The sequence below is a fragment of the Scardinius erythrophthalmus genome, assembly GCF_964197995.2.
Source record: "Scardinius erythrophthalmus genome assembly, chromosome: 8".
Lineage (NCBI taxonomy): Eukaryota > Metazoa > Chordata > Actinopteri > Cypriniformes > Leuciscidae > Scardinius > Scardinius erythrophthalmus.
Window position 1 is genome coordinate 38579195 of NC_138228.1, and position 144179 is coordinate 38723373.

At 37.8% G+C, this 144179-nt stretch overlaps 5 protein-coding genes across 6 annotated transcripts in view; 2 read left to right on the forward strand and 3 right to left on the reverse strand.

The window, feature by feature from the left end:
* Positions 1 to 217: 217 nt before the first annotated feature.
* Positions 218 to 10926, forward strand: lysmd2 (LysM, putative peptidoglycan-binding, domain containing 2). Its single transcript, XM_081373319.1, has 3 exons — positions 218 to 782; positions 5300 to 5634; positions 10330 to 10926. Exons 1-3 carry the CDS (start codon positions 528 to 530, stop codon positions 10376 to 10378), a joined length of 639 nt encoding a protein of 212 aa, XP_081229445.1. The 5' UTR covers positions 218 to 527; the 3' UTR covers positions 10379 to 10926.
* Positions 10927 to 17084: 6158 nt separating this feature from the next.
* On the reverse strand, positions 17085 to 38923 carry scg3 (secretogranin III). 2 transcript variants are annotated; one of them, XM_081373088.1, is made up of 12 exons: positions 38531 to 38893; positions 36984 to 37036; positions 36757 to 36787; positions 36461 to 36679; positions 34207 to 34349; positions 33845 to 33991; positions 33119 to 33374; positions 31835 to 31951; positions 26581 to 26664; positions 26330 to 26440; positions 25388 to 25477; positions 17085 to 17913 (listed from the first exon to the last, which is right to left on the reverse strand). In XM_081373088.1, the coding sequence occupies exons 1-12, from the start codon at positions 38607 to 38609 to the stop codon at positions 17795 to 17797; spliced, it is 1449 nt and encodes a 482-aa protein (XP_081229214.1). In that variant the 5' UTR covers positions 38610 to 38893; the 3' UTR covers positions 17085 to 17794. The 2 variants fall into 2 exon arrangements, with proteins under 2 accessions (XP_081229214.1, XP_081229213.1); XM_081373087.1 differs by having other exon boundaries at positions 17090 to 17913; positions 33839 to 33991; positions 38531 to 38923.
* A 14685-nt stretch (positions 38924 to 53608) lies between these two features.
* On the forward strand, positions 53609 to 70960 carry acadl (acyl-CoA dehydrogenase long chain). Its single transcript, XM_081372544.1, has 12 exons — positions 53609 to 53806; positions 54312 to 54488; positions 54602 to 54739; positions 58424 to 58588; positions 58751 to 58817; positions 61236 to 61400; positions 61541 to 61642; positions 62053 to 62166; positions 63596 to 63723; positions 66204 to 66290; positions 70471 to 70584; positions 70819 to 70960. Exons 1-11 carry the CDS (start codon positions 53715 to 53717, stop codon positions 70562 to 70564), a joined length of 1329 nt encoding a protein of 442 aa, XP_081228670.1. The 5' UTR covers positions 53609 to 53714; the 3' UTR covers positions 70565 to 70584; positions 70819 to 70960.
* Positions 70961 to 79836: 8876 nt separating this feature from the next.
* tnfaip8l3 (tumor necrosis factor, alpha-induced protein 8-like 3) lies at positions 79837 to 122461 on the reverse strand. Its single transcript, XM_081372190.1, has 2 exons — positions 122185 to 122461; positions 79837 to 81647 (listed from the first exon to the last, which is right to left on the reverse strand). Exons 1-2 carry the CDS (start codon positions 122228 to 122230, stop codon positions 81085 to 81087), a joined length of 609 nt encoding a protein of 202 aa, XP_081228316.1. The 5' UTR covers positions 122231 to 122461; the 3' UTR covers positions 79837 to 81084.
* Positions 122462 to 136796: 14335 nt separating this feature from the next.
* The window catches only part of cyp19a1a (cytochrome P450, family 19, subfamily A, polypeptide 1a), a gene marked incomplete at both ends in the record, with an annotated part of 12246 nt that continues 4863 nt past the window's right edge, over positions 136797 to 144179 (reverse strand). Inside the window, 4 exons of the mRNA XM_081372605.1 lie at positions 136797 to 137030; positions 141557 to 141798; positions 143554 to 143716; positions 143955 to 144066. Of these exons, the coding sequence (XP_081228731.1) occupies positions 136797 to 137030; positions 141557 to 141798; positions 143554 to 143716; positions 143955 to 144066 (751 nt within the window). The remainder of the gene's footprint in view (positions 137031 to 141556; positions 141799 to 143553; positions 143717 to 143954; positions 144067 to 144179) is intronic.

The following is a 144179-nucleotide window of genomic DNA, read 5'->3' on the forward strand; positions in this document are numbered from 1 at the left end:
TAAAACGGGGACAACGTGCTTTGAATGTGTAGCCCTGTTTTGAAGAAAGGCCTGTTGTGCTTGCGATTATTATAGTGAAATGTGTATTAAACAATAACCAACTAAAATATACCCCATTTCCTTTGTAAATGGATGTTTACAATTATACACTTGTCGAATTTAAATAAAAAAATTATACATTATTATTATTATTATTATTATTTTTAAGATGTAGGCTAGAACAAGAGGTCCTCAGAACTGTAGCCTACACTGAACTCGACGCGACGCTTGAACAAATTGGTTGATTGGTCGACTGGCTGCTGACGTCACATTCTATTTGTAACCTTGAAAAACGCGGCGACGCGCAGGCCTGCAGTAACGACAATGGCGACTGGGAAAATCACACACATCTACTGCTTCCTCTGAATATCACCGCTAAAAATGCGCTGCTCGAGGTGTGACGGTGGAAACATGAGTAATAATATCTTGTGAGTTGGCTAATATTAGTCTTTGCGCGTCACGGCTGCTCTACCGATAAGGGATTGAAGATGGCGGAGTTTTCTCCGGTGCTGCCTCCGTTGCGGGATGATGGAGGAGGCGGACGGTACGGACAGCCGCTGTTCCCCAGATCCCTGTCCGGTTCGGAGTCGGACAGTGAATTGTCGCAGAGTTTGGCCCGCACAAAGACGCGCTCGTACGGCAGCACCGCGAGCGTCACGGCGCCGTTAGGAGAAACATACATAGAGCACCGGGTAACGGACGGGGACACACTGCAGGGTATAGCACTCAAATATGGTGTTACGGTGAGTCTCACATCAATAAAGTAACACGCATTTGCAAGAAACCATTTCCTAGTCATCTTCATACATATTCAACGTTGTTGTGCATGCTTTTGGAGCATCATGTAGTACAACATGGAGTGTGTCCCAAAAAGTAATGTGCTGCCTATCTAGACAACATTTTTGGGACAGCAATTTTTGGGCCCATTCCGTAACATACATATTTCAAAACCTAGTTAGCTCCTTACCTGGGCAACGTTTTTGTACATCATAATAGCGTCCATCATAGACGCGTTGGGGCACCTGAAAGTTTGAGCTCACCCATCTAACAATAAAATCCAAGTAAATTAATGTGAGCGTCCACGTTCAAAACGTCCTGTTTTTAAAAGTGTCTTTTTTTTTTTAGGTTAGGGTTGTTATAATAATAACATTGTTCCAGGAACATTCCATCATGGAAACGTAACGTTACTTTTGAATGCTCTCTGAACCCTTCTGCAACAAATAGTAACATTTAAACAACATTAAACGTCCAACTAAACTTTCCATGAACGTTGTATTAAATGTTTTTATGCTGGCATTTTCATAATTTAAAGACTAGATAACTTTAAAACAAATCCTTTGGGAAGCATTTGTTTATAACGTTGAGAAAACCTTTCCTGTTAGCTGGCATGCTGTTGCATAGACTAACATGAATCCGAAATCGCCCCCTAAACCCTCAATCACTAGTCCCTACAGGGCCGTTTCTAGCCTTTTTGGCACCCTAGGCAAGATTCCTATTGACCCCCCCCCTCCCTCCCTCCCTCCACTATCCTTCTAGGGGGGTTCGGGGGCATGCTCCCCCGCAAGAAAATTTTGTACATTTTAAGGTTAAATTAATGCATCAATCTGGTACTTTGAGAGCTAAAATTTAAGAGCTTCAACCCATGAACTGTGCACATTGAACAAAGAAAAACCATTGACTTGTACCTGGACACTAAAGAGGGCTCAAACATCTCATTAGTTATCATGATATAGAGTCTCAGTCTACATTTCATTATCACTGGTGTTTATGATTTATATAAGTATTCCTATGACGTAAAATCCATATAGCCAATCATATGTAGGCTACTTTATAAATTAAAATGAATATTTCAAAAGTATAATTTACATTACACTATAGTATCTGAAAATTACAATACTTTTGTCCTCGTAATTTCTTCACTTGCAAGAAATAAACCCTTGAGCTTTTATTTTGGAGAAAAACACCAGATCACCATGCTGATCGCATGAGCAAAGTGCGCACTTTTCTTTAAATCATGCAGCACAAACAGAATGTCTAGGCTACTTAATTAAAGTCTTGTGCTGTTTTATAAAGGCACAAAGCCTTTTGATTTCGATTTTAATTCATTGACAAAATATAACGCTAGAGACCTTTATGTTAGGCTATAAATTTTACATCTCAAGTGTTGGGAAAAGGGAGAAGAGCGATTTCGGCAAAAGGCGGATTCGAACTCAGGTCGAACGCATCCAAAGCTACTTTCAAGCACCTCACGCCTTACGACCTATGCCACTGTAGATATATAGTAGTGGGCGTATTTTTGCTAAAAAAGACAGGCACTTAGTGCAAATATACGCTCCATTATCGGAAATGTAAAGAAAGAAGGATTTTTCTTCCACTCACTTGGGCAAAAATCTTTTGGTGTGGTGGGGGCTCTCAATGGCGCCCCCCAGCTGTTTGCGCCCTAGGCGACCGCCTAGTTTGCCTATGCCTAGAAACGGCCCTGAGTCCCTATGTTAGTCCACTAATGCAGTTCGCTTGAAGGAGTGCATTGGCTGTACACTTATTACTGCGGTGCAATGTGGGATAGAATGAGTGCACTCACTTTGGTTTTGGACACCACTACAAATGCCTGTACCCCCAAATAATGCCCTATTTGAGGGTATGTGGGGGCGATTTCAGATTCAGACGTGCCTTAAAACCTAGTAAACTCCCTTAAAGGGACAGTTCACCCAAAAATAGAAATTCTGTCATCATTTACTCACCCTCAAGTTGTTCCAGACCTGTATGAATTTCTTTCTTCTGCTGGACACAAAAGAATATGGGTAACTAAACATTTGATGTACCCCACTGACTTCCATAGTATGGAAAAAAACAATGGGGCCCATCAACTGTTTGGTTACAGATATTCTTCAAAATATATTATTTTGTGTTTGAATGAAAGAAATTCATACAGGTTTGGAACAACTTGAGGGTGAGTAAATGGCAGAATCTTAATTTTGTCTAACAGTGTTTTTGCTTTTAAACAAAGGATGTTATCTACCTACAGCATTTAGGGCATCATAATTGTGAAGTTTGAGTATAATTAACTATGTCATATATTCAAAAACTGATGTGATATTGCTGTGTGTTCAAAACTAATGAGCAGTCTAAGCAGAATTTTAGGGAATTTTAAGTCATTTCAGAATATAATTGGCTGATCTGCATAACGATAATGACCTGTGATGCCAAAAAATGCTGTGAATCAAAATCCCGACAGCATTTTTGATAGAGGTCGACCGATTCATCGGTCGGCCGATTAATCGGCCGATTTTTTGCATTTTTAACATAATCGGCATCGGCCAATATCCAAGTGTATCAAGCCGATTATTAGGCAGGCGCATCTGTGGGCAGCCTAGTGTTGTTGTTGTTGTTGTTGTGGAACACGCGTTCGACGCACGCTGCGCCTAGAGTCATTCTCCAGCAGAGTGAGCAGACCTCATCCAGTGCTTAAGGAAGGAGCTAAGTTCCTTGGAGAAAACTCCTTTATATTTAATTAAAAACTTTTGATATGTTACTGCCAACTTAGAGAAAAAACATGAATAGGCGACATGACGTTCGGCTACTTTGAAATTGATAGCGTAGTAGAGGTTGCATTAGCACAGCAGAAGGGTTGCTATCATGTCACAATAAGTAAGCAAGAATTTACAGACAGAGAATCTGAGACTTTTATTTGTTCTGTTTGTGTGTCTTATATTTGAGAGGGTTGTCACTCAATGCAGAGAAATAAGTAATTAAAAAAGAGACCAACTATATGCTAGTGAAGGACTGGCTTTGCTTTGCTAGCGTCGTTGTCGCTAGGGTTGGGTAGCTACAGACAGACCCGGAGCTAATACGGCACTGGTGCCTTAACGACCGTTATTTACCGGACCGAATATCAACGCGCATTTCTGTGCTTCATTTCAGTGCTACTGTTATGTCTGTGCTTCTCTTGGATGCTCTGAAAACGGACGTTAGAATAACAGAAACATCGCTTCGCTGCACTTGACACTAGTCAGCAGTTAACTTTAGCATTCCGTTAGCTAGTAGCTGGATTCAACACGGTTAAAATGCTGGCCAAACAGTAGTGTAATGTGTGACTGTATTTCACTGTAGACTAGGGGTGGAACGGTACATGTATTCGTATTGAACCGAAACGGTACAGGCGTCACGGTTCGATGTATACATTTCCACGGAGAATACACGCTATAAAAATAAATAAAACTCGCGTGCAAAGTAATGCGGAACTACTGTTAGATACGCGGGTTCTTTAGGGACACCTAATCTGCCGCCGGCTGCGATGTAAAGATTGCAATGCTGGAATTTGTTGTGTGTGTGTGTGTGAGAGAGAGAGAGAGAGGCGCGGGCGCGATCGAGATCGAAAAGTCGCGTGTGTTTAAAGTCGCAAAGTGTTTACTTATATTTTTGTGCAAACGCGCGCGCGCGTGTGTGTGTGTGAGGCGCGGGCGCGATCGAACAGTGGAAACATAAAAAAACATACTCCGTCATTTTGTTTATCAGGACATCATTCAAACTGCAAAGTGTTTAAGTTACTGTTAATTAAAATGTTAAGGAAAACAAATATATTAATCTGAAATGTAGCAAATTAATTTTCAATTCATTCAGGTACAATTACCAAACATATCTCTTGTTGTCTTTTGTACAAGTGCAGATTGGTAAAGTGTTCAATAAATGTTTTTGTTGAGAAATTTTGTCTATCTTAAGTAATTATTTGTGTTACATTTTATCTTTCAAATAGAGGTTAAAAACAAGCACATAATCGGCCGACCCAGATTTCAAAAGATCGGCATCGGCCTGAAAAAAACCATATCGGTCGACCTCTAATTTTTGAACAGTCTAGATTGGCTCAAAACCTATTAAGTTGTCTAAGTACATAGAACTTTATGTGGTGTGCAAAACTCAAAGTTATGATTGCGTACGATGCCCATGCAGATATAATGAAGCTCAAGATAATTGTGAGAAAATTAACTAGATCATAAACCACAAGTCCAGCCATTACTGAGTGTGTTGAGAGAGATTTGGAGTTGTGTAAACTGATTGAGTGAAAGCGGGAATTGTCAGGAGTCGCCGAAGGAAATCAAGCAAATCTCTAAGCAAATATTTACTCATGTAGTTTGATTAAATGCAGAAGACACATGCTGGTAATGTTGAAGAAGCAAGCACTGAATGGATAGGTTTGTTTATGACTGTTTCTTGAAAATAGAAGTTAATGTGATATTTTCATGTTTGTTCTTGATTTCCATAGATGGAGCAAATTAAAAGAGTCAATAAGCTATTCAGCAATGACTGTATATTCCTGCGAAACACACTCAATATTCCTGTGAAGTCCAAAAAACGCTCCCTCTTTAATGGACTGTCTCTGGAGTCACCTGACAGCGAGGGAAGCACACTGCAGGAGTCGCTGTGCTCGAGTCAGGACGTGGACGTCCCGTCCCCCCCTCCAGAACCGGCCGTCCCGGAGCCCAACACCCGACCCGTGCAGGCGGAAGAGCTGTCTGCTAAAGACTTCTTGCACCGACTGGACTTGCAGATCAAACAGTCCAAACAAGCCGCCCGCAAACTGAAAGAGGATGGTGAGAGGTAAAGGAACCTTTGACCTGCATGAGAGTCTCCCCACCTTAATAAACCTACTGACCTCTTAATTAATGATGAACAGAAGCTCTGTTCTAGGGCTGCAACAACTAATCGATAAAATCGATAATAATCGATTATGAAAATCGTTGTCAACGAATGTCATTGTCGATTAGTTGGTCTGCTCACGTCACGGGGAGCGTTGCTGATGACGTCACTTTCATGACAACGCAGTCACGCGAAATGGCAGAGAGTAATCGGAGAGAAACATCAGCACGGCAAGCAAAAACTGTATATTCTCATTATATGAAGATGTGAAAATGGTATAGTCTAGTTGAATTCAATGCTACTGTGTAAACAGCTTTGTTTACTAACTTCGGGACAGTCACACTAGATCTATTTTGTATCGAGCATCAGGTTGCGCAATCAGTTCGCTCGCAACATAAGTGATGGATTAAAATAGCGCTACCGCAGAAATAGGTTAAATTAAATGGTGTTTACAAAGTGAAGCACTAAATATAAAGGCAGTTAAATAACAGCAGCAGTAAAATATTGTTTTTTAGTCACTGTAGTCAGTGGTTTTCAGCGAATGCTTGTGCAGTAATACATAATTTTTCCTGTACTTTTAACCAAGCCTGTTGTCAGCTGCGTACCTCCATTCCGCTCTCTTTTTATAGCATTTGTCTACTATGTAAGGGATAATCCCGCTTATTACATGGCTACCCACCAAATAAATCAATTATTTTACACAAAATATTGATTTAAAAAGGAGTTTATTGATTTAAAAATGATTGTATTGCTTCCGCTAAAGAAAATAGTCCGTTCCGTCTCTACGGTTAGAATCCTGCGTCCATAGCAACGCTCTGTTTTTCTGGTGTGTTATACTTCGCAGCGGTCTGTTATCAAGAATTATTACATGGCTTGGCTGAATTCCAATATAGAATGCGGTCTGTTATTTCTTTATAACAGACCGCTGCGAAGTATAACAGACCGTTGCCATGAAAAACAGCGCGTTGCTATGGACGCGGAACGGACTATTTTCTTTAGCGGAAGCAATACAATCGTTTTTAAATCAATAACCCCTTTTTAAATCAATAATTCGCGGCAAATTATTTATTTTGTAGGTAGCCATGTAATAAGCGGGATAATGTATAGTGAGCCGGTTGTTATAGTGAATAACAACCCCTTCAGGCTGATTCAAGATCCCTCCGCTTCGCGTCGGGATCCCGTTCAGCCTGTCGGGGTTGTTATTCACTATAACAACCGGCTCACTATACATTATCCCTTACATAACAGATCGCATTCTACATTGGAATTCAAAATCTGCTGCTTAATATCTTATTACAAACATGTTTGTGTCCTAATTTCATAATGTGAAGTTTATATGAGCAGCGCAACTCAATATTTTGTTTTGTTTATATATATTTTGGATATTTAAAGAAGTTTTACTGTTTAAAAACTGGACAAACTTTTGTGTTTGGGGTTTAAAATGTAAAAATGAAAGATTATATTAGTAAAACTCAATGTGTGGCTTTTGCACTTTTTAAAGTACACTTTTACACATAAATACCCTGATTTAGGGTTTTATTTAGTTATAAACAAAAATCAAATTGAATTTTTAAAAAAACCTATCCGATTAATCGAAAAAAAATAATCGTCCGATTAATCGATTATCAAAATAATCGTTAGTTGCAGCCCTACTCTGTTCCAAACCCTAGGAAGTTGTCTTGCTGTCATCCTAACTTAACACTCTCTATGGCCCTGTTTACTCCTGGAATTAAGATGTTTTTGTCGACCGGATCACAAGTAGGCGAGGGAGACGCATACCCATTGACACCTGGTGTTTTAATCCGCCTCTTTTATCCACTTTCAACCACTTCTGTTCTGATTTCTTTGAGGTGAGAGTCTATGGGCGGGTAAATATGTTTTTGTGGGGTTTTTTTTAGGTCAGTAGGTGGAGAGTAGTCAGTTTTTTGTGGTTGACTCCATGAGCGCCTACATTACGAAAGCAGTCCGGTCAAATGCGTTTTCAGCTACCTCCGGAAGTGGTTGTAAGTGGACCAGCTCAATTTTTTTGACCCTGTTTACACCTATATTTAGCGTCGTCTACTTGTGATCTGATCAAACAAAACACGTCTTAATACCAGGTTTAAACAGGGCCTATGTGCCATTATGTACATAAATGAATTTATTACTTGTTGGTCTTTGTAAATATGCACTTGACAGTCATGGACACACAGGACACGTTCTTCTTGTAAAAGCTAGATAGACCACAACTGAATGTAACAGAAAGCAGGGGTCCTGAGACAACTCTTGAATATCATTTTAAACATTGATAATAAACCATCACAGGAATAAATGACATTTTAAAATATATTAAAATAGAAAAGCTGTTTTTACTGTATTTTTGATCAAATAAATGCAGCATTGATAAGTCTTACCCACCCCAAACTTTCAATGTAGCCATCAGAACTCAGAAGATTTCAATAGTTTGATGTTAGCATGTTGCTAAGCAAAATATACCATAATCATATGATGCAACATAGTCAAATTTACATAATGATATAAAGTATTGAATGAATTATTTTTGCAGTCAACGTTACTCTCAACTTTGCCCAGCATCTTGTTGTTTTTTAAATTGCAATTCATTGTGGCATTACCTTATCTGTAAAGGTTACATGCAGAAATCGGCCAAAATGAGGAAGCATAATGTGTACATTTTGAAAGAAGCACACATTTTGTCTTTTTCTCTCTATGTTGCTGATCATAGCACTCTTTTGGTCAGCAGAGTGCTCACTGGAGCAGAGGACGACTGAGAACATTTGCTGACCTCTTGTAAGAAATTGAAATCTGTCCGTCAGTTCCTTCAACGGTGCAGGTTAATTTGAGCTGAATCAGTCAGCCAGACTTGTGTCTGCATCTTTTAGTGGATAAGGCAGCAGTTGTTGTCTTCCCTCCATTTTAACCTGACATATTTCTTAGAGTGGAACTAGTCAAGTCAGTCCTGAAAGGACATATCTCTGACATATCTACAGGCGTGAGCTTGATCACGTTTATTCACTCAAGAAGTGCTGCAATTTGGCACGTTTTTTTAAGTTGCAGGTTGTAACCTGTTCGAGTGTTAAACTCTGATGATATCATCGCTCAAACTGGAAGGATGAAAATGGTGAACTTCATGGCAAAATAATTCTCATCATTTATTCACCTTAATGTCATTGCAAATCTGAATGACTATTTACTTCTGTAGAACAGAAAAGGAGATGTTTTGATGTGAGCTTACAGCTTGATGACTATAGCCTGTCAAGGTCCAAAAATGATACAAAAGCACCATGCAAGTAGTCCATACGAGTCATGAGCTGTATTCCAAGTCTTCTGAACCCATACAGTAGCTTTTCAAGAGGACTGTCTGAAATGTCAGGATTCCTCTTGAGTTTCCTTGGGCAGCTTGAACATTCTGGGCAGTTGAGTCAGTGTTCAGTGCTTCTCAATGTGCCATGAGACACACAGGCAGCAATTGTGTTTGTCGTCATTGATGTCAGAATACACGAGGGGTGGCAAATGATGACAGAATTTAGTTTATTGGGTGAACTATTCCTGTAATTAATTTCCTGTGTAATACATTCTCGGTCAATCATGTGATAACCGATGTATAAAAAACATTGAATTGAAAAGCGATTCATGTACCCGTTCTCTCTGCCGGTGTAAGAGATATGAGTACAGTGGCAGAAAACTGCTCAATTAAGCATGAAGCTCTGGAAAGGAAGTAACAAACCCTCAGTGTATGTGCTCAACCATGTCCTCTACATGTAACGATCCATCAGAAGTGACATTTTGATTGGATCAATGTTGCGACTGAGTCATGGAAATGATCAATGGTCAGCGCTGATCATCAGTCGCTTTCTCCACATATAGGAACTGCCAATCTAAAACCTCTAATCTGGAAATATTTATTGACTGGCAAACATGTCCGTTTCAATTAAAACAAATTTCCGCTGTTTAAACAGTCTGTTTGGGGAATACAGGACATCAAACAGGGCCAGATCAGAGTCTGATACAGTGGTTTCCACAGACGTCTCATTGAACTACTGGAGGAGGAAATGACTGAGTCTGTGAGGGGGCCTCGAAGAGATAGTCCACCCTAAATTAAAATTGGAACATAGACAATATTTTGAAGCATGCTTGTAACTAAACAGTTTTGGTTCCCATTGACTTCAATTGTATGAGGAAAAAAAGACAATGGAAGTTGCTCATACAATTGAAGTTGGGTGTCCATACAATCAGTGTTAGGTAAGTTACTCGCTACTATTTACATTGCCAGTGGTGTAAATAATTACTTTACTACTTACTTTAAAAATAATTGCATTACTTATTACAAATAACTTTCTAAATCCCATATCAACCTTGACCGTTGGAACAATTAAGGATAGACATGAAACTGCTCTCCTTGAACTGACAAAAAAGTATTTAAAGAGAGAAAGTTACATTAAAAACAAACATTTTAACATTAGACATAACATTTTTTTCTATGTATTTAATGCAATTACATCAAAATGAACTAATTAAATGGCAGAATATTAAGAGTAATCCCTTACTTGACCTTTTCAGTAATGAATTACTTAGTAACACATTACACCCAACACTGACTATATATTCTATTAGTGTTACAGCTGATTTTTTAAATATTGTTTGTCTGTTTAATTTCAGAGAGGAAGATGACCCAACCAACTCAACATCATCATATCAGGAGATCTGATGGATTCTTCTTCATCTGTTTACCTGCAGCGCTGACAATGACCCATCATCATCTTTCCATCCCTCTTTTGCCTACTTTTTTTAACTCTACCTTTACCCAAACTGCAACACAGGACCACAGGTCCATCATTGCCTTCTTCAGCAGTATTATAGTGATTTTATTTCAGATTTTTATCATCACCTGTTCCATCTCGCATAACAGTAAAGATTCTGCAGCCGAGTTTGTCTTCTTTAGGAAGAGCAATAGCCATCCACATGCAGATCACAAACTTATGATAACCACAGTCTATGCTCATATGAAACTGTATCTGCAGTCTATCCCATATATCGTATAACAGATAAAAGTATCCGGACTCTGTGGCTGCCTGCTGATTTTAATTTATTGGTTTTGGTTTTGTTTACCTATAAAAGCTTTATGTGTGGGGTTGAAAGGGATAATTAATGCTGTTTTGGTGTGAATGTTGTGTTTATGTGTGTTGGGGTTTAATAAAAATGTTTTAATGTGCTGTTTGATTTGGGTTATGCAGAATAAATGCTTCTGTAAGCGGATCATAAGAGCTTCCTGTTTCATAGATCATAGTTGGGGTTTTTATAGGACGCATCTCACCCTTCAGCATCGCCACATAAGCATCTGAGTTTCCTACGTAGTTTGGAAAAGTATGGAGTTTTATTTGAGTAATTTTCAGGCCTGGACAAGTATGGATAAATATTTGCCCTATTCAGTTTTCTTAAAATATAATATTAAGAATATCTAAAAAATACATTTATACAAGCAGAGTGTTTTCATGCCAAAGGTTTAGTGATTCTTTAGTGATTGTCGAGCACAATTGAATAAATTCAAGGCGCACATTGTCATTACGTAAAGCTCTGTCTTTAGCAAGTCTCTTTTGAACACTAATCGAATGTACGTGTGCCACTTAAACAAAGAGCAAATGATTAACTAAATCATACTGTACTTTGCTGTTTGTTAAACATTCAACATCAAACCACGATAACAGTTATTTATGCAGGCTATAAAGATTTTTAGGTGTCTTATCATGTAAGTGCTCCGAGAATCACTTCGAGAAAATAAAATAAAAAAACGGAGAAAAAAATATACAGTTGACCGCTCTAGCAAATGCAATGCTGAAAATAATGAACCATTTATGTTAAATATGGTCTGAAAAATCTACAGAGAGGTTTGGAGATTTGAGTCTGGTGAAGTATGTTATTTTGAAATGGAAAATGTGTAGGAACCCTGCCTCTTACAAACACCCAGGCAGTCGAGATTTTAACAGTCCCCAGAGAAGTAAATTCTTGGCAGTTTTTCTACTGAACGAAAGTTCAGTTAGTTGAAGTTAGTTTGTCTATTCACAGGCCTATTCAAGACCATTTGACAGAACATTTGATTGCACTTGTAATGCAACAAGGACGCTAAGTTAAAGCTACAACTGAATTACTATTTTTGATGCTCGGGGGTGCTGATCTCAAGGTGAATACATTAACAATGTCTGATGTATGGTTTTTAAATATCTCGGATGTGTTAATTAATTGTGGTCACTTTGAAGTGTGAGCGATGGCAGTAAATGTTTGGTTCATAACAGGAGCCATAGAAGTGACAAATGACTATTTGAGGGGAATGTGCTGTTATGATGACACTACAATTGAGCAGTGGAATATAAATACAAATTTATTATACATGTTCTTAAGTGGAGGGATGGAAAGTCCGTCCGCTCATGTCAGCCCGCCAGATGCAAAGCTCACACTGTGGCCATGACAGGAATTGTTTGCTGATGTTCTTCATGTCTTTCTCCATTACCTGAAACAAAAACCTAAATTAGCGTTATTTGTTTGAATGCCCAACATTTAGAGCTAATTTGACTTGGCAACAGGTTTATGATGATATGACTATATCAAACTAAACCAAAAACATAAAAATGGAAAAATCAGGCGACAATGGCTAGGAACCCAATATTCATTTGAGGACAGAATGAAGAAAAACACCTTGGGAGAAACCAGGTTCAGTCGGAGGGCCAGTTCTCCTCTGGTTGTGATTATGATTCATGCTACATCACAAGTCAAGTGGACAGTAACAAAGTTACTTTACTTGAGTATTATTTTTTCTGGAAACAAATATCGTACTCTTTACTCCAGTACATTTCTGTCAAGGTCCTTGAGTAGAAAGGTGTCAGTCAGGGGATGATTTTGGTTGGAAATGAAAGTCGGGTTGACGTCAGAACCTGACATCGGATTGACGTCAGAACTCGACTGATGTTGGTTTCTGACGTCAACCCGATTTTCATTTTCAACCACAACACAACTTCTGTCCAACGTTGGAGATTAACGTCAACCTGATTTTCATTTTCAACGTTGGGGTTGGTCTTCTAAATGCGAATTTTGTCATTGTTTTGGAGCACACTAACTTACAGATAACAGTAAGGCTAATATATTCATACTAAAAGCAAAAACACTTTAAAAAGGGCATTTGAGGGAACAGCCATTTGGGTGTCTGAAACCATTGTGCACTTTATTCAATCTCACATTCAATCCCACTACTGGAACTGTGTTCTAGAAATAAATTTGATATTGATATGAGGGTAGTCAAGTCAAGTCAAGTCAAGTTTATTTATATAGCGCTTTTCACAACATAGGTTGTATCAAAGCAGCTTCACAGTAATAAATTAAAACAATACATCAATGTTTGTTTCTAGTGGAACGTCCATGTTTAATAATAATGATCAATAGTATCGTCGATTGATTAATTAAATTAAATATCCCCAAATATCCCCAACTGAGCAAGCCAAAGGCAACAGTGGCAAGGAACCGAAAAACTCCATCAGGTGACCTAATGGAGAAAAAAAACCTTGGGAGAACCCGGGCTCAGTCGGGGGCCAGTTCTCCTCTGGCGTTTATGAACTAGAGTTTATGAACTAGAGTTTGTGAACTGTAAGATTAAAAGAATTATATGAATGCCTGGCTGAAGAGATGCGTCTTTAATCTAGTTTTAAACTGGGAGAGCGAGTCTGAGCAACGAACAGTATCCGGAAGACTATTCCAGAGTTTTGGAGCTAAATGTGAAAATGCTCTCCCTCCTTTGGTGGATCTGGATATCCTAGGTATGACCAAAAGCCTCGAATTTAGTGATCTTAAAGAGTGCGATGGATTATAGGGCGATAGAAAATCGGTTAAATAGACTGGAGCTAAGCCGTTTAGGGCTTTATAAGTCAGTAGCAATACCTTGTAATTAATACGGAACTTTATAGGTAACCAATGTAGTGATAATAAAATTGGTGTTATATGATCATATTTTCTTGATCTAGTTAGAACTCTTGGGCGGCATTTTGGACTAACTGTAGCTTGTTTATTGAGGTTGCAGGACAACCAGCTAATAAAGCATTACAGTAATCTAGTCTCGAGGTCATGAATGCATGAACTAACTTTTCTGCATCAGAAACTGATAGCATATTACGTAGCTGAGCAATGTTTCTAAGGTGGAAAAAGGCTGTTCTTGTAACATATGAAATATGATTTTCAAAAGACAGGTTGCAGTCTAATATAACACCCAGGTCTTTTACTGTAGAGGATAAAGTAACATGACATCCTACTATGTTAAAGTTGTATTGTGAGAGGTTTCGTGGGTGGTTTTTTGAACCGATGATTAGTACCTCTGTCTTGTCTGGATTTAATAAAAGAAAATTGCGCGTCATCCAATCTTTTATATCTTTAACACACTCTGTCAATTTGAATAATTTAGCGTTTTCATCTGGCCGTGATGAAATATAGATTTGAGTGTCATCAGCATAACAATGGAAACTAATTCCATGTTTCCTTATAATATTTCCAAGTGGCAGCATATATATTGAGAATAACAGAGGGCCTAACACAGATCCCTGCGGCACTCCATAGTTTACTGGAGTTATGATAGATTTTTCTCCATTTAAATAGACAAAATGGTAGCGGTCAGATAAGTACTATCTAAACCAGCTTAATGCTTGTCCTTGAACACCAGTATAATTTTGTAGTCGATCTAAGAGTATTGTATGATCTATAGTATCGAACGCAGCACTAAGATCAAGTAAAACTAATATTGAGATACAGCCTTGGTCAGAAGCTAAATGTTAGTTTTATGGTTCATAAAATATTGTTTGTGCAGTTAACAGAGGTCAGAGGTCCCCGGTGTAACCAGTGCGACCGCATTTGTGACAACCCCGTTTCCACTACCTCGCACTGGGCTCCACCCCGTAAATGGGACGGCCCTGCCACTGTGTATACTATATAGTCCATTATAAATAGCTTGTTGTGTGTGCTGTTGGAGATTGGACCTAACTGACATAAAGGCTATATCTGAGTTCTCAGATATGTCTAAATACATAAATTGATTCTTCCAGCAGTGTCCAGCAAACATCTAGTTCCAAATGCCAAACACCCTAAATAATGTTTGTGAATTCTGTCCTCCAAATTAAGTCACATTTATTTACCCAGCAAACAAAAATGTATTCTAAAAACATTTTGCTAACATTCCCATTAAGTTATAAATCATTATTCATCATTCATCAGTGCGAACATCAAAACCAGTCCTGGCCTATCACAAGGTGGCACAATTAGAATCCTAAATCATGCAAAAAAGAGACCAATAGCTTCAAAAGAGCAGGTAGGCAAGCATAGATTCAGAGGCATACAGTACTGTAAGTATACATACAACAATGCAACAATAATAAAACAATGCATTGACATTTACTTTTTACTTCTGATACTTAAGTACTTTTAAAAACGAGTACTTCTGTAATTTTACTTAAGTAAAAACCAGTCTTTATAACTTTTATTTGTAACGGAGTAATATTTGACCAGTACTTTCACTCAAGTAAGGAAGTTGTCCACCTTGTGATCGGTAGCATTCAGATATTCATCCAGTTCCTTTTGCTTGAAGATCGGATTCAACATGCCGGTATGGAGATGAAGCTGGCCATATGGTCTTTGCTGAGGATCTGTGCCGATGGCTGTCCGTTAGGAACCTGGGGTGTGCTATTTCATGCCAATCTTTCAATTGAAAGCCACATTTCTAGCATCTGTAAAGCCACATTTTTCCATCCCTCTGGTGCTCTTCGGTCATATTTGACTGGAAAATATTCTGTTTTGAATTTCTAAAAATCACATCTTCATCGGAATGGTACGAAACTTGGTGACTTTTACTTTTGACTTGTGAACATTCCAAACTGAACAACAACAAAATTGAGGGAATGATTCCAGCAGGCTAAGTGGTCGTAAAAAAAACCTCTTCGGTCAAAAATGGCCGACCATAGGAAACAACATGGTTTATTGACAAAAATACAAAAATTCTCTACAAATCGGCCACGATGCAGAAAAAAAAGTGCTCAGCAATGAAGGGGTGAAACTCTAAAACATCAATAGTGAAAAACAAACCCACCCACCCTCTCTCTCTCTTACACACACACACACACACACACACACACACACACACACACACACACACACACATAAACAATTATAAACACAAATGAACTGGTAGGGCTGTTACCATACAGCATAATTGAGTCAGAAGACTAAAATAAGAGGTTGAAATGAGATCAGATCCCGGTGGACTAAGCTGTGATAAAGTTATCCAGGCCATATCCAGATCAGATGGGGGACCAGCAACTATAGACACGACCACAACGCAGTCCTGAATGCCAGCAGATACCGTGTCTACTAACTACAATGCCCTGGATTGCTTAAAACTACAGACAATTGCTTATGGCAGATAAGCAAATAGTGCAAAAAGACGAGAAAGACATCTGATTTTTAGCTTAAACTTTAGACCTGCTCTTTTGAAGCTATTGGTCTCTTTTTTTGCATGATTTAGGATTCTAATTGTGCCACCTTGTGATAGGCCAGGACTGGTTTTGATGTTCGCACTGATGAATGATGAATAATGATTTATAACTTAATGGGAATGTTAGCAAAATGTTTTTAGAATACATTTTTGTTTGCTGGGTAAATAAATGTGACTTAATTTGGAGGACAGAATTCACAAACATTATTTAGGGTGTTTGGCATTTGGAACTAGATGTTTGCTGGACACTGCTGGAAGAATCAATTTATGTATTTAGACCAGTGGTGCCCAATCCTGCTCCTGCCCCTGCCGATCGAATGTCCTGCCCAGTTTATCTCCAACCCTAATCAAACACACCTGCCTTTAATTTTCAAGTGATCCTGAAGACCTTAATTGGTTGCTTCAGGTGTGTTTGATTAGGGATGGAGATGAACTGTGCAGGAGCAGGATTGGGCACCCCTGATTTAGACATTTGACTGAGAACTCAGATATAGCCTTAATGTCAGTTAGTCCCAATCTCCAACAACACACACAGCAAGCTATTTATAATGGACTATATAGTATACACAGTGGCAGGGCTGTCCCATGTACGGGGTGGAGCCCAGAGCGAGGTAGTGGAAACGGGGTTGTCACAAATGCGGTCGCACTGGTTGCACCGCCCTAAGGACGGCCCTGCACAGCGGACTATATGACCTCTGTTAACTGCACAAACAATATTATATGAACCATAAAACTAACATGTTGCCCTCTCCAGGATGCTGTGTTGATGCTTTCGATGTATCCTGATCAGTTAAAAGCAAAAGCAAAATCACCCATCAGAACTGTTTAAATGATCTAATTTTTAGTCATTTGATTTATAGTCCAACAGGATCGAAACCTAAAAAAATTACAACCACATAAGTTACGTATTTAAAGAAAAGCAATGTTTAATAGAGTTTTGGAAAAAATCACAATATGTACATTTAAAAATACTCGATTTTTGTGAATCTATAGCATGTGGAATATACAGAGTCGAATAGTGGAGAAACAAAACCAAGAAAACCAAACTTAAGATAGAGAAGGGAGATATACATACAGATATAAAGACTGCCCCCTATAGACTGGGAGAGAAAACAACAAAAGAGGAAAAGCAATTCACTAACAGCCAAAGCTGATTTTTTGGTTGATTGAGAAACAATAAAACAGGTTGATTTCCTTCATCAAATCAGATCAAAAGAGGAAAGAATGCTATACACCATACATTTATGAATGTTATATGTTTATGATACTGTAAAAGTCTATTGCAAAAGAGGTGCAAAAGCTTCTATGCAAGTCATACAAAAAAGTCTACTAAATTTCATTCTTCTAGGTAGCCAATGCTGTTATTCTGTCCTAATGTGTAAAAACACTAACAACTCAAATGTGATTTGTGGCTTGTCTAGAACTAGATTGCGTCCTATTGCTGACTTCACTGAGAGAGGATATTGCCTTCAGGAGGAAATACTGTCTGAGCTGCAGACTAAATCTTATTTATTACGAGTTATAGCATTAGGATCTGTGTTAGTATGCCCGGTCGAAGCATTTAGTAGACTCGCTGTTACACTATAACATGTGAAGCTGGGCTGGCTCCTACAGGCTTCCGTAGATTCTCTTGATGACATCACCTTCCTCCTTCTCAAGAATGCCTTTATCGATGTATGTGTCCACCTGCTGGTCCATGAAGTCCCTCAGCTTAGAGAGGTCGTAATCTTAGAAACGCAAACAGAGAGAAGAACACAGAAACGCGTCAGTACAGACAAAATTATTTTCCTGTAAATAAGACAATGATTATTGTAGTGCTTTTTATGAGAAAATATTATTTTAGTCTTTCTACTTCAAAATGTAATGTATAAGTAAACTCAATGTGTTACTTGCCGTTTCTTTGTAATTAATTGTGAAATTTACAAGCAATTACTGAGTAAAAGTTTTTCCATTGATGTTACATAGTATTTAAAAATGCTACAACTTTACTGCAAAGTAACTTAAAATAATTAAAACAACATATATTAATTAAATATTTGAATGATTATTTAATACAAAATAAATGTGATATTTTGTTCCCTTGTTACAGTTTTTAATTGGTATTTCATTACATTTAAACGTATATTGGCCTTATTGAGCTCAAACATTCTAATTCGTTGGACTCAAAAAATCCTGGTGATCAATTTTTTGACTGTGAATAATGTGGTGTGGTGTGTTAGTTATGTACACTCCAAAAAAAGTATTCATTTTGATTCAAAATTATTATGTTTAAATTTATTAAAGGTGCTCTAAGCAATGTCACGCGTTTTTTAGGCCGAAATTTTTTTTGTCACATTCAGCAAACATCTCCTCACTATCCGCTAGCTGCCTGTCCCCTGAACACACTGTAAAAAAATGCGGTTTCTGTAGACAGCCCAGGCTCCACAAACGGCAAGAAAAACAAACTGGCCCAGCCTGGACCACGAAACATAACAAACAGGGTTCCAGTCAATAACCGACAAGAATGATTTGGGGGTGGGGGTTGGGGGGTTAGTGCGCGTACACATGAAGGGGGGTGTGGGGAGTGGAGGAGAGAGAAACATGAAGAGGGAAGTTAGCTAGAGGAGAGATGCCCTAGACAACGACAACGACTAACGTTAGAATTATATTCTCTTAAATTTTGATATGGCCGACACACGACCAAAAAGACGACGTTTCGATGAACAAATAGCAAAGAAGAGGGAAAAGGAGAAGGAACGCGCAAAGTCCATCGGAACATCGGAAAAGCCTGTTTCAGGAAGCACGGAAAGGAGGGGGAGGGGACGGGATGAGGAGTCCGTCTAGCCTCCGTTTTGTTTGACAATACTTCGAACGTCAACAATAAGTGATGTCACCCAACATCGCTTAGAGCACCTTTAATACAAAGCACAAAAACTAAATGGTCAAATCCATTGTTTTGTTAAGATTTATACAAAAAGTTTTATTAAGCTATAGTTTTTTTACTCATTCAAAATTCTTAATTCATAATATGAATAATACTTAAGGATTATTCAATTCAATTTGATGGAATTTTTCTTCTTTTTTAGTGTAGTAATTTTTATGTCTTAGTTAAGGCTGCATTTTTGCACTGAACTTCAGTTTTGTTAACATTTTGGATATATTGAGGGTGGCAACATGTTTCAGAAGAGAATTATTATAGGCTATATCAATTTCTGAGTAGGTTGAAATAACGTAGTGTTCCATGCTGTAGGTACTTTGGAAGGCTAAGCCTTGAAAAAGACAAATACTTGAAATATGTGACTGTATGTTTTCTGTAGAAATGTTATTATAAACTCTGGATGTCAAAGGTCACAGTAATGCCTGAGAGTAAACATGCATAAATCATATTCTAAATTCACAGTTTTTGGCAGAGCATGTGTGTGCGAGTGTGTTTGAGTACATTGTGTGGGCTGAAAATGCTGGCTACCAGCAGAGCGTGTTTCTGCATGTTTGTGTGGGTGGGCTCTGGCAAAATTTATAGACCAGTGGATTCTTCCTACACTGACCGTTACAACTGAATAAGACTGGACAGTCCTCACAGAGCACTGGAGTGTCCTCCAGATCTCACATGCTTCCTGACTATGTCAGGGCCATCTCAGAATTTTACATTTCACAATTCTTTTTTCTTTTTTCTCGACTCATCAATATTCATAAATTGCAATGAAAAACTTGCGATGAAAAATTCGGACTTTTTGTTTAAGAATTGTGTGATATAAACTTGCAATTGCGAGTTATAAAGTCAATATTGCGAAATATTAAGTTGCAATTGTGTTTTTAAGTCAGAATTGTGAGATATAAACTAAAAAGTTAAATTAAAAAGTTAGTCTTTTTTCCTCAAAATTTGACTTCTCGCAATTATGAGTTTATCTCACAATTATGACGTTTTTCTCTAGAAATTCTGACCTTATTATCTCACATATCTCCAGTTTATATCTTAAGGAGCAAGAAAAAAATAAAAAATAACAAGAAATATCATATAACATGACAAGCAAGAAAAAAAAAGTAAATCATGCGAGTTACTAATTAGTTCCCTCGATTTATAAATCGTGCGCATGATTTAGCCTATTTTTTCTGCATGTCATGTGTGGGACTCAGTAACATATCGCAGTTCTGTATGGAATAAAGTATGGAAGCTTGTTTCCACAACGGAATTAAAAAAATGTAAAGATAATTGTGACTTTATAAGTGTAAATATTTTAAATTGCGAGATATAAACTCGCAAGTGTAAGAAAAAAAAGTCAGAATTGCAAAATAAAAAGTCGCAATTATCTTTTACTCTTTTTATTCCGTGGTGGAAACAAGCTTCCATACTTTATGGTCCGACAAATATGTGAATGGGCCATATTTGTTTTTCAAGCTGAGGACACTTTGTGTCACATCATCGCCCCCTTTTGTTACTTCATACTTCGTGTTCATATTTTGTTCTTCAGTGCTCCGCTGGCGCAGACTCTGGTATGATAGCAGAAATGTTTTAATGTGGCTGAACATGGCTGGGTGATCTGCACTTGATCTATTTATTCATTTATTTTGAAAGAAATCAAAACTTCTATTCAGCAAGAATGTATGCTGAAAATTCAGCTTTGCCATCAGAGTGTAATCAGATGACGCTGAATGAAGAACTGAGAGAAACTGACGGCTTATATACAGAGGGAAGGTAATCAATGAAACGAGAAACAGGTGCGAAACTCAACCAGAAACCATAGCAACAAATAATTAACGAGAACTCAGACAAACAGTGATAGAGAACACTTGGTAGCTGAACAGTACAGAACAGAACATGACCATGAGTTATCACTGATGTTTAATGTGGAGTGGCTTTTTGATTTCTCTGTGTTTGTTAAAGTTTCTCATATCCTGTTCATTCTGCGTCTCACTCTTTTGTGAATTACACTACACAGTGCAGCGTGACACACAGGAATAAAATACATTTTTAAATATATTAAAAGAGAAAACAGTATTTTTGATCAAATCATTTTGAGCTTAAGAGACTTCTTACTGACCCCAAACATTTGGACAGCAGAGCAAAATAATCAGAACATGCACCAAAATTGTATTTGTTTAAGGGGTTGTTTACACGACACTGTTTAAAACTAAAAACTGAAAACTTTTTATGTGCTTTGGCCATTCATGCATCCATTTACATTAAGCATTTTTGGCCTGAAAATGCAAGCTTTTGAAATTGTGTTTCAAAGTGCAAGTTTTTAAAGAGACAACAAAAAACATGAATTTGTGAAAACGGTGATGTCATGCGCATGCGTATTACATGTTCAGTCTATTGGCTCATAGTGTTTCTTTTAAAAGTGACATCGCCAACTACTGGCCTGGCAGCATAAGGCCAGGCGTTTTTAGTCATTTTCGCGGATCTGTGAACGGGGATCGTTTTGACAACATTGACATCTGTACACGAAAAAATCAGGAAACAAAAGTGAGGAAACAAAGGAAACACTTTTCAGTTATTAGTACATTGTTGTCATGTAAACATACCCTAATTAAGGATGATATTTTTATTTTAGTTGTAAAGTTTAATGTAAGATCTGTTTGTGTTCTGGGTTTAAAAGGGATTCATTAGACAACTTTACAACTCAAATAACGCAAAGAAAGTAGCAACCCACATTCTTTACAAGCAAAACATTTTTTCCCTCTGTCTTTGTCACACATGCCTATCTTACAATCATTCTCCAGATTCCCATCCAGATTCCACTGCTAATTTAATTTCCCTTAGAATCAATGGACAAAGACTTGCACACACATTAGCAAAGCCTTTCAGACTGTCTGTTTGAGAGAGAGAGAGAGAGAGAGAGAGAGAGAGAGAGAGAGAGAGAGAGAGAGAGAGAGAGAGAGAGAGAGGAGTGAAGGTGTGCACCTGAGAAATCAGTGTGTATAGTGTTTGTATGAATATTGTCTGTTTAATTTGCATATTTTACAACTTTTGTACATTGCAGTGTATTTTTTCACCCAGAATACAGTAGCACCAAAAGGATGCCATTGTATTACACTGTAAAAAGTGGCAACCAATTGTTACTTAAAAAGAGCTATTTCAACCTTATTTAACCCATAAGAATAATTAAAGAGTTCAGATGCAAAATGCCGTCTGAAATTTTCTTCTAGAATGATATTTTTTATCAAGCTCGTATATTTAAGTTCAGTAATTTCACTTCAACGACAATTAATATGTCATTTTCATTGCCATTTAAGTGAAATTACTGAACTTAAATATACGAGCTTGATAAAAATGATCATTCTAGAAGAAAATTTCAGATGGCACTTAGAGGCTTTTGCATCTGAACTCTTCAATTGTGTGTTGTATAAATTTAATTACTTACATTGATTCAGTGATGCTCAATAATTTATTTTACTTGAATTAATCTAGTAGATGTTTTAGATGTTTAGATTTAGATGTTACCATTTAGGCTGCTATTTCTCAGTGACCAAACTAAGTCTCATCTCCAACAGAGAAAAAAAAAATTACGCAAAAGCTTTTCTCAGAACTAGCTTCACTTTTTCGAGCCTTTCTTTTTGAAAACATATTTTGTAAAATGTTTTTGCTAAATGTGCTTTTTCTATTCTATTTCTAGGTCTAAGTAAATCACACTTGGTTTAATATTTTGTTATTTGGAAAATTGACGTTCACTGTCATACATGTGTGACAAATGTCAAAATACAATATTTTGCGATGCTGCTATAAACAAAAAACGTATATATATATATATTTTTTTTTTTTGTAAAAATCTATTCAAATTATTTTGAAACTGTTTTTCCTGTGTTTGGCCGCCCCAAAATCAAATGAAAGAAATAAAAATGAAATATTGTGCTGAAAGAAAGTGAAGTCAGTTTTAAGATTATTACATGTTTTTGTATTGTAACATTAATTTCATAACAATTAAATAGGCCATATTAAGCTCTTTTACAAAGTCTTGATTTTGTGGTCTACTAGAATAGGTTTTATTACATTAAGGTAAATTGTTTATTCATCATGGAATTATTGGTTTTATGTTCTTTAATTTATTCTGATCTAAATAAAACATAAAAGAAATACAGCAATGGGAATGAGAGATCAAATTTAGCTTCGTTTGCTTCATGCAGAATAATATTCTTCTTTTTTTGTGTGTGTGATGAATATGACCTGGACATGATTCACCCGTCTATGGTAACAGACTGCTTCTAATGAATCTATTTGGAAAATGAACAATAGAACAACAGTTCTCATCTCAAAACACACTCTCATTTTCTGAGCAGATGATGCCTGAAGAACACAGATAGTCACTCAGTCTCATGCTGGCAGGTATAAAGAGAGGAACACACAGATCTTTGTCCAAAACACAGCAGACTTACAACGCCGTAACAGAGCCAAGCTCATCAAACCGACGCATATTCATGAGCGCTCTCACCCACGCTTATTTTAATTGCAAATTAAGGGGAGAAAAGAGTCTTTAATTTGACTGTTCTTCTCCATGTTTCTATGTAACCTTGGGTTAGGGGTCATACAGCTCTAAGAAAATGTAATAATCAAACATAAAATAACATTGCATAATCTTAACGTATGAATTAAATATATATTAATCCTTGGTAAAGCTACAAAAGTTTTTTCTTTCGTTCTTTCTTTAACATTAATGTCACAGGACAGAGGGCTATTTTAGGCTGCTGTCACTTTAAGACCATTTGCAATATAGGCGTATTGCATCCAACAGGCTATGAAAACAATGGCTTTCTTTCTTATTGTTTACATTCAGTTAAGACATAACCGACTGTGTTTATGTTTACGTTTCTCAATTTGATGTGTATTTGTCTGTTCAAGCACTCTAAAAAATAATTTAGTAAATATCACAGTAATAATTAACTTTATTAACTTAAAAAAATCTCTGAATATCATTTACTTGATGGTTTGAGTTGAGCATACCAAAATAACTGACTAAAAATCCAACAGTTAACGTTGTCTAAAATCTACAGTTATATTTAAGTTTTTTTCACTAAAAGCATTTAGTATTTGACCAATTAGGTTTAGAGGAAATAAAAAAAAGTTTATATTACTCATAAATATTGGTTTTTAAAATGTTTTCCCCCAATTATTTCTGCTCAATTTTATTTGTTAATGTACCAAATGCAGTTATCTCAGATCTACTTAATTTTTTTTACTTACATTTACTCAGTTCATACAGTGTATTTAATTGATTTCACTGCTTTAAAATTGTATCAATATTTCTAAGTGTAAAAATGTTTCACCAAAAAAAATGAGTGAATCATAGTAAACGTTTTTAGAATGAGTGCAAGACGTGTCCTCTGTATGCGCGCTATGGATGAAGCGCCATGTGCTTCACACCAGACAAGTCGCGTTCTTAAGTTCAAAACAGTGAATCTAATCACCATACAGACAAAAAGTTCACTTCAAGAATGAAAAAATTGGCTTCGATGTGTTTTGTTGTAAAAACTGTGCACGTGAAAAACAATAGTAGCCTATATCTCTTCATAAGCACAGACTTTATTAAACAGGAACACATACATAAAAAATATTGAAAAATGTCTATACATACTCTTCCAGCCTAGGGTGAAGTCATCTTGAGACAAATTATGCCTATGTCATTTAAAGGAAAACTATGTGAAAAACGCTCCGTGACACGGCAGGATTTTGAACAGCTCTGCACTTGTTAGTTGCAAAACGTTTAAGAATAAAGGGGGGTCGCCCTTTATTCTTACGTGTTTTGCAAATAACATTAATATTCTCTTAATATTCAACGTGAATACATTAACAATGTGCAGTGCTACCGCACGTCAAAATAAATGCTTCTTCCAAGTGCACGTGAAGCGGAAGTAGCTAATTAAGTTTTGGGGTGGCACCCGCGGTGGCCAGATGCCATCAGATGCCACCCTGAACAACCCTCTGGCTCCGCCTCTGCCAAAATCTAGCAACAGCCTGACATCTTAAAATTGCATTGTGCATAGGCTGCTGACCTATATTACACTAATCTGACCACTGTCTAATTAGAATGTAGAAATTGATTTATCCCCTAATTCAGTTGAATCTGAATATTATTACTAATAAAATGGACAGAGTATGTGCATTAAAACAATAAAACAAAAGGCAGTGCACATATCCTGCTGGCTTGAATCATGATTAACTTAAGAGCAAATACAGCACATGCTCCATTTCAGCAGCTGTAAAATATGTCATATTTGATGAACATTTACCTTCTTTGTTGCCTTCCTTGTTGTGTTTTTTCAGCCATTCAATGTTCTTCCTGATTGCATCCAGATAACTCTCAGACTTCCCAGGATGACCTGACAGACAGAAATGATTATTACACCCCTAAATCACCAGAAACACTACCACAAAGAGATGATTCCTATCTTGCTCTGAGCGAGATTAGAGCTATTTGTTCAATTATCAGATGATTTTCTCATGTATGACATTATTTTATGACTAATCCTGTTTTCAAGGTTGGAATTTTGGCCAGTGACAGAAGAAAATGAAAACATTCTTCTTCTTGTTTGTTTAACTCTTCAATATTTTGCAAGAGAATACAGAGATGAATAAATGGTGCTTTTACAATAGACAATCATCAAGTACAAATTTGTACACAGATCACTTTGGCGTTATGAGAGTTTCCATAGCAACAAATAATTTCCGTAAGCGCATCAATTCTGAACCCGTCATCTCATAATTGTGGTAATTCTGACATAAAGGCAGCAATAATGTATAATGGGTGTGCTCTAAATGGTTCTTAGGTAATAAACCATTGTGATTATCAAAGCCTTTTAACAATAATGCACAGTACATTTCAAAGAATCAATAAAAGTCTCCCTTAACAGGGTCTCATAAGTTCATTCATTAGTGTCAGTTCACTCCGAGCGTTACAGCGATGCTCTCAATCTGTTGGGCTGCTGCAGTCTCTCCCTATGGGACTGACTCTCTCTCTGTATCTCTATAACACACATACTGCAGTCTGGCTGTATGTTTCCAGTGGAATTGCAGGCTAGTTTCATTTTTAATGCAGGCTTATCAGTGCTTCTGCTAGCATGCTAAACAGCTCAATTACACCAGCAGAGCTTGAGAGGCTTTTAATATGACCCCAAACCATAAACATGCTGGTGAAAATGTGAATATGATACAGGATCCTTGCATATACTCACTGATCTCTGCAGCAGCCTGGACGTCTTTGGTTGAGTCTTTCAAGGACTCATATTCCTTCTGCATCTTGGCAGCTTCTGTTTTGGTGTTGTCATCATCATCTGCTGCTTTTCCTGGAACGAGGTGGAGAAACAGTATAGTGATGCCAAAGTGTTCCTGAGCAGAATCTGCAGTGAATGACTTGCAGTTTGCAGTGTTGTGACCTGGGCTGGTTTGAGGTGTGGTGGTGGGTCGGATTTGGGCGATGATTTACCTGTAGGTGGCGTGATGCTGAGAGGAACCAGAGATTTGCCCAGCTTGTTCTTGGTCTGCAGGGCTATCATTGCATCCAGATTTTCTGTGGGAAAACCGGAATATTTTTAAATACAGTGATGATTATTTAAGCAATTTGGAGACTGTGGGCCCTATCATACACCAGGCGCGACGCAAGTGTTTTTGTTCTAGTTTCAGTCTGACACAGTTATCATTTTCACGTCCTGCGCCACGTTGTTTAAATAGCAAATGCATTTTTGCGCCCATCTGTTCACCCATGGGCGTGCTGGTCTGAAAGCGGTGTGTTCAGGCGCATTGTTGGCGCCGTTGCTATTTTGAGGCAACTGAAATACACTGCGCCAACTGAAACCTGGTCTAAAGTCAATGGAGCAAATTTTTTGGTTTTTGTTTAAAGAGCGTGTTAGTAATGTGCGCCTATAGGTGGGTCCACAACGCGTGTACACTTCGCGCACGAGCAAATACGTTTCTTTGCTAGAGAAGCGTTCAGTTTTTCCGATTGCAAAATAGCTAATCCGCCATGGCGCGAGTGCAACTGGCTTTTAAAGGGAATGGGAGATGAGACTCTGATTGGTTTATTGCACGTAAAGCCCAAAACACACCCATTACTCATTAAGAGAATAGGGACAACCCTTTTAGATCATGCGCCGGGCACGCCAACCATTTTTCCCGTTGTTAAACTAGCAAAAGTGGATTCGGACACGCCCTAAGTGTGCTTGCGCTGTGTGCTTTAGACCATTCGCTTAGATCGTTAAAATAGGGCCCTGTATTTTTCCGGTAACACTCTACAGTAAGGTCCCATTAGTTAACATTAACTAGTTCCTGCATTAACTAACATTAACTAACAAGGATCAATACATTTGCAACAGTATTTATTCATCTTTATTAATGATAGTTAATTAAAATACAACTTTTCATTTTTAGTTGATGTTAGGTCAATTAAATAATATTAACAGATACAACTTGATTTGAGTAATGTATTAGTAAATGTTGAAATTAACATTAAGATTTATAAATACTTTAGAAGTATTTCTCATGTTTAGTTCATGTTAAGTAATGTAGTTAATTAATGTTAACAAATTAAACCTTTTTGTAAAGAGTAACCAATTTTTAAAACTGTATAATATTAATGGTAACACTTTATTATGATGTTCCACTTTCGACATTCTATTAACTATAAGTAGCCTAACTTTGCAACTTTTTTCATTAGAGTTTTAGGAGACTATTAGTTTAGGGTTAGTAGAATAATTTGACATGTAGGGGCCATTTACACGACACGGTTAACTAAAAACGGAAAACTTTTTATGCATTTTGGCCGTTGATTTTACACGGCAACAACGTTTTGGGGGCCTGAAAACGCAAACTTTTGAAAACGGGATTCAAAGTACAAGTTTTTGAAAACTATACCATTATCGTCTCCGTGTAAACTACGAAAACGTGAATTTGTAAAAACGGTGACGTCATGCGCATGCGTAAAGTGACATCACTTTACTACTGGCCTGGCATACATATACAAATACAAGTACCAATACAGAGTTTTATATCCTTTTCATTGATCTGTGTGAATGGGGAAAAAGCTAAAGTTAGAGTAATGTCTATTTGTTCTTTCTCAGAGGTAAAAGAGCGTATGTTTTTTAACTAATCAGAATTATATATAACAACAGAGAGCTGCTTCCAACAGTCCATATGCAGATGTACCCTGCTCATTATGTGTTGTGTACACACTTTTGTGTCTTGGAGCTGTTTGCCATAGACAAACACACACACAATTCGGGCACAATGATCATCTCATGTTTAAACCACAGCAGATCAATAACCAGCCGTATCCTGGCAACACACCCTGCCATTCCATTTGATCTTTACAGCGTGTGTCATCCTGTGGCGCAGGTTGCCAGAGTAACCCTATTATTATGCAATGGAGAATTCCAAATGGCTATCTGTGTTTTATCAGAACGACCGCGGCCATCTCGTTAGAAAAACACACAGAACTAATTACATGGAATGAAAGAGAGAGAGAACAAAAGAGAGAAACAGGAAGCTGTTTGCTTGAACATATAAGGGCATGAGATGTTCTGCACATTGCTTATGTCTCCTCAAAACACTGATCAGTGATGATTAGTGACACAAAGTTAATGAAATGCAAATACAAATTCATTAAAATTACATTCTGTAATCCTGAATCCAGTGTAACCAGACTAATCTGATTTTTTTTGTTAACCTTTTGCTGTTGGAGTAAATAGAAAATGCAAAAATAACTGGTCTCTCATTTATCTTTAAAGAACTTGACCTTGCTATGTTTTATTTTCTGTTCGATTAGGACTTACTTACAAATCTCAGAAAATAATTCTGTGATTTTCTGTCTTTAGTCACAGATATGCATACAGACACATGCTGACGTCAAACTATTAACATCAGCATGTGAAATTTAATTCATCTGCAGTCATTATTGATGTGTGTGTAACATGACCCACAGGCAACACAACCGAATCAATCCATCCTTACATTAGCACAGAATCCAGTGCTAACGCATATGAGTCCTATTAATGACAGGGAACATTTTCCCATACAATAAGTTATTGCAAATCTGCCATTAAAAACAGAATGTGCATTTGCTGTAGGTATACTTCAAATCTTGCAAATGATATCATTTTTAAATAAATAAAAGGCCAATCAAGTGTACTTAAAGAGAGTTTTTATGACTACAGGGCTTAACCTCTGGTTATCGGCGTTCTAAACCACACGTGGCTCATATTTGCTTTGGACAGTTAATGAAGCAATGCACGTTTCAGCATTTGAGGGGACAAATGGTGACAGACTGCGTGATAATTAGGGTAAAGAATGGGTTTAAGTCCCTTCAGTATGAACTTGCAACGCATTCTCATCCTAGGGCGTCATATACTGACACGTTTGACATTTCGTCTACATCCAACGCACATGGCACCCTTTAGCGTCAATATGAGACACACAGAGCTTTGTTCGGTTATGGGTAGGTTTAGGTCTGGGGTAGGGTTAGGGTTAGACCGCTAGGAGGCGCCTTCTGGCCCATTCCTATCGGCGTCTCATATTGACGCTAAAGGGTGCCATGTGCGTTTGATGTAGACGAAATGTCAAAAGCGTCAGTATATGACGCCTTGGGATGAAAACGGGCTGCAACGCGATAGTAGAGTCAGCAATATATAATACGTGGATGCGCAATGCAAGAGCTTTTATGTAAACAGGTTGCATACTGCGTTCGTCCAATCAATGACACTGACACTGCAAATATGCAAATAACAACGTTAACCCGGGGTTTAGGAAAGTGGGAAACGTCAGTTTATGAATACCCAGGATTAATTGTTAACCCCGGGTAAATTATGAACAATGTGAAAAGTGAAGCAAGATAACCCAGGATTCAGTTTACCCGGGGTTTAGAATGACCCTGGGTTAACTATGAAAAGCCCTTATGTTTCTCAACACACTTAGGTACACTTTTACAAAGTACTCGTTGTAATAATATCAACTTAAAAAGTTTTACTTTAAGGTGCATTTTAAATTTTAAGCGCATTACCTTTTAATAATCTTTTGTCATACTTTAAAGTAGTACACTTATTTTGATGTGCTGACTTACATACTAAAGCATGTAAAGTACTCGATTATATTATAACTGTGTTATTCAATATGACATTTTATGGTAATATATTTAAATGTGCTAAATTGCAACTTCATCATTACAAATGTGTAATTACAAATTACAAATATCAATAGAAATAGAAATAATGTTTTAGTTTACCATAAATGCTTGACAGTACATTCGGTAGTCTACTTTAACCATATTTCAAAGACAATAGAAGTATGAAATAACAAATTACTTAAGCGGGTACTAACTAACTGCATTCAGTATAAATTTAAACTATAATACATTTTTATTATAGCAATTAAGTGTCCAAAACATTACATTCAGTTCATTCAGTATATTCTTTTAAAATGTATTATTTACAGTACGTCATCAATACACTTTTTATAAGTATGCTAAAGTGTATTTATTTTTAACAAGGGTAGACATCATTTTCGAGTAGGAATCACTTTTAGCAGTGCTTAAGATATTTGGTTAGTACCGGTAAGTATTACAATGAAGCGATCTGGTGCTAAACTGTACTTGTATACAGTCAATGTTTGTTGAGTGGTTATTGTGGTTGTCATCATGGAGGAAGCAAAAGTAGCAATATTCACGAGCTAAGCTTTCATCTTTTCATCCCGTCGTAAATGATCCACTTCGCCAAACACACTTCCGCCAAAACTGTCCCCACCATTTTTTAAAAGAAAGTGACGTCCATGCTGTTGTATGATTGTAAACACAGCAAACACTGAAAGTGCATCTGCAAAAATCTGCTTCAACTATCTATTCTATACTTGATTTGATTGAGGATAAACCTTCCACATTACCGTAGAAGCGAGTCAAAATACAGCTGTTCTCTCTCTGTGTCTCTCTTTCAGGCTGGACAAAGCTTTGTTTCAAGATGCAAATGCAGTCACATTAAGCTTATCTCAGGGATTCCTTACAGCCCACACACACATACAACATGCCCTAACTAGGCATGACTAACAAGTATTTACTGCTATCCTCACTGCAAGAGAAAATACTGTGTAATATGCCACAATAACAGCCAGTCAGAACATATTTGTTGTTCAACACAGCTTGAGTGAAGCAGATAAAATATTCTATGGTTTCTATTGAAGAGACAGCTTATATGACTTTAGGACATGAGGGTACCTCACTTACAAAAAATGAGAGAGAAATCACAACTCTCAGTATGGAGGCTTTAAAAAAGCCATGTTCTTGCGCACATACGCATTAGATCAACATGAAATGTTTTAGTCTGATTTGAACTTGTTATTGAAATATATAATAACATGAAGCTTTTTCAGAGGGACTACCAAGATGGTCGCCAATTGGACTTCTTTATTTACCTTATTTTTCAACGTGAAAGTAAACTATTTTCTGTGAATGTGCGAGACTTCCGATTCATTAGCTGCTATTGGTAAATGACAAGAAGAATAACAAAGTGCAGTAAATGGTAAAACTATCTGCACTACAAACCTGTGTTTTTATGATTACGATAATACATGAAAATATAACAAATACTACTTTGCAATATCAAGCAGTTTTTTTATACCTATAGCCTTGCACATTGAAATGAAAAAATTTAAATAATTGAAAATACATCATAAATAAGATGCAGAGAGTATTTTGGTCTTACCCAGATAAGACACTCCTTCTTCAGGTGTGATGGTTCCATATTTGACCATCATCTTTACAAAGTCAATCAAGGTCTTCATGATGGTGATCAGGGTTTCTCTCTCCTCTTTATCTTGCTCTGTAAAGTGAGAAGAGAAGGATGTGATAGATTAAGTGATGAAACTAGACTTTAATCTGGATTAATGTGGTGTTTGCTGAAGAAAGGGACAGCTGAGGCCACAGGGAATGTGTTTGGCCAGATGGTGATGTTTCTACAGACCCTTATAGCTGTTGATTTACTCAATGAGCTGTGTTGTGTTGTGAGGTGTGTGTTTCAATATGATCTGTGTCTTTTGTGTGTGCTATACTCTGGTGTGTTGTATTGATGAAGTACATTTAGTACATTTAAAATTGAATAACACACTACAATTAAAATGATAATCAAGTACTTTACATATTTTAGTATGTTATTCAACATATCCAAATACGTAGATGTACGTCTTTAAAGAATGACAAGAGATTATTAAAACATAATGATTTAAAATGTAACTTTAAATTTGACATTTATTACAAAATGCACTTTTTAAAAGTGTACTTAAGTGTGTTAAGGAATATAGTCAATTCAATCATATTATATGATCTGTAACAATATATCATTTTTTTAACTATATATATATATATATATATATATATATATATATATATATATATATATAAGATTTGAAGTACACCAAGAGCACATGATTCAACACAATTAAGCACACTTTTTTCACAAAGAGTGGTTTGTTTTGTACAGTAGCTTTCTGTGTGTGTTGTGTCATGCTATATTCTAAAATGTTGCGTGTTGTGTTGTTTTGTGTGTTTTGTTTGCGTATTGTGTTGTATTATTTGTTATGTATTTTATTTTGTCACAACGATATATATGTTCATACTACCCAGCTCTCCTGAGGGGGCGACTGTGATGTCACCAAGTGCATCATGTTCCTGGATCAACATCTTTGTTGATCCTGGAACAACATTACAAAATTAATCAATCAGATTTGAGGGACAAGTTTACAGTTTAAGTCAAATTCAGGCTTAAAACCAGGCTTAGGTGCTTCTACATCAGTGTTATTCACCATCATTCCCTCTGATTGTAGGGATAAGTTATGGGTTGAGTTAGGTTCGGGGTTTTCGGACAGGAATGTTGTTCCAGGATCAACAAAATATGTCTTACTTGGCAAAATCTCAGTGACCCTCTACTGTGGTGTGTTGACCTCTGTTTTATTATTTTATATTGTATGTTGTATTTTGTTGTGTCGTCTACCTGAGTCAAGGCTCTTTAGGAGTCTGTAGAAGTTGGGGAAGAACTGAAGGTCCTGCAGTCCGTCTTCAGGGTTCAGTTCATTTCTGTCATTCCCGTCGCTCACGGCGTCCCATGAGTCATCTGCCCTCACTGTGTCATCTCTACTCTCCTCCTCCGGTTCTTCGTCACCATTATCATCATCGCCACCATCATTATCACCTTCATCCTCTTCCTCGTATCGCCGGCTGGGCCTGTCTTCCTCGTCCTTAAAATCGCCCTGTGGTGAAAATCAAGTTTTTAATGTTGTTAATATGCCTATGTGGTGTTTTTAAAATGGTTTAAGACAAACCATGTGCAAATTCATGAGTAAACACCATTGCTGAGTATTTTCTCCTTAAAACTGCAGTGAGCTCAAAAACGCATTTTTGATGTCACAAACTACCTTGTAACCAATCACGTCAATGTGTGATCGTCAACGAGTGGATCTCTGAGCTGGTGTGAGTGAGTGGAGGTGGGGCTAATTTGCATATTCATAGAACCGCATATACTAAATGAGGAAAAGGGTGTAGTCACATTCAATATTTCGCTTAAATATGTAATTTTGGTGATCAAAGATGAATTTTGAGGGATACAATTATTGACTACAGGGGGACTTTAATAGAAGAATCCAAGCAAACAGCATTTTTATATATATAGAAATTCTCGATAAACACATAGTTGGTAGAAACACTAGTCACACACTTGTACCATATTGTTCTGTGTGTCTTTAGCTGCATTTACGGGGTAGTCCATACTGAGGTCTCCAATCATGTTCTCTTTGGCGTTTTTAGTGATCAGATCCTGCAGGGCTTCAGCAACTTCATACTCCAGCGTCTCTGCCTGACTGTCTGTGATCTGAAGGACAAACAAAAGAACACAACATCTGCTAGCACAATCAATTCACAGAGGGATTATTGTATGACAATCTATTTTCCATGCAATTCAAGCTGGTTAAACTGAAATGTGTTCCCCTAGAGCAATTAATACATAATATATTATGTTTATTGCTTGGTTCATCAACATGGTAGTTATCAGAATCACTGCTCATGCCACGATTTCGAATTTCTTACTAGGCCCAGCTTGAGCAGTTTAGACACAATTCTGTCAAACACTCCTCTGTCATCCTCTTCGTAGATTTTGTTGGCGATTTTCTGGACGATGTCCTGAGCCGTTAGCGGAGTCCCGTCCAGCTGCCGAAAGCTTTCAGGATCATCTGAAACCGACCACATGAAAATATTTCACATCTCTCCATTTAAACAAAATGATCAAAACTGAATATGAAAAGCTGTTCACACAAAGGATGAAAACTAAGGATTACTATCACAATAAAGTTGTAATAACAGTTATAATCATGAAATTAGAGACCATAATTATATCAACACAGAGGAACGATATTGTTGGAATTTTTTTTTCCAGTTTATGCCTATCAGAATCCACCCAACTTTAAATAACTCAAGCATTTGAAGAATGAGACAACATAACTGCAGCTCATGCTTATAATAAACAGAATATCACCATTCTTGGTGTAGGAAATAGCCTACTTCTTAGCAAACTTTTAGTCACAATGATTTCAACTTCATTTACATACTGCTGATATTTTAACAATAAAACTTGGTTTGAAAATCAGTGAACTCACACTTTAAAGACCTCATGATAATGTTGGACAAAAAAAACACCCCCGACACACAATGAAGGGTGCATGCTCCATAGGTTTATTTTTCAGTGCGCTGCATTTGAAACTAAATTTATTTTCTCAAAAGCCTACAAGCTCAAAGCTCTTAAAAAGCAAGACTAAGTAGGAGGAGAATGTGTGAAACAGAGATCTGAATGTTGGAGCTGGAATCTGCCAGCAATTCTTGTCTGTCTGTTGTAATTCCTGTAACCCATTGAAATCACACAAAAACACCTCCCACTCTGTTATCTGCCATTATCTACCGCAGATATCGACTTACACTGCCATATTGGCTTCCAGTAAACTCACCATCTGCCTGAAACGTGAAACTGATCAAAAGTCTGATGCTAATTCTAAAAGAGAGTCAGCATAAAGCACAGTTTGTCAAATCTTCTGCTGTGTGTAGCACCTACAACTCTGCAGACCCTTCCGAAGGATACCAATAATGGAAACGAGCAGCTGAAGTTTATTTTTAACGATATCCTCAATCATTTCAGTGTGATCTTAACAGTTTGAACAGTACCATTTAGTTTGGATTTTTTTAATGAATAACAAATCACAATGTAACAATCACAGTAAGTCGCAATATAATTGCGGCTTTGCAAAGAGATTGTTATTGAAGGATGAGAATAAAGTAAAAATCGATTTTGGTACAAGAAACTTTGAGTAATGTTATGGGGTAGGGGAAAATGTTAAAATGTATGACATGACCTCTTTGAGCTATTATGCTATTACTAGGTTAGAAGGCTTTTAATGTGTGTGTAGGTTTAGTCTGACTGCCCTGCTGTAGGAGACTGTGAGGTTTAATGCTAAAAAACATCCAGTACAGCAGCCTGTGAAAGGATAATCCCCTGCCTCTCTCTCTCTCTCTCTCTCTCTCTCTCTCTCTCTCTCTCTCTCTCTCTCTCTCTCTCTCTCTCTCTCTCTCTCTCTCTCTCTCTCTCTCTCTCTCTCTCTCTCTCTCTCTCTCTCTCTCTCTCTCTCTCTCTCTCTCTCTCTCTCTCTCTCTCTCCAAGATACCAACTGATTGACCTATGGTGTCTGCCACCTGTTCCTGTATTTAGGTTTATTAGGGTTGATTAGCATTTTGGGAGATAATTTGGCTTTTGATAGGTCAAAACAACAACAACAACAACACCACCACCACCAACAAAAAAGTGCATAGATATTTAACTTTTTCTTGAGGTTGGCTATTTTACAATTTAGAATGCAAAAGTTCCTCTCACTTAAAAGTTACGATTAGAAGACAAAAGGAATGCTCAAAATGGAATATTAACATCATAAACGCTGAATACTGCCTATTGTTTTTGTTTTTGAAAAATGTTTGCCCACATATGATACTATTATGTGGACATAAATGTGGTTACATTTTTTATTTAACCCTATGTATAAATGTCTTGAGTTTTGTTAATTTGATTAAATAATCAAAATGGGTATAAATAAAATTCTGGTGCATTCGTTACACTGGAAAGAGCGAGCACATTGCATTGTGGGATACATTGTTCCACACATAGTGTGCTCTTTGGCAAATATAGTAGGTCATCTGTCTAACCCATGCATGTGTGTGCAATCAGCATATTGTGCACTGTACACATACCGCATAGTATGCTATGCTGAATAAACTTTGTTAGTATGGTAATTGTAGTTCTTACCTTGGTATTTGTAGTCATTTTTAGTAGAGTCATAGTCATCAGCTAGTCGTCTGTTCTTAGTAGAGTCGGCCTCATCAGAACCGTACCGCTCATCCTCAGAATCTGAGATGGGAGTCTCGTTGTTTGACTCTTTGGACTTCTCGGCCAGAGACTTGAGGAAAGTGATGTCATCGTCCTCTGAGATTGATTCTGCCTCAGCTGGTGGTGTTGGCTTGGGTTCTGCATGGGTGAACAGCAAGAGATTGTGAGCTATTGATCACTATGAAGCACTTTGTCCTCATAAGATTATATCTCACCTGTCTTCCTGATGCTGTCAGCTTCTGCAATCTGTTGAAAAAAATCAAAACAAAATCTCGACTCTTGCTCAATTTGATTTATTTTTATGCATAAAACGTCTTCTATTGTCATGTTTTCTAGCAAACAGTAGTTTAGCCTGATGCTTAATGTAGGTACAAAGTATATTCATCTGTGTCTTTCACATAACATGGTAATGAACAATAAGTTAGTATTTCTGAAATCACACCTGCTGTTCTAATGGCTTCTCCTCGGTCAGCTCTCGGTTGTACATGCTCTTATCTGGATCAGGAAAGAAACACACGCATTCAAAAAAAAGCAAAGATCAACGATCCCAGATCAGTCTTTTCTCACCTTAAAGATAGAAAACTGAAAACTGAAAATGCATTTTTGTGTTCCGCAGAAGAAAGAAAGTCATACAGGTTTGGAATGATATGAGAGTGAGTATTACAGATTTTGGTAGCCTTTATATATAATGCATTATAAAAGTATTTTAATCCATCAATTATTCCTTGTAATGCACCTTATAATGCATTACATATTTTCATAAATAATTGTAACCACAGTTATAATACTTTATACTTCTCTGTTAAGGGTTACACCTTTAGAAAGTATAATGCATTAAGACATGCCAAACATCCAATTTCAAATGTAACAATCTGTGAATGCTATAATGCATTTTAACTTTGGTTACAATTATTTATGAAAATATGTAATGCATTATAATGTACATTATGAATACCTTTATAATGCATTATGCATAAAGTGTTACTTTTCTTTCTTTTTTTCTTGTTGGTGAACTATCCTTTCTAAACTGACCAGGAGGAACGATGAGAAGAGAAGATCTGCAGTATCGCCCCTACAGTATCAATCTCAGATTACTGTTGATTGGTTATTATATTGTAACTACAATGTAAAGATATTGTAACAACATCATTTTAAAGAATCTGTGCACCTCTCACCTATGTGAATCAAGTATGATTTTGATGGAATCAAGACACTCTACATTAGAGAAGATTGTTTTTACCCTAAAGTAAAGATATTATTAATACGCATTTTTTTTTTTTACTTTCTATGGTTGTTGAGATCTTTGATGCATTCAGTTGCAGTCCAGACTGTTCAAGAGAAGCTGCCACCAAATAATCGGATTACAGGACAAAAGATTAAAAGCCTTTGAAAACACCAGAGCCCAGAGCTTTACATACAATAAATGAAAACATCAAAAACAAAATTAACAATCCAATTCATTCACCATCTTTCCACATTTATATGGAGTTAATAGGCTAGTCAACTAATATGAGTTTTTCATCTAGAGTATAATTGTTAATAATAGTGTAATAGAGTATACACTATTTATACTCTAGTATAAATGTATAATAGAGTATAAAGCCTATAATTGTTGGCTACCTGTATTTAAAAATCAATTTAATACGAAATGTGACTGTTGAAATTGAATGAATTTCTTTTACTCAATATTTACTCAAAACTCCCTTTGAAAACAGAGCATCTGCAAGTCCAGATATATGTGTTAACTGGTCACGTGGATACTGTCCTTAATACTATAAAATTGTCAAAATATTGACTGATTAACTGACCGAGCATATAGGCAACATCATTCTATATTTGGAGCGTTTTATTAGGCTACACGCCATGCATGTTATGTTATGTTTCATTGAATCAGAATAATCGTCATAAATAAATCAAATATTCCCTATTTTATAATATATTGAACTGATGTATTGGACTATATGTTTTTTTGTAAATTCAATAACTCACCGTCGGCAGGTGTGGGAAACGCGCTGATCTGCGATATCACAACAAGGACAACCACAAACCCAACGCGTGTTGACGCCATCCTGTAGCTGGTTTCCGAATAGTCGTATAGTTTTGAAATGTTTTCTTCTGTGTTGTCCTCTGTGAAGATGAACGGCACCGTTGGTTTGGTTTTGTGGCGCGCGCTGGTGTTGGCTGGATGCCGCGCGCTCTCAGCGCCTCTCCTATAAGCGTAAAGACTTGAGTTCTGCGGGAGCTGTTGAGTCCCTGCAGTGCTGAAACCAGGTCGCTGGCTATAATTAACAGCGGATAAGCTGATGGGAGCTCTTCGTGTATAACGGGCCCTGATTCCAGCAGCTCATGGATGGAGGAGGAGGAGGAGAACGGCACGGTCACATCCGCCCATGTGCGTCAGTCTGAAGCACCTGCGTCACGCGCATCTCGCTGTCATTCATGCTGCGGGGCAGTAAACGACCGATGAGCGCTATGAAGAGCAGATAAGAGATACACAGCAGTCTGATGTCTAAAAAAAAAAAAAAAAAAAAAAAAAGAGAGAGAGAGAGAGATTTATGACGATGCAGATTCAAATGCAAATTAGAGATTTGACCTGCTTTATTTAATCCACCATTATATCTCTGCTTTGAGATGTAGCCTAGCCCACACTGAAAGAAATGTTTAGTCAGTTCAGCTTAGAAAATGTACTTCGTGTAGTAACATCTACGATAACTGGTTTTGTAGAAATGAAATAAATGATTTAAGATTACAGAGTATAACTGAATTCAACCAACCTGAAAAACAAGGTTTTGCTGAAGTATAACTGTAGATATAACCTGATTTCTCTAGCTAAAATTACTTAATTAATAGGTTTGATATAATCTGTAACACTTAACAATAAGGTTCATTAGTTAACATTATTTAATGTATTAACTAACATGAACTAACAATGATAAATACATTTGTTACTGTATTTGTTAATCTTTGTTAACCTTAATAAAAATACAGCAGTTCATTGTTTGTTCATGTTAGATCACAGTGCATTAACTAATGTTAACAAGATTTTAATGTTAGTAAATGTTGAAATTAACATGAACAAAGATTAACAAATGCTGTATAATATAGTTAACTAATGAATCTTACTGTAAAGTGTTACCATATGATATTTTTTGTTTTATATGGTGAAAGTCCTTTTCCACTTTGATATTAATAGGCCCATTTACCCTTAAACTAAATGAAGATATTTTTACACACAGTTTAATTTAGTTTATTCAAATTAATTTAGTTTAATTGGGTCAATAGTGTTGTTTACCATTATGCACAATGTATATAATGACCCATCAAGTTAAAGGTACAATATGTAAGAATTTTGCATTAAAATATCCCATAATCTCAAGGCCAGTGTTATATATTTTGTTAAGTTGATTACTTACAATATCCTAAATGTTTCCAACAATTTTTAAATCGTGAGAAAATTGCGATTTTAACCAAGGAAACGGGGCGTTAGAGCAGGGGGGAGCTGGGAGTCGCCAGTCAATTGTGTCATATCCGCGTTACCCTCGGTTTCCGCTCGTACTGCGTGGAGTCCTGGACAAATGCGGAAGTTGTAGTTGTAGCGTCTATCAAGCAACAAACGTTAGCTTGTATCTTGCAGTCGTTATGGAACACAATTATTCTTTACCGATTGCAGTTGGTTCTGTTGACAAAGCATGCTTAATTTTATATTTTCCAAATGTAGCATTCGGTAATAGTTATGTTTATGTAAGGGAAGTATTATTGCTTTAGATTTGTGTTTAGTTTATTGACATTGTTTATCACGTTTGGTGTTTATGGCCATGTAAATAAATATAGCATATGTGTTATACATAAAGATTAATCAGTATTTTGGCAAATGATGTGGGTATGTTCGAATGTACTTTTACAACAATTGTTTAGAACACGTAAAACTGCGCCGCGTTATCACAACAATGAATTTGACATACAGTAACATCTATGATAACCAATTTAGTATTAAAACTTAATTTTCTTGCGGTTAATTCATTTTAATGAAATAAAAGTGTGATGAGGTTCAAGAGTCAGGAAGGAAGACGACAGGGGTCGACGTGACTGGGACTCGTACTTTATAAAAAAAAAGCAAAACAAACAAAAGTCGTGCACAACGTGCATTCACCGTGGCAACCGCGACGCACAAAACAGTTCAAAAATGAGAGCTCGGATTCACCAGTTTTCTTTCTCTGCGTCCAATTTTCTCTTTAGTCTCTCTCTCGTTCCAGCGCGCGGCTTATAAGCGGTCTCTCCACGCAGATCACAGCAATAAGACACAGGTGTTCGTCATTTGCACTCGACCTACTCCCATTACAGACCGCGCTGAACCACGCCCCCCTCGCCACAAAAAGCATGTCATTATAAAAATAGAACTTAGTCTCATCCATGAACATGATTTTTCGATTCCCGTCTGACTGATTTACATCATAGACTGTAAGAAATAGATTTACATCCACGGAGGAGTTTAAAACGACAGTTCCCATCATTCCACGTCATCAAGCTACGCCGTTGTTGTTGTTTGGAGTGTAGCGCCCTCTAGCGGCAAAAAATTCTTGCATATTATATCTTTAAAGGGATAGTTCACTTTGAAATTAATTTTTGATATGTTTTAGCTTACCTCAAGGGCATCCAAGATATAGGTGTCTTTGTTTCCGCAGTAGTTTCAATTTTGATATTTTTAGGTCAAACCGTTCTTGTCTGTCAGTCATATAATGCAGGTCGATGGTCACTGGCTCAAAACACAAGCACAGAGTCCAAATTAAAACAATTCCCCATCGTCCAAATGAAACAATTCCCCATCATGAGTACACATTGATGGCCAACGAGCGGTTTGTGTGAGAAAACGAACAGTATTTATATCGTTGTTATCTCTTGAAAACAGCACACGTCCAAATGATCTGACGGCGCGGGCGGGTATAGATATATACACTAGATGTCGCTTGGCTACGGTTTGCAGTAGCCAAGGCGACATCTATGTATATATCTATACCCGCCCGCGGGTATGTACTTATGATGGGGATTGTTTCATTTGGACGATGGGGAATTGTTTTAATTTGGACTCTGTGCTTGTGTTTTGAGACAGTGTCCATCGACCTGCATTATATGACTGACAGACAAGAACGGTTTGACCGAAAAATATCAAAATTGAAACTACTGCGGAAACAAAGACACCTACATCTTGGATGCCCTTGAGGTAAGCTAAAACATATATAAAATTAATTTCAAAGTGAACTATCCCTTTAAGACATCAGTACTGAGCATTGAACAGTGAGTGCCAGCATCCTGAGCACAAGCTCTACTCTTCAGCACAATGGTAACCACAAAATTCAAAAACAGAATCTCCTCTGAATGTCCAACATAACTGAACATTAAACATTAACATAAACTACCAAAATCTTTTGCTAAATTTACTTGCATATCCCATGCTGGGAACTAAAGATCCACTGCCCAGGGCTGCGTTTCCCAAAATCATTGTGAGCTAAGTTGTTCGTAGAGCCTTTGCCACCAATGGTCTCTCCGATCAACTCATGGTGCTCATGGTGCTTTTGGAAAACACACCCCTGGGCAGTGGATCTGTAGTTCCCAGCATGCTTTGCAAGGGACTGCATTAGGAGAGTACATTTAGGGATTAAGTGTTATTTTATGTGTTTTACAGTAAAGGGAAATATGTTGGTAGTTTATGTTAATGTTTAATGTTCAGTTATGTTGAACATTTAGGAGTTTCTGTTATTGAATGTTGTGGTTACCATTGTGGCGAAGAGTAAAGTGCTGTCAATTGCGATGTTCACTTTGATGCACTTTGAACTTATTGTGTGTAATAAAGCCTATAATCACAATTTCTCATTGAAGCAAAATTCTCCAATCAGCAAGGAGGAGGTGCGCATGTGTCTGATGTGTCAATTTATGTTACATAAAACTGACTGAAGTAGGTTACAACAAGAAAATTAGAATTTGTAGGAATCAGGTAGAAATACCTCCTTAAAGAAGCAACTGCACATGTTCACTTTTTACATTGTAAGCCATAATATAAATAAATGAAACATTTAGGCAGACTTTCTACTTCACTGGATATCTTGTATATTTTGAATGTTGATTTCTGTATTGATGCAAGCTTTAAAGTTACAGTTCAGAAAGAAAGATGCACTTCATCGAACACACTGACCTTTCATGACACTAAATGCCAAATGGTCTAAGATGTCACCATGGGAACTGGCTAAAAATAGCCTATGTTAGGCTTTTCAGCAAACATTAAACAATTAAGAAACACAAAATCATTCATGAAATACCAAGATTGTACAAAAATATTAAACTTAATAAGTTTAATAAGTTTGGAGTTTTAGTAAGAATTTGTAATTATTAATTTTTATAAAATAACAGTATTTAAATACATTATAGTATTTAATAATAATAATAAAAAAAAACGTAACAGTATCCCCTAACCTCACATTTATGGAGGGAAAAGCAGCCTTGTCCTGAGAACAGTTCATTAAACTCAGTTGTTTACCCAAAAGCTACTGTATTATAAAAATGGGAGATTAGAATTTAAGTTTAAAGGACATAATTCACTTAAATGATTCTAAATTAAGATGGTAAACATGCCAATGCTAAACAAATCAAGCATTTGTTTGATTAGATCTTTGATTGAAAACCTTATTGAAATATAGACCTTGTGACAATTTCCCAACAATGATATTGTTATAGGATTGAAATCATGCAAATAGAAAAGATTTCATTTTCCATTTCACTTCAACTCATATTTCTTTTATTAAACAGATGACACCTATTATGCTTACAAATATTGGGTCTATATAATCATATATCAAACATATGATGCTCTGTTAAGCATTCTATATGATAATCTTTGTTACAGAAAGTGTTATTTGACATCAGTTACTGTAGATTTGAGAGGTTGTGAGATGCTCAAGGCAGCAGGAGTGTGTTAAACAGCTCATGATTCCCTCTGCAGGACACATGTGTGAGCTGCCTGTGTCAACACATACAGACTGTCAGGTGACATGTGACCTCAAACAGCTTCATCAAATGCACACTTAACCCTTTATGTATGGAATGATATTCCGGACATTATTCAAAAGGAATTGCAAATTGTATTTGCAATTGCGTTTTCAAATTGTGGACGCATAAAATGTGACATAATCCAAACGCAAATGCAAATCGCGCATTACCGTTTGCATTTTCGTTTAAGCGAACGCACAGTGACTGCCAAATTTAAAATGGAAATGCAAAGTCCGTTTGCAACTGTGTTTCCCATATCTAACGAGTCTTGACCCTGTCATATTTAAATAGCAATTTCAATTACCAAGTCTGCTTTTTCACTTTCTCAGCGTCGCGTATGTAGCCAGCCAAAACTCAAATGAAATCGCAATTCCCTTAGTATTTCCATTTCCGATGCCTTACACGGAAACCTGTCAATCAGCGTCAAGGGTGGGATTATGCTATGGGGCGTGTTCGTGTTGGGACGTGACGTCACTCACAGTCGACGCTTAAGAGGTGATGCCCTGAACAGACAGACGCCGATTTATTTTAAACAATGGAGGTAGTTGGTGAAATTGTGGAGGACCTGATGCTCGCGCAGCAAGTTGATGACAGTACATCCTCTACAGATGTAGGTAATGTAACAAAAGTCACAAAATTCCATGACACTGAGATAAAGATTTGGTTTTGGTTTAGTTTAAAATGAATATTTCTTAAACCATCATGTTGTCTTTGGGTTCTGTTTGGATCTCATTTGATATTTCCCCTCATTCAAAAAAAACATATCTCCCTTATCTCAGTGTCATGGAATTTTGTGACTTTTGTTACATTATTTGTCTAAACACACAAAAAAACCTGGGTTTGATTTAATTGGTCTGAAAGTAGCCTATGTATAATTTTGTTTTTGTCCATTTCACAGTTGAGATTAATTTAAAATGATTAAATCCCACATAAATCTAAACAAATAGAATACACCATAAATGTAAAGTGGAACAAACATTCTCTCTCTCACACACACACACACACACACACACACACACACACACACACACACACACACACACACACACACACCAGCCGCGGCGCTACATTTTAGGTCCGGGCCCATCCATTTCTACTATGGTTTTGTACGTTTCTTCATTCGGATCTATTTGCGATCCATTCAATTCTAAACAACGCAGTTTACATGCTTTGTCCTTGTTACATTATTCATTAAGTGATAATAATAATTAGTGATAATAATAATTAGTGATAATAATTATCAGTGAACTTGATAAATGTTGCAGATATGTTTTACTATGCATGCAAACAAATGCCTTTCAACTTATGCGTGCAAAATTCAGAATAAAATGAATGTGTACAAATAGAGAGTCTGTACATGTTGTAGCCATTAAATAAGCTCATTTAGTTTCATATTTGTTAAAATATTATAATGTTATTTTTTCATCTATGTTGATTATGAAAAGTGAACCGCACGAGTAAGATAGGATGCGCAATATATCGAGAGATGTGGGTCAGACATGATTTTGACCACTTTTTGTTTTGTAGAAAGCCTTTTTAAGTGAATTTCGTTTTGTATAAATTGTATCTTAATTTTAATATTTTTTTTATCAACCAATAATTTTTTATTGCCTGGATTTAATAAATTAAAAAGGAAATATAGCAGACAATAAAATCATTGAGGCGCCCGCGCGGTCATTGCATTGCTCGTGAACAGGAGCGCATCTCATCCTAACTTAACGAAACTCAACGTATGCCTCACAGACATGAAATATATCTTAAGAAAGCCCAAAATGTATTTTTAACAATTTAAAACGAAAAGAAAAAGGCTACTCTCTGATTATGTAATCCATGATTTCTCTCTATAGGCGCGTTCACTATATGGAGATGACGATCGTCAACTTCATCTTTACAGCTGTTGTTACTGTTAATAAACTAAAAAAATAATAGGCCTATAATTTTATTAAACAATAAATTAAATTAAACTGTAATTGTCTTAAAAAAGCAGCAAAAAAAAATCCGTTTTTTTTTTTTTAAACCTATGCTAACTACGCTTTAAATTCAGGTATAGTTAGTCGCTGTCCTCGGTGCCGCAGAAAAGCACTGAAACGGAGATGAAGGGGAACCCGTTTTTTGTTTTTGGCTTATTTTAACTGGCCCATCCAGTTTTCTGGAGGCCCACCTACAATCAAAATCCTGCGCCGCTAGTGACACACACACACACACACACACACACACACACACAGGTTTAACTGCAACAGACAGCATTTTTATTGAATTTCGCAAATTGAGAACACTTATTTGAAGGGGTGAGACCTAGCACCGACACTCAACTCTTGTGCTATGTCCAGTAAAGGACGTCCAGGTTCTTTAGTTGTCCTGTCCTTCACAAAAAGCCTATTATTAGCTACTTCACTGAGGTTGGCGAAGACAACATTACTGATGTTGATGTTGGTCAAGGCCACGAAAACATTTAACTTATCCAAAATGAAATGGCTTCTGAGTAAGAGAACATCTGTAGAGGATGTACTGTCATCAACTTGCTGCCCGAGCATCATAAGGTCCTCCACAATTTCACCAACTACCTCCATTGTTTAAAATAAATCGGCGTCTGTCTTTTCAGGGCATCACCTCTTAACCGTCGACTGTGAGTGACGTCACGTCCCAACACGAACACGCCCCATAGCATAATCCCACCCTTGACGCTGATTGACAGGTTTCCGTGTAAGGCATCGGAAATGGAAAAACTAAGGGAATTGCGATTTCATTTGAGTTTTGGCTGGCTACATACGCGACGCTGAGAAAGTGAAAAAGCAGACGTGGTAATTGAAATTGCTATTTAAATATGACAGGGTCAAGACTCGTAAGATATGGGAAACACAGTTGCAAACGGACTTTGCATTTCCATTTTAAATTTGGCAGTCACTGTGCGTTCGCTTAAACGAAAATGCAAACGGTAATGCGCGATTTGCATTTGCGTTTGGATTATGTCACATTTTATGCGTCCACAATTTGAAAACGCAATTGCAAATACAATTTGCAATTCCTTTTGAAAAATGTCCGGAAAATCATTCCATATTTATGTGTCATGCTGAGAGCAATGAATATCCTATAATTAATAAATCATTGTCATTTTGTCAGATTCATGTGAGATTCATTATTGTTTCCAAATTATGTAAGACATCGTTGAACATAAATTTAAATATATTTTTTACTTCATTATTAAATTTTTATTTCTTTGCTTTTTAGTAGATATTGTCACAAACTGTGTGTTTAATTTTAGCCTACTCTCCTGGACTTTTACTTTGTTATAGTTAGTTTCCTGTTTCCTTTGTTCTTAGTTTCCCCGCCAGTCATCAGTTCTCATTCAGTCGATCAACTCGGGACAACACATGAATATGAGATATCGTGCTCTTGCGCCATCTGCTGAAGACACCTTTATTCAGGCCTGAAAGGCCAATGACACATGATGACGTGGGAGGGGTCACCTGCCCACAGCATATAGCTGCAGTCGTATGCATCATTCCCTTTGTTCTTCAGCTCTTCACCGTGCTGCTACAACGCCATCACGGCACAGTTTTCGTGAGGAAAGCCCACTGTGGTGATTCCTGTCGAAAGGCACAAGCAGAGAAAAGTTTTAAAAGCACAAGTTTAGCATTGCTAACAAAAAACGAAATTTTCTCGGGCAAAATGGCTCAAAACAAGGGTTCTCGCCCTGTCCAATGACATGAGGATACTTGTTGTCCGAAAAAGATACTCACGGGCGCTGCCCAGTGTGTTTGGGGATTGTCCACACCAAGCTGACTCTCTCCAACCCTGGAGCATACACTGCCGACAGCTTCGTTGCTCGACACTCGAGCAGTGTGTAGAGTTTGTTGAGCGGGTGCTCGATTGTGCAGTGGACAGGCACGGTACGCTTCTGTCTTCGGGTGCTGTTCCGGATGTGGCTCTAGCCATTTTGAGGAAGCCACAGAAATTTGGGGCGATCGGAGGTTGTGGGTGATTTCAACAATGTTCCTCTGATTTTGAGTGTTGGGAGAAAGATTAACTTGAGGCGGGCAAGGAATTCTCCGACGACAATTTTCAGGCGGGGCAGATCACGGCTTCCCCCTCACCCTCTGAGGCGACGGGTGGAAGTGAGATGATGGAGGATCCCTTCATTGAGCTATATCGGAGAGCAGCAGCAAAGCTGTCGGAGGAGTGGCCTGCCCCTTCCCCGATTTAGAAAAGCTTGTGCTTCGGCGGGTTCTATTTGCCTCCTCTATTTGGCCTGCACAGCTAGAGCTTTGAGCAATATGTCCTTACTGTAGACCTATCAGGCCATTTGTTTGGGCAAGCTGAGCGAGGCCGTGTCGGGGGAAGGTAGTGTGACGAGCTCATGGGGGAAGTACGATCCATGGCTGACTACATACTGTGTGCAACACATTGCACGTTGGTATCTTTAGGTCATGCAATGACAAGTACAGTGTTGGCTCAGCGCCATCTATGGTTGACTTTGGCAAACTTGCCTGAACGAGATCGGAACCGCACCAATCTCCCCGAATCTCTGAGGGGTTCAGTACGTAGAAAATTTAGCATACCAGCACAGTCGGCTGCACAACCAGGGTTTAGGTCGTCTTCTTGACCGCCACCAGCTAAAAGCTGGCTGCAGCAACAGCACCAAGACCCAGCACTGGGAGGCTGGGCGAGCACACACACAGCCTATACAGCAGGCGGGGTCTGGAAAGAGGGGCCTCCCCCCGGTGAAGGGAACATTTTTCTCCGCATGAAAGAAGGGGCGTTCAAATTCCTAGCTCGCAGACTAGTGAGGAACATCTGTTCAGAGCCAGCCGCTTTCTTCGGTGATGCCTTCTCAGCTGATGATTTCTTCTCAGCAAAGGGGCAGGTGGTTCCACAAGGGAAGATGGAGGAAGGGTTTTACAGCCGTTACTTCCTACTCCCAAAGAAGCGGGGGCTTGTGCCCAATTCTGGATTTACGGCATTTTAACAAGCAACTCAGACGTTAGAAGTTCAAAATGCTTACAGTACGTCATCTGGTTTAGAGATAGATTCGGTACAAAACACAGCTATGCTGTCACTTCAAAGGGCCGAGAATTTTCGCAGTCTTTTTTGGCTGGGAAGGCGAGTGTGTTTTCGTATAGTGTTGAGATTGCTGGGGTTTATGGCCTCAATAATAGCAGTCGTTTGGCTGGGTCTTCTCTTTATGCGTGCGTTCCAGAGATGGGCACTGAGCACTGGTCTGAATGCCACACGGCATTTATACAGACAAGTGATGATAACGCCAGTGTGTGTTCGAGCTCTGGTTCCCTGGGGATCTCGGGTCTGTTGACAGAGGGAATTCCCCTAGCCAGAGTTACGTCATGTATAATGGTGACGACAGATGCTTCACTACATGGACTCTGTGCCAGGGTAGATCTGTAAGGAGAGAATGGTGGACAGCACTGAAAGAGCATCATATAATGCGTCTGAACGCGATGTGTACAACAAAACTCATGTCAGGGGTATAAAGTGCACTCTCATTCGAGTTGCCTGCTCTGTCAAACCTCATGATTGATTCGGAGGAAGACAGGAGACGCAGACTGTGTGTTCATCTGACCAACTTTTTGTGTGTTTACCGAACCCAGTTCGTGGAAAACCGCTGTCTAAACAGCTTCTTTCGCATTGGATCGTGGAGGCGATATCAATTGCATACAAAAGTAGAGAGTTAGTTCTGCCGGCAGGGGTACGGGCGCATTCCACAAGAGGCATGGCAACGTCATGGCCGTTGTTTAGAGGGGTGTCTGTGGAGGACATTTGTTCGGTTTTACCGACTAGATGTCACAGTTTTGACAGTGGCTCAGTCCGTGCTTACAGCAGGGGCTTTAAGCCAGGGGCCGTCGCTCCCTTGAAAAGAAAAAGGGGTATGTGGTGGTGCTGGTCCCTTACGTCTAGTTCAGTGACTTGCGAGGCGTGAATATATGTCCCATAGTCATGTGTTGTACCGAGTTGACCGACTGAATGGGAAAGTTGTGTTATGCATATAACTACTGTGTCCAGAAGGAGGGAAACGAGGTACAACGAGGCCCCATGCAGTCGGAGGCTCGGAGCTGGACTGAACAAAGGGAATGCTGTGGGCAGGTGACCCCACCCATGTCGTCATGCGTCAATTAGTGATGGGAAGTTCAGATCGTTTTACTGACTCTCTCGTTCCATTTCGTTCATCAAAATGAACAAATCTTTATTCGAGTCATTTTGTTAATTTAAGTGGCTTTAAATGTTATACTTTTAACAGCCAAATTCCCCGAAAACATCCACCTGCACAATCTCGATCATATTTTGAATTAAGAAATCATTATTATGCAGCCAAAGATAATTTACAGGGAACATAAATATTTAATTTACCTTCCGAGTCTTTGGTTCATTAGGAAGTATGCAAGGATATACTTCCTTATATACCCACGAGGTGGGGCGGAGTTACGCTATGCAAATTCCGCAGACCCAAGGCATTTCATTGCCATTGGCTCGTTTTCTAATTCTCGAAGGTTATAGGCTTTCTAAGCGAAACCCCATTCGTCGTCACAACGTAACTCGTAGTGACCACAAAAGGGAATGTTTGTTACCAGATCTTGGGCCCCATTGACTACCATAGAATTTTCCTATTCCTACCACTGTTTGGTTACCCCTATTCTTCAAAATATTTTCTTTTGTGTTCAGGAAAAGAAAGAAATTCATACAGGTTTGGAACAACTTGATGGTGTGTAAATGATGACATAATTTTCATTTTTGGGTGAACTATCCCTTTAAATACCTTTGTTTTGTACCCTTCTGAAACTACATCTTTATCATCTGGACTTTATCGTTACAAATATGCCAGGGTAGGTTTATTTCAGGATATAAGCTGTATGGTGAAATTGTGCACTGTCTGAGTAGGTACTACATTTTAATTTGAACTTACTCTCCGACCGTTAAAAAAGTGTGTAGTTGTATGAATGTAATCCGGACGTACTACATCCGCCATGTTGTCATTATCATGTGACCTACCAGAGTCAGTTGTGTCCCTTTCACCTCCATTCATAAATTCTCTCCTGTGGCCTCATGGGATGGACACTTTACTTTCTCATGAGGCCACAGGGATGAGCTTTTGTGACACATTCTCTAAGTCATCACAATGGGAACATGTCATTTACCTATAGACAGTGTTTCAGATTTCACAGAATGAAAACATCCTGTAAAGGTTAATATAATATTAATTTGTTCTTTTTACAACATAATTCCAACATAAAACTATATTAGCTATAATGTGAAAGTAGAATTTTCACTTAAAAAACTAAAACGTCAATGTTTCATTTAGTTTACTTACTATAAATAAAGAAAACTACAAAAAGACCTTAATGGTTGCTATGTCCAGTCGTGTTACTTTTAAAAGTTATGCATAACAATATTGCGTTACTCCCTAAGAAAGTAACTAATTGCATTACTTAGTTACTTTTATCGAAAGTAATGTGTTAAGTTACTTTTGTGCTACTTTTTCCTCACCTGAGACTACTTGTTTTTAAATAACAACAACAAAACAAGTTCTATTTTTGGAAAATGTAAAGGCCAAAAGTGAAATGAATAAGCCTCATGCTGAAGGAAATGCAAATTCTGTACAGTAGAGGGCGCAGCTCAAACAAACCTGACAGCTGTGCTGACATTCTGGATTACAGAAGAATAAGACACAGGAGAAGAAAGACTCTTATTTCAGCAAAGAAAGAGACACAAATGTGATGTTTGTATAAAGTCATTTTAGCTGGTTGAATTGGATCGTCAAAGCTTATCAGCAAATACATTGGTTAATAAAGTGAGATTAAATACATAAAGTACATTTGTATTATTTAACACATTTAATGTTATACTTTTTTGATGGTCCCTTTTACACATTCTGTTGGCTATATTATAAAAAACAAAAACAAAAAAAAAAAAACAAGGAACTCCCGCACACTATCAATACTTGAAAATGAGTATCGAGTATTGATAGTGTGCTGGAGTTCCTTGTGTTTTTATTTTATTTTTGACCTACCCATTTGGTCTTTTTTCCCACGCACCTATCACCTGCAGGAGTGCGATAGTGATTGCCAATTGACTATAATATTTTCAAAATTAAGAATTAGCAGATATTAAGCAGACACTCTACTTATACTCTGAGTTGACACATAGGTGCAACATCACATAGTCAACAGAATGTTCAAAGAGGACCATCAAAATAATGTGTTACCTATTTCATTGTAGGTTTGCGTAATATTCGAATAGTCTAGAATTACTATTACTCACGTTAATACGTTACTCTTAACACTGGTTATGTCTTTTTCAAATACATGAAATGCTATGCATGTATGCATCGTATTTTCTGTTATGAACTAAGATGGATTAAAACCCACAATAGTATCTGCAGTCAGTAAAGCTTGCTGACTCTGGTGTCAAGCGAAAATACTACTATTTTACCTAAATGGTTTCTTTTAATTGTTTTTTTTTTCCTGGGAAGGGTCATTTACTGTAAGAAAAAATTAACAAAACAGTTTGAAACCATGATTTTTTTTATTAGATCAATATAAAAAAGCACTTTAAATTAATGGTACAGTCGTTTCAAGTCTGTCAGTGTAGTCTCAATGTCTTTATATAGGATACTTTTTTATTTCACCTCTGTGAAACAGTGTGTAGGTATTACACCAGGTTTGTGGGTACTGTGTCTAATTCACAAGAGAGGTTCCGTTTTCACCCACCATAACCATGTCAATATCTTATTTTCACACACTAAAGCAGATTTTCACAGTTCTCAGACCAGTAATGGTGTCTTTAAGATGCTTTCAGTTGTCATTGGCACATCTATAATATTTATTTACTGATCAAGGCATGACCTCAGATTGATTTCACTTTGTATGTCTTGATATGGCACTGTGCCTATTTGTGAAAGTGGGACAGAGTTCAGTCGACTCTTCTCTGTGAGTCGGAAAACAACAGGCTCTTTGTTCTGATTCTTCATTAGCGCTGCTCCACATGTTCTGCACTGCATCAGTCTCTCAGCCTGTGACACTCAGTATCCGCATCATTAGGAACATGAGGCTTTTCTTGTTGAAGTAATGCAGGTTCTAATCATTATCATTACATTCAAACTGAGAACTCAATGATGCAGCGTTGATAAAACAAAACAAAGTCTTTTCTTTCTTCATTCAGTATTTTAGGATAAAAGATGACACAAAGATTCACAAAGAGGACTGTGTCTACACAATTATTTTTATAAATAAATATATTATATAAATAATTGTAAGAAAAGACTGCATATATGTGTTTAAATAAAGATTTCTGGTTGTGTTTATTTTTAGTGTCCTGTAGAGGTCACTGCTGTCTTCTATCTAGAAGGGTGGACAGAGATTTGAGAGAAATTGATTATGTTCGTCTTTCTACAAGACACAGCATACTGAATTAAAAAGAAATGCTTTCATTTGCAAGTCATTTTTACATCTATCAAACCTGCAAGTGTTAGTGAGCAAGCTTCAAGTTGATGGAAAAAGGGGGAAATTTACTTCAAATGTCAGATTTGTATTGGCAAATATCTTGGTGTCAGTTATTCCAATGACAAAACATTCAAAATGCATCTGTAAAAATACTGTACTTATACCACGCAACGTGTTATAACTGCCTTAATGAGATCATTGTTTCTGCTACATGAATACATGAAGTTAGCTAACTGCATTTGTATTATTATTATGATTATTATCTTAGAACTGTACATTTCTGGCATACTGACATTAGCCTACTTGGACATAGTCACCTCTCATAACAAATTACTCTAAAATGTAATGTAGACATATGCATTTTCTGTAAGGCTGCTTTAAAACGATGCATTGTGAAAAGTGCTATACAAATAAATGTGGATTTAATTTAATTTACTTTTTAGAAAATCTAAATTTAACACGTGTTTTTCCATTATCCATCGTGAATTACAGTCATGCCATTAGTGCAGCTTCAAATGTAATGTTACCAACACAATTAATGTAATGAGACTCTTATTTTGACATGTTGTCTTTATGTATTCTTTTAGACGGAAGTGTTTTTCAGTAACTAGAGTAAAGTTCACGGACAGTATTCGACCTGTCAAAAATTTATCTGCAGCTTTTTTGTCGATCACCTGCACTTCAGTATGTTTGCACTTAAGACACTTCGGAGTTTTTCTCCTGCGACTAAAAATGTTTATCTGCAAGGTAAACAGGCTTTTGCCGTGACTATGTCTAGGTGAGTCATTTTCTTTATTGTGTTCATCAACAGTGTCTGTCTGTCTGTCTCCCATACGTTTTTTTTTATTTTTTATTAAATTATAAATTATTTCAATTAAAAACATTTCAAACACATTTTCATTATTAAAAATTCAATAATCCATATTCACCTTTCATATTTCACTTCCAAAATATTCAAATATTCAACGTGACATCCTGAGTTGTTAGAAATAGCTTTTTGTCAAACAAAACGGGTTAATCAGAGTGTTAATATGTGCATTTTCAAATGGCACTGGTGTTTCCTATGCGTTTTTCACGGTGAAATTAGAATGCAAATTAATAGAACGTTTTGAGGAATATTACACTCACAAAAGTAGTATAAGGCTATCATGCTTTTCTGTATGGACCGTTGTTCTTGTTAAAGTACCTTGGAGTGCCACATAAATGCAATGGTATGCAAATATATTTCTAATATTAAAAGAACTATAGCCAAGTCTATTTTAAGGTGTTAATTTGATTCCCAGAATGCAGCATGCGGAGCTCCAGCATGGGGAAACAGCAGCACCTTTTCGACCTGAAACATCCATGGCCAAGACCCTGATGGACATCGGCACCAGACGGATCTTCTCTGAGGAACACGACCTGTTCCGTCAGAATGTGCGGCGCTTCTTTCAAGAGGAAGTTGTTCCATATCACGCTCAGTAAGTCACCAGTTTGTCTTTCTCGAACCATCTCATCCTGATTGTGAGATGTAATAGATACAGGATGAAAATGTGGTACAGTCTTAAATGTATGCGCATGTGCTTGCTTATAGGTGGGAGAAGGCTGGTGAGGTCAGCAGAGAGGTTTGGGAAAAGGCTGGAGAACACGGATTGCTGGGAATATATACACCTGAGGAGCATGGAGGAATCGGAGGAGACCTCCTGTCGGCTAATGTCGTGTGGGAGGAGCAGTGAGTAACCCTGCCCTCACCTCTCTGTCACAGTAACTCCTCCCCTACCTGTCTGACCCTACAGTAGATTGGGAAAAATTCTTAATTTTAAAATGTGTAAACAGTCGTTATATGGATATGGAAGTAAAATAATGTCAAATGTTTTTGAAACAAAAAGCCTGTTGAATTGCACTACTTGAAAAAAAAAAAAAAAATAGGCATTGCATTAACCATTCTTGCATTTTAATGCATTGTAGTTTTAGGGCTTGCATTTTTATGGGCTGAAATTCAACATGGTTGAATATTTAAGCTGTGAATATTTCAATTAAAAACATTTCAGACACATTTTCATTATTAAAAATTCAATAATCCATATTCACCTTTCATATTTCACTTTCAAAATATTCAAACTGTTTAAAAATACAACCTATAATATTCAACAGGCAATTTTCGGTCAATTTTATTTCGCTTTGCAAATTCGCTTCCACAAATTCAGTGGTTCAAATTCGACAGTAAATTCAAAGGAACTGCAGGAAAAGCAGTAGATTACCGAGCATACTCTCCATCTGCTGTTAGTCAACCTCACCAGCAGGTGGTGCAAAAGCGCGTGTTGTTGACGAAGACAGAGCAACAGTTAGAGCAAGCCATTCATTCATAAAATGAAAATGATTATCTGTGTCAGTATATATGCGGAAAAGATGATAAAGACACAAAAGCTGTGTTTATGTTTCATTCAATAACTTCATTGTTACTTTCCCTGTGTAGCCTACATGTTATCAGCTTTCTATACATGAACAGGATTATAATCGGTTTCCCTCAATACCTCATACTCAAGGATTCCCCTTCCGTCGGGACAAAACGCTTAACGTAGTTTATGGACTAATACAGTGATATAAAAGACCAAACTCGCACCTTATTGGGGATGTAGGCTGTAGGCTACTATATAGGCTAGATGGACTAAGAATATGAACGTAACGCGCAAAGTTTCATGCAGAGCGTTTCGTGATATAGGGGCATAAAATCAACACTTGATCAATACTAACACTTTCTTTTCTCTTTTCTCTCTCTCTCTCTCTCTCTCTCTCTCTCTATATATATATATATATATATATATAGTATAGTATAGTATAGTATAGTATAGTATAGTAGGCTATGCCTACGTGTATTGCATTAGCTTAAACTGGGAAGAGTCATAGCACTTGCATATTGTTGTCCTCCTATTGTTAGTTTAACTGTAAATAGCTTTGGATAAAAGCGTCTGCTAAATAAATGGCTAAATGTAGCCTAATAAATGTCAAATTGGCTTGACATTGGACATTCGCACATTTAGGGGCCGTCTCCAAAGTTGCATAGCCTACAACATTGGCATACACGTTTCTAACTTCAATAGCAAACTTTAATTTATTTGAATAAATATCAAAAATCCAAAGGGTGCACATTATGCCTGACACTACATGAACACTTTACAGTTGGTTTTATGACTGTAAGTCGTTCTATTCAAATGCTATTGAAGTTAGAAACGTGTATACCAAAGTCGTATACACTTTAGAGACGGTCCCTAAATGTGCGAATGTCCAATGTCAAGCCAACTTTATGCCAATGTATCACTGGGAAACGCTCAGCATTAAGCTTTGCGCGTTATTCTGAGTCCATCTACTTGCCTGCGAGTTTGGTCTTTTATATCACTGTAATTAGTCCATTAAGCTACGTTAAGCGTTTTATAGGCTATGTCAAGAAGGGGATTCCTTAAGTATTGAGGGAAACCCTAATAGCTTGCATGCAGCACATTGCCACAATATAAAGTTAAGGCCACTAAACAACCAAGAGAAATATATGTCAACCTCAAAAATGTAACATTGGATCTTTATATCCGCATTGGGGAATAACATTATAATCTTGTTCACGGTAGAGAAAGATGCTTGTAGGCTACACAGGGAGAGTAACCGTGAAGACACTGAATTTAACATAAAACCGCCGTCATAATAATCACAAATACACTTACATTGCTGTAAATGAGTTTTATGAATGAATGGCTTGCTCTAACTGTTGCTCTGTCTTCGTCAACAACACGCGCTTTTGCACCACCTGCTGGTGAGGTTGACTAACAGCAGATGGAGAGTATCTCGGTAATCTACTGCTTTTCCTGCAGTTCCGTTGAATTTACTGTCGAATTTGAACCACTGAATTTGTGGAAGCGAATTTGCAAAGCGAAATAAAATGGACCGAAAATTGCCTGTTGAATATTATAGGTTGTATTTTAAAACAGTTTGAATATTTTGGAAGTGAAATATTAAAGGTGAATATGGCTTATAGAATTTTTAATAATGAAAATGTGTTTGAAATGTTTTTAATTGAAATATTCACAGCTTAAATATTCAACCATGTTGAATTTCATCCCATAAAAATGCAAGCCCTAAAAATACAATGCATTAAAATGCCAGCATGGTTAATGCAACTCCTATTTTTTTTTTCAAGTTGTGCAATTCAACAGGCTTTTTGTTTCAAAAACATTTGACATTATTTTACTTCCATATATGGACCCTAATAATCTGTTTGTAATCAGACTAGTAGCCCAGTCCGAATAAAACAAGTCACATTTAACCACGTCAGTCGGAATGAACTGGCCAAATCCCATTTGAATTTCATTAGGGTTGTAAGGTGTGTGTTTAAATCTTTTCAATAGGACATGTCAACACTTGATTGGATTGAAAACCAAAACTGGAAAGTTCTGCACATGTGCAATGACATAGAAATGGTTTAATGATGTATGATGCACAGAACGAGCTCCCATGCTGGAGCTCCGCATGCTGCATTCTGGGAATCGAATGAACACCTTAAAATAGACTTGGCTATAGTTCTTTAAATTTTTTAATATAGTGTCATAAATGTCTTTCTAAAATTCTCCTTCCTTCCACTCATCATCTGTGAAGTGGTGCAGGACAACGTTCTCTCATCTACAGATGCCTTGTTTTAGGCGCAGGAAGGTGCATTTTTACTGCTTGATAATAAATATAAGATTCATGTCTCTTTGTCTTCAAATTAGCACACAAAATAAATATTAAGTCTGTTTTTTGTTTTGTTTTTAACAAAGAAAAGTCAAAATAATTACCACAGTCATCAATACAAATTTTAATTTTGCCATCACAAAACAAAACAAACGCCACAAAATGTCCTACATATTATATTCCGGAAACTTAAAATAGTAATGAAAGGAAATGTAATAGTTTGGAAAATGGACATATGGGAATAGGGATATTGAATAATAGATGCTGACATAAATGAACATTAATTTATTAAATATCATTCTTTTAAATCTATATTAAAATATTTGTACAGGTGACATTTCCAAACGTTGATTATTGATATGAATATCATCTAATGTTTCTTGAATTGCATGTAATCTGCAGGATATGTTTATGGGTAATTATTTAAAAATAGGCCTACACTTAAAGAAATTATATGATTTATACTTACAGCAGTCATATGTTATGTTTTTTATGATTCCATTGTAATTCTACTTCCTTTAAAGTAAATTCTGTGTCCTTCATGCTGCCTCAATTCAAATTCAGGACTGGAATTTTTCAAATGCAATTCGCTTCTGAATGGTGCACCACCCTGATTGTATTGAGTTCAGTTTTCCCCTTGGCTTTGTGTGTCTGTTTGTGTTGTAATGTAGCAGGTGTCCTGGCTCTGTTTGTGTTGTAGAATGTACTGTAACTGCAGTGGTCCTGGGTTCTCTCTCCACTCTGAGATTGTAATGCCTTATATCAGTCACTATGGCTCTAAGGCTCAGATCGAGCACTATATTCCACAGATGACTGCTGGGAAATGCATCGGGGCCATCGCTATGACAGAACCTGGAGCCGGCAGGTGGGATTCAGTGCAGGCATGACATTAAAGAATAAATGGCACTTTAGTTCCTCGGATGGGTGAACAAATGAACTTGACTTTTAAAGATACAAAATCATATTGTGATATATTCTTTAGTTCACTGAGTCGTCCCGGTTCACGTCTTCTATTTTCTCTATGAAGTGACCTTCAAGGAGTGAAGACGTATGCAAAAAAAGATGGAACCGACTGGATTCTTAATGGAAGCAAGGTATGAACAATGGCAAGTGATGCAAAGATTTTATCAATCAATCAATCAATCAATCAATCAATCAATCAATCAATCAATCAATCAATCAATCAATCAATCAATCAATCAATCAATCAATCAATCAATCAATCAATCTTAATTTATATAGCACCTTATATAGCAACTAATCCAATGCAAGTGATTGACAAGTGTAATCAAATGATTGACACAAAATACAAGCAATTAAAATAATTGTTTATAATACAACAATAGTTTATAATAAAACATTTAAATGTTAGAATAGAATTAAAAAAAGAATGATCAACAATCAAATATATAAAAAAATAAATTTATAAAGCAAACTAGAATAGAAATACAGTATCTTTCCAAAGTTTGGAAACATTCTTTTTTTATGTTTTAAAAAAGAAGATTCTTATGCTCGCCAAGGCTGCATTTATTTGAACAAAAATACAGTAAAAACAGTAGGCTAATATTAGATAGATGTTGAGAACGGTTGTGCTGCTTAACATTTTTGTGGAAATGGTGATACTTTTTCAGGATTCTTTCATCAATAGAAAGTTCAATGAACATATTAAATGTATTTATGACATTTTTTAAAGCATTTTTTACATATAAATCCCCTCCCTCAACACAGGCTGTTCCTTCGCTTTGCGTTCGAGGGTCGAGCATATCAGTACAAAGTCCTCTCATGACTTTGTTCTCTCGTGAGTTCCCTTGGGACTGTCCCTGTCTCCCTGAGTCTTCTCAAAAGTTGCGGAGGGTGTTCCCCTGAGAGAACACAGCGTTCGCATCCTCAACTATCTCGACGACTGGTTTATACTGGCCCAGTCACATGAGCAGTTGTGGGAACACAGGGACATGGTGCTCAGTCACCTCAGCCAGTTGGGACTTTGGGTCAAATGGAGAAAGGGCAAACTCTCCCCTGTGCAGAGGATCTCTTTTCTCGCTATGTAGCTGGACTCTGTCAACCAGACGGCATGCCTCACAGAGGAACGTGTTCGGTCAGTGTTGATCTGCTTGAATTGGTTCAAAGGCAGGACAGCGGCCTCACTGACGTTATTTCAGAGGTTCCTTGGGCATATGACAGCCACATGACAACACCGCTCGGTTTGCTTCATATGAGGCATGCTGTTGTATCCATGGATTCCTCTACCACTGGCTGGGGAGCCACGTACAACGGGCATGCAGTCTCAGGGATTTGGACGGGTCCCTAACGATGCACATCAACACTAAAAGGGCCGCTACAGGGCAAACACGTACTGGTCATTGGACATTAACCGGCAAGGTGGTATACGCTCCCGTCGCATGTCGCAACTCGCCCCGCCATCTCCTCCTATAGAGTCAGAAGCATCCCTGGTCAATCGTGCAACCGACAAGCTCTCACGACAGCCTGTGCTTCCGGGAGAGTGGAGACTCCATCCTAAGGTGGTCCAGCTGATCTGGAGACGTTTCGAGGGTTTGCCTCTCCAGAAACGTCTCATTGCCAGCTGTTTTACTCCCTGACCGAGGGGACACTTGGCACGGATGCACTGGCACACAGCTTCGCAAATATGCGTCCCCCCCCATTGAGCCTTCTCGCTAAGACACTATGCAAAGTCAGAGAGGATAAGGAGCAGGTCTTGTTAGTGGCACCCTATTGGCCAAATCGGACCTGGTTCCCAGAACTCTCTCTCCTCGCGGCAGCCCCTCCGTGGCACATTCCTCTGAGGAGGACCTGCTTTCCTGGGCGGCGGGGTCTCCAGCTCGCCTCCTCAGCGAAAACCTGAATATTCAATGCACCTGCTGCTCATTTATACCCGTACTGCGGGGTGGAGCGGCAGATGCAAATCTCGCATGTGCATTGGCTCGTTTAGTTACACTCGAAGTAGATTGGTCTCTCTAGCGAGATTCCCAATTCGTCGGTTCACTTCCGATGCAACATCTCCGTTCCCTCTTCAGGGAACGAGGGTTACATATGTAACCGAGACGTTCTTCCACAACTAAGAACTGCACAACATTTGAAACTTAGATGCCATCTAAATCTACTTTTTATTCCAAGGGGTATCTTTTCCTAAACTAACATGCGCCAGTGGGTGGCCAAAAGGGGTGATGATGAAATAGGCATTGATCTGTCTGTGCAGGCCGATGTTCTGTCTTGTGCTGATGTTTTCATCTCTGTTACATAAGAAAGAGGAGGAGTAACAAAAGTTGTTTTGGCAGTTTGATTTCAATAAAAACTGTTCATAGACTACGCAAAAGTTTTGAGTTCTCTCATATTTAAATTTTTAGGTGAACTACTGCTTTTTTATATTTTATTAAATATTATATTAAGTTGAGAGAGTGCAGAGTGACTCTTTTACAGATTTGTTGGTAGGCTGTTATGAATATTCTTGAATTTTCCATCAGGTTTTGTCTTCTATTTCTGTCACTTTTTTTCAGGTGTTCATCACAAATGGCTGGATGAGTGATGTAGTGATTGTAGTTGCCGTGACTAACCGTGAAGCGAAGACAGCAGCTCATGGAATCAGTCTGTTCCTGGTTGATGGTGGCACTAAGGGCTTCCAAAAGGGCCGCAAGCTGGAGAAGCTTGGGCTCAAAGCTCAGGTGCCTCCTGAATCCTTTTAATATAAATAACAACTGTTTTAAATGCATATGATTTGCTATCTTGTTTAAGATTGAATAGAATTTATTGAAACATTATAGAGGTCTGGTTATAAATATATTGGATGTTTGTTTCTGTGCAGGATACAGCCGAGCTGTTTTTTGAGGATGTGCGTTTGCCCGCTGAAGCTTTGTTGGGTCAGGTCAATAAAGGATTTTACTATCTGATGAATGAGCTGCCACAGGTATAACAGTGAGAGCACAAATCTTTCTAGCTCTGAAGGAAACTGACTGCCTTCAGAAGTTTAAGTTATATTTTTGTTTTTCTTCTGACATCTGTATAATGCATAATACTGTATGTAGTGTTTATAAGCTCTGTGTGCTTTTGTAGAAGAATTTAAATAGTATTGAGTATTATTTGCATTATTAGAGTTGATCTCCACCCTTCTTTTAACTTCAACACCCAACCAATTCCCCCTCACACATTGCATCCGTCTGTGATGATCTTTTGTACATGGATTGCATTGTCAGTAGAATATATCAAAATATGAAGGGAATAAGATACTGCAAATTTGAACAGTTCTACAAATAGGCTGACACACCATTATGTAATAGAAATTTCAGTCATTTTTTCCTTCTCTGTCATTTTTCGCAGGAACGCCTTCTTATAGCAGCCATGGGCCTTGCCAGCTGTGAATTCATGTTTGAAGAGACAAGGAACTATGTAATGCAGCGGAAGGCATTTGGCAAGACCATCGCTGACCTGCAGGTAAATATTAAAAGGGTCTTCTTTTTTTTTTTTTTTTTTAGGGGTCATACAATTGTTTTTTATTTTTTTTATTTTATTTTTTTCAATTACTGTATTTGAGGGAAGGGGAACAGACAAGAAATGTCCATGTTATTAGTATTTAAACAATCATTCTAATACTGTTTTATCTATTAGAAACAAAGAGGCTTTTCTGTTAGTTGAGCATGAAGAGTATTTGTTTGGAAGTCTTTCTATTACACAGTTTGCCCAATTTGGTGTTAGTCTTTCATCAAATACTGAAAATCTTTCTGTCAACTATAAATAAGTAATATAAATAATAGATTTAATATATATATATCAGAGCAGAAACCAAATCTGATGCTCTCTGTATGTTTTTACGTCGTCTCAGGCACTTAATGTAAATGGCGTTAACCCCATCAATTTAGACCCTTCCCTTTGAAGAAATCAGGACAGAAGTGTTTGAAAGTGGACAAAAGAGACGGATTAAAACACCAGATGTAAACGGGAATGCGTCTCCCTCATCTACTTGTAATCCGATCAACCAAAACGCATCTTAATACCAGGTGTAAACAGGGCCTATTTACCCACTTCACATGTGACCTCTCAAGTCTAATATAGTTTTGACCTGTTTCATTCTTTTTTATTAGCCTTATTGACTGATTCAAAAACAATCTGTTATGAAATATGCTGCATAAGCTATTAAGATTACACTGAAATGACCAGGGAAGAAACTTCAGATGGATCTGCAGAGTTGCAGGTGCTACACATTACCAGCAAGAGCAAAGATCTGGTGAACTTTAACCTACATTACTCTTATCATTAGTTCTTCTGGTGATTAGTGTCTGCCCTACTTCCAATTTATTATCTCATCGTCTTTGGGCAGACCAAGATTAAAAACACTAAAACACTTTATAGGCCTTATTGACATTTAAATGTGTATGGTTATAGGGTTTGATGACAGAAATCCAGCCATTTCAGTATGAGAGAATTTTTTGTTTAGTTAGTTTCAATTAATGATTTGTTAGACTCTAGGAAATGTTTGCATAGTACGATTGGACTATTTTCATAGTATTATCAGCTCTCTTATCTCAATAAAGGAAAATTTGATTCTTCATGGTATGACCCCTTTAAAAAACCCTTTCAGTTGTATTGAGTTTCTGAGCCAGATCCTTGTAATTCGTTTCCTCATTTGTTTACTCTGCTTTTAACCTCACGTAAGGTCACAGCCACACTCTCACTTTGTAACTGTATCCCTCCATCCTGCCGGCAGTTTTAGACAGATGGTCAGAGAAATTAAATAAGCTCCATTATGTTGTTCATTTGTGCATATGGATGAGTAGAATCAGTGAGGTCTAAATCAGGTTTGCACTAATAACAGCTCATCATCATCATCATCACAACTATATGTGATTGTCTATCTGTCTTTCAGGTGGTGCAGCACAAACTGGCTGAGTTGAAGACGGACATCTGTGTTGGTCGAGCTTTCGTTGATAGCTGCCTTCAGCTCCACAGTGAGAAGAAGCTGGACTCTGGCACAGCATCCATGGCCAAATACTGGTGAGTCTTTTGTTGAGTAAACCTACTGAACACTTTTGTTTGGCACTTTTGAAACACTGCTTAACGAAGCTTCGAAAACTTTTGTACTCCCCAAGTAACGTTATTTCAGCAAATGAGGCTTCGTCACGTCATACTGTTTCATAATGTTTCAAATGTTTTGCATTAGGGTCGAAAGGGCGAAATTTCACAACGGCTTCAAGTTACTGATGCGAAATCGCAGCATTGACCTTTAGAAAGCTGCCTGATTTGAAAGTGACTTCTGTGTCACAAAATAAACACAACAAAAACACAGCAGTGAGAAAACAGCAGTTAAGAAAGCATCTGATCTTAGCAATGTTGATATGTTTGCACCAGCTCTGCAATTTAACACACAGTGTCTCTTTCAATTAGAATTACAACTTTAATTTCTACTATTAAGCAGCTCTCCAGTTTGTTTCATATTTTCATTCGCATCTGACCGCGACGGCCTGAACAGAAGTAAGCTAAGAAGCCGGTGCCTCTCAACCACACCCATTTATCACGGAAATGATACTTTCATGAAAACATTTGCAATAGTTTTTTGAACGGTGCCAGTATGCATGTGGTGTTTCAAGCACTTTGAAACGGTGAATCATTTTGTAAAGAAATTGGGAGTTTCAAAAATGTTCACTTCTCCCATCACTACTGAACACTATAGTACTGTCAAAAGCTGATGTCTTATGATGGGCTGCACGATATTAGGGGCAAAAATGACATTGCAATTTCAACAGATGACTTGAATAGCTCTATTTGGAAAGAATGAATCATTCTTGAATGTGATTACGAGGATACTCGCTGAGATGGCCATTTTGACAATTTTGCGTGTGTGTCCTTTCAAGCACAAAAACACAGGAAAAAGAACTGAATTTGGTGTGTGTGCGCACAGTAAACAGTGTGTGAGTTCTCTTTCGTGTGTTCTTACACTAAACTCGCTTGAATGTTTAAACCAGGGTTTCTCAAACTCGGTCCTGGAGGGCCTCTGTCCTGCACAGTTTAGCTCTAACCCTGATCAAACACACCTGAGCAAGCTAATCAATGTCTTCAGGATCACTAGAAACTCACAGCTAGGTGTGTTTGATCAGGGTTGGAGCTAAACTGTGCAGGACAGTGGCCCTCCAGGACCGAGTTTGAGAAACCCTGGTTTAAACTAACTGGAATGTGAAAAAGATAAACTTCCACTCTCGCTTTTTCTTAAAGGGGTCCTATTATGCTTTTTCACTTTTTCAACTTGTTAGTCTGTAGTGTTGCTGTTTGAGCATAAAACAGATCTGCATAGTTACAAAGCTCAAAGTCCACTCCAAAGGGAGATATTTTATTTAACAGAGTCCACTTTTTAAGAACTAAAACAAAACGGCTCGTTTGGACTACAGTGCATTCTTTCCAGATTTTATGAAGTCATAATGTTACTCATGTAAATAATCCCCGCCCAAGGAATACCCAGACGAGGCCTGGTTGAGCTGCGCAAGGGAAGATAAAGAGTGTTGTTGCTGTTTTTTAAAACCTGGAAAATGGCTGACGAACTTAGAGTGGTTAATTTATTTTGAACACTGTTCCTGAACATTAGTTGTTTTTTCTATTAACAGTTCCAATTATAAGCTTTATGTAACTGCTATGATAGCTATGATGTAAACGAAGGGCAAAGCTTTGCCTCCGCTAGCCTGATAACTAACATTACAGTATTGCTGTAGTGTTTACTGTAGCTTTTGTAAGCTCTTGCTTTTGTAAGACTGTTCACCGCCCCATAGGAAAATTATCCATGATTTTGTAATTGATTACGGTTTGTGTTACCATTGTTTTCTGACAAATATGATTAAATGGTGTATAGTATTTATAAGAAAATGACAAAAAAACATACCACTCTTGTTCGCTAACATTGTCGGGGTCTGAATCGGGCTCGAATTGGTTTGAAATAGACGCCATCCTTAATATTTACACTAGAGAAGAACTTGCGGTTATGAAAGGGCGGGACATTTCCCAAACACGTGCTAAGTGGTGCCAATCACAACACACTGGGCCAGCTAACCAATCACAATACATTTCGTATTTCTGAAGAAGGGGCTTCATCGAAAACAACGTGTTCGAGACAGACTGGGGAGAGAGGAGCTGTAATAATGTAAAATATGTGAAAAATAATGCAGTTTTTTAACAATCAAGCATGAAAACTAATTCTAGTACAGCCCAAAAACAAAATCAGGACGTCATTAAAAGGCATAATAGGACCCCCATTACATTGCAATTAATATGCAAATCGCATGTATTCTGAACCGTGGGACCTGGTCTGTACTGATAACTGATCAACTACAATCCCTACTTACACTGTATTTGACATTGCACATCCATGATAGTCACATTGCAGGATGTGCAATCGCGATACCGATGCTGAAACGATATATCGTGCAGCCCTAATTTGGATTTGTTTCATGTTAAATACTAATTGTGAATGTGTCTTTTTCCCTCCTCAGGGCGACAGATTTGCAGAATAGAGTTGCCACTCAATGCCTGCAGCTTCACGGAGGATGGGGCTACATGTGGGAGTATCCAATAGCCAAGTGAGTAACAGTCACTGAGTAACATCAGCAGCGTCTACTTTGCCCTTGTAACCAGAATGCAATGTTTGTTCGATGACAGTGATTGCAAACAGTGGTTGAAGGGATAGTTTACCCACAAATGAAAATTCTGTCATCATGCATCCTCTTGTCATCCTAACCCAAATTAATTCCTTCTATTAAACACAAAAGAAAAAAATTAGAATGTCCAAGCTGCAGGGACGCAAGTTTTACTTATTTATACAGATTTTAGTATTTTCCAACCTGAAGGATGAATAATGTAAATTGCATTAATCCGAGGCAGAAACAATGCCTCATTTTCAAATACATTACATGTGAGCAGATCATGATAAAAACAAGAGAAATGATTGTAATTTAACTGTTCTGCAGTACAATAATATTATTGTAATTGTAATATATTTATTGATTTGTTTAACTTTATAATTGAAATCATAAAATAAAATAATTTTGAGTACTACAACTACTAGTACTATTACTACTACTAATAAAAATAAAAATTGTAGTTGTAATAATATATGAATGGGGAAAAATAGGTTTTCCTTTCCTTCCTTTTTTGTCATTAGCTGATCATATGCCTAAAACTGCTCTTGTCCATTCATGGGGACTGGTGCTGTCAGTGACAAGAAAGAATAATAAAAGTGGTTCATTCTTATATATAACATGTGCACTATATTCTTACTCTTCAGCGGTCATATGATAGCTTTGTGTAAAAAAAAGTTTCAAATTTAAGTAGTTATTCACTGAAAAAAAAAAAAAAAAAAAAAAAATTAGCAGCTTGATTACAGAGCACCACATGGTGATGGGAAAAATATGAAAAAAATATGAGATGGTTTTGCATTCTCTAGCAAAAGTTTGCATTACCCCCGAGATTCTGTGGGGAACGCAAACATTGTGCGAACGAATGCAAAGTTTCTTGGGGAACGCAAAACATTTGCGAGAGAACACAAAAGCATCGACTTCTTATTTTTCCTACCATCCTATATTTGTCCCATCACCATGTCTTTTCAGGGGCTCTGTAGCTTGACAGCCCAAGTAGGGCTCACTGCATTCTGCGGTCCCCGCCCCAACCCCGCCCACATACAGGTGTGATGTCAGAAGCCACGCCCATGTCCAAATACGCCACCTTGTGACTCCCCATCCCCTTTCCACCCATAGACTGTAAAAAAAGATGGACGACGCCCCTTCGCTCTCTTCCATTGATGAGAACTGAAGCCGCCAGTGTCCCGATATGGCGCTGACATATTGGAACTTGAGTCAGCGCAGTAGCGATCTCGGGACCAGACCTGCGCAGTAGCGATCTCGGGACCAGACCTGCGCAGTAGCGATCTCGGGACCAGACCTGCGCAATAGCGATCTCGGGACCAGACCTGCGCAGTAACGATCTCGGGACCAGACCTGCGCAATAGCGATCTCGGGACCAGACCTGCGCAGTAACGATCTCGGGACCAGACCTGCGCATTAGCGATCTCGGGACCAGACCTGCGCAGTAACGATCTCGGGACCAGACCTGCGCAATAGCGATCTCGGGACCAGACCTGCGCAGTAACGATCTCGGGACCAGACCTGCGCATTAGCGATCTCGGGACCAGACCTGCGCAGTAGCGATCTCGGGACCAGACCTGCACAGTAGCGATCTCGGGACCAGACCTGCGCAGTAGCGATCTCGGGACCAGACCTGCGCAATAGCGATCTCGGGACCAGACCTGCGCAGTAACGATCTCGGGACCAGACCTGCGCATTAGCGATCTCGGGACCAGACCTGCGCAGTAGCGATCTCGGGACCAGACCTGCACAGTAGCGATCTCGGGACCAGACCTGCGCAGTAGCGATCTCGGGACCAGACCTGCGCAGTAACGATCTCGGGACCAGACCTGCGCAATAGCGATCTCGGGACCAGACCTGCGCAGTAACGATCTCGGGACCAGACCTGCGCATTAGCGATCTCGGGACCAGACCTGCGCAGTAGCGATCTCGGGACCAGACCTGCGCAGTAGCGATCTCGGGACCAGACCTGCGCAGTAGCGATCTCGGGACCAGACCTGCGCAGTAGCGATCTCGGGACCAGACCTGCGCAGTAGCGATCTCGGGACCAGACCTGCGCAGTAACGATCTCGGGACCAGACCTGCGCATTAGCGATCTCGGGACCAGACCTGCGCAGTAGCGATCTCGGGACCAGACCTGCGCAGTAGCGATCTCGGGACCAGACCTGCGCAGTAGTGAGCATGAAGTAACGCCGCGAAATCAACGCTCCGCCCTCACTCTCGCAGAATGCACTCAGGGAGAGTGCATTCTGCACACTTTTTTAAAAATGTATTGCAGTACGACAAGAGGCTTGTTACAATAAAGTAAATACAATCTCCTCAGTCCTCCGAAGATCCCGAAAAAAATGTCCGTTGGTGCTTCTGTGACTACTTCGCTCAGAGAACCTGTCAATCACAGCTGTCAATCATGACGTTACACCACCGCATCACGTAACTAACTTAAAACCAACTTATTTTTGAAACAGACACTTGAACTTACATCAGTGTGATAAAAACGACAGCAAATGAAAGAAACCACCTTTGGAAAAAATATATTTGAAGTGACATTTATTTGTTTAGTTGGTCTCACGTCCTGTTGAATAACACGGGGAGGCGGGGCTTATGACCTATACTAGGACCAGTCACCGGGGGGCGATCGAGACGTTTTGGCTTCACTTTTCAGGGCTTGTGCGGCACGCTTGGTTCCACCCCGGAAACCCCATTTGTTGTATGTAGGTTTCTGATTGAAAGGGTTTTTAGGCGTAAGGGTAGGTTTGTGGTCTGTCATAATTAAAAAGAGAAATATAAGAAGTAAATGAAAAAGAACTTGTTGTGAGGGTTACATCTTCTCAATGATTCTTCCTGTTTCAAAGTTAATGAGGAAGCGTTTTTTTTTTGTTTTTTTTTATCCCCCAAACCAGAAATCCTGCCCTGCTGCTGATTTCATTGGTTAAGGTTACAGTGATGGGTAGGTTTAGGGATCAGTGTTTGGTGTTTAGGCAATCAGTAATGTGATTTGGGGGGGTGGGGGATGGGGGGATGGGGGGGGGGAATCAAGCTAATGAGAAGGTGACGTATTTGGATACGGGCGTGGCTTCTGATGTCACACTTGGATGTGGGCCGAGACGCTTCTCTGACAGCTTGAAATAGCATGTTCAGTTGTTTTTCTAATATCCAGCAGAGGGCGTGTTTCTCTCAGCTCTGCACTGTCACACCATCTCACACTCTTTAAATGGGTTCATTTGAACTGTCAAAAAATGCTTTTGTGCATTGTGAAAACACTTTTAAATAGCCTTTCCATGGAAGCTACAGTTTGACTATGTAGTTATCAAGAGTGACTAATCAGAAATCAGACTAGTGGATATTTGTATATTTTGCTGGCAGCAGTTGTACCCTGTGTAGGTGTGAAATGCCTCTTTCAGAACCTCCCGGGAAACAGCTAGTGTTTAATAAAGGCTACATTTTGAATATTCAATATAAATAGTTTTTAGATATTTAAATTACATATCTCTCCCTAAGATGAAATTAAAAAAAAAATGTATCATTAAGAGTTTTTGCTTTTACTTTTATGACAATTAGGCACATTTTCTTATTTTTGTTAGTGTAAATTTCTGGTGTTTGTTAGTTTAATGTAAGATAAATGATATATTATTTATATTGTGAAGTATTTGTAAAAATTTGCAGTATTCCTTATGTTGATTTACATTTTAGAAAGCATTGTATTATAGCTTTTTATTGTAATACATGTGTATTCAGGGTTATTGGGACACTTTTTGCTATTGAGATGACTTGGAAAAAGTGTCCCAATCAACCTGTATTCACCATACATGAGAATCATAATTAATAATTGCAAAGTAAAAAAAAAATGTCTTGATGAATTAGGGTAATTAGAATTTCCCCATTATAATAATAAAAGTTTGAGGGGGAAATGTGCTTGCCATGAAAATGTCACAGTGTGAAATATCTTAATGGTCTTAAAAATAAGCTTCAATTAAAATAGTGAATTTATTTTTTCCTTTGTTCTTGAGGTGAAATATGACCTGGAAATTCTTGAGATTCACCCAGCCAGACTTTGTCTCTTGACCCATACATAAAAGGCAGCAGAAAAGTTTTAATGACTGTCTCATGTTCTCTCTTTCAGGGCTTTTGCAGACTCCAGAGTTCAGCCCATCTATGGAGGAACCAACGAGATCATGAAAGAACTCATCTCACGCAACATTGTTAGCAAAAAATAAATATAGGAAAAATGAACAAGGTGAGAGTTTGATTTGGTGCCTCTAATGTCTCCTATGTCTGTAGCAGGAGCTTCATAGATTGTTGATTATTAAAAAAAAAAGATCTCAGACGAGTGATTTAACACAGTGTTATGTAAATGTTAATGTCATGTGACAGACCGTTGATATCATATGGTGTCCCCAGAGAGAATGTCTCTTCTGTTTGTGACTCTTTGCTGTATGTATAGATAATTTAAGATACATTTGCCTTCCAGGTGAACAATTTGCACCACTTAAGAACAGTAAAACTGTTCTTTAGTTGTAAAGTCCAGATATTTTGAAGAGATTTGATTGTTCGATATGTGAATACCATCTCTTTTGTACTGCTTAATCTTTATAAAGACATTTCTAAAGATGACTCTTCTGTTCTTTTATCCCACAATGTGATACTCTTATTTTTTTTTTTCAAGGACACCTTCAGGAAACTAAAAACAGTGAATTTTAATCATGCACTGTTATGATTTGTGTAAACAAAGAGAGTCTGTGAAAGTGTGTGTGTTTTATGAGTCTCTGGCTGGCTGGCGTGTTCAAAGTGAGTCATGGAGCAGAGGTGGGTGGTCTGTGAGAGTTAGTTGGTGGGTGTTATAAAGAGATTTAAAACCAGAGTGTTCAACTCTTTCTCCATCCCGCCCTCTTTCTGTCATGGGTATAATTATAGATCAGTTTTCCTTTTATTCAAAGATATTCAAATATAGAGACATGCTATGGAGGTTCAGAGCAACTATAGATTAGACAGAGGAGAGAAAATTGACTTTCAAAAGCATGTTTGACTGCCGGTCAGAATACCAAAGTCATGATTCTCTAACAAATCGTTCTATTGAAGCGATCTTTTTTAATGATTCGATTGAACTCCTTGGTAAAGCATTTGTACCCTATTTTCTGTGAATGTGCAAGATTTTCGATTCATTAGCTGCGATCGGTAAATGACTAAGAATAACAAAGTGCAGTAAACAGTAAAACTATTTGCTCTACAAACTAGTGTGATTATGATTTTACCATAATAAATTAAAATAATATGATATCAAATAGGCCTACCAGTTTGCAATATCAAGCAGCATTGACAAAATCAAGTCCCGCCTTACTTAGGCTATATTTCTTCTTGTTCTAAAAGCCTCGGCTATATATGGAAGCTTGTTGTCTGCCACGGAATGAACAATACAAAAGTTAATTGCGTCTTTTAATCTCACAATTCTGACTTTTTTCACAATTACGAGTTTACATCCCGTAATTCTGAGAATTGAAAGTTAAAAAACAAAACAATTGCAAGATATAAACTCGCAATTGCGAGAAAAAAGTCAGAATTGCTGACTCAAAATTCAGACTTTTATTAGAGAAAGAAGTCACCTCACAATTTTGACATTTTCTCGCAATTGTTTGTATCTCGCAGTTCTGACTTTATTACTTGCAATTCTGAGAAAAAAAAAACTCTCAGAATTGCAAGTTTACTTTTCGCAATTTGAAACTTTATAACTCGTAATTGCAAGTTTATATGTCACAATTACCTACCAGTTACTTAAAAATTACTAATTAGTATTTACCAGCTACTTAAAAATTCCTTTTAATTTTTTTTATTCAGTGGCAGAAACAAGCTTCTATAGCCATACTGTAGGCATACGTCACTACGTAGGGAAGAAAAAAACTATTGCAATTTCCGTTTCATGACGAGTTGGATAAGGGAGATCTTTCTTATTCGAAGAAAATTTAAAAAAATAAATAAAAATTATTTAATGTCAATCAATTGTGATGATATCATTAAGCAATCATTTATTTCACAAATGTAGATTTAAGACACTTAATCTTGCAGTAAAAACATCTTTGAGTGACGTTTCGAACCATCAGTTTAATCAGAGACAATTTATATAAGAGACATGCCACTTCCTCAATCCTCAATAGAACCAGAGCCCGTCTACGGAGAGCCTGCCCACTCCCTATTAAGTCCTATTGTACCGAATTTTGGTTGTAGTACCACCAGAGTTCCACTGGGGGGCGATCGCCATGAGTGCAAAATGAATGGGAGTCTATGGGGCTAGACGGCTAAATGTGTCTCTTTCACCCGATTGCCGTTGATAAATCTCAAATCTGATTGTAGATTTTGCAAGTTCAACATGGGTTTTAGGTCGAAAGTAGAATGAACGAGTACTTATGTCCTTTCGATTTCTTACAGGTTGAGTTGTTGTTGCCCATAACACGCTAGCATTCTGCTAATGAACGCTGATTGGTCAGTGTAGGACTGATTACGACCAGAGATACCGCTTGATGGCATCGTGGCATCCGAAGCGGGACCAGAAACAAACAAAACAAAAACACTTCTAGCAAGTGTGTTTACCTGTGTCAGCTGTGTTGTCGATGCCTCGAGTGAAAAGAAAGTGCAGAGCGCGAACGCACCAGAGTGACTGAAGGACTGCCGTGAAGCAGTATCTCTTGTCGTACATGTATATGACGTCATTGACACTTTAAAAGACTTTTTAAAGCAAATAAGTGACTCAAAAAAATCTAACACCCAGCAATGTGTAATTTATTTGCATCTCCTTTCGATTACAACATTCAAATTACTAGACAAAAAATTATATCCTGAGAAAAGTGGATTTTTATTGGTGTAGCGCCATAGACCTCCATTCATTCTGCACTCGTCCTGTGAGCGCCCTCATATGGAATCAGAGTGGAACTGCAACCAGTTCAGAAGCCGGAAGTGTACTGAGAGTGAAACTTCTCGCCATATTAGACATTCTCTGATAGAACTATATAAGGAAAACCCGTAACGGCAAAGATGGCGGTTGTATGAACATGTCCCGCCCCTCCCGCTGGAAAGCCAATCATCTGCTTTTAACAGGCAAGCCGGGAAACATTTAAACCTATCGTCTGGTTCCACTGACGCATGCGCACAGTTGAGGTTTTGCGACAGCGGAGACGATTTGGGGACAGCGAGTTGTTGTGTGTGCAAGATCAGTGACAGGGCGCATATTTAACTGAAAGAACCGTATGGAAAGGACAAGCAGAGAGGGAGAGCCCCGGTCGCGCGCGCGCGCACCCTCTCTCTCTCTCTTTCCGAAGTGTAAATAAGACTTTACCGTCTCCAAATTAAGCGCTGTCTTGCTCTCTCTCCCGCAAGCATATTAATCAAAATAAAACGACATGATGGTAAAAGGTCGGAAGACCAAAGTTTCATGTTGGAGCATTCGGAGATTTTTTTTCCCCCTGAATTACCGCTGGGTGTGAACTGTGCTAAAATACATTGCCTTATCTTCTCTGAAATGCGTTCCACACATTCAGCTGACATAAAATGACTCTCTAAATAAACGAAAAAACCTATCCAGTGATGTAATGTTTTCTGTGTTGACACTAACCTTGTGGGATGTCCATGTCCTAACTGCTGGGATAATCACACAACCGTATGACACGTCCAATTCGCGAACTAATGATTCATTTGAACCGATTAATTTTAATGAATAGTTAAAACTACTGATCTATACAATACATTGTTATTACTGATAAAGTGCAAACCTGCTTATATTTAAATAAAGGAGAACAATATTGACATTGAATATGCACAACACCGGCATTCTGGATAGAGACGTAAATGAAGTTGGTGTCGTGAACCCTTGCGCATGCGTAGTAAAAGTATAACCTGTGGGGGAAAAGGCGTTTTAAACCTTATTTTGGGGCAAAGTCATCAAACTTTTTCAGCGATTTTTATCATATTTTACTGCTGTTTCTATACATGCCGTTTTTATGTCCCAGTGACCAGTGAAAGTGCAGTTCTGACTCCAGGGGCGGTGCTAGGGGGTGGTCAGGGGTGGCCGTGGCCACCCTTGGTCTAAGCTTGGCCACCCCTCTCACAACTGCTGTTTCTGTCCCTTTTTTATTGACAAAAATCGCGTTTTTTAAAGGGACACTTCACCCATTTGCATTAAGCTTTGCATTGTTAGAAACCCAGTCATACTATTGAATGGTCATGCAACATTTTTTCATTTTCCCCCGAGACGAGAGAAATCTGTATTTACCTCTTTACACTTCCTCCTACAATGACGCAAAAATCGTCATTTTGCGTCATTATAGGAGGAAGTGTAAGAGGGGGGGATTTCTGTTAAGACTACAAGCACTAGATCCACCCTTTCAAACCCGCCCATAGGGGGTTGGACCTAATGCGCTAACAGACCTATCACAGATCAGTGCGAGTGCATTTGATTTCAACGGCAGAAACCTGCAGAAAACATGGACGAAGAAAGCTGAGTAGTAGGGGTTACCATACTCTATTTCCCGGACATGTCCGGCCGTCGAGATCGACAAAAATGTCCGGGATTCAGCTTTTGCTTTCTGCGGTCGCCATCCATTGTTTACATGCTCACCTTTTGTTTCAATCTAACTGAATTCACCCCGATTGGTGAATCTGAATGTAATGTTTACATGAATTTAAACAAGTGATCGGTTGATTTGAGTTTTAACATTGCTAAGAAAATACCCGCACCTCCTTGAGAGATAGCCCATGAGACCGGTGCATCTCACAGGCGCGCTCATCAGTAATCACAGTAATACAGGGAGCAGGACGAGGCTAGCACCGCGGGAGAAAGACGCGAGGCTGGTGGCGTGATCGGTTGAAAGACGCGAGGCCGGTGGCGTGATCGGTTGAAAGACGCGAGGCCGGTGGCGTGATCGGTTGATGTGTGTTTTACCATTGCTAAGAAAATACCTGCTCCTCCGTGCGAGATACGAGAACAGTGCCTCACAGGTGTCGGTCGTCAGTAATCACGCCACCGGCCTCGCGCCGTTCTCCCGCGCCCCTCAGCCTCGTCCTGCTCGCCACAGTAAACATGATGAATGGCGACTGTAGAACGCAAAAGCCGAATCCCGGACATTTTGGGCAAACTCGTCACGGAGACTCACTCGTAGCCTAGCCTTGCCTTGATGTTTTTGTTCTCAACTGCGCTGTCTTACTGGTAGGCGTGGCTTGGGAGTGGCCTTGTAGGGCAGCGAAGCAAGTGCGTTCTGGGAGTTGTTGTCTTTCATCCACATAAGCCAAAAATACATTTTCTGGCTTTTCTCAGTCTAGAAAGCTCCAAATTCAAAAATAATTTCACATTTCTTCTACATAAATGACCCACTTTCAATACACATTCATGTCTCCACGGGTGAAATGACCCTTTAAAACGCTGAACCGTCTCTTTAAGACCACAAAAAACGTGAGACTTTTCAGACGCACACTCCAACTTCACCTCAGCGCCAGGCGCAAGCCAAACCAGTGCGGAAATGCAAGTGCCGAATGAGCTTCAGCAGAACATCAGACAGTGAGATGCACATAGTAAATATAGAGTCAATCTTTCTCAACTGGTGGGTTGTAAGACCGTTTTGAGCAAGTCGAATAATGTGCAGTCAACAACAAACGTAATTCTCTTTTTTTCTGATGCTACTTTTATTTTAGAAGATGTGTGTGAAAGCTTGTGACACTTCTGTCAGATGCTGAGAAAAGCGCATTGTCCTTATTCAGTTGGCTATCTTCGGTAAGATGAGATGTTGTCAGGCCAAATATAAGTAAAACTAACTAACTTTCCTGTCATACGGCTGAGAGTTGTACTGTGCTTGCGGTACGCACATCACGCGCAAATGCGGCGCGCTGTAGCCGTAGTTCTGTCGTCAATTAACTCATGTAAGAATCAAAACGGCGATTAAAGCGGTCAAAACTGCATGCATGTATTTGTTATGCATGTGTCACATTTGTCTGGATTAAAATATTCTGCTATGTGAGATCACAATATAAGGCACAGATATGTAATGTTTTAATGTCCAAATAAATGTGAGCACTGTGCGATAGGCATTAATTTTGCGTTAATTTGTAAAGGACAAACAAAAATGGATAATTTTTAAATCCATAAAATAACTTAATTTTACATTCTGGCAACATTACATTATGAAAAACATAACATTTTACATTATGTGCTGTTGACTTCCGCCTTGTTCACATTCTTGCACATGGGGATTCAATAGTTTTGTTTTCCTTTTTAATTTAGGTATGATAGAACTGTTGCAATTATTTATTTTGACAACTAATATAGAAAGTTAAACATTTTTTTTGACAAACTCAGAATTGGTTGAAGAGTTCATTGATTATATAAAACGTATTGAAGGTTGAATAATATTTGGACTACAGTATTATCTGCACGTTATCTCATCCATGAAGATGCAACAATGTAGAACAAGCTATTAGAGATTTTGAGAACCAGAACCAAGCTAACTGAGCAAGTTGAACTTTAGTTATAGTGTGTGCCCTTTTATTACTATTTAATTAATTTTAACATAAGGTGGTGGGTAATAAAAAAAAAATCACTCATGTATTCCATGATTCCTAATTCACTACTATTTCAATTACAATTAAGTACAAAATAACTTTATTCAGTTGTGTAGGCACTAAAACAGTCCAATACATTATAGTCAAATTATTTTTTATGATAAAATAATTAAGATTTCTGTGCCACCCCAGACTGGTTGCTGGCCCTTGCCTGGCCACCCCTATGAAAAAATCCTGGCTCCGCCACTGTCTGACTCTCTGCCCATTCATTTAGATAGGAGCCTGGTCTTGTTAGTCCGAAATAGCTGCCTGGAGGCGTTGCCAAGATGGCGGCCGAGAGGCACGACTTGCCTAAAAGGACTTTGGTTTAATCGATTTGAACTGTTCGAGTGCTATTTAAAAAAACACTTCGCCTTCCCTGAAGGCAGCAAAACCCCTGCTTTGATCAGCGCTCTGTCATTCATCTTACTTAGGTTCCCCAGTTAGTGCACACTGTGTGGGTTTTTTTTAGTGTGTGTGTGTTGATTTGTAGCCTGTTGTTGCCTAACAGCCTGTCATGTCTTTATTTTCTTTAATAACCCAATTATTTAATCTCCGAGCAACCCGACTCATGCTGTCTGCTGCTGCAGCTAAATTTGGACTCTCAGTCGCACATTCTCGATCTGTGAAGCCGCTGGAAGATCATGAGCTGTTCAAAAAATTAGTGTCATTCCTCATTAGCAAGCCCAGACAGAATCTGCTTATGTATCTCACTTTGTCTGTGATGTTTTGGGGCAAAATATGCCCCTGAAAAATGTTTTTTTTTTCTTCCCTACAATAAAAGTCAATGGGGTTCAAAACAACACTGTACCCCACTGACTTTCATTATATGAACATAAAACAGCATTTTTTGTCTGTGCAAGAAAGTCAGACAGGTATGGAAGGACATGTGAGTGAAATGATGGACAGAATTTTCATTTTTGGGTGAACTATCCCTTTAAGCATTTAGTTTAAGAATCCTCAAGAAACTAGTTACAGGCAAAACATCTACTTTAATACAGACTGCAGAGTTTCAGAAGTAAAAACAGAGATTTTTCTATAAGGAAATTTTTATCCGATAACTAATAAACCTATAAAGACAGATCTACTGTTCCAGGGTTGCTAATCGATGGTATCCATTTGCATTATTTCAACTTATTTTTACAGTTACCTTATTGGTTCTTGCACGTCAAGCGAACATGCTTGAGCTTCCGTTTATAATATCTGACGTGTCCATTAATGAATGTTTATATGTGAATAAATCCCTAAATTCAATCTGTTCATCATATAAACCAACTTTTTTCTCTTCAGAAAGTTATGGACTAAGCCGCTCAATTTACATGGATTAGTTTTACGATCTATTTGTGAACTTTTTGAAGCGCCAAATTGTCAGTTGCTTAGCTGTCAGTAGAGAGACAGAAATCCCTCAGATTTCACTAAAAAGATCTTCATTTGTGTTCGAAGATGAACAAAAGTTTTAAGGGTTTGTTTGGAATGGCATATGGCTGAGTAATTAATGACAGAATTTTTATTTTTGGGTGAATTATCCCTTTAATATATCTGTCTCCTTTTAAATGGCTGTTAATGGAGAAATAACCTTTTTGTCCCGCATAATTGTGTAGTTCCCAAATGGGAGTGAAATGGACCATGCCGACCCCTTGGCTCACAGAGCTATGAGAGGGAATATGAGTGCTAGTCACTTTTAAAAGTGAATTTTAAAACGTTTGTCGTTAAAGCTTCTTTGTCTTGCATTCATTTCTGTCTTAATGCTTTTCAAACCTGGTCTTTCAAATATGTAGAAATGCCAGTCTGTTCTCTTTATGTGTTCAGAAAAGAGGAATTACAACTTTATGTTAACAGAAAAGGAAGTTTTAAACCTCGGACATACCATGGTGTGCTCTTCTCTAATTTTAAAGGATCTGCTCCATGTTTTCAAGAACTTCTTTGTGTTGTATGAAATGTGTCTTTAGTTGTGGTAGAATAGAGTTATTTTAACTGTACTCCCATTAGACACATTATCCAAAGCTGCATTCAAGTCCTGTCAGAATGATAATTTTTACAAGGTGAGTGCACATGAAGTCATAATTATCAGTGGGAAACAGGGCTTGTCAATTAGAGAATTATGGTGGAAGCATAATGTTATTGATCATATGTTGTACATACAATTTCGTTTGTACACATTTTGTAAAAGCTCAAAATTTAAAAAAGGTCAAAATCGTCTTTGGAAGGTATAGGACCATAAAATGTTCGTCCAATTATTGCATTCGTTATACGTTATACTCAGAATGGTTCGTGACTCGAATTGATTGGTTTTAATGGCAATACTATCAACGCCGAAATGATTCTGCACCAGTCAGGTGGTACAAGTAAGAGCTCTTTAAGTTGTTCATTATTATTGTAATGTTTTGTGCTTTGAGACATGAGGTAGTTTAATGCCATCTCTCATCTCGTGACGCTTTTGAAAACTTGAAGCTTTGTGTGCGTTCATGTGTTTTAAAGGAGGTGTGGCTTTGGAGACGCTCTGAAGGGAGGGTGAGATCTCATGCTTTCAAAGCTATTACCTTTAAAGACAACTGAGATCCCACAGTGTGACATGATTTACAGCGGAGATAATGTTTATACAGACTGACAAGCACCAGTCATAAAATACTATTATAAATCATGTGCACTTGGCTTAACTGAACAAATTTCTTGAGTAGAATAATGCTGAGCTCCATTCAACTCGTCCATCCAAATTCCTACTTGGAGAATTACAATAAAACAGTTTCTAAATGGCAACAGACTGCTTTATGGTTGGGGGAAAGATATTGAAGTAGAAATATCCCATATCTGACTTTGCATGGAATGCAGCATAGACATTCTAACTGGCTAACTAGTATGGACTAATTAAACACAGAGCAATCACAGCAGTTGAAAAGACAAAAGGACACTACAGGAAGTTCATATGGATCGTTTAATGACAGCTAATAGTGCTACACTCTGGGGTTATTGAACAGGCTTATGGAATAGTCACATTTCTCTCCTGCATGTATACACATATTAACATGCTCTGAAACATCAGGATCTGGAAAAACCAAGCACAGGATCATGGGAGCTGCTAAAGAGAAAAGACCATAACCCCAAAGTTTATTTACAATCTTTCTGCTGCACTTCAGTTATTTATTTTTGGCGAACACTCTGTTCAACAAAGGTCTGCGCCATATTTTTTATTAAACTCTCAATGCTTTTGCTATCTTAAAGGGATAGTTCATCCAAAAATATATAAATTCCATCATCATTTTCTTGCCCTATCTTGTTTCAAGCCTGTATTACTTAGAGGTGATGTGTTCCGTACAAGAAAGTGAATGGCGTTGGGCTTCAAAATGAAGTAATGATATATTGAAGTCATTCATATCCACATTCAAATACGCTGTGAGAACAAACCGGGTCAGGTTTGCCATCAATAATACCAAATGACATTGTTTTGTGCATCTTTCATAACTGATTGTTTCACCCAATTTTGGTATAATGAGTTGTCAGAAGGGGAAATTATCAGTGAATATGGACAAATTTCAGTGGATTATTTTTATTGTACATTTATTGTTACTTTTTGTTCCCGTTGATTTCATTTTACGGAAAAGGAGACCTTGAAAGATTATGCTAAACATCTCCTTTGTGTTCCGCAGTAAAAATAAAGCCATACCGGTTTGGAACATCAAGAGGACGAGTAAATGACGACAGACTGTTCATTTCGGGGTGAACTATATCCCTTTACCTTTCGAATAGATTAACTGGACATCTTAACTGGTTCTTGTAGACATACTGAAGAGAGCTAGGGTTGCATTGATAGGCCATTCTTAAAGCATAGGTAGGTCAAATTTCATACAGTGCATATAAAGGAGCTTGTAATTTAAAACATTCCTGCAATTTCACACAAAGGGCAGGTTTTAGGGACACCGATTCATTCAGGTTTTCCACTTAAACAGATTTTCCCCAAACAATCATTCGGAACATTGACAAAACAGACCAGGATTTGACTTTAATCTGCGTCTGGGTGACCACCCCTACAGGTTGGGTTACAATCCCATCATCAAGTTATCATGACAGCCTATATTTCAAACAAAAAACACAAGTTGTGTAAAATCACTCAGTTCGAATCCCAGCGGCCTGATGGAGTCTCATCTGATGGACTGTGAACTGGAGGTTAAAGTGTGCCTTCATCTAGGAGTTTGTTTATCCCGTCGCAGATCTTCCTCAGGTTAAATCTGTATTCTTCAGATGGGCCGTACAGCTCGGTCAGGAAATCCACGTCTGCGAAATGGTTGAAAACGTGGTCGATTCGCCCATGGGAGCGCATGGTCAAGTGGTGCTCCACCAGCTCGTGAAGAAGGTCCCTACATTCCATCAGCAGCTCGGAAAGAATGCCGCGGTCGAACGTGTACTCCACCTCGTAAAAGCTCACCACCGTCATGGCTGCCTGGTTCATCTTCTTTTTGAAGCGCTCAACGGTCTCCATCTCGTCGTGACTGAACTGGTGGTTCCGGTAGAGAATGCCAATTTTCAGCGCGATCTTGATGACATCTTTGATGATCTTGTGGGCTTCCTTTTTGCTCTTGGTGTATTCACGACTGGCCTTGTAGAGTTCGTCCAGAATCTCGCTGCTGGTGTCGTCCGTGAGGAGATTTGCCACGGCCATGGTGGCCATTTTACTCAAGATCTTCTTTTGGGCCTGAAGGGCCAAACTCTTGGAGTTGAAGCTCTCTTGCCCTATAAAAAGAATAAAAAGTAAAGTTAGCCACTCAAAGATTTTTTTTCTCTTTCCCATGTAAATCATTTAGAATGTCAAAAATGTTCTAGAGAACATTTTTTTTCCGTAAATGGGCTGCAGTGTTTTGAGCACCCAGGTCAAGGACGGCCTATACAGACATATACATAAAAAATAATAAAACATGAAACATTCAAAACATTCATCTGTCTTTCAACATATTTTGCTCAAAAAGAAGAGTGAATGTTTTTCTGAACCCTGATTTTTTATGTAACCTCCATTCAGTTGACGTCAAATGAAACGTTCTAGCATTGTTCTGATACATTCCTTCGCTGTTGAATTCTATATCTCATTCCATTTTCACTCTTTTTATTTCAAGTTTAAAAAGATTTTTTTTTTTTAACACATTGATATCTTATATTTATTTGTGCTGATTTACTACAGCAAAGGACAGTATTAGGATGCAACAGTTTCTTATAAATCTTGTGCATTGTTCAATATTTGGACACTTACAGTAATCCACACTTAAAGTCAACAGGAAATGGCGTGCTGTGTTCACAACCCATTCTACTCCAATAATGTTTTGCATTTCCAAGTAAGACAGGTTGTTCAACAAGAAAAATAAATATATCTATCAAGAACTGGCTGGATTGTGAAAAATGGGAAGGAAGAAAAAAGTGGAATAAATAAGAGTGCTTGCTCAGTGACAACAAAAAGGAAGACCATTTATGAAGTTGAGTTTTGATGAAATATAACAAAGACAAACATTTTATTTATTTGTTTGTGCATTTATAAAAGCTAATTAGTAGAGGCATAGCATCATTGGCTGATGTCACTGATTTTATGTAACACAATGACAATGCAATATTTAAGAGGGACTTTATTGAGCCACTGTAGGTGTGTCACTAAACCAGATTGTTTGCAAATGGATGGCAGCAAAGCTGTTGATTTACTAATGATTTATACAGTGTCTAATGGACTGTGATAATATTAGAACAAGCTTCCAGGTCAGACTGTACTGTTTGACACTGAGTTCCTCTGGGTGTGCGAGAGCTCTCAGCATGTTCATTCTGCTGAGGTTTGCTGTCTGTCTGATCTGCTGTTGTAGAGGTGGAAACTGTACGTTCAATAACTCAATAATAAGATTTAGGCCAAAAATAGGAGAATGAAAAAAAAGGACTGAGGGTTAATGGTCCTGGCAATGAATCTCATGCGGGATTCTGTGATCGGAGAAAAAGACTGATGATATATTTTGTCAAATTTCGCCTCTGAATCTTTATATTTAGTGAAATGCATTTCTGTCATGACAACTCTTGGAGTGTTTGGCATGGTAATGGGTATGACAATGTTGATATATTTGGTCTTGTTGGAATACATCTGCTACGCTGTTCCTGCTGTTATTGCTGCTGCAGAGCAAGTACGGGACTTGCTACTGCCAATACAATACATAGCCTACGCGACACACAAGTAAGGCATGCTGCTGCTGTACAGTATAGCAATACATGAATTACCCATTGCAGATCTATACAGGTGGAGCTGGGGAAGGTGGAGGGTTTCTGAAAGCATGCTGCACTTCGAAGGCAAATGCTAACCAAGTATTTGAAAGCTGAGCATGCAAGCTCATTGGCTACTGATACAGCAGGAACCAATCAGCTGAGCCCTATAGAGAATGATGTGATTGCAAGCAGTCTGAGTTAAGGACCTATTAGCCCACACGATCTAGAGTTTCATAACCAAACTTTGTATGTCATTGACTGAAACACTAAACAACTGATATAATCACAAGTCAATGTTTCATACAGATCTCTGTCAACTTCACCATGTGTTAATGCATACATTTTGTAAAACCAATATTTATTCATTTTAAATTACGATTACTACTTATGTTTTGAGTATAAAAAACAATAAAACAATGTATTTATATAATTAATTACAAAAGAATTGTCGTTTTAACAACTTCAAGTAGGGTTCACAAAATACTTCATGCTTCACTTTGATTCAGACATCACTGAAAGGGATCCTGTTATTCAGTATGATTCAGATAACTGCTCAGATAGAATCAGAACCCATGTGTCCCAATGCACATACTATCCATCCAAATTAAATGTGAGATTAGAATATGTGCGGAAAGTGTTCCAAAGCATATTGTGCTGAAAAGTGTACCATTCCCAGTAGATTTTCGTAGTGTGGATCTGTGCACATTTTATTGGCTAATATTGCTACTTGTTTTCTCTCCAAGATAGGAAGAATAAAATAAATGTAATAAAATAAAATATGAAGTGTGTATATGACGATGTTAGTTGTAACCATGTGACATCATAATTTTATGATGAGGTATATGTCCTAAAGTTTGCCTACTCTTCTGCTACTTTTCTGACTGATTCAAACCACAAATTCTTGAGTTTGTGAGTCTTTTGGAACAATTAATTAAAATAACCAGCTAATGATATTTTTTTGTTGGTGAATCAGACTACACTGTTCGAGCTAGGAGCAAAACATAAACACGAGCACATTCATGAGGACAGCTCAATGGAATGATGTGTTTTCTTGCCATTATTTAGCCTTTGTTTAAATTCACATTCATTTAGACTACTGGCTCTGTAGATTCAGCAGGGATGAAAAGCCGTACAGGAAACACGTGTACTGTACAGTAATTTCTGAGGAAGTACACACTTAAATGTCTCATAGAAGTGCATTTTAAAAGCACTCCTTAAAATGTTTTCTTTGTCAAGCCTTGTTCCTCTTTTTGTACATATTTGTGCTGCATTTTTGCATCATCTCTAATGGACTTCTGAGTATGAGTTACAAATCTTTCAAGAACTTTAAACCACATGCTTTCTGGAAAGGATGTCTCTGCAATAAAAAATTAAAAACTTTGTGTGTTATTAGTTTAGTTCAGAATGTGTTTGTCTATAATTGTGATTTAGACAACATTTTATGGGGGTCATTAATGCAGAGCTGTAAATTAATTGCAATATTTCAGTTAGGATGCTGTAGGCCCTTTTTACATCTGGTTTTAAGATGCATTTTCGTCAATGTTAAAGAGGTGTAAACAGGGTTGAGCAGTGCACTGCTTCCAGAAGCAGTCAAAACGCAAATGGATTGCTTTTGTAGTGTAGACGCTCATGTAGTCGAATGTGATTGAACATCCACAAAAAAAAAGCCTACGTGTTTTAAGAATGCGCACCAAAACTTCACTATGATGCGCCAAAACACACGGATAACGATTCAAATTGCCATTTCCAGTTGTTTCTTTTCCATCTGCGTCCTTCCCCGCTCGCTCATAAGAAGCGTAATGGCTTCATTCATTACCATAACTATATTTGTGCGTCACTCTCTGCGCTCCCTTACGAGTGATGTAGAGTGTGACAAAATAATGCCTGCTACAGACTGTGTGACTTCGGCAATCCTATAAGATCATTATAATTCACACTGTACAACATGTATGTAGACTGTACAATAATGACACCTATTGAATCATAGGCTACGACTCAAGTATAGAAGAATAAAATATTATCAGCAAGCGCTAGTGGTAAAGAAATAGAGCAAGATAAATTGCACTTTGGCAATTGTGTTTTTTATGTGCGCTGAAAGAGGAGGAAGCGAAAGAAGAGAAGATGGACTAGGGAAAAGAGGCCAACTTGGCATGCTAATTTTGCAAATGGAGCTTGAGGTAAGCACCCAGACAGCAACATAGTGTTGGCCCAGATCCGGCCCACATCTGGTACGCGTTGAATCCTCATGTACCAGATGTGGGCCGACATTAAGTTGCTGTATGGGTAGTTTTAAGTTTTAGCGTCATGTCGCGTTGATCAATATGCCATTCCGTGTTGCGTTTTAATTGGCTAGTCAGTAGACGTAGGTCGTAGAAGCAAACACACTGTGAGATGATCATGCTAAATTTCTGACACTGTCGCAGGCTACTGTATCTTTGGTTGCAAGGCCGTGACAACGGCCGTCTTTGAACCTCTCTAACCCCTAATTTCCACCAACTGCGGAACGGCTGCGGAGCGGCTCCGGAACGGCGGCGGAGTCAATAGGTTTCCATTAAAGTCAATGTGTGTATTTTCACTAACTGCGGAACAGCTGCGTTCCGACTCCGGCGATCCGCAGCCCTCCGGAGCAGATACGCAGAGCTTCTATTTTTGCCGGATGCCGGAGAGCTCCGCAGCAGTTCAGCACTTATATCGCGCGATCATACGTGAATTTGCGAGATCTCGTGGGTCCTCGTGACTTCAGCGGTCAGTCATGGCCGCAGCCGTTCCGCAACAACTCCGGACCTGGTGGGTATTGAAGGACAGCGGAGCACGGAGCCGACACGCAGCGGAGCCGATCCACAGCCGTTCCGCAGTTGGTGGAAATCCGGGGTAACTGTACGACGTAGGACCACCGTTTATGAGCCACGAACACAGAAATCGCCACGATTGGTCATCTTTCACCTGGGACAGCCCAATAACGTACACTGTGTACCTGCCATAAGAGGGGAGGGTCTAGACCAGGGGTGCTCCTGGAGGTACGCTATCCTGCATAGTTTAGCTACACAAACCCACTAAAACAAACCTTAAGCAGCTAATCAAGGTTTACAAGGCAAACGTTCCAGGCAGATGTGTTGAGGCAGGTTTGAGCTAAACTGTGTTGGACAGTGGCCCTCCAGGAGCATGTTTGGACTCCCCTGGTCTATACAAAATCTGAACATGCATGTTAAGACCAGATGAAAACGGTACTGCGTCTCAGCTGACCACTTGTGATCAGATCACTGAAAATGCCTGCTGTAAACTGGGCCTTAGAAGGTAGCTGCAGATTTAGGCAGTAGACGACAAGGCAGCTCGCTAGGTTTGGTAACAGAGCTAAGGTGACCGTATAAGGCCATCGTTTTATCTCAGAGTGTGTGGGTTTATCTTGGGCTGAGCTGGTGAGATGGCACAGGGAGGAGGGTATTGTTTTGTCGTGTTTATCTGTAGGAGGCGTGAGCAATCTGACAGCAAATTTTATTTAGATACCTCCCAGTTCAAATTACACACTACAGACGTGATTAACATTACAGAACCAAATACATAGAAGCTGTTCGGTCCTGATCTCCTCTGCCGAGAACCCGTCACTCTCGTTTACTTCCTCACACAAATCACTGTTATATGTCAGTGGGGTGGTCTGGAAAATATGTCATTTGAGAATGCCACGGAATGGCACGTGAATGCCACACAAATGCCCGACCGGAGCTCCAGTCGCACCATTTTTATAAAAAGAAAGCCAGAGTAAAGTTCACTTCTATGCACGCATGCACATCTGGCTGCCAGGTGAGATGACCAAGGCATGACCTTTAGCAAGTGTCTCTGACAGGAATAATGATGTTCACTCTGAATGACAAAATGGTTCATACAATTGTTGCTCCTGTAGCTCAGCTGGTGGTGCTAGACACTAGCAGCACAGAGGTCCCTTGTGACCACACTTTTGCACTTTTAAAAAGAGTGCTTGATATGGGAAAAAATACTAATAATCTTGTGTGGAAACTGAATGTAATGTTTTCAAACACTTTACTGCATGTAAATTGCAATTAAATGAAAATGTTTTATAGATTCTATTTATATTAAATGCAACAACTTAAGGGCACTTTTTGACTCACTTAAGTAGGACTTAAGTACATCTTTATATGTAATTTCATATTTACTTCTATTGTCTTTGAAATACGGTTGTACTGTTGAATGTACTGGCAAGATTTATGGTAAACTAAAATATACTTTAATGTGTAATACCTTATTGTTATAAGATTTGAAGTAGACTTTTTCACAAGGGGTCATGGGTTTGATTCTCTCATGTACTGGTAAAATGTACATTAGTTGCTCTGTAAGTGGCTTTCAATATGTCTGCCAAGTTTAAACAGTCAGAATGACTATAATAAGCAGAATGGGGATCATTTTGGCAATGGTGTCAAAGAAAAACTTTTCAGTTTTAAGCATATCGTTGTCATGTAAACGTACCCTAAGACCGTGTCCTAACCAGGCACGACACAATTTTTCAGAGTAATTTGAGTTCCACACTGTGCGACCCAAATCACAGCTGATCATCAGAGCATGTTTGATGTCTCATGTGTTCACCCTTACATATAATTTGGATGTAGAAAAAGTATGCATATTTGGCGTGCTGTCTGGGATCCCAAAGCTCGGAATTTGGCCCGAACCCAAAGTACTCCTCCATCCCTGGTTGGGAAATGTTTAAGAGTGAGGAGTTGGGGCGGTGGAGGAATGCTGGAAAACTGTCTTGGGATAGAGGTAGGTCAGCTATATATATATATATATATACCTCCTCTCTTGCTAATTAGGTTGATTATCTGAACATGCTCCTCCCGAATTAAATAAAACATAATTTAATGTACAATTGAATGGAGCAGGATTTTGGACGAATTACTTTTTTTTGGAGGCAAGGCTACCAGACGCAACAGATATATAGAAAGCACACCAAATGTTGTGTTGCTTGTCAGGTTTGCTTCAATTTACATGGAAGAGATTGCTTAAATCACTTAGCTTAATCAAATGTTATTTCAGCAGCCATTTTATGCTAATAAGTTTGACTGTGACTAATATGTGAGTTTTTTTCTTTTAAATGATTCATTAAAAAGAACCAGCTCATGAAAATCATTTGTTCGTAATTCAAACTACACTTGCACTTTTTTGTGCATTCAGCCTGCACAATAAAAGAAAGATGTTTCGTCTTTGTATATTTTCCACAATTATGTAGTGGTGCCAGAATTTTCAGATTAACCAACATGGGGTTTTCAAACGCCACTTCTGAAACTACTAAGAATTGGCTCTGACACTATGGCAGTTGGTTTTGCAGTACACAGGCGTTTGACTGTGTATGCATCTGTGTCAGGGCTGTCGTTTGTTGTTGATGTGAATCGAGGCTTTGTTTAGCATCACTCTCTGTGATGATGTAAAGTCAGTGAGTGACAGACACGACCTGAGGCATCAACACACACCAGACCAACCTGACACTGACCAGTTACACAGGCCTTTCTGCTCTTTTTGGAATTGGTCCATGCTGTGGTCAGGTGACGTAGAGTCTCATAAACCCGGCTGTCTGAGAGAGCAAGTGGAGCTCACTAATAATGAATTACATTTGCAATATGCAAATCAGGTAAATGTATAAACAAATCCAAAGAAATGTGTGCTGTAGACTGTCAGCGCGCGCAGTTCCCCATCTCGCACGCCAGTCCTGAACTAATGCTAAATTGGGGAGAATGCCGCAGACTATCAAGATATGGCATGTGTTGCTCTTCTCCATTATATAATGAATAACTGCTCATGAATTATTGATCACTAAGAAATGTGCACAAACATTCCTTTTAAAAATGTTCAGTTTGCCATTGCTTTACATTGGCTGTGCAAAATTAATTGCACCATGAATTATCGCTGACTTGAATTTTTGAAATAATGTGATTTGTTTAAAAAAAGCAGCTGCACCTACTAACCCTCAGTAGGTATGTTTACATGCACTAGTTTTCGTCAAACCGAATAAATCCAATTCGATTCAATATTCTTGAAGTTATGCATACATGAACCCTAAACTTCACAACCAAATTCACTTTTCCCCCATTACATGTGCATTTAGGTATTCCGAACAATCGTAACAAATTATGCTTTAATGTAAAGTGTTACCAGTATAGTTGTTTTTGCCTTGATGACATAATAGTCGACTAAACATTAGTAAACGACAAAAGGCTTAGTCAACCAAATTTTATTTAGTTGGTTATGCTGTCTTCACATGCTATCGGAGATTTCATACTTCCTACATTTGAAGTCGACGTTTGAAGTAATTACAAGCTCGTCGCATTCAAGTGCTTTGTTGTCAAAAAGAACAGGAGGACACCAGGTTTATTATTGCCTATTTATTGGAATCTTTTTAAAGACAAAATGATATTTAGCATCCCATTCATTGACAACCATATAAACATTCTTCACTGCCCACTCACTCTAACTTTAACGTTAACCTAGTGAGTGTAATGTGTGCTTTTATTAGGCGCATATCCAAGTGTTCGTGTGGAGTGTAGAAGCTGCAATGTAGAACAATGTTACATATAATTCTTTCTCAGCCCTGAAATCATTTTCCAATGGTAGTGGAAAAAAATATGCGATGGGAGAAAAAAAAAAGTCAATAAGACAAATGTTTTGCGATCACCTTTTGCGTTCCCCCGAGTCATTTTGCGTTTGCTCGCAAACCGTTTTTTTAAGCAATTATTTATTAAGTCTTCAGTCTCGTCCACTGACCAGTTCATAAGACATTAGTAAACATATTCGCATGTTCATAAGAAGTGTATAACATAGGTTATATCGCTGCACTCCCTGCTCGTATCCATGCAAGACTACATGGATGGGCTGGGAGTTTTTGCCCAGAACAACCATACCGCTAATCCAAATTGTATGCTAATTGTCAGTTGTCTAATTGTATGCTAATTGTTATCGTATATAAACATATATGCATCACGACACTGTGCGCAAGGTATTTTCGAATCCGACTGAGCGTTTACATGGTTAGGTCTACACCACTCCTTCCAATCCGATTGAAATTTAATTCGGATTGACTTCAGTTGAGGTGTTTACATGAAGGCTTTTCAATCTGATTGAGTGTGATTCCTATTTGATTATTAGGGTGAATGTAAACACACACAAAATGAGATTGTACGGTTTGTATAAAAATTAAACAAAATAGGTACAAATTTTCATGAGACTGTTTTGGAATAAAGTGCAAATATAACAGCCTTATTTACAAAAACTCATTTGAATATGCATGATGCAGTGCTATACCAGCGCATTGGGCCAGTTTAAACTGGACTGTGGGTGGATGGTGAAAAAGAACATGCCGAAATACTCCATGCAAAAGTGGCACAAGCGTTTAGTGAATTTAAAAAAAAGAAACACACAAGATATGGGGATGTGTAGAACTTATTGAATGAAAATTCTAAAGGTGATAAAGTAGTTTTTGTAGACTATTGGCTGGTGGATCAGTTTGAAAACAGTCTGCACTGGGGTTTCCAGCAGGTAAAGATATTGTTTCTTAAAGGAATAGTTCACTTTAAAATGAAAATTCTGTCATCATATACTCACCCTCATGTTGTTTCAAACCTGTATGAATTTCTTTCTTCTGCTAAACAGAAAGGAAGATATTTAGAAGAATATCAGTAACCAGACAGTTTCTGGGTCCCAATGACTTCCACAGTATATTTTTTTCCTACTATGGAAGTCAATGGGACCCAGAAACTGTCTGGTTACTGATATTCTTCTAAATATCTTCCTTTCTGTTCAGCAGAAGAAAGAAATTCATACAGGTTTGAAACAACATGAGGGTGAGTAAATGATGACAGAATTTTCATTTTAAAGTAAACTACTCCTTTAACAAGTAGCCTGTGTATTTTGTTGTCATAATAGTGTGCTGGTGTCCTGCTAACCTTATCTTGTGTTTGGAACAGAAGAGCACAACTAAAGATGGAGAATGATGAATGTTCTTGATGCTTGCATGACCTCCACATACAAAACAAGCTAAACCCACATAAGTATGACTGATTTGTTTTTGATCAAATAAAAATAAAATAAATAATCAGTCAGAATTCAGCATCAATTAAAACTCTTTCTGACTCTCTGTCCCTTTCTTATTTTTATCTGACCGTCTATGTCTGCTTGCAATGTTCAGGCTGTTGTTGCGGTGTGCAGAGACCAGATGCAGCACTATATGCTGGATGACATTAGTGAAGTTACTGATTCTGTGCTTGGTTTGAGTTGATTTTGTCTTGTATTTTATTTAGTTATTAAACTATAGCAATTGCTTCAGCATTTCAAACCTAGAAAACTTCTTTTGGTGAAACATTCTGTTTGAAAAGTGCATAGGGAGAGCCAATGGATCCTTTGTGTTCATGTGTTTGCATATTCACCTGTTTCAATCGACCATCTGTAGGAAAATGAGGCGGGATGATTTTAAATACATGACACACCTTTCTTTGCACGATAGACAGGTTTATGTTTCACAAAGTGATTTATCTCTGTAATACTTTTTAAATATACAGTACTTGAGCCAAATGGCTAAACAAACTGCTAGACAAAAAGAAATATAATAATATTTTTATTTTCCCCTCATGATTTTCCGCTCTGTGCATTGTCAAATACTTTCATGAAGGGCTTCCCATTCCCAGAGGAAGATTTCATTTCTTATAGAATGTTATTGCAAAGGTCAGGAAACTTACTTCATTTGAGTTAGGTTTCATTGAAGTATCAACTCTTTGATTGCAGATTTGGTATTTTGGTAGTTACTTATTGAACCAGACTTGCGTATAGTGTTTTAGGCCTTAAACTCTGCTTAATAATATGGTATCGGATAGTAATACAATCAATGGCACATTGATTTATACCATGGTATATCATATATACATATATACTATATACATGGTACTTCAAATAAATCCCTTTCTAAAAGTGAGCATGCATAGTTGTGTTGAATGTGCAATTAAAAGTATATTTTTAAAACATTGTACTTGCAGCTAGTGAAATATAAGGGCTCTTAAGTGTGATAAGAGTACACTGTTTCTTAACACACTTAAGTAAACTTTTAAAAAGTGCACTTCATAATAATGTTACATTAAAAGTTTTACTTTAAAGCGCATTTTAAACCATGTTTCAATAATCTTTTTGTCATGCTTTAAAGAAGTACACTAAATTTACTGTGTTGACTAACACTGTAAACAATTTCTAACCCTCCCAAATCAAAAATTTCAAGTGACCGATAACATCTAAATTTTTCAATTGGCCCAAGTGAAATTCTGTAAATTATAAAATTAAATTTACAGATTTTCACTTGGGCCAATTGAATTTACAGAATTTCACTTGGGCCAATTGAAAAATTTAGATGTTATCGGTCACTTGAAATTTTTGATTTGGGAGGGTTAGAAATTTTTTACAGCGAGCACATTATAATTTCAACATACAAGTTTAAAATAAATGCTAAAGGTACTTAAGTCATAATATGAATTCATTTAGATTTAATAAAAATTTAAACTATAATACATTTTCAGTTTCTAAAAACATTGCATTCAGTTTGCACATATTCTTTTAAATTGCATTTTTCCATAATAAGTGTTCTTTTTAAAAGTGTGCTCCTTTTTCACAAGAGATACCATGATAAAACCATGCCTGTCCAAAAACATTGTTGTACTATACCATGTAGAAGCCCTAATACTACAGTATATTAGTTTTTGTGTCATATTTGCAGCGGGTGCGAGTTCTGGCTGATATTCTGGATAATAATGACTGCAATGTGTCTCAGTGTGGGAGCAATGAGCCTGGGGCATTCCACTATCCCTAATCCTCCTGTCATACCAGTCATTTATGATGGAGTCACAGAGAGAGAACTGCTAATGACTACTGTGGTGTCACAACATCACACTTAAATTCACCTGACAAGCTCGCAGCTCCAGATTCGAGAAGTGGTACAAGCACCCGCGGGGGTAACGAGTGTGTGTGTTTGTGATTAACACAAGCTTGTCACAGTGTGTGTGCGCCACAAATAGACATTATTAGAGGTTATTTTTGGTCCTCCAGCGGTGTGTGAGTGTGAGGCTGTATTTGTGTCTCCCCAGGGCTTGCTTTAGAATCACTGTAAATTTAATCAGCATTGTCAGTGTGGCCAGATTATAATGATAAACGAAACAGGCAAACAAACAAATAAATAAATAAATAAATAAATAAATAAATAAAATAACCCCATCATATTGTAAATGAAATTCAGTTAACCTCACTGGTATTATTAGAAAACAAAATTCTTAATGAGAAAGTGTGTGAAAGTATGTGTGTGTACAATTTTAGTTATATTAGTTATATATGCGAGGGCCTATGTTTTTGAAAATGTCCTCACAAATTTAGTGAAACATTGAAAATGTTCTGAAATGTTCAACATTACTTGAAAGACTTGCCAAATCAAGTTTTGCCTTAAAGGGATAGTTCAACCAAAAATGAAAATTCTGTCATAATTTACTCGCCCTCATGTAATTTCTGTTCCGTCATTAATGAATAACTACACAGGAACAATTGAGTAATGCAATATTAACATTCTAGTAACTACTATTAACTAACAAAAAAACTCCGATTAACAAATTAGTATGTAGTAGCGCTCAGTTGAATGAGATAGTTCACTATTTGCTAATCAGTAATTACTATTTTTTTCATAACTCCCAGAGGACTAAGAACTACTTTATACAGGTTCATAATTAATGTGAATAATGCACAATGTTTAATTAATTCTAAAGTAAAGATCATAATTTCAAACTTCTTGTATGGCTTTCTTTCTTCTGTGGAAGCTAAGAAGATATTTTGAGAAATGTCCGATTTCTTGTCTCTCCATACAATGGAAGTCAATCATCACCAAAACAAATTGGTTACAAAATAAGGTTTGGAATGACATGAGTGTGAACAAATCATGACAAAAGTTGCCTTTTTGGGTGAACTATCCTTTTAAATCAACTGATATCAACAGGTTTGTGAGAGAGAGTTATTATTAGGGGAAGGGTTAAGTTTAGGATTTACCAAATATCAACATTAAAAAACAACAACAGAGAAATCTATGTGGTGAGATGCCAAAGCTTATATTTTCTAAACCAAAAGCACAACCTCACCAAAGAAGGAAAAAAAGAACAAACTCAAGCATACAAATAGACAGCACACAAGTCAAATCTAACAAGATATGTGGAAAACAACACAAAATTGTGTTATGTGTATATGAACTGTTTCATATGGAGTTTCAAACACTGTATGTACAGTGTAAGTATTTTACAGAATCCTTTGTGATGCTTTTTTTGATGCTTTTTGTGCTTTTTTTTCCAAATATCTTCTTAGTATCTTGATGCTTTTTGGGGATGTATTCATTTATACAAACAGTATAAACATAAAATAAATATATATATATATTTTTTTTTTTTTAATTGTACAAATGCATAAAGTTATCTGTTAGGGTGTAGGTTAGGTGAACAGTATTTAGCTATATAAAAACTATAGAAATCTGTGTAAATATCCCCATTTAGATTAAGTAAACACGCTTGTACGTGTTTGTTAGTATGCTTTTGTGCAGAGGGAGGGGATGTTCATCAGATGCACATCTTGCTCTGTTTAATCTTGGTGTGGAAAGCATAATCTGCCAGTGATTAAGTTTATTACGTGTTTATATCCTCACCCACTCCTGCTGAATTCAGTAATAAATAAGGACTCAAATATACTTAACATTATGTTTTACAGCTGTTGAACACTTAAAATTGGAATAAAGAGAGGTTCACTCAAAAACGACAGTTCTGTCATCATTCACTCACCCCCATGATTGATTTAGTTGATTGAAACCTGGGGTGCGTTTCCCGAACAACGACGTAACTCGCTGCTTAACTACCATAGTACGATGCATCGTTGAAGGAATCAACTAGCTAGTCATGACTGTTTCCCGAAACCGTATTGTCGCAAGGTGGTCATTAAACCACGTTGGTTTATGATGTCACGCATGTGGTGGAGTAATAACTTCTTTTAATGAATCTGTTTGAGATCGAATTAACGCTAGATGTTTTGCTATAAATTACAGACATGGCATCTGTGGACTATTTCTCATTTTTCGCAGTTATTTTGCTTTATTTCTATATTCAATCATAGGCTCGTTCTTACATAGTAGCCTAAAGCACGTTAGCACATGCGCACTCTTCAAAAACGGTGCTTTAACTCTCTTGACAAATTAAAAGACGTAAATGACAGTTGTATGTATTCTAAATAAAAGACAGGTTGTACTGAATGTCAGCTTGCTTATTTTGCTCAAGATAATGATTTATTAAGTGCACATGTCATGCAAACTAAACTATGCTTCTAACCCAAGGTCGAGAGCTGTCGTTCCAACTACACTACTTTGCGATGCTGTTTGCGAATGTTCGTTAGAACAATGTTTTCGGGAAACACTGACTCGTTGAACTATGCTGAAAACGACGGAACTTGAACTGTTCCATCATTAATGAATAACCCAGGAGCAAATGAGTAACGTAATATTAACATTCTAGTAACATCTATTAACTAACAAGAAACTCAGATTAAAAAATTAGTATGCAGTGGTGTTCAGTTGAATGAGGTATTCACTATTAGCTAATCAGTTTTCTACTTTTTCATACCTCCCAGAGGACTAATAAAAACTACTATATACAGGTTCAAAATTAATGTGAATAATGCACAATGTTTAATTAATTCTAAAGTAAAGATTGTGGTAACCCACTAGTAATTACTCAAGTATTACCAAATCCTTCAGAAGAAATTACCAATAGTTTGGAACAGTATTCTAAAGTGAAAAGCATGATAGCTCTTTTTATTTTGAAACCATAGCCATAGTAATATACTGGTAACGAGCAGTGTTGTTGCACGGTTTTCAAAAGCTGATACTATCAGAGTTATAACTAGATATTTTGTCATTTCCTTTGTTACCTAAAATGAAAGAAGAACACTTCAAAACAATTAATGATGACATTTATCCATGTAACGTATCCGAGTAAGGTTTCATTTGGATGGTAATGGAATGGTAATTTGTTAATGGGGCAGACTTTTGGGACAGATTGTGGGACAGACTGATTGATAAGAAAAAAAGTAATGCCTACTTTGATGATCACATTGTTAAATTTGGTGTCTTTAAATTTTTATTTCAATCCTTAAAGCAATTTAAGGAATTAAATAAAACATCCTTCCAGCCTTACGCCACCCCCCGGTTGTGACTTGGTCTGTTCTGATGGCTCACAGATCATGTCCTCAAGTTTTAAGCCTCCATCGAATTCTGTCAGTCATCCTTCTCGACTCGACAGTGAGCTACAGCATCTGCGCCATGAGCATGCACATCTAATGCAGACCAATCAGGCTTTCCAGGCAGACTTCAGGGAGTTGAGAGAAGTCCGTGCAGAGGTCAGAGAATTAGTTCAAGTGGCTCAGTCCATTCGAGCCGCATAAACATTGGCGTCGCAGTCATCCAATCCCCCTGTGATGGAAACTTTGCTGAACTACCCCCACCACCGTGGCCTGAGCCTGACGTTGACCTGAGGACACAGGTGGGTGCCCTTGAACTGTCCGATTTGGGTGTAACTACTTACCAACTTGTCATGCCAGGGACTAGAAAGTATTTGTTTCCCCGGCTACTCAATCACACCCTCCTCAGTCATATGCTTCTGATGCTTGCAGACTTCCTTCCCCTCCTATCCCTAAAGAGTTTCAAGAGTTTCTAACACCTGCAGACATGCCCTTACCTACGCCCTCCCTAAGTTCATTCGGCCTGATCCGGGTGAGTTTGCTCAACTCAGGATAGCTTTGGTGAACTAAACTTAGTGGATCACCACAAGCTTGAGGAGGCTAGAATGATAGCGGATGCTTATTTGAACTCACCTAGCCCATTCAAAGATAAAATGGCCTTAGGCCTTAAGGAGGATTGCTATTGTCCTTGAGAGTTTTGACTTCAAGTGAGGTGATATCTCCACCTTCCAGAGGTTTGCTCTTCATGTGCAGTCACTAGTGGGCCTACTGAAGACCCTGAAACGTGATGGTGAACTGGAACTGAGTTGAGGGTCCCATGTTATGCGCTTCTGAGTTACAAGCTTCCTCCTGAGCAGTGAGCTGAGTTTCACCATCATATGTACCTCCAACCTGACATGACAAACCCTAGCTTGGCTGACTTATAGAACTGTCTCCTTTACAAAACCTGGTGCCACAGCTATGTTGCCAAGCCAATGCCTAGGGGCTTGCACACTCAGTCAGACTCTGGGAAGAGAACTGTGACCATCCTGCATGGGGTTGGAGAATCCCTGGTTGAGACTCCCTTCCCTCGCAAAGATCCTGTTTCACAGACCAAGCCTGCTAAAGTGAAACAGTATTGCTCTTTCTGATAAGACTGAGCATTACCTGAGAAAGTGTGCATTATTTGCCAATCTTACCTCAGACCAGGTCAGGACATGGGTTTGTAGTAACAACCGTTGTTGGATTTGCGCCAGGGCACACCATGCTGCTCAATGTGACCTAAAGAAGCCTTGCATCCTGGAAGGATTCAGCTAACATGGAGAAGAGCCTGACGAATTCTTCTCCGGATAGGTTCCCTCAGTCGGACGACAAGTTATGTTAAAAGTGTTTCCTGTGAATCTGCATTATGAAGATCACACCTTCGCTCTTCTTGTTGATAGCTCTGAGAGTACTATTATGCTCTCCACTGTGGTTAAGGCTTTGGGCATCCTGGGTGTATCTGAAGACCTTCTATTGTGGATGGTGAGAGATGATATTTAGGTGCTTGATGGTTCCTCCATATCCTTTCATATCTCTCCTCTCTGTAAACCCCAGACCAGTTATAAGATTGACAATGCCTTTATTGCAGATCATCTTAACCTACTGCATCATTCTTACCCTGTAGAACAGCTACAATGGAAGTATAGACATCTGCAAGGTCTTCCTATTTGATCGCTTAAGTACAGCCTTTACTTCTCATCGGTTCTGATCAACCCCATCTTATAACTCCTACAGAGCCTGTTCGATGGGGTGGCCTGTGCACCAGCTGCAGTTCATACACACCTAGGATGGACGCAGGGCCGCATACCTTCCATGGAGTGGTCTCCTATCACACAACTAAATCTACTACTCTGTTAAATCGTTCTTGTACACAGTTTTGGGTTCACAGTCAGTTCCCAAGGAAGACTTAATTAAACTCTTGCTGGAAGTAGAGGCAATTCTGAACTCAAAACCCTTGGGGTATGTGTCATCAGACTTGGCAGATGCTGACCCGATGAAGCCAAATAGTCTCCTCATGGGGCAGCCCGGTGCGCCTCTGCCTCAAGTCGTTTACCCAGATTCTGAGATGTTGGGTCTCCACAACTGGAAATATTCCCAGGTCCTTGGGGAACGATTCTGGTCCAGGTTCATAAGGGATTATTTTCCTAGCCACCAAACTCAGCAGAAATGGCAAGCCTGTCCTCCTGAGTTGAAGGAGAAAACATTTGTTTTGATCGTAGACCCTCAACTACCTTGGAACTTATGGCCTGTGAGACAAGTCATCAAGACCCGCCTTAGCCCGGATGGTTATATCAGTTCAGCTGATGTGGAGATAAAGGGCCAAGTTGATACTTGACCGATAGCACCTTTCATGGAAGCAAAGATGCTCTTTGCCAGTTTGAGGACACGCAATATGAACAAGCGCAATTGACAATGAAAGCCGAGGAGACTTATGAGTTGATGAGTTGATGTAATATGCTTTCGTTCATAGAGATTTTTAGATGAATACCGAGGCTTTTTAGGTTGGGTAGGAATCTGCAATCTCTGACCCAGTTTGTTTTCTGGCTGCAATACGCTGTATTTCCTGCCAACTGGCATCCCGGGGTGTCGAAATACTATTGGGTGAACTGGCAGTGGGCGAGATCACACAGACCAAAACAAAAACAGACATTCCAACACGGAACGCACATTTCAAAGTAAAATAACTGGCTGTATAAGTGTTTTTCAGAGAAACGAGTATATGAACTCAGCATGTTTCCTAAATATCTGCAAAATGCTTTAGTAGAGTGAAAAAGTTATATACACTCACTTAAAGGATTATTAGGAACACCATACTAATACTGTGTTTGACCCCCTTTCGCCTTCAGAACTGCCTTAATTCTACGTGGCATTGATTCAACAAGGTGCTGAAAGCATTCTTTAGAAATGTTGGCCCATATTGATAGGATAGCATCTTGCAGTTGATGGAGATTTGTGGGATGCACATCCAAGGCACGAAGCTCCCGTTCCACCACATCCCAAAGATGCTCTATTGGGTTGAGATCTGGTGACTGTGGGGGCCATTTTAGAACAGTGAACTCATTGTCATGTTCAAGAAACCAATTTAAAATGATTCGAGCTTTGTGACATGGTGCATTATCCTGCTGGAAGTAGCCATCAGAGGACGGGTACATGGTGGTCATAAAGGGATGGACATGGTCAGAAACAATGCTCAGGTAGGCCGTGGCATTTAAACGATGCCCAATTGGCACTAAGGGGCCTAAAGTGGGCCAGTGGTAACAAGGCATGATGGATCCATGTTCTCATTCTGTTGACGCCAAATTCTGACTCTACCATCTGAATGTCTCAACAGAAATCGAGACTCATCAGACCAGGCAACATTTTTCCAGTCTTCAACTGTCCAATTTTGGTGAGCTCATGCAAATTGTAGCCTCTTTTTCCTATTTGTAGTGGAGATGAGTGGTACCCGGTGGGGTCTTCTGCTGTTGTAGCCCATCCGCCTCAAGGTTGTGCGTGTTGTGGCTTCACAAATGCTTTGCTGCATACCTCGGTTGTAATGAGTGGTTATTTCAGTCAAAGTTTCTCTTCTATCAGCTTGAATCAGTCGGCCCATTCTCCTCTGACCTCTAGCATCAACAAGGCATTTTCGCCCACTGCCGCATACTGGATGTTTTTCCCTTTTCACACCATTCTTTGTAAACCCTAGAAATGGTTATGCGTGAAAATCCCAGTAACTGAGCAGATTGTGAAATACTCAGACCGGCCCGTCTGGCACCAACAACCATGCCACGCTCAAAATTGCTTAAATCACATTTCTTTCCCATTCTGACATTCAGTTTGGAGTTCAGGAGATTGTCTTGACCAGGACCACACCCCTAAATGCATTGAAGCCACTGCCATGTGATTGGCTGATTAGATAATTGCATTAATGAGAAATTGAACAGGTGTTCCTAATAATCCTTTAGGTGAGTGTACATCACCTTTAATGATGTGATGTTAATCTGTATTCTGTTATAATACAGAACGTGTGATTAGCATTATGTTTTGTTAAATGCTGCTCATTTATGCCACCATTATATCCATATTTGGGCACTGTATGTTATTAATGGCAACTTATAGCTTATGCCATGTATTTTGTGTGAGATACCTCGTTTCTGTATATTAGTCAAGTCAAGTCACCTTCATTTATATAGCGCTTTTAACAATATAAATTGTTTTAAAGCAGCTTTACAGTGATAATAGGAAATTAAAATATCAGAGATTGTTTTGGCTTTACAGCAGCTCTAAAATAAAGTTATTGTCGAGCTAAAGTTAGTTTTGATTCATTCACTTTGCCGTCGCAACAATCATTAGTTATTAACTTAGGGGCCGCTAACACGACACCGTTCTAACAGAAAAACCTTAATGCAATCCGGCCGCTCATTTGCGCAAAACAGTGCCTGGTGGCTCGAGAAAGCAAACCATGAAATAGGTTCCAAGGTGCAAGCCTTGAAAAATTTATAATACAGAATTTTTTATTGCTTCCGTGTAGCCATGTGAACTGGAATTATCCCGACAACGTTTTATCTGTACAGAGGTAAAGGGAAGGGAAGGAGGCCTTCACAGGGGAGACTAGTTCAGACTTCAGGACTGCGTTGTCATTGTGTCCAGGCGCAGGTCCTTCATCAGATCTGGATACGGCCTGGATCCGGCGGACTGCGGTAAACCTCGGGATAAACAGAGAGACTAATATTAGCGTAGACGCCATCCTTCTTATGATGTAACGAGTACATCAGGATTTATGGGAAGTGTTCCCGGTTCCAGCTGACCTAATCTATGCAGCCTAACATTGAATTATAGAAGTCTATAATGTGTTTTGTGTATGCTAGGTCAAAGTGATGTGTTTTAGTCTAGATTTGAACTGACAGAGTGTGTCTGCTTCCCAGACAATGTTAGGAAGACTGTTCCAAAGTTTTGGTGCTAAATAGGAGAAGGATCTACCACCAGCAGTCGGTTTTGATATTCTAGGTATTATCAACTGGCCGGAATTTTGAGATCGCGATAGACGTGAAGGACTATAATGCATTAAGAGCTCACTCAAGTACTGCGGAGCTAAACCATTTAGTGCTTTGTAAGTTATCAGCAATATTTTAATATTACACTATGTTTATGTATAGAAATCTCACTGATTGTTGAGGTTTTTTTGGGATTTTTATGTTGTATTATGTAACAGAGAATGCTTATTATTTTTTATATATTTAGTTTATTCATTATCTTTATTGTAATACATTTTTCTTCAGACTATTTACATCTTTGAATATACATCTGTGGCCCATCCCTCTACCTCCAGCTGTCCATTACCTGTCCATTACCAAATGTCCAGTACCATTACCTGTTGCCTAATTTCTTGTGCTCTGACAAGCTCCCAGGTTGGTTTACTCACCCATTACCTAATTAGAATCTAACAGTCCAAAAGCCTCTCCAACAGGAATATTCTACAAAATTTCTCTTTTTGTGTTCCACAGAAGAAAGTCAATCATACAGGATTTTAATAACACGAGGGTACGTGAATGATAGAATTTTCATTTTTGGATGAGCTATTATTGTAAGTTTGGTTACTCTTTATTTTAAGGTGTCATTGTTACAGTGTAATTATATATTTAAGTACTGAGTAATATTAAGCAACTACATGTACTTACTATAGGGTTAGGGTAGGATTAGGATTTGGTTGAGGGTTAGTTGCATGTAATTATGCATAATTTACTGTTATTACTATGGTAAGTACATGTAACATAACAAGGACACTGTCAAAAAAAAGTGTTACCGTAAGTTTTACTGCTTCCTGTTCCATAACACAAAAAGTCACAGTCAGAGTCACTGAACTGTTCTACTGTTTGATTTAGGTCTATGATCAGAGAATAACTTCACCAGGATCTGACAGCAGGTGTGTCGTTGCGTTCAGTTGTGGTCGGCTCTGATCATAGGGAGGACAGTACATGTTCTGATTGGACGCAGCAGTTGGAAAGAACTTGTCACATATTATCACTATATAGTGTGGGACTTTTTTACATTCCCCTTTTTCACTTTTTATGTGTTTACAGATCACTGAAAACTAAGTGAATTGTTTTGTCAGCTCAAAGCAACAAGCAGAGAAAACACACCATCAGCACAGTCTCCTGCTTGCTTGTGTGGGTTCAGTATGTGTGTTTAATCGGATCCATCATTTAATGTCATGCATCATGCATCCTGATAGTTCTCATTCATAAAAATACATTAATCTCTAACCATATCAAAAGGTCAGTACCAAAGTTCAAAGTGTAACAATCAATCACTGAATGTGCCTGATGTTTATTGCCCATAGTAAACGAGCAATTGACAAGGAGAAAAAATATATTTAGTTTACCAAGGTTGGAAAATGAGTCCTTATAAGGTATTAAAGAGAAGGATATTATTAGCGGCGTTTCCTAAATCAAGCATTCCTAATATTGCTCATATGCAGGGGGACCTTAAGTATGAGGTCAAGCATGATGCCTCAAGTTGTGCAGCTTGTTGAGGAATAATCAACTTTAATTTTTTTAGGTGATCAGATTTATTTTGATTGTTGTTATGACTAGATGGATGATAATGGATTAAAAAAATCCCTTAGACATACTAAAGGAGGGATACGAGTCATATCTAGAGCTCAGAATATTTTAGAGCAGTGGTTCTTAAACGTTTCATGCCAAGTACCACCTCTGATAGGTTGATTAAATCCAGAGATGTCATAGTTTAAGTTGGAACTTGGAGCTTGGAACATTTCTGTACAGTTTCATTAACAAAAAAAAAAAAAAAAAGTAGTGCAGCGTTTCTGATTGAGAAGCAATATCTTGCCTTTCGCAGATCAGCTTAGTTTTTTGATGCTTTCTTTTTAAGTACAGAAATAAAAATTGTATGCACACTCTGATCATTTCTGCAACAGCTGGAGGACATTGGTCAGTGTTTAACCTATTTACATCTCACAACTATTAGCCTTTGCAAAGCAGTATTATAATTTTACGTAGATTCGAAAAAATATTTAAATTGTGTGTGTTATGTGTGTAAGGTGTGTGTGTGTGTGAGTCTCCTAGTGCAAGAACATAGAATACTGTTTTAATAATCTCTTGTCATGCTTTAAAGAATACACTCATTTTGATGCGTTGACTATAGCAGACTAAAGCACATGTAAAGTACATGATTATGAATGTATATGTACTGTCATTTGATAATATATTTAAAGTAACTATATTTTAAATGTACTGACTTAAATATATTACTTCCATAATAAGTAATCTATTAAAAAGCATCACTGCCAGTAAGTGTTTGATTTTCACACGCTGTCTTGTTGTATAAAATGCAGCACAGATATATTAATGTGTGTGATTTCTTCAGCTCTATTTTTTCCTTCCTCTCTGTTGTGTGAGCGTGTGTGTGCGTAAGCGTGTGTGTGTGTGTGTGTGTGTGTGTTTGTGTATCAGTGAATGTGTGAAGCTGTCAGCTGGGATTTTTTTCAAACACTGAAGAATTAATTAAAAAGGTGTTGAAAACACATGACTCTAGACAACACAGACCCTTGCTCTCCTCTGACACCCCTTCCGCACTCGCTTCTCTGTAACTCTCTCTCGCTCTCTTGGCTATACCAGGATAAAAAAAATATATATGTTATTTTACATAAACAAATAATGGTGAGAGTGGTGATTTGTTAGGAAAACTCTGTATTATAAATATGAATGTAGAATGTACTGTACATTCATATTTATTCATATGTACAATGTGCTCCCTTTCTAGGAGTCAGAAATGACGATGACACGTGTCCCATAAGACCCTTGGGGTCACTGCTGTTTTTTTACCATTATTTCTATGAAAGGCACCTGTGACATGTTGGTTAAACAATTATTTTGACTTTCTGCACTGGGTATGAACAGTATATTTGCAGTAATGGAAACAGGAGGGGCTAATTTAGCAACAATTCAATAATCAAGCAGTTAAAGGGTTAGTTAATAAATATAGAAAATTCTGTCATTAATCACTCACCCTCACCCATAAGGCTTTGTATTTCAATAACATATTTCAAATCAACATTAAAGTCTGACAAGAATAGATGCTGTTTTTATCCTCAAATATCGCTTAAAAAACATTATATTTCAGGTCAGTCCATTCAATGGGCAGGTGTAAAGCAAAGGCTGAGCTCAAGTTTCAAGACACCAATTACTTTATGGCTGTTTCTATGGTATAGGGAGCTTCCAACAGCAGCTGCAGTGATGCTGTCATCAAAAAGCAAGTAGCCTACCGTAAAGATCAAGTGAAGACTTTAAATGGATATTTGTCATCATACACTGAATTTTTTTATTTTATTTTTTTTATTCTGATTACCAGTTAAACTAAGAGACTTTGCTATTGTTCCAAAGGGTGTGATGTTAGTTTTAAGAAGCTCAACATTGATGATTTTTGTGGAAATATTTATATCGATAATTTTGATGTTTCAAAACACCAATGTAGCAATAAGGTTATAAGCAATGTTGTTTGTTCTGTCTCTTTTCTTGCAGCAAGATTTGGTATTATCTATTATTGGAACAAAGCATGGATAGTGCAAAACAAGTTTTGTATCAGTAAGAAAACTAGAGTGTATGATAGAAATACAGGTACGTGTATTTTATATGTTTTTTATTTTCAGAATGACTGTGTTGAAAGTAAAGGACAATATATTTTACAGTTATTTACTTTATTAGGAGTATACCATATACATAAAAATATGTGGGCTCTTTATAAACAATTTTCCTCATTTTATAAATGAGATGAAACTATACATACAGTAAACCTTTTGGAGCAAACAAAAAAAGCACTGAAAACATGTAATGTTGTAAAAGCAAAAAAATGTGGCAGCTAATGTTAAAATGTGACTGTAATACTTACTGTTTTTGTGGCATTAAATAAAAAAAAAATAAAAAAAAGATGACTTTACATAATTGGCTCTTTTATTTAGAAGGTGGGACTTTACTAGATCCACCATACTGTAATAAAAGCAAAAGCTTCATAAAAATCTATTTTCTATGTATAAATTGTTCTTTCTGACGTGGAATTGTTTTTCTAGGAGGAGGAACTTGTTATGCTTGGAAAACAGAGTAGGCAGTGCTTTACGGTAAGTTACATCACATCCTTTCCTGGTATCTTCACACAGATACTGTATTAAAAAAGTAGTTCAGTTTTACTTTTCTAGCTGGCCAAGAGCAGTGGCGACTAGTGGATTATAAAATAGAGGAGGCACAATAATTGTAGTGGTCTGCGGACCCTCTCCAGAGGACTTTTTTATTTTTTTTATTAATCGCATTTAAATTGATTTTTTGGACACTTTTCGACATGAAATGTACAAAAGAAAATGACACATATACAGCAAGAAAATATAAATACAATTCCACTCACCTAGACTGTCAGTTGAAGAAAAATATCCATCCTTCTAACCTTTTAATTTAAATGTCTGTGTTAAAAGAACATGTTCAGCCATTTAGTGAAGGTGATTGATGTAGTCTGTATCCAAATTTGGCTTGCGGTCTTCCTTCATTTTTAATTTATAGCTGTTGCACAAATGATATCTTGGTAAATTTGTTGGCGATCAAATCTTCAACCAAGATACAACTAACCAAGGGAGGCTAGTCTAGTTTTTTAACTGCTAAAAGTGAAATACTCAATGGTGATTGGCTAATCTTACCAACGGAGGGAAAAGTCTCTGGCTATGAATTTGCCTCCCCCCTCCCTTTCTCTTTCCCCTCAGACTCGTCTTAGCACAGATTCCCTTCACGACACTTGCGTTGGAGGAGCATTTTATTAACATTAATTCATCCTTCTCCCATTTTTCACCTCAGAATATGTAGCCGGCTGTGCCTCCATTACCTCCCCTGACGAGTCGCAAGTGGTCACGAGTTACAAAGAGCCAGCTGAAGTTTATTCACAGTACTGCCTGCCTGCTAGACTTCCATTGTAAGTGTAAATGTGTTTCTTATTCATGTACACACTTGAAGTTATGGTAAAACTTTATTTGGAGGGTCCCTTTTGAACATTCTGTTGACTATAAGTAACTTTGCTACTACATGTCAACTAACTACCATTAGAATATTAGTATCAGTAAACTGTCTGCTTAATATCTGCTAACTCTTTATTGTGATGGTCCTCCAACAGACAGTGGAAGTGAAACCGAAGTTATTATCTGTAATTGACAGCGGGCCAACATTTCTTTAAATTCTAATCTGAGTATATGTTTCTCCACATGTTGGGTGCACAGCAGCATCTCTTTATAAGCCTCATACATTACTAATTTAATAAGCACTAATAGAGACATGTTCAGAACACATGAACGCTCTCTGCACTTTAGAAAAGAGAAAAGATTTGTACTGAGGGAATTCTTGTTTCTGAGTAAGAGAAGACACACACATATTTACCTTCCTATCTCAAACCTAATGTTGCCATAGGCTACTTCTCTCCTTCCCACTCATTTTGCGCTCTTTGTCTCTCTCCTTCTTCTGTCTTCCTCTGAGGAGAACACTAGGATTTCTGAAAGCTTCTCCAGTGAGGTCCCTGAGGGACAGACTCGACATGAAAACAGCTTCTTCTGCTCTCATATCTCTCCTACTCTGAACCAGCCATCACGACATGTACGGTAAACGCTTTAAACAGAGACAGCGAGCGATGATCTGACTTTGGCAGCTGGAAATATTTGGCAGCTGTGTAGAATTTGAGAGTTATAATTTGGAAGTCAGATTGCATTTGCAAGGAAATACAGTAGCAGTCCTTGCAGGGAGGAAAATAATACTGTTCAAGTTCAATTCAGTTTGGAAATCATACTGTTCGGAAGTTTGGGGTCAGTTACAATTATTATTTTTTTGTGTGTGAAGAAATGAATACTTTTATTCAGCAAGGAAGCATTAAATTGGTCAAAAGTGACAGTAAAGACTTTTACAAACATTTCTGTTTCAAATAAATGCTGTTCTCATGAATTTCTATTTATCAAAAATCCTGAAAAAAATGCTCCACAGTATCCACAAAAATAAAACAACACAGCTCTTTTCAACTGTGATAAGAATAAGAAATTTTCTTGATCACCTAATAAGCATTTACGGCCCGTTCTGGGGCCTCATTTATAACCGTTGCGTACGCACAAAACAGGCCCTGAAAGAGGCGTACGCCACTTCCGACGCATAAGTTGTGATTTATAAAAACAAACTTGACGGGAAAATTTGCGCACCTGCACGCAAACTCTGACCCATGCGTACGAACGTTTTGGAGATGGAGCAGTTTGGCGACACCGATGGTGAGCTGGAGTTAAGTGTCTTTTTGGTCACTTTTAGACAGAAAATCTAAAGAAAATTAAACATATACAGAAAGATAATACAAATATACTTTCACTCACCAAGCCTGTCACTTGAAGCAAATATCCATCCCATCTTAAATGTCCGCGCCAGCGAGCGCGTTGGGCCGTTTAGTGAAACTGACACAAATACCAGTTTAAATAAATAAAATAATGATTTAAACTATGTTTTACTTCTGATATAAACATTTAGATTAAATATGCCATTCAAATTAATGGAGTTAAACACTTAAACATGAAATCATTACTGAGAAGTTACAACATTTTTTATATTCAAATTCAATCAATAGAAATATTTTGTGCTGTGTTTAAATGTTTTAACCACAGAGATAATTGCTTATCATGATAATACCAGACTGTCTGAGAAAATAGTTTCGTGCAAATAATGCCCAAGGCCTATCTGCTTCAATTAAAAATACAATTCGGCCAGTGGGAAAGAGTGAGAAAAACTTTCTCTGAAATGTATTTTATACACTATTTGATTTATGTATTCAAAAACAAGGCAAGGATAGGCAACTACTTGATTTTTATTAATGTAATGTGTCTTGTACCGTTAAACGTTATCACGTGGATGAATAATCATATGCAAATGATATGCAGATGAGGATCTGCATAGTAAAACTAGGCGTTGTAAGCTCCATATATGGTTATTTCGGGGAGGAGATGCATGTGCGCACAATCTTCCGCTGACTGGGATTTACAAAGTGAATTCTGTGCAGGTTCTGGCGTACGAACGGTTTTATAAGTCTGAATATTTTTTTGCGTACGCCTTTTTTGGCTTTCGGGCGCACGTACACTTTTAGTAAGGTTCCTACGCACAGTTTTATAAATGAGACCCCTGGTTGGCTGTCAATGTTTCTTTATCATTCATCAGCTGGACAAAAATCGTTCTTAAATTGATCCCAACGACTGTTATTGTTCCTCTGTGCCGTTATCGTTATAGTTGTGGACTCTGCTATTCTTTTATATTTAGAACAACTTTCAGAACTATATTTTTATCATTATCGTCCTTGTTGTGCCTTTAGAAGGATTGAATACTGGAGTAATGGCTGATGAAAATTCAGCTTTGCCATCACAGGAATAAATTACATTCTAAAATATATTAATTTGAAAGCAGTTTATTTGAATTGTAATAATATTTAACAATATTACTGTTTTTACTGTATTTCTGAGCAAACGAATGCCGCCTTGGTGAGCAGAAGAGACTTCTTTCATAAACATTTAAAAATCTTACCGATCTCAAACTTTTGAACAGTGGTGTGCAGTTAGTGTTCATCCCATTCCAAACCTGTGCCAGAATGAATTCCTTGTATGCATTCCTTTCTTCCATGTAACAAAAAAGAATATTTTTTGAAACTGTTAAATGAATTAAAGTTACTAACCACTGACTTGACTTTTTTTTTTTTTTTTAGAATATCTTCTTTAGTGTTTTGCAGAACGAAATGAGTTAATATTTAGTTTGAGGCTGAATGAACCCTTTAAGGCTGAATGAACAACAAAAGTTTGAAGTTTGAGTGTAAACGTTAAGCAGTCTAATAAGTTTAAAAAGCAAGGTTAGGGCATACGAACAAACCCAAAGCAGAATGTTCGAGGAGTATCAATGCATTGCGGTCTTGCAAGCACTGTAATAAAGTTTGTGGTGTGATTAGTTGTGTGTGGTGGCGGCAAAGCCGTGGGCCTCCTCGTCTGGGATCGGCACCAACTCTGCAGTGACGTTTACTCCTGTGAGGAGCTGTCAACATTTAAAAGACGCACAGCAGAGATGGTTCACTGTGAGTGAATGCTTGGCACAACATTGGGAGCCTTCACTCTTTCCGTACTGGAAAAAGACAGAGGAAATGCGAATGGAACAAAAATGGGCAAAATGTGAAAAGAAAAGAGACAGAGAGGGAAAGTGTGAGCAATGATGGAGAGTAAAACTCATTGGAAAGACTGATCTAGTGTGCTTGGTTTTTTCAGTTTGATGGTCACGGCTTCTTACACAATACTGAAGAGAAAACAGAAATCACAACAGAAAAGTGCATAGATTAGAAGAGGGAAAGTCAGGCAGGAAAGAAAACAAAACATTAAGATCTCTTTTGCTGATTGTTTTCAATACTGTTAACATCATTTTTTCAACCCAAGTCGTCTCAACACCGTCATACTCGTTAATCATGAGGAAGGAGTGAAACTAGTGGAGTTAAGTGTCTGAAAACATTCCATTCAGTGTGTATATTATTTGTTTTGAAAAAAAACATTATTTTCGTAATAGGTACTCTTTGTAAAAGTATGTTAAAGGGTACTGCTTTTTCACAAGGGCAACCAATAAGCAATAAAAGGTTGCTCTAGATAATATGTAACTAGATTGTTTTCCTTATGTGAAATCTCTAACAGAGATTGGCCTTCTTGGAGAAGCCAATCTCAGAATTCACTGCATCGAGGTCAGTGAATTTTTTTTTTTGTTGGTTAGGAAATAAGGTATACAGTTGTGAAATATTTGAGTCTCTTGTTTACTTCTCAAGTCAGTCACATAAAGTTTCATTTTGGTTAGGCCTTAAGGACAAGTTCTCGTTAGCCATTTGCGCTGTTATTTAATGATTGTTTTGTGTACAAATGCATCAGACTTTTTTTTAAGAAACATCCTGATCCCAACATTCCGTTCCATTCCATTGTGCTCCGCCAAGCTGTTTTTGACCTCAAGAACATGTTCTATGTGAACTTTCCAATGGCTGCCTATGTAGTAGCCAGTGAGGTGACTCACTAGGATTTGGAAGAGAGCCAGTATCACCACACATGTCTATGTGATCTGATGTGATATCAGTCCAGTCAGACTCATACTGACCTTTGTCTAAAAGTGCAGAAGGTAAATGGGTTATTCTCGGTGTGTGTGTCTCTAATGTGTGATTTAACATAAAGGTCAGTTGTCAACTCTGAGAGATGTTAGATTTTGCCCTGTGGAGATTTTTTTAAATCAATTTATTGCTTGATAATATGATTGACTGACTAAATGTAGGTCATGTGATAACACTGGTACATTAAAGGGTTTGACGTCAGGCTTGTTAAATGCGTTTTGTTTGAGAGAGATGGATATCCTTTGCCCTCTGAGGGTGTTTATTTGGTTCAAGGTATTTAATTGTACACAGACTGTTGCCCTGCATTATGCTTTTATGATTTTTTTTGGTAAAGTATTGACAGAGTCGTGCTATGTTTTATGAAGTGTTCTCCAGACCCCCTCAGCCCCAGGCGTCACGCCCACGGACCGCTGGCTGAACATCTGATGCATATGGCACACTTAACTGGAAACACTTCAGGATTTTCTAAGTTGTCATCTGACTGGTTGAATTCTACAGGATGTCCTGGTGACGTGTGTGTCGCGTTCTTTAGCGGTCCGCCTGGAAACAAGGATGCCATGAGGCCAAACCCCCTCATGGAAAAGAACGTTGTTGTGTTTACAACTGTGACAATGAGCGCTTATCAGGATCTACTAAACACTGGATTTTTAAAAGTTATGTGAAGAATGTAAAGTTTGCGGCATAAACTCCTAGTGTTTTGCACACCGGCCTGTTATTGTAGGGACACTGGCGTTACATCTTCATGCCCCTGAACATGACATGAACAAAACTAACTGTGATTGGTTGCTTTACATGTTAATCAGATGGCCTCTGGCAAGTCCTTGGCCAATGAAAGCTGCTATGGAGTCCAGACCTTCTGGCATCAGTCTGAAAGTCTGACTACGCGAGACTACCCTATAGAGGGCTGCAGGACTGAGTCATAAAACCTGGAAATGAGTAAGCATTTCTGCACTTTTTTGGGTTTTATGAATGGGTTTTTGATTAATTGCCTGAAATAAGGTCTGTGGTTAACACAAGCTCAATACATTTTCAGTTAATTCTATGGCATAAGAATCTACTACTTGTGATATTCATATGGTTTTATGTGTCTCAGGTTTCCGGTGACATTAAACGTCATCACTCCAAACAGGAAAACTCATCTACTCACTTGTGTTTATAATCAGGCTCATGCAAACTTTTCTAAGTCAAACTTTCCAGCAGGATTTTAAATAAAGATTAAAAGAGTTGTCTGAAGCTTTGCGGTGGTAACGTTAAGCCACATAACTTGTGTAGTCGTTTTATAGCTTACTTTTAACTTTTTTACTTCTGCTGATTGCATAGAGGCTTCAGAATTCATAGAAGTTGTGTTAATTTGTTGAGATTATCATGATGAACAAAGTGTGAAAGAATCATAAACTTTTGTTTGTCACAGAGCTTATTTTCTGCAATTATCCAAAAATCACATTTTGCTGAGGAAACCAGGGTGATGCTGTCACTCATTATCATTCGTCATCACTCTAGTCTATTGACTTTCCAATCTAAATAATGATTTACAGCAAACTTGTGGCCAAATATATTGTGTTTTTCAGACAAAAAAAAATCCTTTGTAAATGACACAACTGTGTTGTGTAAATGCACTCTGAAAGTGCTCTTATACAATGATGACTAAAATACTAGAGAAAGCTTTGACCGAGTGTTTGACAGATGAGTATTATGTGTTCTGAGGGTGTGAAAAGAGCTGTCAATTTGACCCCAATTATTTTAAATGGGTTTATATGCATCATTTTATTCCAACAACTATTTCAAAACAGAAGCTCAATTTAATATTGACAGTATTCTTTGAAAAAAAAAAAAACTAGCTTACCTTTAAATTAATAGTGTGTGATTTTGGTCAGTTTGCCTCCATCTAGAAATAATAAACACTGAGTATTTCAGAGAAATAACTCTGATAGAAAACCAATATATTGCCAAACTAGTTCGAAAACCAAAAAATCCGGCCATATGCGTATTTTGCAAAACACTTCTATTAAAGGGATAGTTCACCCAAAAATAAACATTCTGTCATTAATCACACCGTTCCAAACCCGTAATACTTTCAGCTAAAATTCTTTGAAATTACATACTGTTTCAGTAGTGACTTCATAACAATGACTCCTCACTGTTTAAATATTTATTTTAATGTGTGTTACAGTGTATTATACTACAATAATTCATCAAAGGATGGCACCATATGCCTCCACAGATGTCTGGACTGGGCCCAGAATATCAACTGACCCTATAAAGTCCCACTGTGGTGTGCTCAATGTCATATTTGATATCACAATGAGTTTCTAAAATTACTTTTACAGTTCCTAACTTTAATATCTTGCATATACTTCAATCAGACGATTAGCATGAAATCAGATCTAATTATGGCTCCGAATATACTCAACTCCACACATAATGAGAGATTTAAAGAGTTAAATGTTCATCTGCTGTTTGTGATATCACTGCGAGCAGATGCTCTATGATTATTTAGACGTTGGTGAGTCTAAAAAAGACAACAAAGGAAAGAAAACCATGAGTAGAAAGATGACTGGCCAACCAATGTCAAATATAAGTGTCCTCCTCCAGAAGTGAAGCCAGAACAGCCCGGGGTGATTATGTGGATTTAAGGAAGTCTTTGAGGGCAGAGTTACGCTCCCTCTTGTCTGGCACGCACGTGCGTTTTCCAGACTCGGCAGAAACCACAGGAGGTTTGCACCCGGCTGCTGATTTTTAAATGGAAGCTAACGTCCCTTCCAGCAGATCTTGAAATGCCAGACGAACCCAAATATCTCACTTAATATAATGCAAAAGATGCTTAGATAAGTAAAGCAAGTCTGTCATAATCTGATCTGCCCACACTTCCCTATTAAGATGTATCAACCATTTAGGGTCAACAAAGTATTGAACTTAAAGGGACATTTTCTTTCATTTATTTCTTCTGTGGAACACAGCAGAAGATGTTTTAAAAAATGTTTCAACAGTTTTTGTCCATAAATGGAAGTCAATAGTGCCCAATACAACACACACTGAGACATTTTTCTAAATATATTATTTTGTGCTTCACAGAAGAAAGAAAGCCATTCAGATTTGGAGATGTGAAGAAGAAGTGCATTTAATTGTATTGAATGTGCACTTGTAGTGAACTTTAAATCTTAAAAATATATTTTTTTTATAAATGGTAGGCCTTCTTGCAGATAATATAATATTAATGAAATAAAAGGACACTTATGTGTAGGCCATATAAAGAGTTTATTTTTATTTCCATTACTTTTTATTCATGAATTTTAACTTTTTAAGTTAGAACACTTTTAAAAGGCGAACTTTGTAATAATGCCAAATTAATGTTTTACTTAAAAGTAAACTTCAAAGTAAACATTTTAGATTAAATTTAATATATTTTTCAGAACAAATCAGAATGATTTCTGAAGGATCATGTGACACTGAAGACTGGAGTAAAGATGCTGAAAATTCATCAGAGGAATGTAATAATATTTGGCAAAATTACTGTTTTTACTGTAAATAAATGCAGGCTTGGTGAGCATACAGTAAGAGACTTCTTTCAAAAACATTTAAATGTTTTCAAACTTTTGACAGCTGTCTGTACGTGCACATCTCATTCAGGACCCTGTATGCTACGAACATGAATGATACCTCAAAATGCAGCTTGTTGGTGTGCTATTACTTATGTAAGTAATCGTACTCTCTGTATAAAAACAATATACTGTAGGTCAATGGAAAGTATCCACCATGATCGACAACCAAATGTGTACTGTATGTTTGCACACATTCCACAGGCTCAAATCTCTGGACGCACAAGCAATACCAATGTTTACTGTCTGCATCTCTGAACAAACCCCTAACCTCAAGTATTAAACTTTGGCTTGTTACTCATTCAGCACATTTAGGCCGGGCTTCACAGACAGGGCTAAGACTAAGCCAGGATTAGGCCTTAGTTAAATTAGGACTTTTAAGTAGCTTTTATAAACATGCCTTAGAAAAAAAACATTACTGGTGTGCATCTTGAGACAAAACAATTCCACTGACATATTTTAAGATATGTCAGTGTAAGTTGCTTTCAGTTAAAACCGCTCAAACATGCATTTTAGTCTGGGACTAGTCTGTGAAACCGGGGGTTTATGCTCCAATTGGTGCAGCTTGTTGAGGAGAGTGTTACTATACCTTTTTTTAACCAATCCTAGGAATTATGAAATGGACGACAAAAGCTCATAGAATTATAATTCTTCTACAGACAAAAAGTAAGTTATACAGGTTTGGAACGACATGGGTGAGAGTGATGACAGAATTTTCATTTTTGGGTTAACTATTCTAGGTGAGCTCTTATGACCTGGGCAACTAAGTAACCGCCTAACAACTACCCAGAACACAGTAACAACCCAGAAAAGTGTGCTAAAAACACTTAGGCATCACTCTAGCAACAGCATAGCAACATCCTGGCAACCAGCCATGCATGACACCCTAGCATCATGGCAGGATGTAAGTGACATTCATGCTTTCTTGTTTCCCTGGAAATTTAAATCAAGTTGGAACTGCAGATAAGCCCCAAGCCAAAACCTAAAAACCTTTAGCATTTCAAAAAAGAAAAGAAAAGAAAAGAATAAACATTATTCAGTCTCTCGTAACACTTTATTTTTCTCTTCCTTTTGAAGATGTAAAAAAAGGAGTTTTTTTTTTTAACCAGAGTTGGCTTCTGGGGGCTATTTTGTACATAAAGAGGAATAGCTGGGTCAGAAGCAAACAAAACAAACGTCTAGGTACAGACGACCCATGCCACTAAAGCTGCCCCTCCTGACCACAGTCTCAGTGGGGGACTTCCTGTCCAGAAAAGCTCTCAGCCTGAGTCAGTCCTGCCAGATTCCCCATAACCCTGATGTGTTTGTGTGAGGGTTACTGGCTCACTCTTGGCTCACACACTCTCACATCTCTCCAAATGGATGCTTTATAATTATAGAAGCCATTTCTTTTTAAGACTTATGCATATTCATTTTGAAAATGGAGCCGTGGAGAACAATTCTGTCAGAAACATCAAGACAGAGAGTTCGTCTGCAATATTTTGGATACATAAAGCCTCAATCTCAGGAGTTAAAGAGCAGACCTACTCCAATATACCATAATAGACCCACAACACATATAAATGAAAGAAAGAGGATATGATCCCAAAGGACTAGAATACTGCCCACTGTGCTGTACTGTGTACTGTAGCAGTAGGCATTATGCAGCAATTTGCAATAGTACACGTTAGCGTCAGATGTAATATATAGCAGAGACATGCCACTCATATAAAAATGAATAAGAGAAATTGGAACACCCAATATGGCAGCTCTATCCGAGGGATACTCCACCCAAAAATGAAAATTCTCTCTTTATTTACCTATGCCATTCCAGATTTTTGTTTCCAAAAAAACATCAAAACTTGGGACAGCTATTGGACGCAGTGGAAGCAGAAATGAAAACATAAAAAAATGGTTTGATGTTAATAAATTGTCATTAAATATGACAATAAAACTAAATTTATTTTATTTAGTAAAAAATAAATAAATAAAAATGTCCAGATCAGAATTGAAATGACTGAACTAGAAATGGTAAGTGAAACTAAATTCTTAGGTGTCATTATTGACCACAAGCTCAGTTGAAAATCCCACATAACCTACATAAAGTCAAAAATTTCAATAACTCTGGATATCCTGTCCAAAATAAAACACATTCTTGATTCAAAGGCTCTAAACAAATAGTCTCTAATAGTGCCATACATGACATATTGAGTGGAGATCTGGGGAAATACATACAAAACAACAATAAAACCAATTGTTATTCTGCAAAAACGCGCAATACGAATTATAAATAAAACAGATCATTATCACCCAACAAACAAGCTATTCATAAACTCTAACCTATTAAAATGTAATGACTTAGAAGAGTAGAATTTAAAATAGCCAGAATAGTGTTTAAAATAATACATTTCCAGACTGTGTCCAAACCCTGTTTCAGATGAAATCTACTCCTTATGAGCTCAGAGGAACACTCATGTTCAGTAAACCACAGATCAGAACCAATGTCAAACAGAGATGTCTGTCTGTTCAGGGGGGGTAAACTGTGGAATAGTCTCAATGATAGACTGAAAACATGTAAATCCATAGGTAGCTTTAAGAAATTATATATAAAAAAAATAATAATACATTATACAAACCTGAATGAATTTAGCTTCTTTTTCTTTCAGTCATTCTTTATGTACGCAAGATGACTTTGGTGTTTGGTATTTTGGCGTTGTGTGTAAAATAAATGAAATAAGCATAAACTTCAGCCGACACCTTTTCGGTCAAGCTTTTTTTCTTTTAAAAATATTGTTTACACCGTAATTTAATTTTCGTTTCTATGTTTGCTTGTAAATTGTTTTTCTTTTTTTCCTTTCTTTTGAAGTTGACTGAAATACACTAAACTATCTAACTAACTAAATGTAAGTGTGTTGTAAAACTCACGCAAGACGTGACTGTGCTTCTGGGTCACTATTCATCTGAAGAAAGAAAGTCATATACATCTGGAACGCCATACCTTGTGCCCAAATTTTTCAGGACCAACTTGATATATACAGGATTTAAGCGAATTAAAGGATATATGAATGAATTAAAAACTAATTTATGTATCCAATACAGAATATATAAGGCTGTCACGTCACGTGAAATAAAAGAGACTCAGGGGGTGAACTGATCATTTCATTCAATCTGAAAGCCTATGCGACTGTCACATGACAAAGAAGGAACAACTCGGACCAAAAGACTCAGAAGCTGAACTAATCAATTCTGTTTCCTGATCATATCTGTAAAAAAAAAATAAAAAAATTTACACAATCAACTTTGAGTCAGTTGAATGTAATTTAAGTTGAAATTACTTAAACATCCAAGTTAGACTTAGCCTACATTAAACTCAAAAAATGAGTTGAATCTTGTATAACTTTTATAATTTCAATAAGTTATTTTGATGAGTTAAAGCAATGTAAAAACATGTCAATTTCTAATCATATATATATTTTTTTATAATTAGCTCCAAACGAAAGGTTGTTGCGCAAATGCTAATGCGTGGCCAACACAAAATGAACGAATCGCTCTCTGAGACAACTCCTTATTCCAGAGTCATACAAAAGAATCGTTCAAAATGAACGAATTGTTCATGATCGACCCATCATTAAAATGTTGGTCATTCATGCATATGGAAAATTCACATTACACATTCTGCATACTACAGAAACATAATATAAATAGTACGGTTACATGGTGTTTGCTATTGAGACCACAATCAAACTTTGTTATAATAAGGTGCTATCCATCTTTGTAAGTTTCTATCATACATTCTAAGAAACATAAGCATTTAAAATGTAACCATGATAATATAACTATGATGATATTTGCATATGCGCTTGCATAGATCATGTCAAATTATCTAAAGCTTAAACACGTCTTTTGCGGCCTTTTGATCACAGCTATTTCCCTCTGGAAATGCTAATGTCATTATTATTATTGCCATTATCTGAATACTCTGGCCACACTGTAAACACAGAGGCTAATAAAACCCTGACAGACACCATGCAGTTCAATTAACAGAGCTTTACTATAGCATTCCTCTCTTTAATGGGAAAGAGCAGTGGAAATGGCTGTGGTACGCCTCAGGGAGAGTTTATAGACACTCATACTTTTGTCTGTTTTCACTGATGTGATTCTTGTTAAATGTGGATGAAAAATATTCCCCTAATTCAGCACAATTTCTCTCTCTCTCTCTCTCTCTCTCTCTCTCTCTCTCTCTCTCTCTCTCTCTCTCTCTCTCTCTCTCTCTCTCTCTCTCTCTCTCTCTCTCTCTCTCTCTCTCTCTCTCTCTCTCTCCCCCCCACCCCTTTTCTGTCTTTGAGCTAAAATTATGACTTTTTCCCCCTTGTGGAATTAAATATAGAGTGCCAGAGAGCTCAGAAGAGTGTTTAAATAGTTATTTTTCTCATTTACACACACATTCTTCATACAGAGGGAGGAAAAACTCTCTTTCATTCTCTCTCTCACTCTCTCGGTTTCCTTTTATCTTTTTGGTGGGGCTGATTTTCCTCTGGCAGGACACAGCAAAAAAAAAGAGACAGAGAGAGAGAGATGCCTGCCTTTATTCTGGTCCACACGTGGCTTCACTGTCTCTCTGTGCAGTGTGTTAGTTGTGCTGGTTGGTCTTGTGGTCAGATATCAGTGCAAAGAGATCAAAATGAAGCTTGTTACTGTTTCATGGATTAAGGTGATAAATCTAGCACAGCTGGATCTCAAGAGGATAAAACCTGGATTTAACTCAGTTAAAAGTGAAGTGTATAATTACACTTATACACTTATATGTGGTGGCATCGCTGTAAAAATCTCCTTTTGGAACCTTTATTTTTAAGAGTGTATCCTATATTTCCAGCTAAAACATTTAAAGGTGATTTTCAGCAAATGACGTTGCAGCTTTACACAGAATTTTAGTGCTAACATGGTTGGAATGCGTTATGCAATCATTACATGTGTAAATGACAAATGTTGTAAGGCAATTTTACCTCAATTTAAGAAGAACAACTGCTTTTGTTCAGAGATAAAGGCTAAAGCCTGCTGACACAACAAACACACCCACGCTTACCCATCACATTTCTTGAGAATCTAATGGACACATGTCCCAGGAAGCAGATCAAAGCCTTTGATTACTAAAACACACACCCTGACCCAATGCAAAACATTTCCGCAGTATCCACCCAAAAACTGCTGGGTTTTGGAAAAACAGACATTGCAAACAGTGTTTGCAGTTTCAAATTCCCTACTGACTTATATTGACACACACAGACCAAGTCAACGCAAACAATCTGAGAAAATCTGTTCCTCTATACCTGATGCCCACAGTCAGACTTTAGTCAACCCTTTTGAAAAAGAAATACACACATACTGTATATATACTGTATATATATCTTTGATGCACATATAAGCAGTGTGTAAGTGAAGCAGCAGCATCACTGCAATAGCAGGCTCGCATTGTGCTTTTAGACAACAACTTCAACTCAACAAATCTTGAGCTCTCCTTTAAAAGCCTGGAAATATCCTCTGAGCTGTAGAAGTTGAGTTGCAGAGTCACATGTGGCTTTACGTTGTAGTGTTTCTAATCAGCTCTGCAGTTACTCATCATGAGGAGAACATGTGTATGTAGGGTGGAACGGAAACGGCTGGCCGCAATTGCACTGCTCAGTGTGATCTTTATCCCTTGATGAATCTAAGGCAAACTAATCTACAGCGGAGTATGGCTACTGTATCTGGCATACTTTACTGGGACTGCACAAACTCTCCAGCATTTCTCCACCACCGTAGTCTACCCAGACAGCAACATAGTGTCGGCCCAGATACGGTGGTACATGTGGATTTAACGCGTACCAGATGTAGGCCGGATCTGGGTCAACACTATTTTGCTGTCTGGGTAGGCACGTTTAGGCAAATTTACACTGCACCGACATACACCGACCAACAGCAACACACACACTTCGTAGGGTTTTGACAGATCAGTGTGTTACTCGTCACCGTCTGTTGGCATTGGTTGGTGCTTGTTTTTACCGATTGAACAGCGACGTACAGTAATCTGGTGATTGTCCCAGATGGTCAGTGTCTGTCGGTGCAATGTGAATTGGTCTTTTAATTAAATTAATTTAAGTTTCTAAACATACATTCCGGAAGAGTAGACATTCCCATCTAATCTTCTAATTAACCACCAGAGCATTCAAGCAGCCACTTACATTACTCTGGTGTCAGTTGTTCCGGCAACCCGCCACCTCCCCAACACCACATCTATACTTTAGGTGTCTTGCCTGTAATCATCTCCATGCATAGTAGTCCCATAGGGGTATATTAGAGCTTGAGTTGACCCTCCTCCATCGCAGCCAGCGAGATAAACTTGTTTAACCATCCATCTATTCTTCGCTGTCCTATGTAGGATTGCAGGGATGCTAGAGCCTATCGCAGCATCTTGGGCCTTAGGCAGGGAAACACCTTGGATGAATGGCCAGACCATCACAAGGATACAAACGTGTTTAACCTTTACAGTTAAATGATTAAATGGGAGTCGGGACTCATGAAACTGCAATTTAAAATGCCAAAAGTGCACTCAACTACACTCTACATCCAGTTATAACAATCTTCTCCATTATATGACAAATTACTGCTGTAGGTTTCCAGTCCAGGTAGGCATAAGAAATAAACCTGCATGTCCTTGTTCCCCAAAGTTGTGTAGACCATCTAAGACTGAAACCATCCAATCATTTCTGCCAGAACTTGACATTTTTTTGCCAATGGTTTTGGGTGGTCCATGGCCATGCCGTCTGAGGCAAACTGGTAACTTATTCAGCCAAGATAATGAAAAATAAATAAACAGCAGAAGTTGATCAGCCAATGGATGAGCAGAAACATGAAAGAGAATCTCCCTCTCCAGTCCACATTTCTCTGAGTGAGACCTTCAGCCAAACCTCACAGTACCAGAGGACCTCAAGCTGAATGTAATGCCTTACACATACAACTGACATTACCACATTTATGCCTCATCAGCAATGGATAGAGAGAGTCCTGCAGGAATAGTTCTGCCAAATGTGACAATTTGGTCATCATTTATTTACTTAAATATCTAGTGGTCAGGTTCTTCATTTAAATTCTTTCAACTCAGGAAGTGTGTGGGATTTTTTGTGAAAACTTGTTGCTAAATACAAAGAAACTGCAAAATTTTGTATTTAACTAACAATACTTGCATGTCATTCAGAAGTTCTTGGTTATGAATATATTTGAAGTATCTGCCTGATTATCTAACCATACGTTGGCATAGAGTAAGTGAACAGAGTTATAAAATGAATGTTCAGTTCAGATCATTTGCTCTAGGAAGATTTTGATTAAAAAAAATTGAGTTCAAATGAGATCTCTGACTTTTGATCTTAGCCTTTGGTATCTTGGCAATTCTGAGCACAGTTTGTTGAAATCTCATCTGGAACTCTAGAAGAGACACATTACTAGGTTATTTTTCTCAGGAAACAAAGCAGGATAATCTGTCTAGAATAAACAACTGAAATATTAAAGAGACCTCCTTTTCCTTGTGTCTTTGGATCTGATTCTTTCACAACTCTTTCAGTGAGATTATGCTTATTCTTTATCACAATCACGAGGTTGTTTTAGGTTAGTCTGCCAGCTTGTATCATAATAAGTAGAGTCTGTGAACCTTGCCATAAACCAAAGTGCTGCTGTTCATTTTTCCAGCACCCTTGCATTCAGCCATCTCAAATTTCCCAGATTAACTTTTCCTCCGAAGGCAAAAACACAGGTAAAAAAGCTCTGAAGAGACTAAACATGAGCGCTTGGCGGGGGAATGCCCTGTCAAAGGCTGTCACGCCGGGCAAGGAAGATGAGTACTATGATGAATGTTAAATGTGTTAATGAGAAAAGTAGCAGCACGTGCCTGTGCTCGCCTGCGCTGCCAGAAACTGCAAACCAAGTTTGAGAAACAGAAGACGAGAAAGAAAGGACCTATCCCTTACCTGGAGAGATCTCTCCTTCACTCTGATCCCCAGAATCTGAGTCCATCTCTCCACAAAGAACCTCTCCTCTCCTCTTTTCACTCCACTTCCTCTGTTTCTGTCTGTCTCTGTCCTGTCCCTCCTAACTGAAAACTGTTTTCTTGAGCTCAAATGCACCAGCCCTCCGTGTTCAGAATTTAACTGACTCAATGAGTGCGCGCTGTTTGCCGAGCGCCTTTTTTGTGCAGTCAGACTGCCTTCTTTCACTGATACTCTCTTGCTTCCACTTTCTCCTCTCGTTTGCTTCCTTCTCCACCCTCTCTCTCTCTCTCTCTCTCTCTCTCTCTCCCTCTGTCCCTCCTCCCCCTTCTCCCCTCGGCTCGACATTGTGATGCCTACAAAAACATCAAGAGGAGGAAAACTCTGTCTCTCTCTGAGTTGATCTCTTGCCTGTGAGGAATGTTTTGTATGTTGGGGAGTTTTTTTTTCATTCAGGCATTTTAGTGTGCTATTTAAGGGGCAAGTTTAGTTTTTAATGTTAGAAAATACTTTTTGGATGGACAAGTGAATGGCAAATGACAGCAGTGCTGAAGGTGCAGCTTTAGAGTGTCTTTGCCACACCATCCGGCTCAAAAATGAATAGAGTAACAGAGGGAATAGGTGCTGTCAACAGGTCAGAGTTTTGGCTGGCTAGTGTGGTTCAGTTAGCCCCTGCTGGTAGATGACGTAACTACACCATTATGGGGCAAAAAGCATCTTTCTCCTTTGATGGTCATTTGAAGTAGCTTTTCATTGTGATGAAAGAATTCCTTTTTCATTGTATAAAGTAGAGGCTGTATAGTTTTCTGAATTTTCCCCGTCTCCTGCCTTTGACATACAGCTCTGTATCATCGCTGGGTACGGGTTTGGAACTGTGTGCGTTCTCATTGTGCCATCAGTCATATTGTGCCATGATTTAATTTCCCGGCACCTTTAGATTGATTAGTCATAAATATAAAGCTTGAATTCAGATTGATTTCTGTCCCTCCAAAAGTAATAACTACATATTATTTTATAGATATATCTTAAGACTCGTGCCACATTCATAATGTCCCATGCAGGGCAGCTATGCAAGTACAGGTCATATCTTCTTGAATGGAAATATGAATATCATTTGTCGGAATTAAGTTTCTATAACATTTAAAATCCTGTTGTTGTCCCGTAGCCTACTCGTGACGAGCTGAAAGCAGATATGCTTCCCAAACATATGTTGTTGGCCTAAAAAACACAAGGGGGACCAAACACAATCACCTCACTTTTGTCTTCGTTTAAAGAATTTTTTTTTAACTTGTCCAAGCACAGACAGACAGACACACACGCACGCACGCACGCACGCACGCACGCACACACGCACGCACACACACAGCGGGGGAAATAAGTATTGAACACGTCATCATTTTTCTCAGTAAATATATTTCCAAAGGTGCTATTGACATGAAATTTTAACCAGATGTTGATAACAACCCAAACCCATACATACAAAGAAACAAACAAAAATAAGTTCAGAAATTACGTTATGTGTAATAATGTGAAATGACACAGGGAAAAAGTATTGAACACATGAAGAAAGGGAGGTGCAAAAAGGCATTGAAAGCCAAGACAACTGCTGAAAACTTACAGTAATTAAAAAGCAATCCAGCCCCCTGTCAGTGGAAATTAATAACAGCTGGTTCAGTCCCAAATGATGGCCTACAAAAAGGTCTCATTGCCAAGGAGTCACACAAGACACATCTCATGATGGGTAAAAGCGAAGAGCTGTCTCAAGACCTTCGCAACCTAATTGTTGCAATTTTAATGATGGCATTGGTTATAGGCGCCATTCTAAGCTTCTGAATGGTCCAGTGAGCACTTTTGGGGCCATAATACGGAAGTGGAAAGACAATAATTTCACCATAAATTTGCCTCGACCAGTGCTCCTCGCAAGATTTCTGATAGAGGAGTGAAAAGAATAATCAGAAGAGTTGTCCATGTCCAGATTAGTAACGGACGAACGTCCAGTTTTGAGTGGAGCATAGGGCACACCAACTACGATTTTAGAGTTCCGGCTAATATTTGGCACTAATTTAAGTCTACTTGGGATGTAAAGACAAAAAGGGAATTTCCATTTAGGACAGCAAAATGTTGTCAGAGTCTTACTTCTGTTTAATGTAATGTTACTCTAGTTTAGTGTGCGTGGGAAACCAAAGCTACAATCAGAGAAGTACTGTCTTATTGGTCGGATATAAATCTGTAGTAGTGGCCATGACCTCTGACTGAAGTAAACGTTACTTTAATTCAAGTATATACAACCAAGGGGGCTATACAAAATATCTTAGATAGAGTAAGCGTGAATGTGACCGTCTAAGATATTAACCAATTACCTGTTTAGTAACCAAAAACTGATGAGTTTGTGATTGTGGGCCCACATAATATGAACAGCTGGTGTGAGGACCCTGTGTGACTTTGGCACCCGAATGAATGAGAATAAGAGTAAAGAGTTAAACAGAATAATCAAATGTGCTGCTAAACTATTATATAAATGACCTTGGCATTCTAACCTAAATTCAAGGTTGTGATCAAATGGAGTCAGATAAAAGTTTAATTGGAATCAAATTACTTTGCCATGCGGAAAAGACAGTAACATGCAGTAAACCTTCACCAGCTTATCGGAAACTGTCGTTGGACCGATTGGGCAAGCCTTACAGTCAACACATCCAAATAAGTGTACTACTTTATAGCATGACAAAAAAGTATTAAAACTGAATGATTTAAAATGTACTTTAAAGTAAAACTTTTAATTTGACATTACCAAGTTGGTTAAGTTATGAAAGAGCACTCTCTTTTATTTCATTTATACTGTATTAACTGCAAGTAAAATACTGTATATACTTTTAAGATTTGAAGTAGCCTATATTACAAGTGCACAGGCAATACAATTAAGCACACTTCTTTTTCACAAGGCTATGACAAATTGTCACTTTGGACAAAACATGTCTGCTAAGTGAATACTTAAAAAAAAAAAAAATCAGTCTTGTCCAGATAATGCGCATGTCTGATCTAAAGTACACAAAAATACTTTTGGCTCTTTTTAGCAGTAAGGCCAGGCTTCAATCTCCATATCCATATTTCCCATTCATATATCTACAAGTGGACCATTTCTGACTTTTTAGTCTCAGATAACAGAAAATAATAATAATAATAATTCAAACAAACCTCTGAATGACTTTCACAATTTTGAAGCTCACACTGTTGGAAACAGACATTTGTCTACTGAAAACTCCGCCCACAGTGAAATGTCATTGGTGCAAAATCCTGTTCCACATCACTGTAAATTAAAGTCAAATGTGTTCTGATTGCTGTGAAATTCACAGAATTGTGTTTTCTTTATTAGCTTCTCTCTCTCTGTCTGTCTGTCTGTCTGTCTGTGCAGCTGTCGTTGTGTCTGTCTTGTGGTCTGTTTGTCCTTCAGGAGTGTCTGATAGCTCGTGGCTCTCAGCAGGGTCAGTGTGGTGGCAGATGGTGTGTAGGTGCCTCAGGCTGAGGGTGTGTGTGGTCAGCTGCCACATCTTAATAGACAGATGGTCATGAACTTTCTCGCTTTGAGTCCAATTTATGTCCCAGTCCAGTCCAGTGAAGCAGTCAATCGTCTCAAATCCCTCACGCCAAAGTTCAGTTTAAGATTGATAGTAAAAACGTTCATAGGTGAAGATGTTGTAGTTTTTATCCAATCAAGGCTGACTCTTCATCATTCATGGCATTTTCTTTTATTTGGTGGAACATGTTTTATTCCCTGTTGGGTTTTCAAAGCTACAAATGTGTTGAATGTATACATGTACTCAATGACAGTGATTGAAATTTGCCCTTTTGTATTCAGCACCTGGAGTCTCTCTAGTTTCTAGTTTGTTTTTCTAGTTTCTTCACAACCTACATTGTTGAAATTTTTTTTGTCTGTCTTTTTTTTTTTTTTTGCAGTTAAAACACTAAGAACAGCCACTACCACCTGCAGCCCTGGAGTAATGTAGTCTACAACAATAATATTATGGGACACTTAGAAACTAGTCATTATTAACAGTCATTTACGTTCCCCTGTATTGATCTTCTACTGGTCACACGTCTTTATGTGATGCGAATTCGCAGGTCAGACATCACCAAACTTGAACTTTGGAACGCAGCGAAATGCAAAACTTTTCGCATGAGCTTGAGTTTGCGGTCTGACAAATTCGCATGCATATGAATGGAAGTCAATGGAACGTAAATTGTAGTGTAACCGCCCCTTTAGTCCTGACAAGAGTTGCTATTTTCAGCACATTTATTACAGTGGTAGTACATCACAACCACTTTTTCTCCCTGCCAAGGTGTGCTCCCCAGCAATCACTGTCATTAAAGTCTTTCTGCATAGATTGCCATGGAAAAGTTCTAAAACCATGTGCATCCATTACAATAGCAGGCCTACAATGTGTACCAGTGTAATAAAAGTGTAGTATGAATGTTTTTTTTTCTTTTTTTTACAAATATTTAATAATAGCTAAACAATAAATTATGCAACATGGGAAACATCACTGCATATTGTTTAAAAAAATAGCAAGTAATATATTATACAGCATGTATTGTCCAGTAAACATTGTCCATGGTTACTGCTTATGTGACACAACTAACAACATTCATTAATTACCATTAATCCTGTACAGATACAGTCTATTATACACACACACACACACACACACACACACACACACACACACACACACACTTATGCAGCTGCCAGTGAGACAGAAAGAGATGAAACCACACTTTAATGGGAGTTAATTGCTGTCTAATTCACTCTGAGATTAAACCCTGGAGGGAACAGCATGGCTCAATAAGTTACTGCCAAATACATTCCCTGAAACCCCACCATCAAAAATACAATTCAAAATCTGCAATGCCAGAACAATCCTGAGTTCAGGCGAACCACAAAACTGGCTCTAAAAGCCTCTGATTTTCTGGTAAATGGCGAATGAACTTGAATGTGAGTGTGCAACTCTTATTATATCTGATAGATTTCCCTGTTATTCATAGAACTGCTTTTACAGGCCGTTTGGTTTAGGAAGCTCACGGTTCACTTCATAATTCCTGTGTGCTATTTTCACGGCAGGGTTGTTTTCTTCATTGAGGCAAGAGAGGCATTGCTACCTCAAAAAATTAGATGAGAAAATAATTGAGAGTACAAAAACAAAACAATTATGACAAAATATGAGACTCAACTTAGATGCATTTGAGAACAATGTGACTAAAGTTTCTGAAGTGCCGTCAGTAGCTAGCCTATATTCCATCCACCTATTTTTATGCGCATTTTGGGATATTGCATTAAAAAAATGTAGGTGGATAATTTTTTATCTGATAAGATGATTTGCGCATAAACTACGATGGAAACACATACCGGATAAATCCCTCGATGGTCAACAAAAATCTCACATGACTTTGCCTCAACAGAGAATGTGATTGGATAATTGGATTAACCAGCGGACCAATTTCATTGCACAGTAACTCAAATGTTGTTTTGGTCATTCTCAAATGATTGAGCCATAGTCTGTCATCAAAATGGTTGGGTATCATTATAATCCAGAATTGTCTCACAGGATTGTGCATGAAGTGCTGAAGTGGAGCGACTGTGGTGCAGTTCGTATATAGGTTAGCTTTTTATTTCTGCTGATTGTCTACTGATTCTGTTTTGTTTTGGCCTACACAAATATGGAAATCACCACTTATTCTCACGCCTGAATCGAAGTGACTTTCAACATGCTTAAATGAAAGCTAGGGCTGCAGTTTTTACTAGTTGATTAATGGTCTGAAAAGAAGATAAAAAAATAGTCAAACAACAGCAAGTAGTGAAACATAAAAGTTATAATTAAAAGAGAGAGAGAGAGAGAGAGAGAGAGAGAGAGAGAGAGAGAGAGAGAGAGAGAGAGAGAGAGAGAGAGAGAGAGAGAGAGAGAGAGAGAGAGAGAATGACAGTAGAACAGGAGATTTAATAAACAAAGAGCAAGAACACTTGTACCACAATTTTAACAACACAGAACTGAAGAAATTGGGCTTAAATATGCTGGGGTAGCCTAAACGAGAAAACTAAATGAGCAACAGACAAGGAAACTAGTAGGCTACTGCATCCCAATTCGCCAACTTATACTATGCCCTAAAAACTATGTAAGTTTTTGTGAAGAAAAAATACATAGCCTACTTCTGAGTGTGTAACTAAAGAGTTTAGGCAATTTTGGGACATTGCGTCTTTAACAGACAGCTCTGTCCTATAGTTAAGTGCATACTGTCACCGTTTAAACTGCCCTGGAGAAATATAAACAATATAGGCTATTATATAGCTATTATATTAAAGTCGCAATGGGTTGTGGGCAATATTAGCAGTGAGATTGTTCATGAATCTGCACACTTCGGATTCTAACCGTCTGTATTTATTTCAACATACTACAATCTGGGAAACATTCATTCTAATTTCGAATACCATTTAGGACAGATAGTAAGCGAATTAGCATAGGTCAACATACACATGGAGGAAACAGAAAAAGAACCGAACCAAACCAAATCACAATGAAACTAAGCTGAATAAAACATAATCCTAACATTTACTGTAATAAATATATTACAATTAAAATTTGTTTTAAAAAGCATAAATCTGATGAGATTTGATGTGTCTTTGTATTTAATAAATTATAATGTTGACCTATAGGCTAGATAAATGCTGTTTCATATGCCTTTAAGCTAGAAACATCAAATGGAACTGAAACATGACTTTATTTGACTATAGAGTGCATTTCCTCATTTCGTAATACACCACACCACTAGTGTGGTCCCAGAATATTTATGGATTTAATTTGAAGGCAAATTGCTTCTAAAGGTTTGTAAAGCTACTCTACTAAATAAATAATAATAATATGTAGGATGTTGTTCTGGGTTAGTTTCACACAGAAACAGAGGGCTCAGTATTTAGGCTTTCTAAAACCACAGAGTGTCTTGAGGATTTGATCTGTCTGATGCCAAAGCCAGATCTGAAGTGAAATGTAACTTTGATGTGATCTCAGAGCTGGAAAAATGCCCACGGTGAATGAAAGAGCTAATGGTTTTCTATTTCCTTCTGTCTCTCTGTTCCAGTAATTTTAATAAGAGGAAAAGATTTTGCTTTGATTAATGCAAAGCAAATGTCCTTGTTTGTCTTTGCCACAGAAGACAAATATATTAGGCTATAACTTTACTTTACTAAATGAAAATACTTTTATGGTGCTTTTGCATTCTTTTGGAGCTACGCATCCTTCGTTCCCCTTGTTGTATGAACGAGCAGCCTGGATATTTAATAAATTCTCCTTTTGTGTTCCGCAAATGAAAGAACAAAATTAGATTTTTTTTTTTTTTTTTTTTGGGGGGGTGAACTATTTCTGCAGTCCAAACTTCTGTTTTACAAGAAACACTTGTAATGCTCAGAAAAGTTTCCTGCTTTCATTTCTCAGTTTTCATACTGAAACAGAGAGACAGAGATACTTCAGAAGACTCAAGGACTTGTGATATTCACCGATGCTGATGATCTCCATGGTAACCAGCGCTAACATTTCAGCATCAGCACGCTTCATCATCAGTACAGCACTATATTAATACAAAGAAGAGTCAATGGAGGGCTCTGCAAAAATGCTTACAGTTGTCCAGCATCTAAGTGCAGTGTGTGCTCGAATATATGTGTGTTATAAAAATACCGTCTCTCTGTGTAATCCATCTCTTTTACCGATACCCGAGGGCTTTAATTTCTTCACACTCTCGGCACGTTACATCGCCTGCCACACGTCAGTACAACTGAAGATGTTTTCTCTTCCACAACAACTGCAACATTTCATGAAATGAAATTTTCCTGGAGGCACACAAACATTATTTTAAAAATTGTCCTATTAAACACAGCAGCTAATCAACTCGTTAGTAGAAGACCTAAAATGAATGACAAGGGAGTCATGATCAGACATCTAAAAAATGTGCACTGCAGGAACAGGTTTGGGCACCGAGCATCTTTGCCTCTTTCCATTAAAGCAAATACACCAACAAACAACAAAAATACATAGAGTCAGGGGCTTTTCAAGCCTTTCATCAGTACTGGAACATGCCCCCATATTTTAATACTTTTTTGATCCTGTTATGGGTATATGGATAAAAATTGTCTTTATGAGTCATTCACAAGCTACACGCACAAAAATCTGCTTAATCACTAACACAAGAAGACATTTCCATGTTTTGTATCCTAAATCAGGCACTAAAATGTTCAAATGTCGACATATCTTACGCAATTTTATATAGTTTATACTCTTTATGTACATAAATGAACCGTGATGATATTTAGACAGGGTTCTGAACCTTGTTTTGTTTTTAGGCAGTTGAATATAACTTTTTTTTATTTTATTGCTTCCTTAAATTTTTAACTTCAATCAATTTGGATGTTATTTCAACTTAACTGACTTAAAAAATGAGTTGAAACTTGTATAAATTATGGCTTATTTTGATGAGTTGTGTTGTCGAAACTTATTGATTACATAATTTTTTACAGTGTGCCACTCGTCAACAGGGGCTGTCACAGTTGCTAAGCGACGAGAACAGTCCTGTTTAACAAAGCTCAGTCCGATCTTCGCGACCTTCGAAGGCGTGGCCTTTAAAGCCTGAGTCCTTTGAAACATGCAGCCTTTAAATTGGGACACAGCCTATGTATTTTATATTTCTATGGAGCGGAATAATTCTTTCTACGCACACCCCAGATAGCAACATAGTGTCGGCCCAGATCCGGGCCCCATCTGGTACGTGTGGATTCAACTCATGGTACATTAGGATGCAATCTGAGGTCGTTCACCCTCTAATTACTGTCAACGTGTCATATTTTGTTGAAGAGTGGATGGCAGCACTGTTTCCTTGTGATTTGTAAGGTAGAACTTATTTTTTTTAGTGTAGTCAGTTTTAGTTTTTCTGCTTATCTTATCGGAAAGTTTCTTCCTGTTAAACCAGATAATTCTGTTTTTCTTCTACTTTATTGAGATTGGTGTATGAGTGTGAAACTGATGTGGTCTGGTAGGATATCAGAGGACATTTGTGGATTTTATCTCATTGTGGGATTTACTGCATTTTTAAATAGCCTAGACTTTTCAAGGCATTATCTCTCTTATCATTTAGTTTACCTAGAATTGGCAAAAGAAAACATCCTTTTGATATTTGACATGCTGGTCAACAAAAAGTTCGAGTGTCCCAGATAATGAAAAGGAAAATCTAGATTTAAATGTAGGACTTCTTAGAAAGGTTCTCTTTGAATTCATGCTAGTTTCATATGGTTTTGAAAAACCTTTACACCATTCTCAAGACAAGTTTAAATTACTCTGAATGTAATAAAGTAATAACCTTATACTCTGACTACATGAGAGAGTACAGATCCTATCATTATTTTCAAGTAAATACATATTTGTTAAAAACCTTAAAACACAAAAGCATAATGTTTTTGGTGGTTGTAACGTATGAAATGTTACAACCTGAACCAACCTTTTCTTGCATAAAAAGGTCAAATTATCCGACATTTTAAGAAACTCTACTGGCCTTCATTAGAGTCCTCTTTAAAATATAATTTCCTGTTTTATGTTGTTTTTTCTCGCATGTTTCTGAATGGTGGTCGCACCACATGACTTAGATTTGGTGTTAAAGGGATAGTTCACTTTGAAATTAAATTTTGGTATGTTTTAGCTTACCTCAAGGGCATCCAAGATGTAGGTGTCTTTTTTTCCGCAGTAGTTTCAATTTTGATATTTTTAGGTCAAACCGTTCTTGTCTGTCAGTCATTTAATGCAGGTCTATGGTCACTGTCTCAAAGAGCATGTACAGAGTCCAAATGAAAACAATTCCCCATCGTCCAAATTAAACAATTCCCCATCGTAAGTACACACTGATGGCCGAAGACACGAAACGAGCAGTTTGTGTGAGAAAACGAACAGTATTTATATCTTTTTTACCTCTTATACACAGCCACGTCCAAGTGATCTGAGGGCGTGAGCGCATCCTGGTGTGTGACGTGTGCGCAGACTGGTGCATAGATATATACACTAGATGTCGCCTTGTCTACGGCAGTTCATTGGAACGAATGTCTTTAAGGCGACATCTAGTGTATATATCTATGCACCAGTCTGCGCACACGTCACACAGCAGGAAGCGCGCGCGCTCTCAGATCACTTGGACGTGGCTGTGTTATAAGCATAGACTGTAAAAAATAAGTTATAAGAGGTAAAAATAACCTATAAAATAGGTTATAAGAGGTAAAAACGATATAAATACTGTTCGTTTTCTCACAACAACCGCTCGTTTCGTGTCTTAAGCCATCTATGTGTACTTACGATAGGGGATTGTTTAATTTGGATGATAGGGAATTGTTTAATTTGGACTCTGTGCATGCTCTTTGAGACAGTGACCATAGACCTGCATTATAGGACTGACAGACAAGAACGGTTTGACCTAAAAATATCAAAATTGAAACTACTGCGGAAAAAAAGACACCTACATCTTGGATGCCCTTGAGGTAAGCTAAAACCCTTCTTATACTGTCTATGGCTAAAACATACCAAAATTTAATTTCAAAGTGAACTATCCCTTTAAGTTTTTCAATATAAACAGTGATTAATAACTCATTTTATTAATAAAAGATCCTTTAAATATAACTTATCAGCTAATATAAATGATGTGCACATCAAAACTGTGCCATATTTGAATGGACACAAACGCAAATGAGATTTGCAAGCTGGGACAGAGGGGGAAATATGTTTTTTAGACTACAGAGCACTTGGAACACAGCAAATAAGCCATATTTACTGCTTTTATGCTGCTTTTATGTGCTATGTTTACCATTTTGTGGAGTACTGCAGCAACCATTCCCACCCAGACAGCAACATAGTGTCGGCCCAGATCCGGGACACATCTAGTAGGCTACATGTGGATTCAACGCGCACCAGATGCGTGCCGGATCTGGGCCGACACTATGTTGCTGTCTGGGCATTCATGAAAATTATCAAATTTTGTTTAAATTAAATGAGAAGAGGTAAACAGACCGGAGCTCTCTCTTTCTCTTTATTCATGTCTAGCTTTGTGCAGCTCTAGAGGCATAAATATCTCAATGTGTCTGGTGATAAACGTCTTCCTGTTTCCTGGTTAGAGAGCATTGACATGGAGATCTCTGGATCAGACAGGTGTGTGTTTTGTTTGAGTGTAACAATGTTTATTTGTCTACAGTATCGTCTGGTTGCCACGAACACAGCTGTGCAGGTTACCACGGCAATACCGAGACATGCGTCATATTCATTTCCGTGTTCATCTAAGGGTCGGCCAGTGATTCTCACAGAAAACAATAAGCAGTGCAGATCCGGTCTTTCTGAATGAATGCTGTGCCTTAAGCAGCCTGATTATGATAATAATACATCAAAACAACCAATTTAACTTATGAAACAATTCAATATGCATACCAAGTACTCCAAGGTAATTTTACATCTGCTCATGACATATTAAGCAGTGGTGTGTGTATGTGTGTGTGGCGTCCATGCTCTCTATGTGTTGGCTGACGGCTTTATGGGCCCCATATGGAAGAAATGGCCCCTAAAAGCTAATGGACCCTGAGACCCTTATGCTGCCTGCCAGCTAAACACAGGAGCTGAATGGGGTCTGTGGAACATCTGTTTTGAGTTTAACTAGTTTTGAGTTCATTGAACTCATTTAAAACTCGACAGCTCTGAATTCATCTAATCATCTAAATCAAACAGTTGTGAAGTTCATGGATGATTTATTTACAGTACATGCAGCGCTCACAGTGTCCATGGTGTGACAATGCCCTCTGCTGGTGAAAATTACATTATGACCGCATACACAAAATACAGAAATAGGCTGAGGTGTTTTAGCACACATGCAGCACAAATAAATTTCAAGTTATGAAACTTATAACCCCCCCCCCCCCCAAGCCAACACAAGTGTCTGTTTTGAACAATTTATACACACATAAATGTTACTTATATATTGTATTAAATATACAACATGTACTTCTTAAAGGGATACTCCACTTTAAAATGAAAATTCTGTCATCATATACTCACCCTCATGTTGTTTCAAACCTGTATGCTGTATGAATTTCTTTTTTCTGCTGAACAGAAAGGAAGATATTTAGAAGAATGTCAGTAACCAGACAGTTTCTGGTACCATTGACTTCCATAGTAGGAAAATAAATATACTATGGAAGTCAATGGTACCAGAAACTGTCTGGTTACTGACATTCTTCTAAATATCTTCCTTGAAATTTATACAGGTTTGAAACAACATGAGGGTGAGTATATGATGACAGAATTTTCATTTTAAAGTGGAGTATCTCTTTAAGTCTTCCTATATTCTCTTTTTAACTAACTATTAAGTGGCTAAACTTTTTATACCCCTGACTTAACTTTTACAACTTTGAAAAACCGGTGAAGAGGTAATGTACAAAAATATTGAAATATCAGTTTGGCTATCCAGCCAATATATTTTATTTTTATATAGGCATGATATATGCATTTTCAGTTTTATTTTCTGTCCTACAAAGGCAAAAGAAATAACTCGCTAGAGTGTGGAACTGAGAAAAATGACTAAGATTTGACGCCAAATATTTGAAATGACGGCAAATGAATTATAGGTAGGACACTGGTAATCTGAAAATGAGATGTTTTAGTAATGAAAATGATCTACATAAAAAAATCTTGAGCTCAAACTTGACTTTTGACCACTATTTTAAAGTTGCCATACTCTGTTTTGGCAGCAAAAAGTGAGACGTCATGCCAAGGCAAAATGCAGTAACTTCCACATTATCAATATTTGGTTGCTGATCATCATTTACAAAATCATTATAGTAACACCTGTATAAAATCTAGTGATCCTGGCATTTATTTTGTATGATTTACAATTACTTATACAGCCTTCTACTTATTGCTATCCTGTGCTTTGGTTGCATTCTTGATAGCATTATTAATACAGTAGACACGACAAAATACCTCCATAGCGGTGAAGATCGAGTATCTTCAGTTGGTAACGAGTGGCAAACTACAGAGGAAGTTTGTTTTGAAATGCGTTTATCTTGTACAAAATGCCACAAAGCCACACTTGTGGTGTTCCCAGTCAAAAATAACTGGCCTAAAGCATATAAATCTCTCGGTATGCTATATTATCACCAAAAATGGGATTCAATCTTTTTGTCAACTTGTTTTCTTTCAGTTATCTTTTTACTGATTGTAGGCCTCATTTTTGACCGGAAGTGTGACTTTGTTCCATTTTGTACAAAATAAAAGCATTTCAAATTAAACTTCCTGGTTAAACATTAAAGCACACTATTAGTCTGGCTATCACCAGACCAAGCTCAATCAAATCGCCGACAGATCAGGCTGGGTTTACCCAGTCTACACAGTGCAAATTCTTTACATATTTTGTTGAATATTGACGCAAGTAATGCTTTTTTTCACTCAAAAGCTGAGGTGCATACAGGCTCAGTGGCCCACGATCAATCAGTTCCAGAAAGAAATACAAAACCTTTAATAATTGAAAGAAAACAAAAAGATGACAAAAAGATTGAATCCAATATTTGGTGGTAATATAAGGAGCGATTTACAAGCTTTTTTTAAAAGGCTGGTCATTTTTGACAAGGAGCACAAAATGTGTTTAAACGTTTTAAACGTTTTGCACTACCTTTCTTTAAACATAGTAATATTACATAAACTCTTTATAAAACAATTAATTACAATAACACCACTTGATAATACTTTTATTACACTTTATTAACAGTAAAAAAAAAACAGTCTGAACCAGTAATTCACAGGATGAGACAATATCATACATTATTACGGAACCCCTAAAGGGACATGGTGAAGGAAAAATGTGTGATAGGAAAAAATATTTGCCTATATGTCAATGCTTTTACGTTCTATCACAGATGTTTCGCATTCCCCCGAGAAACTTTGTGTTCGCAAAACTTTTGAGTTCATTGCGAGAACACAAAGCTTCTCGGGTGAACGCAAAACATTTGCGAGAGAACGCAAACGCATTTAGCTTAACTACATTTCCTCCCATCTCATACTTTTTCTAGTGCCATGTCCCTTCAGGGGCTCCGTACATTATAACAATAATTACATTTACACTGCATACAAATCTAAAAGACGGACAGCTAAAAGCAGTAGATACATACATGGCACACTCTTTAAAAATAAAGGATCTATTGGCATCTATTGTTCCATGAGGAACTTTTAACATTCATTGATTTTTTCCAATATACAATAGGTTGTTTATAATTAAAGCCAAGACAGCAATATAGTGTCGGCCCAGATCCGGCCCACATCTGGTACGCGTGGAATCCACATGTACCAGATGTGGCCCGGATCTGGGCCGGCTCTACGTTGCTGTCTGGGAAGGTTCTTTAGATTTTTTTAAATGTTCTTCAAACTAAGAAAAAAATGGTTCTTTTAAGAACTGTTCACTGAAAGATTCATTTGGGGAACCAAAAGTGGTACTTCCATGCCATTGCCTATTTTGTGAGAGTGTTTTAGAGCACATATGACGGAGGTGAATCAGAGAGTGTTTCTCAGGATGAGCTGCACGCTGAGGCTTGACGGCTCCTCCACCGGCTGCTGAGACAGGTTGTTGGTTTGCGGGATGCTTTCTACAGTACAGTCCTTCACAGGGCACACGGAGAAACGAGACAACAGCGTCACAAGAACGGACTTCATCATCACCATAGCGATGTGCTTTCCCACACACGACCGCGGGCCTGATCCGAACGGCTGAAAGAAACGACTCGGCACCTTTAGAGAGACAGAGAAAGGTATTACTTTGTTGGTGTTGACATGGTCACAAAACATTATTTCATAACATAATGAACAAAATATTAAATTAAATTTATTAAGAACATTTATATAATGCCAACTAATAATATATATATTTATACAGTATATATATATATATGGGTGGTTGACATGACATGGCCTTTTTTTGGTCCAATGTGTCAAAGTTAAGTAAATTATAGAAAAATATGTCAAAAACTGTGGTGATATTGTTCAGAAAGTGCTGTTGTATGTGAACATACAGAACATTCATGGATTTAATCTTCCATTTTTTCACAATTTTCAGCCAAACCAGAATAAGCTCATATGGCGTGACTGTCCCAAGCACATTTCACAAATTTTGATTTTGAATAAAAACAAGAAAATGAATTTATTTTCTGTTTATTCAATCATATATTGATATCCCAGATGTCTACTTGTGAGTCTGCTTGACTATAAGTTCAGGCATAATATTTTGAAGCCACATTTTGTCCCAAAAATGGATATCATAAGGTGTGACGCCATATTCCTTTTATTAAACGGGCAATTGTTTGGAGACCTTTGGGGAGTGGGGGTCCTCCTTCTTTCAGGAGGAAGAACAACACCTCAGAAGGACACTGAAAGTTACAATGTGAGTTTTCTCTCTTCATGTTTTAAAAAAAAATCAAGAATATCCGGCACTCCTGCTTCAGTTCCCTTTTGTGCTGTCTTTTGGTGTGACGCATTTTACACAAAAATGCCCAAATGAAATTACTTTTCAGTCAATATTACCTTTTAAACTATATTGTCATATTGTAGTTAGCATGTTAGCATAAAAGCACTGCTTAATGTCATGCTAAGTACATGAAACCTCATATGGTGTGACACACAGGGTTTTCTTGTCACACCATATGATTATTTTGTCACACTATATGATATGAACTGCATTTAAATACATAAATAATGCTCTTAGATACATATTTTATAGCTAATAGTTAAATTTATTGAATATTTCGTCTTTTTTGAAACTATATTATTCACACATTTAATATCTATACACCAACTCAATTTGGTGAATCCCTACTTCCCTACTATCCCATTTTCAAGCTGAATCCATGTTAAACTACAGCATTTTGTCACTCAAATGTTTCCCTTTATTTTTTTTTATTTTTTTTTCAGTTTGAGGTAGATTTCAGTAGATGGCGAGATATGGCGAATACAGAAAGAACAAGGAAATGATACATCATCAGCTTGCTGTTCGGTCATTGTTTTACTCATCCTCATTTTGAAATTAATTTATGCATTAAATAAAAAAATAATGTTCACTGATTTACTAAAGATTAGTAGAATTCATGTAGTTAATATTCAGATTAAAATAAAAAGTGCAAGATCAAATGAATACTGTAAGTGGATTAATTAATGTGTTATAAACATGATTCTTTGCTACTTTTAGTAGAACCAGAGAAAGTCTAATGAGGGGAGAAGTGCCACTCAATAAACTTCCGGTTGCAGTTCCACTCTTGTTCCATATGAGGGCGCTCACATTACGAGTGCAGAATGAATGGAGGTCTATGGAGCTATACCGCTCAAAATCCACTTTTCTTAGGATATAATTTTTTGTCTAGTAATTTGAATGTTGTTTTCGAAAGGGGATGCAAAGAAATTACACATTGCTTGGTGTTAGATTAGAGTCACTTATTTGCTTTAAAAAGTCTTTCAAAATGTCAATGACGTCAGAATGCTGACGTCATTAGCAGAATGCTAGCTAGCGTGTTATGGGCAACAACAACTCAACCTGTAAGAAATCGAAAAGAAATAAGTACTCGTTCATTCAACTTTCGATCTATAACCCATGTTGAATGAACGAGTACTTATTCATTCAACTTTCGATCTATAACCCATGTTGAACTTGCAAAACCTACAATCAAATCTGAGATTTCTCAACGGCAATCGGGTGAGGGAGACAAATTTAGCCGTCTAGCCCCATAGACTCCCATTCATTTTGCACTCATGGCGAGCGCCCCCAGTGGAACTCTGATTGGAACTACAACCAATAGGACTTAATAGGGCGTTGGAGTGAACAGGCTTTCCGTAGACGGGCTTTGGTAGAACTCAATGTTTTAAACAATTTTGTGATTTTTGCTGTAACTGAAACAATGATTCACTTGTCAAACTAAGTTTGGTTGTTTGTTAAATGCAGCTAATACAGATTTTTGCATACAGATTGTTGTGTGGTGTGACATCATATGGCGTGACACCATGTCATTTGGTGTGACATTCAGAATTTTGAAAGAAATTAAGGCTTTTTGGTTATTAATCATAAAATCATTAATGTGACATATGGGGAATAGTGCCAGCAAAGGTTACAGGCATTTTGGTACTTTTATAACAAGGCATTCCCAAATTAATTTGAAGTATTGAAGTATTAGGAGTAAACATCTTTCTATGAGTGTTGATAAAGTAAAATAATGCAAAATGTAACATATTTGCACATAAGAAATGCTATACTTTTATATAGTAATGATAAAGAATCAGGATAAATGGACACTATCACATTATACCCCTTTTTAATTTAATACACAATAACATTCATGTCACACCATATGACAATTTTAGTCACTAAGACAGTAAACTAGTAAATAAATGTAAATTTCAGGACAAAATCTACAAGACCACATATATATTTGGAAATATAAGAGTTGGTAGAATATAACCCAATGAGTTCCATGCCTTACATTTAAGATTTTTTAAAATAATAATAAAAAAAATAAAAATAAATAAATAAATATATATATATATATATATATATATATATATATATATATATATATATATATATATATATATATATATATATATAATTAGTAGGCATGTTTTATGCAATAAAATAAAAGCTTATTGTGTTATAAATTACATTTAATATTAATCTATATTAACCTACAGTATACTTAGGTTACTACTTTTTACAGTGTATTAGTAATACTAGTCCAAATACTTACTAATTTTCCTTAAAGGGGGGGTGAAATGCTCATTTTCACTCAATCTCCTGTTAATCTTGAGTACCTATAGAGTAATATTGCATCCTTCATATCTCCAAAAAGTCTTTTGTTTTATTATATTTTTAATTGAAAGATTGGCTGTACCGAGTCTTTCCGGAAAAAAACGAGCGGCTGGGGGCGGGCCGTGTGGGCGAAGCTAAGCTGTGCTAACGTGCCGAGCTAACACACAGAGACATTTGTTCAACAGTTTTACTCACCGTTCCAACGCACGACCGCGAACCTTTATCATTGTGACTGCTCGATCCTGCTCGATCCTTAAGCATTAGACGATCTGGGCTTTGTTTATAAAACAATCATCGTCGAAATGCAGGGAACAACAGTCTTACACAACGTTTATGCTCAGGAAAACAAACTCCATCCACGGGTGCCTTAACGCCGGGTTCTTTGGAAATCTGTGCAGGGTTGTCTTCCCCTGAGAACTAAAAATACACTTCTTTGGTGACATTGACTTCCCAAAAGCCGGGCAGGGCGCTTTGATGGCGAACTGCTTTCACTCTCTTGCTCTGTTTTACGAGTGCGCGCGCGCCTGCGATCTTACCGGAGAAGTGCCCTTAGGACCCATATAAGGAAATTCCGCCCTCTCTTACGTCAGACAGAGCCATACTCGAAAAAAACTTTCCGAAACTTGTGACAAACCGGAAGGACAATTTTCGGAACAAAAATACTCCTTCAAACGTACAACTTAACTTTTGAAACTTTGACCATGTTTAGCATGGGAATCCAACTCTTTAACAGTGTAAAAAACTCAGTATGCATGAAACAGTAATTCACCCCCCTTTAATTTGTTATAATTTTACAATAGTAACAATAGCTTTTATATTTATAGTATTTTGGTAAAAAAAATTAAAATAATAATAATTACCACAGTGCATTTTTGTAAAGTTGTAAGAGAGATAAACATTGAATTCTGTATAAAATGATGTTAATGAAACATAATGCATTCATTTTTAAAGTAGTGAACATTGATTGTTACTATTTACTATATATTTTATGAATTTTATATTATAAAATCAAAGTTAAATAGCATTTAAATACAAAACTATTGAATCATAAAGAAAAAATATTTTAAAAATAATACAATTAACATGGGATCTCCATTGAACAGTCTCAGAATCATTCTTATTTATTTATTTATTTATTTATTTGAATGATGGCTAATTGATACTTTGCACGTGACGTCAGTTGTACTGGCTGGCGGGCAAGAACGTCATTCTCTAGCAACGAAAACCAGTTAACTAATCAAGGATCTTGCCAGGATGCTGCCAGTTTTAATATACAAAAGTTGGTGTTTTGAGGTGTACACGACATGCCAGATAGTTGTTGTGCGATTGGATGCACTAACTGCGTTTGTTGCCCGCCAGATATCACGTAACTGCAAAGTATCAATAGTTTAGCATGAAAAATGTTTGTGAGGGCTTTAAAGACCGAAAAATGAGACAAGAAAGAGATTTTATTATAATAAAGACTCACGTTCTTCTGGAAGTTGTCAAGACTGAACTCATTCGGTTTAGGGAAGAAATCGGATCGGTGCATTCGACCCACGTTTAATATGATGTTTGTTCCTTTCTTTACTCTGTAGCCCTCGATGACATCATCGTCCAGCGCCCGGCGCATGGTGAAGTCCACGACCGGGTGGAACCGGAGAGACTCGTTGATAAAACTCTCCAGAATGTTTAACCTGGACAGATGTGAGTGCTGCAGGCTCCGACCAGCTACAAAACACAGTCACAACATCATGTTTAAATAACCAGTTTGAAACAAACATTGACTACACAATCAAACATGAAGAATTCATCCAAAACGGAACATTCTGTCATTTATTTACTTATTTTCATGTCATTCCAAACTCTGATAATCCCTACTTTCATGATACTTTAATGTTGTCTTTAATGAAGTCTGTCACTAAATGGAAAAGAGTTACAAAAAGATTCTTCCATATTTTTGTGTAGGCCTACCACAGAATATATCTAGAAGGTTTGGAATGACATGGTGATGGTGAGTAAATTATTCCTTTAAAGAACAAAAATTACATGCATGACATTTAAGTTTCACTAGAAACATTTCAATATATTTTAGTTTACCATAAATGCTTTTTAGTGTATTTGACAGTACACAAAGGCAATAGAAGTAATTATGAAATTGCATATGAAGTTCTAAATCTTAATCTTTAAAGGCACAATATGTATTTTTTTTTGCTTTAAAAATATAAAAAAATCACTATATCTATGTTATATATTTTTTAAAGTTGTGTATTTACATTATCCCGACAATTCCAATTAACTTCTAAATCCAGAGAAATTAATATTTTAATTCGAAGACACGGACCGTGTCTTTATTTCCGTTATGTCGCAGTCAATGGCGTCATATCCGCGTTGTCCCTGGTTTCCGCCTATGGTGCCATGGTAACCAGAGCTATGAGCAGAGCCCTCTGATTAACCAAAGCGACAGACGCAGACATCTGTGGAGTTCGCAATGTCTATTTGCACGCTGTTGTTGTTTTGTTCAAACATTACGGACCATGGCAAGCAGACTTTGGATAAAAAAGGAGAACTAAAACGAGAATCAATATCAGCGCGGTGTTTTCGAGATGCATTGCAGAGAGCTCCCATAGACAGTATATAAACGAGAGCTCCACGTCCGAGACTTCGACACATTTACATAAAACTAATCAATGTTACTGTATATAACGTTAGTTCAACAATGATAAAATGTTAGAATATGATCTGTATGTTATTCTAATGTTGATCTAGCTTACTGCTAAGTTAGTCTCATACAGACAAACTAACACATACTTTTCAACACATTCAAATGCAGTTTAGTGTGATAGTGTAATGTTAGACCAGGTGAAACAGCGCTGCGTTACCTCACAAGTTTAATTTGTCTAATAAACTGACCTGTGAGTAGTAATTCTGCACTTGCGTGTAGTTCGGTAGAATGAAATGTCCGTATTCCTTTTATATCCGCGGGAGCTCGCGTCGCGTGTGGAGCTGATAGCTGTCTCTTAGCAATCCCGAACTGCTTCATATCACAGTCATGATAAAAGCATCGATGTATTCAGTCAACCATAAACATTATTAGATCGGCCGGCTTGACGTTGACGACAACATCCATAATTCTTAGCATGTGTTGCGTCATCAAACTACGCCTTTGTTATTGTAAAGAGGTTAGCGACCCCTAGTGGAGAAAAAATCCCATACTGTACGTTTAAGTCCTACCTCAAAAAAGCACTCTTAAGTTCAGCTTATTGCATTTAATATAAACTGAAGCTATAACACATTTTCATTTAATTGTAAATTACATGCAATTAAGTGTGAACACATTACATTCAGTTTGCAATTTTTGCATATTCTTTATATATAAGTATATTATTTCCATAATTAGTACTCTTTTTTTTTAAAGTATGCTAGAGTGTACTTTTCACATGGGATGAAAGACAAAATGACTGTCTCTTGTGTGTGCGCTCAGACCTAAAACAGTTTCCATTTCCTGCAGGATCTTCAACTCGACGTCCGGATTCTGTTTGAGTAACAGCAACATGAAGAATAGACTGATAGAGAGAGTATCTGGAGCCGCGATCAACATCTCCAACACACACTGCCTGACGTTCTCAGCGTTCAGCTCTCCGTGGCTCTAAACACACACACACACACACACACACACACACACACACACACACACACACACACACACACACACACACACACACACACACACACACACACACACACACACACACACACACACACACACAGGTCAGTCATTCTTATATATGCTTCAGGGGTGTGTGTGTGTGTGTGTGTGTGTGTGTGTGTGTGTGTGTGTGTGTGTGTGTGTGTGTGTGTGTGTGATACTGGCATGTCACATTCACCTGAGCAAATATCAACTCTGCTGTGAAGTCGAGCTGGTCGAGTTTTTCTGCACGTGTCAGCTGAACTTTCTTCTGCTCGATCAGAGCCGTGATGGCGTCCTGTAACTCCTGACTGAAACGCACACAAACACTATAAAACACTATAAATAAATAAAAATTCACTTTAAAATTCAGTCCTAAAAGAAGGAACTTCAAAGCTGAATGCAGCTTTTATGACAGTGTTCC

Bases quoted from the DNA above. Each gene is read 5' to 3' on its own strand.
- lysmd2 (XM_081373319.1), top strand. From the start codon at position 528: ATGGCGGAGTTTTCTCCGGTGCTGCCTCCGTTGCGGGATGATGGAGGA. The intron at 783-5,299 runs GTGAGTCTCACA...TGATTTCCATAG, and splicing joins CACTCAAATATGGTGTTACG to ATGGAGCAAATTAAAAGAGT. The intron at 5,635-10,329 runs GTAAAGGAACCT...GTTTAATTTCAG, and splicing joins CTGAAAGAGGATGGTGAGAG to AGAGGAAGATGACCCAACCA.
- scg3 (XM_081373087.1), bottom strand. From the start codon at position 38,609: ATGGCGTCAACACGCGTTGGGTTTGTGGTTGTCCTTGTTGTGATATCG. The intron at 36,680-36,756 runs GTGAGATATAAT...TCACCCATGCAG, and splicing joins TGACAGCATCAGGAAGACAG to AACCCAAGCCAACACCACCA. The intron at 17,914-25,387 runs GTAAATGTTCAT...TGCGTTTCTAAG, and splicing joins CAAGGAAGGCAACAAAGAAG to ATTACGACCTCTCTAAGCTG.
- acadl (XM_081372544.1), top strand. From the start codon at position 53,715: ATGTTTGCACTTAAGACACTTCGGAGTTTTTCTCCTGCGACTAAAAAT. The intron at 62,167-63,595 runs GTAAATATTAAA...TCTGTCTTTCAG, and splicing joins AGACCATCGCTGACCTGCAG to GTGGTGCAGCACAAACTGGC. The intron at 63,724-66,203 runs GTGAGTCTTTTG...TTCCCTCCTCAG, and splicing joins GCATCCATGGCCAAATACTG to GGCGACAGATTTGCAGAATA.
- tnfaip8l3 (XM_081372190.1), bottom strand. From the start codon at position 122,230: ATGGACTCAGATTCTGGGGATCAGAGTGAAGGAGAGATCTCTCCAG. The intron at 81,648-122,184 runs GTAAGGGATAGG...TTCTTTTTATAG, and splicing joins TGAAGGAGAGATCTCTCCAG to GGCAAGAGAGCTTCAACTCC.